This window comes from Neopsephotus bourkii, unplaced genomic scaffold (genome assembly GCF_033783945.1).
Source record: "Neopsephotus bourkii isolate Nb327-2 ecotype Australia unplaced genomic scaffold, CSIRO-AGI_Nbou_v1 NB_234, whole genome shotgun sequence".
NCBI lineage: Eukaryota > Metazoa > Chordata > Aves > Psittaciformes > Psittacidae > Neopsephotus > Neopsephotus bourkii.
Window position 1 is genome coordinate 4,710,756 of NW_026900744.1, and position 139,534 is coordinate 4,850,289.

General features: G+C 48.0%; 7 protein-coding genes across 17 annotated transcripts; 4 read left to right on the top strand and 3 right to left on the bottom strand.

Moving 5' to 3' along the window:
- Positions 1–31,541: 31,541 nt before the first annotated feature.
- LOC133207769 (fatty-acid amide hydrolase 1-like) lies at positions 31,542–41,305 on the top strand. Its single transcript, XM_061344907.1, has 15 exons — positions 31,542–31,799; positions 32,841–32,954; positions 33,619–33,762; positions 34,095–34,228; positions 35,390–35,596; positions 36,011–36,051; positions 36,583–36,707; positions 36,925–37,050; positions 38,176–38,273; positions 38,657–38,753; positions 39,047–39,087; positions 39,720–39,759; positions 40,303–40,411; positions 40,731–40,876; positions 40,969–41,305. Exons 1-15 carry the CDS (start codon positions 31,629–31,631, stop codon positions 41,095–41,097), a joined length of 1,722 nt encoding a protein of 573 aa, XP_061200891.1. The 5' UTR covers positions 31,542–31,628; the 3' UTR covers positions 41,098–41,305.
- Positions 41,306–45,053: 3,748 nt separating this feature from the next.
- Positions 45,054–56,740, top strand: LOC133207767 (vitamin D3 hydroxylase-associated protein-like). 7 transcript variants are annotated; one of them, XM_061344900.1, is made up of 15 exons: positions 45,054–45,352; positions 46,908–47,021; positions 47,350–47,493; positions 47,836–47,969; positions 48,257–48,463; positions 48,561–48,601; positions 48,879–49,003; positions 49,572–49,697; positions 50,447–50,544; positions 51,161–51,306; positions 51,808–51,907; positions 52,499–52,538; positions 54,693–54,801; positions 55,654–55,799; positions 56,506–56,740. In XM_061344900.1, exons 1-15 carry the CDS (start codon positions 45,143–45,145, stop codon positions 56,632–56,634), a joined length of 1,869 nt encoding a protein of 622 aa, XP_061200884.1. In that variant the 5' UTR covers positions 45,054–45,142; the 3' UTR covers positions 56,635–56,740. The 7 variants fall into 7 exon arrangements, 4 of the variants coding, with proteins under 4 accessions (XP_061200884.1, XP_061200885.1, XP_061200886.1 ...); XM_061344901.1 differs by having other exon boundaries at positions 51,161–51,260; positions 51,808–51,851; XR_009724156.1 differs by lacking the exon at positions 54,693–54,801 and having other exon boundaries at positions 56,506–56,632.
- Positions 56,741–62,569: 5,829 nt separating this feature from the next.
- Positions 62,570–73,568, top strand: LOC133207768 (vitamin D3 hydroxylase-associated protein-like). Of its 4 annotated transcripts, none has more exons than XM_061344906.1 (15): positions 62,570–63,454; positions 64,665–64,778; positions 65,120–65,263; positions 66,276–66,409; positions 66,798–67,004; positions 67,250–67,290; positions 67,521–67,645; positions 68,558–68,683; positions 69,569–69,666; positions 69,840–69,939; positions 70,779–70,822; positions 71,260–71,299; positions 71,735–71,843; positions 72,197–72,342; positions 73,365–73,568. In XM_061344906.1, the coding sequence occupies exons 1-15, from the start codon at positions 63,245–63,247 to the stop codon at positions 73,431–73,433; spliced, it is 1,707 nt and encodes a 568-aa protein (XP_061200890.1). In that variant the 5' UTR covers positions 62,570–63,244; the 3' UTR covers positions 73,434–73,568. The 4 variants fall into 4 exon arrangements, 2 of the variants coding, with proteins under 2 accessions (XP_061200890.1, XP_061200888.1); XM_061344904.1 differs by lacking the exon at positions 73,365–73,568 and adding an exon at positions 72,960–73,131 and having other exon boundaries at positions 62,574–63,454; XR_009724160.1 differs by lacking the exon at positions 71,735–71,843 and having other exon boundaries at positions 62,576–63,454.
- A 495-nt stretch (positions 73,569–74,063) lies between these two features.
- On the bottom strand, positions 74,064–78,866 carry NSUN4 (NOP2/Sun RNA methyltransferase 4). The gene is made up of 6 exons (XM_061344908.1): positions 78,718–78,866; positions 77,725–78,137; positions 77,420–77,574; positions 77,111–77,265; positions 75,228–75,352; positions 74,064–74,487 (listed from the first exon to the last, which is right to left on the bottom strand). The coding sequence occupies exons 1-6, from the start codon at positions 78,823–78,825 to the stop codon at positions 74,214–74,216; spliced, it is 1,230 nt and encodes a 409-aa protein (XP_061200892.1). The 5' UTR covers positions 78,826–78,866; the 3' UTR covers positions 74,064–74,213.
- An 853-nt stretch (positions 78,867–79,719) lies between these two features.
- On the bottom strand, positions 79,720–81,457 carry LOC133207806 (cytochrome b-c1 complex subunit 6, mitochondrial). The gene is made up of 4 exons (XM_061344987.1): positions 81,321–81,457; positions 81,217–81,237; positions 80,389–80,550; positions 79,720–79,947 (listed from the first exon to the last, which is right to left on the bottom strand). Exons 1-4 carry the CDS (start codon positions 81,360–81,362, stop codon positions 79,915–79,917), a joined length of 258 nt encoding a protein of 85 aa, XP_061200971.1. The 5' UTR covers positions 81,363–81,457; the 3' UTR covers positions 79,720–79,914.
- Positions 81,458–81,995: 538 nt separating this feature from the next.
- LRRC41 (leucine rich repeat containing 41) lies at positions 81,996–89,820 on the top strand. 2 transcript variants are annotated; one of them, XM_061344909.1, is made up of 10 exons: positions 81,996–82,109; positions 82,196–82,282; positions 82,803–82,873; positions 83,620–84,781; positions 85,195–85,440; positions 86,302–86,466; positions 86,775–86,873; positions 87,351–87,473; positions 88,344–88,419; positions 89,384–89,820. In XM_061344909.1, exons 1-10 carry the CDS (start codon positions 82,022–82,024, stop codon positions 89,616–89,618), a joined length of 2,352 nt encoding a protein of 783 aa, XP_061200893.1. In that variant the 5' UTR covers positions 81,996–82,021; the 3' UTR covers positions 89,619–89,820. The 2 variants fall into 2 exon arrangements, with proteins under 2 accessions (XP_061200893.1, XP_061200894.1); XM_061344910.1 differs by lacking the exon at positions 86,302–86,466.
- RAD54L (RAD54 like) lies at positions 89,816–108,116 on the bottom strand. Its single transcript, XM_061344911.1, has 18 exons — positions 108,038–108,116; positions 107,862–107,942; positions 106,823–106,942; positions 106,236–106,296; positions 104,339–104,474; positions 103,518–103,587; positions 100,824–101,112; positions 100,248–100,372; positions 98,856–99,006; positions 97,222–97,348; positions 95,057–95,131; positions 94,487–94,617; positions 94,275–94,385; positions 94,018–94,141; positions 93,521–93,599; positions 93,234–93,413; positions 91,776–91,939; positions 89,816–90,673 (listed from the first exon to the last, which is right to left on the bottom strand). The coding sequence occupies exons 1-18, from the start codon at positions 108,038–108,040 to the stop codon at positions 90,472–90,474; spliced, it is 2,229 nt and encodes a 742-aa protein (XP_061200895.1). The 5' UTR covers positions 108,041–108,116; the 3' UTR covers positions 89,816–90,471.
- Positions 108,117–139,534: the final 31,418 nt, after the last annotated feature.

Genomic DNA, 139,534 nt, shown 5'->3' on the forward strand with positions numbered 1-139,534 from the left:
TGTGCTAATTCAATGCAGATGATCCTCTGGCCCATACTTGATTTCACCATGAAGTGTAGACCCGTAGCCTACCGCCCCTCTTGCTCCACTTTGCTTCATGCCAGGTAGAAGCCAGGGGTCAAATTGCCTCTTTAAACATGGGGGGAAAGAGCGTTTCAACTCAGCTAATGCCTCTTGAAAAAGCATCCAACTCCTGTAAACAGAGATACAAGAATAGCCAAGGTTGATGGGAAATGGTGTTTTATCCCTCACGAAGCTGTAGCAAGAGTAGACTTCCAGAGGGGGCAGCTCATTGACTGCACCAGCTGCCAAAATGGAGCAACTTCCTTAAATATTTCTGTTCTGCCAAACACTTCAGTTTTGGGGTTTTTTTTTCTCTTTTAGTTTTTCTGACTTTGTCAAATCAGGCCTCCACTTTGCCAAAACCAAATGTATTAATAGGAAGTAGATTTTTGGCTGCCACTTTCAAAGGAGTCTGATTAAATTAAAACCACCAAAGTACATTTACTGTCTCCAAAAGGATCCTTTGAAAGTCCCAGCTTTCATTTTTTAGCCTCTCATCCAAACCAGGGACACTAGAACAAAGCTTTAATTTTTCTCCTTATCCTGCCTCAAAAAGCTATATACATCTTTAGTTTCTTCTGCCTCCTGCTAGCCTCAGAGCATTTGTAGGCCATGGAATTGCTTTGTCAAGGCAGAACAACTGCTGATTTAATTAATGCTCCTTCTGATGTTGTTCCCTGGTGCCAGTCTAGACTGAGCTGATGAAGATGAACAAGGGTGGTCATTCGCAGTGAGACCAGATCTGGATTTCAGATCTCCTTTAAGTAAAGATACCCATGAAACTGACTCATGTCAGTGGGTGGTTCAGGCAGAGAACAGAGGGTCGTAGTTGCTCTTGTACCATCCCAGGCATCTCTTCTCTGTTGGGTACTATGGGTCTGGAAAGGGCAAAATCAGCTTAGATCAGGGCAGACGTAGCCTTACCACAGGTCACTATGGATATCACAGCATCTACCAGAGGAAAGTCAAAACATGTGGATTTATGCTCTGCTTCTGCAAGGCGGGAACAGGGAGAGCAGGAGATAAGCTCACTTAATCCAGCACTAGATTTGCTATGAACCCCAAGACAAGACCTTCCCTACCAAACCATGGAGGGAAACTCATCCCCATGCCTTAGTGCAAAAATGCATTCACCATCTTCAAACCTCTTGAGGAACCCTGGTACCTTGCCCCCTTCATCCCCTTTGGTACCACTGACATCCTGACAGCAGGCTTGGAGCAGCTACTGGAACTTCCCAGGCTGAGTATCTGGCACACCATTAAGACCATGGGCATCAGGACGAAGCCACGCAGCTCAGAGAGCAAATTGGGCGAGGAGACACCTAGATCTCCATTAGTCCCTAGTGATATGTGGTCAGCGTCATCCTCATCTGCCTCTGTGTGGTGCAGCAGCTGGTCCTGGACCATGTGAATATCCTTTACGTGAAGATCATTTCTCCCATTCTGAACCAGGCTGAAAATACCTAAATTTAAAAAATAAACAGAAGAAAACAAAAATTGCCTTAAATATAGGTGAGGCCCTGAAGTATTTTATGCCAAGTTTGGGTTTTGTCTTCTCATGGTCAAAACTAAACATCTGCTATGGGAGTAAGCTGACACGTAAAGCCAAAATTGATTTGAAAATGAAAGAAAGCAAGAATTTAGGATCAGAGCTTGCAACAGTTTAATAATTAATTATCCATCAAAACTGGCATTTTCCTACATCTGTTTTAACATCTCTGGAGTTTTGGTCTTTTTCTGACAAAAACACCCAAACCAATAACCAGAAAAGCTCCCCATCCAATTGAAGCAAGTGTATATAGTGGAGAGACCACAGGAAGCAATACTACATCATTCCTCTTTGGACTTTACAAACTTACTTAAACGTTTTTTCAGGTAAGAATTCCTGCAAATCTCCCCTGATTTATAATGTAAGTTCTACTTGTTCCCTTTATTTCTGGCAGCCCCAGCTATTTAGGAAAATGAGATCACTGATGGAATCTCAGAAACAAAATGGAATGAGTTTTCTTTCCCCTCACTGTCCAGGCAAAGATCCGATGTATATTAACAAACATTGCAGTTGGATATAACACAGTTTCTTCTATCATGAGCATAAAATGCCTGCAGTGTAAACCTGAGATCCTACCTCTTCAGATAGACAAACTATTATGGGGAAAGAAAGAGCTATCTATCTTCTACAGATGCTGTGCTGACCTGGTGATGGGGCAGGGCATGCCCAGTACAGTTTCAGCCACAGGGAGATAAACACAAGAAGAGAATCAAGATATCATAATGCAGATGATCAAATGGATTTTCTTAAAGCATGAAAGGAATGCCAAATAAACACACAGCATGGCATGGAAGGTGAGAGAAGGATATGCCCAGTCTTTTAAAAACATTGATGGAGAGAGTGGAAGCAGTCTAATGAGTTCCTATTTTGAAACAGGTTATGTATACAGAGATTTCTTCTGTGGGTCCTTTCCACTTCCTATGGCTTTGCTTACACTGCCTCTCCTTGGTGAACCCTCTATGGCTCCAAACCCTGCTACCTGAATTCTCACAGGTTTTAGCTATGGTTCTTGCAGGATCAGGGCCCAGGAGGAAACAGGTCACGGTATTCAGGGTAGGAGTTTGCAGTTAAATTTCTTCTACTCTGCAAGAGAATTCTGGTAGATATTAATAAAATAAAGGAGGTAGGTAAACAGTGCAGGACAAATACTTCAATACTACAAGTGAGAAAAGATCCAGTGATGATGCTGAGAGGCAGAAAGGGAACCTCTTTGTTCCCTTTTTATTTCTTCTTTACTTTTTGGCTGACAAGTGGGAACATCTTTGATGGTGAATACAGGAATGATAAGAGTGAGAAGCTTTGCCTATATTTCCTCCACCAAAAATCATCATTTAATGTGTAGAAAACATAAAAATGCTCCCAAACACAAAAATAGCCACCAATAAACAGATCCCCCCACATCTCATTTCTCATTTAGGCATTTTACCATGTAAAGAATGGGTTTCTGTTGCCACCACAGCCAGGCAAAGAGATGCTGAAAAAACACCAAAGTGGGTGGACACAGAGGAGGGAACGGAACTATTTCTGCCCCTATGTGCCCCCTGTGGTACCTCCATTGACATGACAACTTTGAGCATTTTCAGGACACTTCTGAAGAGTTCATACGTAAAGGATTAAATAAACTTCAGTAGAAAGGAAATGCAAATTCAAATCCACCATATTCCATTACTTTAATTACAGTAGCTATGAAACGTAACTCAATTAAGCTGGGAAAAAAAAAGTCTATTACAGAACTTTCCTGCTGGTTTTTACAAGCTGTGTTGATTTTTCTTTTCCTCCCTCCTTCCCCTTCCATGTGCCCCTTGCTGATATTTTATGATCTGTTCTAGCGCAACATGATGCATCTACTGTTGTTTTCTGTTGAGTGAAAAAAAGCTATTTCTCTGAGTAGCACTGCTCTCCGTCCAAATCCATGCAAAGGGATAAGTAAAGGTCGGTGCAATAAACTAAAACAAACCTGAAACAAACAGATTTCCAGCAAAGCAAGATCAAACAAACAGAAGAATCCCCTGCTCTGATGCATGTGTGAGACTTTCCTACCCTGTTACAAAACAGCCCAGTAATGATTAACGTCCTCTGTTTTCCACAGACTTTGCAGATGCACTGTTTTGTTCCCAGCTGCACAGATACCAGCATCTGCATTGTCTCCTACTTTCTCAGGCTGCCTAGGAAAGGGATGCAAGAGCTAAGATGCTAATGTCACCTATTCTCTATATGGGTGCTTCTCATTAATGAAGGATCTCATTAATGCCAACTGAGCATGGCCTCAGGACCTCATACAAAGTTCAGGACATGTTCCAGGTTAGTCAATCTTACTGGTTTCGTAGGAACCTGCTGTGAATTGTAAAGTGAGGCCCAGACACTATGTACAAACTCTCATCACCGTTGTATAGTGGAGTAATTGCACGGATTTCAGTGGAGCAATGCAACAGCTAAGGACAAAATTAAGCCACCAAATTAATTTGTAAAGAATATAAGGTTTGTCACATACCAACAGAAACATATTATTTTTTTTGAATAGTCCGGGCTTCAAGATAAAAACCTTATGCAAAAGCTGTCTAAGACACACATTAAACCCACATCAAGTTAAATAGCACATCCAGTGCCCTACAAATGGCCAAAGCCTTTTCTACCTGCTCTAGCGATTGAGCAGGGCCATCTCATACAGCAGAACTTTAGATGTGTCTGTGCAATGGAAAATAACTTTTTGGTTTATTTTCTCCTGCAAGGAGGCAATCCATTTATTTTTTTCCCCAGCTTCTGACCCAAGGCATACAGTTAGCTCCAAAGTGTAACCGTGTTTGTGCGTCAAACCTATCTTGCAAAGGAACAAAGGCTTTTAAAGAACAAAAAGGAAATCAAAGTAATACACTGTACAGATCGCTGTAAAATTGAGCTGTAGTGTAAGACCTTGTGCTTTAGAATTCACTATTGAGGAACTCAAATGTGTATCATATTTATTTATTCTGGTAGGTAAAAGAAGAAGAAGAAAAGAGTTTATATTCATTTCCAAAAAGCTGCAGCATGATGCTATGTACCAATTGTGCCAGTCCTGCTTTCTGTAAAATTATTGCCTGTTTTCATACTCTGCTAATAAAAAAGGAAAAAAAAAAATCAAGGAAAACTTATTTTGCTAATCCTTCATTAACAACTACCTGAGCCGACGGGCAGGGGTGTAAATGCAAGCAGGCTGACCTGTTTAGTACCAGAGTCATGTCACTGGTGGGATGTGAGGTGTTTTCTAGTGCAGAACACCTGAACACAGTGTAGGTCAGGTAATGGTGCCCACACTGAAATCCGTGATCCTGCCTGGCCCCACAGCACCACCATGTCCTGCTGATGGTGGTGAGTGCTATTGCCTGTGGGCTGGAGGAGGCTGGGACCACATGGAAAGGTCTGCATAAAAAGGTGCAGAATATCAGCTTTATGCAGTTGGGGTCACTGTCTCCAGTTGGGGTGGCGGGTGAAAAGCCCCCTTTAGCTGCAAAACACAAGGGTTCCATTCTCTCATCATCTTCCAGCACAAGCCAGGAGACAAATTATTTCCTGACCCATTGATGATGGCAAATGCCTGACCAGAGAGCTTGTCTTTAAGAGCAGCAGTGCAGGATAAATCTGGCTATTATCAAACCACTGAGGCTTTCATGCAGTTTTTGAGATACTTCTGTTCTTCTGATGGAAGACTTGTGCTATATTCTAGGTCTAGCCATGGTGGGCTGTGCTCAGGAAGATAAAAGAGAAGCTTTTACAAAGCTCGTTTCTCTACTGTGCTGCTTCCTCGGGGTTAATTTGAGTATCACCTAAATGGTGAAACTTTTATTTGGGCAAGACGTTACTAGCGATATCAAGGGCTTTCACAGAATCACAGAATGGTTGCAGTTGGAAGCAATCATCTCTTCCAACCTCCCTTTTCAAGCAGGGTCACCTAGAGCCCATTGCTCAGGGCTGTTTGCAGATGGCTCTTGAATATGTCCAGGGAAGGAGACTCCACAGCCCCTCTGGGCAACGTATTACAATGCTCAGTCACCCCTACAGTAACGAAGCTCTTCCTCATGCTCAGATGGAACTCCTTGTGGTTTAGTTTATGCCCATTTCCTCTTGTCCATCTTGGCTACAGGCCTAGTGTGATGCCTGATGAAGCTGATGGGAAAAAAATCTGAGTAATTTTGAGATTTTCCTGAAGTTATCAGATAATAAAGCTCTTGAAAAAGACTCCCATTATTCAGTTTCAGAATGTCATCCCTCTCCAATATGAGCTCCTAGCTTCTTTTCCCAACCGGAGAAACATTGTGGAGGAAAAAAACCCCCACGACATAGTATGGAAAAAGTCATCAGGAAGGAAAAGCAAGCACATTTGCAGGGGTGATTAATAACTTTTCTGACATTCTCAAGAAAAGAGACTTTCTCTTAAACCAGGCAGAGAGCTGGGAACAGTGGGAATATGGGCAGAGTCTGGGAACACCCCTGCCTGAAATATTTTTAGTGCCAATGTTTTCGACCCAGTTCCATCAGAGCTTTTGAGAGCTCTTTGATCACATGCACACCAAATACCAGCCAGCCACAGTTGTTTTGTCCCCACAATAAGGGGAGTATTTTCATTGATGTTACAGGTTTGCTTTAAATATTAAAATCCCTGAGGACAAGGAGTGTTTGTGACCTTTAAGTCAACCAAATAGCTTGGTCAACTCCTGCCTCCACCAAGAGGGAAATGAATGGAAAAAACTGTGATCATGTCCTTGCACATGGTTATCTGCAATTAACAATAAGACCCAAGTTTTCCCCTCTCACAAGGTCGATGAGGTGAAGTCAACCACCTGCTAAAACTGGAACCCAAACTTGCAGGAAGTTTAAGGTGATGCTTTGGACTAAGGACCATGTCCTAAAGTTATCAGGAGGTTTGTTCCAGAAAAATACAATGTGAGGGGAAAAATGAGATTTGAAAGAGCTCCAGAGCTCAGTATTAACTGCACATGTGGCATTTTGATCCATTTCCATAAAGCATAACATAATATTTGCTAAAGAAGGAGGAGGAGGAAGGGGGAAAAAAGACCACAGTTAATATTCTCCTTCAGATCCCCCATTTGCTGATCACTCTGCAAGCTGTGTAATTGGGTGTCTCTGGCAATATGATGAAATGTGCCACAAACATCAAAAAATGGTGCTATATTAAATCTGCTTTTCATAATCTCTTCTCATTTCCTGGACCTGAGACATTTTATTCAATTTTCCTGACTAAGTTGATATGTAAAGCCATATAAACATATCAATGCAAATAAATACATATATATTCTTCAAGCGCTCATCGAAATGCAGTCATTACCAAGATTTGCATCAAGGCTTTCTCACATCACCCTTAGCCAAAGAAACCCATTTTCTTTTTAACGTTGCATTATTTTTAAGGATAGTTTATGGAGCTACAGGCTACTTCTTTGTATTTCATTAACCAACCCAACTCTATCTATCATGTTTCAGCCTTATCTTACCTGATTAGAAAATCATTTCCCTATTTGTATTAAGGGCAAAAATCTATGCGAAGTCACCATAATGTTATTCAAGCCCTGGAACAGCAGTGAAGATCCTATTACACACTGGGGCTGGCTTTGTTTTCAGGAGCTGCAAGCCCAGAAGGGACGGTGTTGGTTTTAACCTGCTGCAAGGCACATGTCAGAGAAACCTACCTCACCTTTGAGAAAGCAAATGTTAACGATGTCTGAGTGACTTAAATACCTAGAACTTTGGTCTGCATACCATTAGAGGTTTTGCTTACATTTTACTTGGTGTCTTCAGGATTTGTAGCTGCTTTCTGGATGAAGGCTGGCTTTTTGCTCCACCCTGGGAAAACCTGCAGCTTCATTCCTCCGGTCTCTTCCAGCACCAGGTATGGTCAGTCCAGCATCCCCACGTGAGCGTGACTTCCCATTAGGAAGAAGCTCAGCCTCCCGGCTGTCAGACTGCATCCTTTGATCCTTTGCCTTTTCCAGCTAATGGAGGAAAATATTTTCCTTGCTATAGTTGCTGGATAGTGTCCAAGTGCAGAAGTGGCTGGACTGCATCTCATCTACACCATGCTTACCAGTTTAGACCCAGAGCCTGGAAGGTGTTTAGCTGCTTGACTGTCATAGAAATCCATGAATGTGAGTGAAAGGTTTTCTCCAAGCCCTGATTCACCAAGGACTCATCCAGGTGGGCCAGCCAAGACCTGTGATTAGTTCCAGACTCACATCCACATTGCAGGTCTAGAAGCAGGGTGCCTGTATTGCACACTTGCAGCCCTAAATACCACTTCTCTTTCACAAACCTGAACCCGAAATTGTTTCCTTGCTGGGAGCAGGGCAGTGCTGGGACAAGCCAAGTCCATTTCTCAACTTTGCTTTCCTGGAAGCCACCACGACAGAGGGCTTTGCCAATCGCTTTCATGACAAGCGATGAGCAGGGACTGAAGGGACCTAAAGCAAAGTTAATTCACTCTCACACAGAGGCAAAAGCACATCCAGTCTACCAGCAAGGTACAGATTTCCTTTAGCTTGGCTTTCTTTCAAACATATTCTCTCTGCATTAGTAAAGCAAAATATCAGTGTTGGACTGCACCGTATCCACAAGAAAACACATGGGCAAGCTGACAAATAGGGATGCGAGGTTATTTCAATAACATAATGAAAGGGCCAATAAACGGTGATGTTGGTAGGATTTTTCATCTCCTTCAAACATCCTCCTTATGTTTTTTATAGGCATCACGGTGGAAAACATCACACAGTGACTGGTCCACTCTGGCCCATGACGGAGACATAAAGTGCTCCATGTTGGTGACACTGACTGCGCCATGCTGTTTCCAACTCCACCTCACACTGTGAATGCCCAGCTCCCAGCACTGCTCATGCCCACTTTACAGAGTCCCCCAAACCATGGGTTTGCTCCTCACTCACTAGAGAGTCCTGAGGTGCTGAAAGAACAAATCTAAAGTCACCCCATCACCTGCAAAGCAAATTAAGGAGGTCCCATTTACAGAGTGCATCATTACCTGGGGGAACTTGTTTCCACAGGACATTGGGAGGCTAAAACTTACATGGTTTTGCCCGTGGAGATGGGATCTGACTGGAGCTCTTCCATATCAAAAGGTGTCCATGGGATGGCCACAGATCAGGGAGCTCAGGTGAGGAACCTGCTATTCTCAGGCTGACTTTGGAGCTCTCAATTTTACACAGTAAACTTTACACCACCCCTGATTGCAAAGGCAGCTGCAAGCACAGTTTAATCCCAAGTGCAATATTTATGCTAATTTACCCATTATTTCTTTCTTATGGAGTCAATTAATAGGTCATGAGCACCCCAAAGGCTCTGTGAATTAAGCCAAGTGGTCCATCTCAACAGTTTGGTGGCCATGGCCAGGGTGGCTGCTGGGGACAAGAGACCATCTCTCCAAGGATGACATGAAAAGGAGCAGAGAAAAGCAAAGCCATTCTGGAGCCGGCTTAAAATCTCTATGCAGCTGCCCTGGTAAACACGTGGGAAAAACTGAAATCCACTATGTTACCCTGGAAATACCTTTGCTGGTGGATTTTCATGTGTAGAGTCTCATTGTTCTTAAAACATGAACATTAGTATGACAAGAAAAGGCATACAACTGGTGGAAGGGGCTTTAGCTCCCTTCAGCTTGTGCTTGTGGAAGGCAATAGAAGCACTCAAAAGCTATGTGTCAGCTTCAGTTTTGCTTCACTTTGTCTGACACCTCCTGCAGTCCAGCATCCTCCCTTCCCCAAGTAAAATGGGGAACCATCTAGTAAAATCTTTTGGTTGCCCTGTGGAAACCAACAAAGATGAAACTCTTCCACTGAGAAACTATCTGCTGTAGATGGACCTGCATGTAGCATTAAGATCGTATTTGCTGCTGTGTCAAGACAAGAGAGAAGCACCACAGGTCCCTAAGACCAGCCCCATTCTGCCTCACCCCTCTCCCACAGCTAAGTCATCCAACATGTTTGCCTCACCTCCCTCTTCCAGGCACCTTAAGTAAGGAAAAGCAAAAAGGCCTGATCCGCTCTGAAACATGAGATATCCCTCAAACCCTCAATAACATCTTAATTTCCTCTCCCTGCTCTCCGTGCTGGAGATGATTACTCAGGCAGGAATGTTTCTGAAGTAAGACAAAAAAATTACATCAGTGGGGAACAATAGAGGGGAGACCTGATGGAGCAGAAGCAGCAAATTAGTTTTTCCTTCACAGGCACCCAGAGAGAAAAGAAAGGTGTCTGAGTTGCCTCAAATTAATTCCCCTTTGCACATAGCTCTTCTAACCAGCTTAAACAAAGAGGGATGAGAGATGTGCTTTTGATTTAAGCCCCATTTCCCCAGTCTTGTTTGTTTGCTTTGCTTCCACCTGCGTTTTCAAGTCCCTCCACCCCCCAGGATGTCCGCAGGTCTGTATTACCTGCAGGAATGCATCACCTCTCCTTCAGGTCTCAGCACGGCTGTGAGCAGGCTTCACATCTGTCCAAGCTCCTGCTACTTTCAGCAAGGATCAGGGGGAAGAGGGGAAAGAAAAGCAAAGCATCAAACTGAGAAGGAGCTGCTGCATTTTCAGAAGTGGAATTTAAGGATGTAAGGTGTTCCTGCCCGTGGCAGGAGGTTGGAACTAGGCGATCTTCGAGGTTCCTTCCAACCCAACCCATTCTACGATTCTATTAACCTAGGGTACCCAGAAGCAGCAGAGAGGGCTGTGGGGGTAAGCAAGGGGAAATGGGAAAACAGGGAAACAAGAAGAACTTTTCACATAGGGAATCTAGAAGGGCTGACATGCCAGCTAGAATTTTGTCAAAATGGTTTTTTAGGTCCAGATTATCATGTATTTTTCCACTTTTCAGCTCATTTTTAAGTGAAGAAAAGGTTCTTCTTAGCATTAAAGAGAACATTCCTAATGCACCAGTATTTCTTTTAATTTCCTAACAACAGTGGAAAGAAACCACTGCATTCCTGCCCAAAAAACCCCAAACCTCATTTTTTATTCACCATTACTCAAAAAAAAAAAAGCACTGAAGTTAAGCCCTCCAAGCCTGAATGAGGACATGAGCACGGCCCTTCAGCTGCCCTTTGAAACACGGCATCTTGGCACATGTGTGGGGAGATGAGGGGCTCCTGTCTGCTGAACTTTCAGACTGTCAGAGCAAACAAAAGCAAGCACAGCTCTCTGTTTTTTCTTGAGGATGAAGTGGAAAACACACACCAGCCAGGACGTCTTGTACGTTGAAAAATTCCTGTGCTGTCACGCTCAACTAATAAATCGGGAGCTATGTAAACAGGGCTGGGGATGCTATTTATTTATTTATTTGCATAAAAGGGAGGGGGAAAAACCCAGCCTGCCCACAGGTTGCTTGCCAAATGCGTGTCAAGCGGTGGGGTGGAAGGGAAAATAAACCACAAAGGAGTTTAAAGACAAAATATTAAGAACCCCAAATTGGGTGAAAATTGCTTTCTGACAGATATCACCTATTGCAAACGAGACATAAATACAAGTAATCTTGTAAAATGAAAGCCAAGGACAGACTTGTACCTGCCTTAGATGAATAAGTATCCCATTATCTTGAAGAATGAGGGCCCCGGGCTGTGATTATGCCACTATTGTATTCTAAACAGCATGGTTTGTCAAATGGAATAAATCCCAGCAAAATCAAATAAAAAAGGGGATCCAATTTGAAGCCCAGCACACAATTTGTTATTTTGTTTAATGTTGCCCTCTCGGTGTTACTGATTATTGGACAAATAGCGCCGTGTTTAAGCATGTGTTTAGAGATGCCTGTCCCCCTTGCAGGCTCCCAGCTGTCACCCTGACAGTCACCCAGTGCCAGCAAGCTGTTTGCTGCCACCTTAGCTTAGATATCTATGGTACAGGCCAGCAGCATGGGGAAAGAAATTCAGTATTTGGGTTTATACGTGGATGAGTGGTGACTTTGAGTGATGCAATGAAGAGCACCATGCACTATACTGGCAGTGCCAAACCAACCAGGAGCTAACAGCAGACAGCCGTATCATCCCTTGGCTTATGACATCTTAACTATAGTTAAGAAGAAAGGCCAACCTTGGTTAAAAAAAGGAAGTTGACTAAAAGGGCCAAACAAACAATATAGAATATTAGGTGTTATAGAATAAATACTTGTTATTGCTTTATCTGCTGGAGTCACAGGGTAGGACATGAAGCAGGCCTTACACAAGGTGGAGGCATTGCTGCAGCACTGGGATTATAAGCGTTAAGAAACCTATGAGTATTAAGATCTATGAGAACTAAGAAGCCACATCTAGTCCAAATTTGATTAAGCTGGCTTCCAAAAGTTGCGTTGCTCTCCTGGAAAAGTCCTCAGAGAGCTGCCCCCAATGCCATCCAGTTACATTGGGCAGTGGGTATTCAGGAGAAGCTGGTACAACCAGACAGATGCAAGCTGGAGGGAAGGAGCAGGGTCACTGCTCTTGGGCATGTCCTTGAGCAGTTTGCTGGTGACAGAGCACTAAGGTCATTCTCATACCATGGATCACCTTGGTGGAGTTACTGCAACTGCTTGACATGGCTTTGAAGGTGCTCCGAGTTCCTCAGCCATGAAAGGATGCTAATAGCACTGCCTTTAACTGGCATAAGCTATTCATCATGTTTTCGTTTGTATAAACCCTTGAGTTATGTAAAAAACACTGACCCAGGAGCAGAATAGAAAGAGGGATATAAGGTAAACGGCCTCAAGCTGTGACAGGAGAGGTTTAGATTGGATATTAGGGAAAATTCCTTCACAGAGAGCATAGGTATTTGAACAGGCATCCCAAGAAAGTGGTGGAATCCCCATCCCTGGAAGTGTTCAAAAACCATGTAGATGAGGCCTTTAGTGATATGGTTTAGTGATGGTCTTGGCAGTCCTGGAGTAATGGTTGGACTTGATGATCTTAAAGGTCTTTTCCAATCTAGTTGATTCTATGATTCCATTACACAAGTGATACATGTGAACACTGACCACAGAGCATCTTTTGCCCAAACAGCCTTTATGATGCACCCTTCTGCTTCCATAACCCTCTCTCCTTGTGCTTGACTTGTACGAGGAGTGGTTGCTCATATTTTGGTACTTTAAACAATTGAGGATTGTTGGAAGCATAGCTTTTAAGTGCAAAAATACAGCAGTTTGTCAGCTCCTTGGGGTAGGAGCTCTCACGGCACGCAAGTAGGTTTCCATCATGCAAAAAGGGCTGAGCATAGCAGGGAGCAACATGACAAAGTCTAGGAGCAATAGCAAGGCATGATGGATTTAAAGAGTTGAAAAAAGAAGCGGGCACATTTTGTTTAGTCAAAGTTCCAATTGAAATCAATAACTACAGAATGTAGCCTTGTAGTTTGACTTGAAAGAATTATTTGTTAAGCACTATGAAAAACGGAGGAATTTAAAAAATCTAATTTATTTTGCATCATTTTGTGTGGGCTATTTAACTTTCCTGAACCTCAGTGGTTTTGAACATGGTAATGCCATTCATTCCCTGTTTCACTCAAATTTCACAGTATTGCCAGGCACGAGCATCAAGAAAGTTACCCTCAAGTTCCTAAAATAACTAATGGGATTTTGTCATGTAGATAAAGGACTTCCTGACTTCAGTATTTGGACATCAAATTTCCATAACCCACAAGGGAGAAATCTATTTATAAGCAAAGATGCTTTCATATTCACAGGTCTCCAGGAGCAGGGATTAAATCCCTTTGTTTTACACCCTCTCACTGTCCAAATATTGCGAACTCTGGGGAAACAGTTCCTCTTGCCCCATATCTACTGCTTCTGCTGAGCTCTTGTTCATCAACGGATCTCTTGACAAAGATTTCCTGATACTTTAAACCCAGGCAAGGGTTACTGAAAGCCACAATATCTCATTATAGAATAGCTACAAGTAGTCATGATCCAGAAAGCTGATTTGTTCCTTTTCGTAGCTTTTTTTGACCAACCTAGAAATTATATTACCTGCAAGACTTCCTTTTCCAACACAAACCATGGCAAGGTTTCTGGTTGCTTTGTGCAGAACAAGTGAAAAACATTCCACACCCACATAGCCTAAATACAAGTCAAACGAAACCCAGATTTAGCTAAGCGAATCTGAATATCTTACCAGAAACACTCCTTTTCAACTGGAACATGCACATCTGGGAGAACTCACAAGGGTCCATTTGTTGTATCACAGCTTGGGAAAGGTGAAGCCACTGGACCCTTCAGAATCTTCTCTATTACAAGGTCCTAACCTGTAAAAAAGACAAAAATGATCTTAAAGGTGGAAACATCAAAAGCCTGTATGCCTTTTGCTTTCCAGGGAGCTTATTGCTACTAGATTCCATTGCCCAGGCAAGCTCAATGTGTTTGTATTTCTGTTTTAGATGAAAGTAGCTTCACAAGTTTCCAAATTTTCTCCTCTTTCAGAAATATTTTTGTCCTGAGGGTTTTTAAAACACACTTTTTCATTTGTTTGTTTGTTTCCATTCCTTATTTCCAAATTCTTCCGCTTTTCTGGAACTTCTGTTTCTTATCATCTGGAATATTCAGAAGCAAGCCCCAACTATTTCCAACTACGTTCCCAGCAGGATGCCAATTCCATCTAAAAGAAAAAAAAAGGGGGGGGGGGGGATGGACAATAAAAAACCCCAACAATTGAAGTGCCCAGTGAAAGTCATGAAATCCCATACAAAAAGGTAAAAATAATCAAGAAACTTCTTGAGACTTCCAAAAGGGAACGCTCTTCCCTTAATATACAGGTTTGCACCTTAAAACCTTCCAGCCACTTCAGCCCTAACCACCATTGCCTTTCTCTTCTTCATTTCTCCCAAGCAACCCGACTGCCAGCCCACGACACACACAGAGCAATCCCCTGACCCCCTCTCCCACTTCTGCGCCATGGGGTGAAGCCTGCGAGAGCCCACCTCCCCATTCAGGGCAATGATTGTGCTTTCCCCGCTGCACTGAAAGCCCTGTGCAAAGGGGAGGGAAAGAGGGGAGAAGAATCCAAAGGCATTCTGGCACCCCGGCCCGATAAGAAACTTTAGCCCTATTCAGTGGCTGACAACCGCTTGTAGAATATGATCTTAATCCTGTTTCTAACATTCTTTCGCCCTTCGGCCGCCCCATTCCAGGCTGTATTCTTCTAACTGTCGCTTTAGCAAATCCCCCAAATAGAATTACTGGGGGGGAGATAAAACTTCAAAGGGAAATTCAAGGAATCTACAGTAGGTTCACACAGTAGGGGAAAAGAGGGGCAGGTGGGGGCCGGTGGAAAGGGCTGTCTCTCCCCTTGCCCTGTGTCCTTTTCTGGTTGCATTCCTCAGGGATGCCTCGCTGGCTCTCTGCAGAGTGGCCCCACAAACCTGCTCAGCAGCGTGCTATTTTTAGTGTTTAGTTTTTATCCTGCTTGAGGGTTTTCTTTTCCTCAGGAGGATGGGAGCCCAGTGATGCAAAGCTCTGTACATAGCCATTATGTGTGAAAATAACCTTTTCTGAGAGAGGTGAACCACCTGTGTAGAGAAGGTGGAGGTGGAAGGAGAGGACACCAAGGGACTTGCTCTGCAGCAGGTAAATGTCTGCTGTAGAAACGAAATGAATGAACATAATTTCATCATTTCATCTTTTGGGATCTCTCAGTAATTCCCATCAGAAGTAGGAGCCTTCAGCACTCAGAGACATGTAACTTCCATGTCCTGCCCTGAAGAGCTTCCCAACACAGTTTAGCGACTCCTGCATGAACGGAGCTTCCACCTGAGCCCCTGAGAGCCATTCATATTTGTCACGCAACCGCAAGTGTCCTCTGTTATATAATTGCAGCAGCACCATATGCTACACCTCTGGAAGGAAAAGGTGGGACTGAGGACGGTGCCAGTCTCTCCATCCTGTCTCACTTCAATCCTCTAGAAATCAAGGCCCTGCTTTCTGCTTAGTCTACAGCTGATGAAGGATGAGCTCCTACCAACCCCAGCTTCACGTGCTGTCTAGCATGTTCAGGGTGAGGTACGGAGTCCTCCAGAGACTCCTAACCCAACTTACTGCTCTAAATACTGTGATTGAAGAGGAACTGCCTTACAATAAGGCACAGAAAATTAGGGTCAGTAAAGAGAGTGCAGAGAACTGAGAGAGTTATCTCGAGCACTGCAGAGGCATCTCTCTACTAACTCTTCCAGGATCACCACCTTTCATGCTGGCTACAGTTCACAGCTGCATTCACAATAGCTCCATCAGCATTTTCTTCCTAGCCCTTTCTAGCAGTGGCTAGACAGCTGACAGCAGCTCCAAGAAGGACACAAAGGTGATGGAGCCAAAGCTTTCCTGTATTACAAAAGCCACCACTTGCAGCTTAGGAGATTTGGACTGAACACTAGGAATTCCTGATGGTGACCAGAGGTGGGGGATCTCCATCCTTAGAGAATTCCAAAACTTGGGTAAACACAGCCACAGCCAGCCTAACGCAGTGCTTGCAACAGCCTTCCTTCAGGCAGGAGGAGGGTCTGAACCCCCAGAGGTGCCCCAGTGCCTCCCAAGCACTGGTCCTCAGATGCCAAATGTCTGAAAAGCAGTTTGGTTCTGAAACAAAAAGCTGTTGCAAGAAGAGCATTGTGAGAATGGAGCAGCTTCCAGAAGGTAAAAATCTGATCAATTATAAAAGAATAGAGAGACCTAAAAATAGAGCTCCCACTACCGATGCCAAAGGATTAACTTTCGGTTAAGAAAGAGGGCAGCCTTGACCTTGAGCAAGTCAAAGATGCTTGTCTCGCTGATGTTGTCTCCACTGCCTCATTATACGTGGTTTGGAGAAAAGGCTTCACATTCTTGGTTCTGGTTTTCCTGTTTTTCAAAGGAGGCAAATTATCCTTGTATGTTCATTGATGCTCTAGATTCACAGCTCGTCAGATTTACCCCAAACCTCAAGAGCCTTACTGGACTGCAATGGACTAGCAATTGTTGTCAGGGCATGAGCTATGGTAGGGTCTTTACAAATCTTTTATCTTGTAATCCTGTTTCAAAACTTGTTTTATGCAATGCAGAGAACCTTTGACTGCAGCACTCTGATGAAGAGGTTCATCTCACAACAGTTATTTTGCTTTCCTCTAATTCATTTTGTGGTTTTGGCATCTTGCCTATGCAGAAGAGCTGAGGGGGGAGGAGACACATTCCACATTTTCATCACATTCAACAAGAGGGAGGAACCACTAAAGAGTGTGCCATTTTCAGTATACATAACTGCTGACACAGATTTTCAATGTAATTCCTTGATTTAAGCCATATGATACCCATGAGGTACTTTTACAACCATGGACAACCCCAACAGTGGGACATGGGGATGCATCTTGTCTGCTCATCTCTGGTTAGACCTGAAATGGAAAAACATGTCTAGTTTTGAGTACTACTTTAAGAAAGGTGTGTATTAACTGGAGAGAGTCCAGAGGAAAATTATGAGAATAATTAGAAAACAGGATCTGTAAAGAAAAATGAAGACTATTGATGTTGTGTGACCTGGAGAGAGAAAGACAAAGGGAGTTTCAGATATATACCTGCTTTAACTACTGCTATAAAGAGGAACGAGTCCCTTCACTACGTCCTCATAACACAGGGCAAGCCCCAGGTTTAGAAATATAGTATTTGAATTCCTAATCAGAGTATATCTGGGATTTACACCCTGTGAGAAGCTCCTAGGTCTCGTATCTTTTTGGGATACAGTCTCTCCCATGTCAATTGATATGTTGGGAAGAGTTACTTACTTCTCACACTTCGTGTGGCCTAAGAACTCAGTTATTGCTAGACTGGTCCCCAAACCTGTCTTCCAGCTTCATAATCTAGTCTGTCACCCTACACATCACAAGCCAAAGGACATCGGTGGATTAATTCCCCTTGAAATAGGGAATCCATCCTTCAGTCTGAAGTCTGCCAACAAGGAGGTACCCCCCACTTCACCTTCAGCAAACAGTTACTCTGGTTAATTACCCTCCCAGTCCATGTTAATCTCGCTATGAGATCCTGTCTTATCTAAGGCTCATACCTCCTTCTCGGGTTGCTTGAGATTTCACTCCTGATTGCTGATGGCATCCATGGTCCCACTGGTTATGAAAAGCTCAGCTAGATCAGTTGCACAGGGAGGCTTAAGTGTTTCCAAGACCATAATGAAAATTCCTTTCTCTAGAACTGTGACCCAGACATGAAACCCAACCCTCAGCGGGAGACTTCTAATTTCATAGGAGACAAAAGCTAAGCACACTAAAAATATTGTCACTCTCTTGGAGAATGGGGATTTATCACTCAGGTGTGAAGTGCTCCATCAGCCTCCACACATTGGTTTACTCAGGGATGTTTTTCTTGGGATTTATTTTAAATCAACAGAATGGGTTTGGGAACACTGTGCCTGCCTTGTCGGACAATGGGACAACGAAAATGTTGGGCAGTTTCCGGCATACAAGGTTCTTTTCTTGTCTCCTCCTGAAAGTGTTTATTTGGACTTGAGGGCTAGCTTGTTGAGGATTTGGGAGATGGGGTGTTGATCACACATCACTCTCCTAGACGGTGCCTCTAGGCAGAGAAAACAACCGCGTGGAGCACATCTTATCCATAGAGATGGGGTATTCAGCCACCTCAGCCATTAACTCCATTTGCTGTTTATATGATAACTGCATTCACCAGAGACTGCTCTACATGTCCAAGAAGCACCTCCATGCCTGGCTTGGTGTCAGGATGTATGAGACCAGCACCAAAACTTCCACCACATGAAAAACAGTAGATACCTGCATGTAAATTCTCATTTGATTTCACTCATCACAACATTAGTTCCGATTTACATTTAAGTGGAAAAATATTCCCACAAAGTCTGTGCCTAAGCAAAAAAAAAGTAGCCCATAGAAGTCCTCACCTCCACCTCCATGGATTACCAGGAGCTTAACAGAGAGCAGGAGAAACAAGAAAAGGGGCATGGTGGCACAGTCCCCATATCGATTCCACAGCTTTGTGTTTTAGAGTCCTAATTCACCCTTTTTTAAATGAAGTTCCCTAGTGAGGTCTCTGCTATGTCCCTTCTCAAGCAGGACAAGCAGGAATGTGACCATATTGCAAGCGCTGTAGAAATGGGTTACAAATTTAGGCATTCGCTGTGCCCAACACAAGAGATGCTTTTTGTATTGTCAGGCCCCAACACAAGAGATGCTTTTTGTATTGTCAGGCTCAGAACTGATCCTGCATGTTCATGCTCAATACCATTCAGGCTAAGCACCATTTCCATATCCAGGTGAGTCCTAGAATCCCGCCATAGTCCTGCTCCCTTTGCCCCAGTGAAACCAGTTGAAGAGGAGCGTTGGAGGAGCAGGATTTATGGGCTGCAAAGCTCTCACGTGCCGCACAATGTGATCACGGCAGAAAGGATGTCCTAGTGCTGGGGAAGCTTTCACCCTTTCTCCATGCCAGACCATTGCAAAATCAGCTTCTGGGAGGACTCTGCTTCTCATTTATTTCTCTTGGTCTTGTCTACATTTCCCCTCTATTAACCTTGCCAAATTTTAGTTCATTCTTAAAGAGTTCCAATCAAAGGGCTTTTCAATCAGTTTGATCACAAGCGCTCATGCCAGAAGTGCAGCACACCCATGAAATCAGGAATTTCCTGCAGGACAGCTACTTTCTGACAAAAAACTTTGGATTTTCTCTTGGAAAATGAGCAGCTCGAAACCAGAACTATTTGGCCACATAGACAACATTTTTCCTTTTATTTCTTCCAGAATTTGGAGCAGATTCTCCCCCTAAAATTTTGTTCTCAGCAAAATATTTCATGGATAAAAAGCAAACCAAAAGCACTCTGCCCTGGCTCAGAGTTCAAACAGGTGGGAGTTTTCGCACAGCCCAGACCTTGGACTTGGAAAGGCTCTGGCTTCTTGGCAAAGCCCCTTCAGTAAAGTAGCTCAGAATGCCCATGTTTGTTCAAGGCACACCTCCAACCAGCTTAACACTGGGGAGGCTAACCCAGTCTGAACGATTTCAAATGTAGATCTGCAGAGGCTTTCCTTTCCAGTAAGCATTTATTCTTCGTTAGAGGCATACTTTCAGGGTTGGCTCTTTCCCTCTTCCTTGTTCTCTTGAGGGCCAAGTCATGACTTTATGTGCATTGTGTTATTTCCTCCATTCGACACTCACCAGTCCAGAGGATCGCTGTGATTTATTCGAGCAGCAAGGGTGCACCCGGTGTTTATTCACCCGACCAGATTGCTGCGAGATAGAAGAGCTGGGCTGTGTTTCCCCCTGCTCCTAATGCTGAGAGATTAGATGGGAAAACCAGATAGCCTGGCTCTGTAGGCAAGCAAATGAGCAATCCTAAATACCTTCCTAGACCTGGTGACCGTAAGTCCTTGGCTGTGGCTGCTCCTTGTGGGATAATGCCAGGAATAGGCATATTAAGCACATGAATGTCAAGTCCTAATTCATCTCTCTAATGTTGTACAGTAGCAGGACTGTACTCCCCTGCTGTGGTGTAATTTCACGCTGAGGAGTCTGATGGGGCTTCCTGCAGACTGATCCTTTATGGATCAGAAAACTCACTTTCTCTTTGTGTTAGAGGGCCTGCAGATTATCTGATTAACCACCTCCATGCCAGCACAGAATAAACACTGGGCTCTGCCTCTTCTGAGGACTCCTTTCAGTGCTCCGTTTCCCTTCTTATCGGTTCATGTTGCAGAGGTGAAGAACCTCTACCAGTGGCTTTCACACCTACATGAGCAGATGGGCTGGTTTGCATTTTCTTGGCTCAGATGCAAGTTTGGCCTTGCTTGAACCTTAAATCAGTTTAAGCCACTTGGTGCAGCCACTTTAAGGCTCCTGTATCCCTTTTCCAGGTTCTTCTCCTCCTCCTTCCCCAAAAGAGGCAATGTGGGATGCCCTGCAGGTACCACCAGCCCCAGAGCAGCCAGCCTGACTGCAGGAGCACGTCCAGCTCGGATGCTACATTCGTAGAACCTGGCCAGCTGGAGGAAGGGCTTCACCTCTTCCACCACGCAGTCCACCAAGACTGCCAGTCTTTCCCTGGCTTCACAAACATCTCCAGACCACACCACAGGGACAGCAAGATGCGGCAGGGACCAGTTAGGATGCTCCTGTAGCTTCTAAAAGTGTCAGGCAGTGCACACACATCAGGAAAGGGCTGCAAGAGGGAAGGCAGAAACCGAATCTATTTTCAGACACTCCTCAGGATGAGCGATTTTCCAGCATAAGGAGACAAAAGCCTTCTGCTTTCACCACTAGACCATGGCTGCCTTCCCGCATGGTGCCAGAAGGCCACCCTGTAGCCACGTCCCAGCGTGTAACAGGGGATGATAGTTTATAATCTCATTTTCTGGGCTGGCTGCCCTTCTGGTGCCCCTCATGCTCCATGTAAATCATCTGGAGTTCAACTTCTTCTCACAGGGCTGTTCTTCCCTCATCTGCTTCTAACAGGCTCCTGGCTGAGCAGGGAGCTTGCTGGTAAAGACAGTTTTAGGACAGTCCCATCAAAACCCCTGCAATTCAGGCTTGATTGGACAAAATGCTGCATCCAGGGCCAGGCTCCCATCCACACATGGTTTCAGCACACTGTGAGCGGCTCTGGGATGCTTGCGCATCCCATTCAGTGTGCATGTGCCTCCTATCCATTGGTACCATTGCCTGAATCAGGGTCATCCCATCCCTTTCTTGCATCACCTGATGCACTTGAAAACTTGCCTCAAGGGTCGGTACTGGGACCAGTATTATTTAATATATTCATTAACGATTTAGATGAGGGAATTGAGTGTACTATCAGCAAGTTTGCTGATGACACTAAGCTGGGAGGGGTGGCCGACACGCCAGAAGGCTGTGCTGCCATCCAGAGGGACCTGGACAGGCTGGAGAGCTGGGCGGGGAATAACTTGATGAAATATAACAAGGGAAAGTGTAGAGTCCTGCATCTGGGCAGGAACAACCCCAGGTTCCAGTATAGGCTGGGGAACGACCTGTTGAGCAGTGTAGGGGAGAGGACCTGGGGGTCCTGGTGGACGACAGGGTGACCATGAGCCGACACTGTGCCCTTGTGGCCAAGAAGGCCAATGGCATCCTGGGGTGTATTAGAAGGGGGGTGGTTAGTAGGTCGAGAGAGGTCCTCCTTCCCCTCTACTCTGCCCTGGTGAGACCTCATCTGGAATATTGTGTCCAGTTCTGGGGCCCTCAGTTTAAAAAGGACAGGGACCTGCTGGAGAGAGTCCAGCGCAGGGCAACTAAGATGATTAAGGGAGTGGAGCATCTCCCTTATGAGGAAAGACTGAGGGAGCTGGGTCTCTACAGTTTGGAGAAGAGGAGATTGAGGGGTGACCTTATTAGTGTATATAAATATATAAAGGGGGAGTGTCACGAGGATGGAGCCAGGCTCTTCTCAGTGGCAAACAATGAAAGGACAAGGGGTAATGGATACAAATTGGAGCACAAGAGGTTCCACTTAAACCTGAGAAGAAACTTCTTCTCAGTGAGGGTGACGGAACACTGGAACAGGCTGCCCAGGGGGGTTGTGGAATCTCCTTCTTTGGAGACATTCAAGACCCGCCTGGACACGTTCCTGTGTAACCTTATCTAGGTGTTCCTGCTCCGGCAGGGGGATTGGACTAGATGATCTTTTGAGGTCCCTTCCAATCTCTAACCTACCTACCTACTGTGATACTGTGAAAACAGCAGTTCCACACAGCCCTCGGTGGATTTCAGCTATTTTTAGGATATTGTTCATATCTGCTCATGTTGTGTTGAGCTACAGACCTGGTGGCATGTTTTGCCACCACTGTAGCCCATTCGCAGCTAATGAAATATAACCTGCTTTCTATCTGGGGAAAATAGCATCGCCTGGGTCTTATCATGGCAAACTATTTAATGGCTCTCCAAGCATTAAACAGTCCTTCCCTGTCTATAGGGCTGTGTGAATCTCTTTCCAGCTGCTATCCTGCTGCATTGCTGAGCACCCCCACTTACAAGGCAGGGAGCCAGAGTGGTCCCTTGAATTGCTAGAGGCAGAGGGGGTCATGAGCCCTCTCCCACATCCCCGGCTCTTCTCCCCAGCACAGGTCACTTGTTCCCAGGAAGGACACAGAACAGCAGGATTCTGGCTTAGGGAGAAAATTCCAGTAGTTCTGCTTGAGGACACTGCAGCCTCCCAGCAGGAGAGACAAGTGCTGAGCCTGCAGCCCACCTCTTGCTGGGAAAAGAAGCACAGAGAGCACTGAGCCCCCCAAGATTCCCAAGCATCTGACCCCCTTTTGTTCGCAGAGGAGGGGAAACCACCGATCCCGTTTGCATTACAGCCTCCCTGGGGAAGGGACAGTGCTGGGACTCAGCACCCTGCATGAGGCTGCAGCACCCACAGGAGAGCCCAGCGCAGGAGCTTAGCTTACAGCTTCATCTCCCTCTGCCACAGTCGGTGCCACGATGCATGGTCAGGAAAAAGGGACCAGTCAGAGGGAAATTACAAAGTCAGGGGCTGTTTTAAGAGCTTGGTCATGAATAGCGTGGTTGGCTTCGCTTTTCAAAGGGGGGATAGTGAGGGATTTGTTGTTTTAATTGCAATATTATTCTCGTTCTTATGTTATTTTCCATGAGGAAAGAAGCAAACCCCCCTGTTGTACCCCAGCTTCGCTTCAAGTACAGCAATACAGCAAAAGGACAGCAGCGAGAAACCTCTTCTCAAATTCTCCAGGAGGAACTGAACTATTTCTTTCCTCTTTCTTTTGCAAACAACCTACTTAAGAAACCCCTGGGGGAAATGTGTAACTTGAACCCTTTATTTTTGCATTTACAATCTGACAACTCTGCCCACGTAAGCTGGGTCAGGTTTGGTTCAAGCTTGGGGCTTCCAGGCTCTCTTTCCAGGCAAGCCTACAAAGGTGATGGGGGAAGGCTTCTGAGGGTGATGGAGGAAGGGTTTTGAGGCTGTGTAGGTCCTGAGGTCTCACTGGAAGGGAAGCACAGCTTGCAGCCGTGAGGCAGGCTCTCCAGCCACAGAAGCAGAGCTGAAGCCATCAATAGCAGAGATCGCTGCAGGTTGCAGGTGAAGCAAACCAGAAGGCAGCTGCCCTGAGGCTGTGTTAGACTGACCTGGTGCATGCACAGCTGCTCACTTGCTGTAGGACTGGAGCAAAAGCTGATGGAGAGTTTTGCCTCCCATGCCCAAGCAGCAGCAGGCATAGTTCAAGGGACAGTGGGGAAGGCAGCATCCCTGTGGCAGCGCCTTCATCCTGCAAAGGGGAAGATTTTCAGCCTGAATAAATGCAAAGCCCCCCACTCTGACTAGCACAGTGGTCTTCCTTGAGACTCAGCCCATGCCTTAACGAAGGACCCTTTCCAATCCGTGAGCTGTCAGATCCAGAGCAGAAGGGAGGCCTGTTTGTTTAGACCTATGTGGGTTAGGCAGCTCAGACTTTATTCTTGCACTTTGATAGGTTCCTAAATGAAAATCCAATAATATTTTAAGCAGAACGAGTTCCCATGAAAGTCATTTCTAAATCGCCCGGCTCATCCTACCTGTCGGCTGGATTCTTCATCCCCACTGGCCTAAGCCCGGTGTAACATCCCTGCTCCCAACGGCGTTACTCCCGGGAGCCGAGTCCGGCCCTGCTACAGAGAGCACCCGCTGCCGCCTGCCTTTAATGAACATGTAAATAGCCGGGAGGCTTCGGGGCAGAGTAACCCTGCAGTCAGGAAGTTCTCCAAAGCAGCTCGGGAGAAATAATACCTTATTCCTTGGCGGTGCAAATAACTGATAGGGACTGGCTAAGAAGGGTTCATGCAAATACTCCCGAATTAAGCTCCGTCTGAAGTTAGAAAGGGAAGATGATAAACACACCCGGCTTTAAAACTGCAAAATACGCTTTGCAGGCATGAAGCCGGAGGAGTAACAAAACTATCTGCCATCACATTAAACAGCAAAGCAATTCTTATTCTCAGGGCTGCAGTTACCTAAAACCAGAGCCCCATTAAAGAGTCCTAACTATTATTTACATTTCTAAATCTTAAAACCATTAACAAAAGCTACTTAATTCAATTACTTTCCCTGGGCGCCGATGTTATTACATTATTGTCACGAAGCTGAGTTTGGCTCTGGGTTTCTCCTTCCCCCCCCCCCCTTTCTTTAAATTCATTCCTCTTTTTTTCATGCCGAATGCCTCCCCCCCCCACCTCCCTGCCTTCCTCTCCCCCGATGTCATTGTGTAGAACTAATGGGGTAAACTGGAATGGTATCTGTCCTCATTGACAGGTTTATGAGAATTTAATAAAGCGTGGCGCGGATAAAATGAGATATTACAAGGCCACACAAAGCTGATTGACTTCTCCACGTCAGCATTTTTATTTGGTTATTTATTTATTTCTCTTCAGCACAGGGGTGAGCTCACCAGCTCTCCCATAACGCTGGCCTGGGAGAGATGAGAGCGAGAGGGAAAACACCGGTGACAGAAGGGACCGATCAATCAATTGACTTGTTTGCTTGTGGCTTTCTGACCGACCTGAGAAGGTGACAGGGCAGGAGTCGGTGAGGGTCTCCCTGCTGCTGCAGGTGTATGCTCATGGCCCTTGTACCTCCAGCAACAGCTTGCCCGCGGGCGAGGGTCCCCATCACCTCTCCATAGCGGGGTCTGAACCAGGACCAGCTCCTGGGTGTGCAAGACACTGCACAGACACTTAGCATGGACGAGGCAGGAGGGACATCAGTGTTGTCCTGTATCCCTAATAGGGATGACATCTAAGTCGTGCTGAAATAGCCCCCCATATCCCACCCCATGGACCTACCCCAGATCAAGAGGATGTTGACTGATTGCCACCAAGCTCACAACCTGCAATAGGTCCCCCAGAAGAAGGATGCCATCAACCAGCTTCACCAAGGCATGTGGCTGCTCTGTGCCTCAGTTTCCCCTCCTGCCCGATGCCCATCCTGCTTGTGTAACTCTAACTGGCAGGTCACCCTGGGGCCTGCGCAGATCAACCCTTCCCCCTGGGATAATCGATGTATGTATTTAAGAGCGTTTGTTCCCATCCCACGGCAAACGGAGAGCTGGAAACCGGGGCTGCGCTGTAACTGGCCGGCTGTCTCCCTCTCCTGGCCTCTTCAGGGAGCAGCGCTCTCAATGGAAAGAGCAAAAGAAAACTCAGGGTCTGTGCGCTCTTTTTCCAGGCAAGGAAATCCACAGCACAGTGCCCGAGGATGTCTGGATTCAGCCCAGTCACACTCAAAGATGCGCAAGGGCTCAGGACCCTGCTATGACTCGGGACCCTGCTTAAATCTTGACCTCGAAGTATGCTCTGGGGGAAGACTTTGAGGGTTAAACCTGTTAGCCTCAAAACTTGGCCTGTGGGGCTTTAAACATAAGTAACATTATTTGTTTCCCCCTCTCTGACATGCAGAGAGGATGGAGATACCTCTGCTCATTCAAAAGCCTTCCAGATTTCAGGCTCAGTCCTGCAGCAAAACCTGGCAGCAGCAGAGCTGCAGGTCTCTTGAGCACTCAGTTTGCAGGATCAAACCCTGCTGGGATGTCCTTCTTAGCAAAACCCACCCACCCCAGATGGACCAACAGCAAAATTGCCATTCATTTATAACACTTAAACCTGTCTGAAATCAAAGCACTGCTCCCCACTAAAGCTCTGGGGGTCCCATCAACCCAAAGAGCCAGAAAAGGGTTTTCTGCTTCGTTCAACACTCCTTGCAAGTTTATCGTGCAGGGGTTTAGGACGCAAGAGCCTCCGAACGTGAGATTTCTGCCAGGACAGCGGCTCAATCCTGCTCTCTGGTGGCTCACTCCCGAAAAGCCAAACGCATCCAGCAGAGATGTCTTAGCGGAGCTGCATGAGATGCACACCGAGCCTGGCCTGGTATTCCCCATGGGTTGGAAAGGGTCTGTGCTCATCTTCATTTAGCTCAAGATACAGCTCAGAAGGCATCTGTGCACAAGAAAATGGAGATCACAGAAGGCTTAAAGGGTTCCTCCTTGAATGAGGCATCGGTTCACCACTGGAGGGGGCCTATGGGCTCCATAAAGGGGCTTCTCTTAAAAGTCCCTCTTTGCATTGTGGCAAACATCCTCTGCTCTGCACAGGTTGCTCACAACCCCTGCAACAGCCTTTTCTGCAATGCCCCAGTCTTCCAACATCCCCCCAGTATCACATCTGCTTGCTGAAGGACCACAGGAAGCAGACTGAAGAGCACCTCTTCTAAATTTCCTCACCCCATCCCTGCTGAGATGTACCCATGCCCCCAGCCCCACTGATGTGAGAGCATGATGGACTCACTCAAATCACAGGGCATGAGTAGATATCGCTTGGGGACACCACTTCTACTGTTCCTACCATCATCATCAGTCTCACAGGGCTGGACAATGAGTGCCTGTGACCCAACGATTGGTTTTACTGGCGCACATACAGTAAGCCAGCATCCTATAAAGCCTATAAAGCCTAGGCTCCCTTCTTGCTATTCTGAGGAACATTTAACCATCTTCTTCACCCTGGCTTCACCCTGTAAAGTTTTAAACACAGAGATGACACCCCATTGTTCACGCTGTAATGCACAATAAAGAAAAGGAAGGGATGAAACTTGTTCCCTCCTCATCAGCTTTGCTGCCCTGGATCTTCTCTCCCCTTCCTGAGCACCTGAGTTGCTCCGTGTGTAAATCTTTGGCAGCATCCAGAACAGCCCCTATCTCCTGCTCTCTTCCTCTGAGCTGCCAGAGTAATTACAGTGTAGTGGCGCCAGCACGAGGCATTTCTGCTGATGAATGCACTCAATCTAAGCACAGTTTTATGTATCATTAATTCCTTTAGCATTCAAAAAAATAACTTTTTTGATGGCAGATAATACTGTAATCACTCACAATTGCCAATACAATTATCTTCATTCAGCTGTGTAAAACAACTGCAGCAGTCATTTTTCCCACTTAAATTTTCTTTCTCTTCCCCCCCCCTTAGTTTTTAATGTTCACACAAAATGGAAAGCTGTTTGGACTTAGGTTGCTCTCACATTGGCATTCCCCGTTCCCCCATCTGCATAGAAAGGAGGTTTTCAGAGCCTGAAACTACTTGCTTAAAGTGTCCTCAGCAATCTTAGGGATCTCCCAAAGGATTTCCCCATCCTAAAGACACGATTACTATGATCTCTTGAACTTTTCCTTACTCTCCATCAAGCTACCCTGTAAAAGCTGACAGGTACACAAGGAACAAGAGAGTTTGAGCAATAAGCTGCACGTGCCAAGTCATGGTCATCTTCTAGGTCAGCTCCTCCTCCACTCTGCTGATGGAGAAAACACATGAGCACTCCTTAATCTGCTTCAGAACAGAGACCAGAAAGCTGGCACAAACTGGGTGTTCAAGCTGCTTATGGTAACTCATATACTCCAGCCTGAAGCAGATTTGGGAGCAACCAGCCCTCCCACTAGCAGAGCTCTGGAGCGCAGTGAAGAGGACTAACAGCTTCCATAGGCAGAGGCAACCACAAAGTGAACAGCTTGCTTGAAACAACCGGTTCCTTGCAAAGGAATCCCTTCCACGTGACACTTCTTCTTTCCTGAGGGGTTAAACTCCAGCTCCAAGAGGAGCTGCTTCACCTCCTTGTGGATCATGCTGAGGAAGCCCAGGTGAGCATCAGGAACCTACAAGAAAAGGAGAAAAGAAGCAGGAGGGACTGATGGCTGTTGTAAATGAAGCTTGGATCTTCATCCAGAGGGCCAGATCCCAGGAAAGGGATTACTGGCAGCTGGTGGCAGGAGCAGGTTGTTAACCTCTGGGAAACCATCTAATAGCAATGGGGTGAAGTGGAAGAGCAGAAATGTATAAACTCCTGGGTGAACAGTGAACAATTTTTTATCATTTCTTCTGAAATAAGAGGCAGGAAATGAAATCAGCCAAGAGCAGCAAACAGGAGATGTCACTTTCCTGTAGCATGTGGATAAACTGTGGATCTCCCTGCTGCAGGACGCCCTGAGTGCCAGAATCTGATTGCTTCACACCAGAAATATCTGTATGAGCAGTTATGTATGACACAGTTATTAGTCACTGAAACCTGACCTCTGGCTTGAGACTTCTGGCACACCAAGAGACGGCATTAAGGAATACATTGCTGCGTGTTTGCCATGCTCTTGGCATCTGCTCTGGTGTCAGATAAAAGGGAGCTAGCTGGTCCTTCAGCCCAAGCTGGTCCAGTTGATCATGTGTGATTTGTCAGGGTCAGAAGAAAGTGATGCCTTTCTGCCCCTCCTTTGCTAACCACAAGGTTACAGCATCCCTGGGGTGTGGTGGTACCCACCCAGTTGCAACTCTGTGGACACAGATTGGGGTATGGACAATGTGGAAGGAAGCTTTCACAAATCCAGCTGATCCGTTTTGCTCTCCCTTAGCCACAGGTTCCAGCCCTGCCAGGCAGAGGATGTGCAGGGGCAGGATTCATGGTGTTTCCAGCACCCTAAGACTCATGGCAGTGGGGTTGGAACTATATGATCTTTAAGGTCCCTTCCCAACCCAAACTATTCTATGATTCAAGCCTCTTATACTGCTGGGCATAACAGCAGAAAAACTCCACTTGCTCATCCACCAAGGACATGCCCGTGTCTCAAAGGGATGTCATAGCATCACTCACCCCACCAGCTGGTCCCCTATCCCAGCCCATGGGGAGCAAGGCCAGACCCATTTTACTTCTCTTAAATGGTCCCAGGCCCATCCTCCTGGACAGGATGTCCCCAGCCATGACCTGCCTATACTGGAGCACCCCCCATCCTCTGCCTTATCCCATCCACTGGCCCCTGCCTGCTGGCAACTGGGTCATAGCAGAGACCATAGGGTTTTCCCACGCCCTGGGTTAACCTCCTGGAGCTGGCCAGCCCCAGCAAAGCTCCAAACCTTGACACTGTCCTGCCTTATGCCTCAACCCCATTTATTCAGCCCCATACACTTGCCCTGGAGAGGGGAGAAGGGGGTCTCAGGCAGCAGCTTTTGGAGCCAAAGGAGCTCCAAATATAAAGCTTGTGCTTTGTTTTCTTCCCTTTGACAAGCTGTACAGCAGAAGTTGAAAACACCCCCTGCGTGATAGGCTTTAAGCAGGGTTTAAACGAGGGGGAAGGAGGTTGGAGAAGTAGTTTTGTCTTCCAACAGAACCGTTTGCTAAATTCTCTTTGTCTAAAGTTCACCACTTTTCCTGTTTTCTTGTTCAAAGGCTTCATTCAGGTGCACCTGTTTTTACAGCCTGCAGGGAAACAGCCCTGCTTTGGCATTGTGCTGCTGTGAGGTGAGATCAGTGCAGCTGAGGAGTGCACAAAGCCTCCTGTGTGAGAAAGAGCGAGGAGATAGGGATCACAGCATCTGTTCTCACCAACCCTGAGCTGATTCTGTCCTTCTGGCAAGGGCACCCCAACCAGCACTGCTCCCCTCACAGTACCTTGTGCCCCAAGTACTGCACACATGGGACTGCCCTTGGAAGCTCTGTTACTGAGCCCCACAGTCTGAAAGAGGTGGGGAGGGAATAAAAAGAAGAAAAACAGTGGGGAAAAAAAGGCTGTTTTGCATGTAATTTCCTTGACCCAGATTACAGGGAGCTGTTTATCCTCAAACACAGAGAGAGAAGCTGTAGGCCACAAATTCAGTGAGGGCTGAATAGTTCCAAGGCTCCAGGAAAGAGATACAGGATGCTGTGTGTGTACAGCACAGCGCTTCCCTCCAGGAGAGCTGCACTCTGGCACAAGCTGCTCAGGTGCTGCTACACCAGCCCTGATGACCTGAAGGCTGGAGGAAAGCCTACTCAGACAATGGCCTGAGTAACTACATCAAGAAAACCAGGCTGGGAGGTATTAGTTCTACCACATTTCCTAGCTCAGCATCTGTCCAGGTGCGGTTTAGGCACGACTCATCCCTCTGGGAGGCAGATGGAGAGAGAAGACATCTCAAACCCTTCCCAACAGGTTTTCCACAATCCTACAGGCAGCATCTAAACTGGATAGCTTGAAATAGTTCCTGGTGAGCTTTTGCAAGTGGTGAAGGCTTTTTAAGGACAGATCCCACATGGGGCTGGCGGCAAAGAAATTGTCTTGGAGGCCCCAGCACCGCTCGCTGCCCTGCCTGAGCAGGGATGCCAGGTTTTGATGTAGGAAGCTGCAGGGCTTTGCAAAGCACAGGCACACCCATGCTCAGTGGTAAAGTCGAATTTGCCTGGCACAGGCTGGGATGCTTATTCTATTCCCTACACAGCTGCTTGGCTTTAGGAATCGCAAAGGATGTGGGTAACTTTGGGAATCCCACACAGCCCCCCGCTTCTTTGATGCTCCTAGTGAAGATTATACCCAGAGGGGCTGAAAAACAACAGGGAGATCAAAGCCTTGCTTGGGGAACAGCAGCATAAATAAACCTGATCAGCGAGAGGGTGAAGGGTCTGGAGCACAAGTCTGATGAGGAACTGCTGAGGGAACTGGGGTCACTCAGCCTGAAGAAAAGGAAGCTCAGGGGAGACCTTATCACTGTACATCTAGCTGAAAGGAGGGCAGAGTGGGGAGGCGGCTGGTCTCTTCTCCCTAGTAACAAGGGACAGGACAAGAGGCAACAGCCTCAACCTGTGCATGGAGAGGTTTAGAGTGTAGAGAAAAACTTATTCACCAAGAGGGCGATGAGGCATTGGAACAGGCTGCCCAGGGCAGTGGTGGAATCACCATCCCTGGAAGCGCTAAAAACACACGTGGATGAGGCTTTTAGTGACACGGTTTAGTGGAGGACTTGATCTCAAAGGTTTTTTCCAACTTAGTTAATTCTGTGACTCTATAGAGCCCACCCATCACAGCGAGGGCTGCGCTTTCACCCCCTGAGCTCTTCCTGCTCCAGCATCCCCTCCTCCCTCCCTGCTGCCGAGTCAGCAAACGGGTTAAATCCCTTCCCACGGAGCCCCACCTCTCCCGGCCGGGATCCTCCCCAGGTTTTCCCTCCCTCTTCCCCACCTCCCTCCAGCCTCGGTGCCTCGGAGCTGGTGTCCGGCTCGGTCGGTGCCGGGCAGTGCCGCCATGCGGCTGCCGCTGCCCGCCGTGCTCTGCTGCTCGGCCGCCAGCCTCCTGCTGCTGCTGCTGCGATGGCGGCGGCGGAGCGGGCTCTGGAGGAAGGTGAAGGCGGCGCGGCAGAGGCAGGAGCGCAGCCTGGTGCAGATGGAGATGGCCGTGCAGCGCTTTCGGGAGCAGGTGGGTGCGATAAGCCGCGCTTCTCCCTTCAGCACCCGGCTCCTCGCCTGTGCCTTTAGCGTGCCCTGAGCAGGGGGGTGTCCGTGCAGCTGCCGCGCTGGTATGGAGCTGTTTTAGTTTTATTACTGTTTTTCCCGTCCTAAATCCAGCGATGCAGCGATTCCCTCTGTAGCAGGATGGGGGAAACGCGCCCTGGGGCAGCCGGTGCGCTGGGGACACCGCACCGAGGAGAGGGAAATCCCTGCTCCTTGTCTGAAAGCTTCCCGGTGGGAGGCTCGGCCTCGCTGCTGAGGTGGCGATAGGAGAAGGGGACAGGCAGTGTGTTATCAGCACAGCGGTCGCGCAACCCGAGGACTCTGCCCGTGGGGTCGAAGGGGGTGAGGATGTGATGCCCCTAGTGCCCCAAACTCCTGCTCCACCTCGCTGTTCCCACTGCAGTCCCGTCATACTGCTCGGCCTGTGGTTGGAGTGGGCTCGCTCGGTTCAGAGTCCAGCCTGGGGGATGAGGTTTGATGTTTTTTCTCGTGGTGTTTAGTTGGTGGTGAGTAAATCTCTGCTGACCCCTAAAACGACCTCTGTGCTGTCAGCTGAGGGGCTCCCTGTTTGAGTGCTTCCCTGTAGGGTATCTTGGTGATGCCAGGAGCAGAGTTAGTCCCAGGTCTGCTTTTGTTTCTTGCTGGAGCAATATCTATAACCATGCTGCCAGTTCCCACTGTAATTCAGCAGAGACCAATTCCCTCAGGCCTGGACAAGACCTGTCTGAACAAGGCTGCACAAAAGGCTTTCTCTTAAGCAGCAGGTACTTGGTGAAGCCAGTCTGGCGAGAAAGACGAGGCTTTAGAAAGCCTGGGATACTGCTGGCCCTGCAGGTTTCATGTCATGCTCACAGCTAGGAGGAGGATCATGGCTATGAGGCATATACTGCATTTGACCAGTAAATGGCAGAGGTGTTTGAATGGGTTACAGCGTGCACCAAGGGGAGAGGAGGAGCCCACCAGTAGAGGTAGAGGTGTGCCATTGACTGTTCAACTTTTCCCTTAGCATCCTTCTGTGAATGTGGTCTCCATCCTCAACCTGCCTTTGCCAGAGCTCACCAAGAAACTCCGGGATGGCTCCCTACCTCTGGAGCACGTCTTCTATGCCTATGTGGGCAAGGTGAGCAGCAAGGGTTGTGGGCAGCGTCTAAACACACAGTGGGGCTGGCTCTTTATGATGCTGAGCACATGTTCACTGGTTGGTGCTGGGCTCTTCATGATTCTCTATGAATGAGGAGAGAGCTGGGCATCACACTGCCACGGCTCTCAGCTTGGTTTGGAGCAGAAGGGAACAGCAAGTTCAGTATCTAGGGAGCCCACACCTTCCTAGGGGCAGATACAGCTACAGAGAAGTTGCAGAGTGCTGCTATTGTCTCCCCTCTGTTTCCAAATGGGTTGTGAAACCCCAAAGACTCAGTGCCCACTTTCATTCTCTACTTTTTCCATAATGCCCTGATCACCTCCTGGATTCCCATTTTGGCGTTATCATTTTATACCACCCTAGAAGCTCAGTCAAGAGAGTAGCCTTTGGTATCCTGCTGGGCTGACTGCCTCTCTTCATCACACACCAGATGGTGCTTTGGGCCTTCCTGTGTCCAGGGACTGTTTTGGAGGTTGGCATGAAAATGTCTTGGAAAGGAACAGAAAGGCTGCCCTGATACAGGCTGCCCAGATGGGGAGGCGGAAAAGGGTGGAAAACAGGAAGCATCCTCTGCAAACCAGAAGGCTGTTCCGTAATGCTGCAGGCTGTGTCTCACCTATGGGCTTTGCCTGCTTTCCCCAAGGCCCTGCAAATGGCCACAGAAACCAACTGCATCACAGAGTACCTGCAGGAAAGCGAGACCCAGGTCCGGAAAGCGAAGCCAGCAGGAAAGTTGGGCTTGCTCTATGGGGTGCCTGTCAGCCTCAAAGACTCCATCGACTGCCAGGTAACCACATGTATCCCAACGTCCCTGGGGTTGGAAGTTTGGTGGCAGGGGGAGGTTTGACCTCAGCATCTGGCTTGACCTTGTCGTAGCTGATGTGGAAGGGCATACCCTGGCAGGTGATGGTGTTTGCTGCCCATCTCCCATATAAACCAACAGAGAAGGCTGATCAGATTTGCTACCAATACATGATGCAATGTGTGTATGATGGATGGGTTGCTGGAAATGCATGCACATGCGCTTATATATATATATATATATATATATATATATATATATGGTGTTGGGGGAATTGCAATCCTCCATTTGGAAGCTTCATTTTCCTGTGTTCCCAGGGCCATGATTCCACATTAGGGTTTATAAAAAACATCAATAAACCCGTGGCAGAGGACAGCGTGGTGGTGCAGGTGCTCAGGAGGCAGGGGGCGATTCCGTTTGTCAAAACCAACGTTCCCCAGTCCCTCGTCAGGTAGGTGGGCGCCCCATCCCTTCAGCATGGTGGCACCTCTCCTTCCCCTCGTCTCAAATGAGAGCTTCTGTCAAGTTCAATTCTAATTTCCCACTTCTTTTTCAATAACATTCGGTCCCCATTCTTAGTGTCTTTTAAGTTTCACTTTTAGAAGTGAACACATTTACACTAAGGATGAAATTAGCTCCAAATGAAATAAAGGAGAAGAGAGAAGTCAGTGCCCTTCTTTCCTGCGCTGGGTGTTTTTAAATCACTTTCTTTTCTCTCTTTAAAATGAGCTTCTCATCCCTGGCAGTGTTCAAGACCAGGCTGGACAGAGCTTTGGGTGCTGTGGTTTAGTGTGAGGTGTCCCTGCCCATGGCAGGGGGGTTGGAACGGGATGATCTTAAGGTCCTTTCCAACCCTAACTATTCTATGATTCTATAACTGTCCAGTGCCAATGCATATTTGTGGAAGAAGAAGCTAGTTAAGCTAACGACCTTAAATTATCCTGCCCCCAAACCTCCTGCTCTATCTGGCAGGACTGCTCTTGATGTCATTGATCTAGGGTGAGGTCAGGTGTGCTCTGCTGAACAGCCACCCTGCTATTGCCCTTGGGTCCTACTAAGTGAACTCTCAAATGGAGTGGGTGACTATTGCCCAAGCCGTATGAAATGCCTTCCTTAAGGTGACACAGCAGTGACTGAACGTGTCTGAAAAAGCCATACAAAGAGTTTACCTTGGGGATTATCATCTTTTCCACCAGTTCCTGGGGGATTCCAGTGTTCAAATATCAGTGCAGCTGGCAGTTGGCATGTTCCCAAGCAGGGGCTAAGCAATGCCTCCCCTCAGGTGGGGTACCGGCTGCTTTGGATGTCCTGTGGCACTTGGGACCACCTGAAGGGGAAGGCTTTCCAGGAGGGTTGATGTATTCGTGCTGCCAGAGGGTCTGTCTGGGCAAGGCTTGATGACACTGAAATGAGCTGGCAGTGAATCCAGGTCCTGGGACTGCCATGAAAAGGCTGGTGGGAAGCTTCAAGAAGTTCCCTGAGACCAAGTGATATCAATATAACAACAACTGATTTACCTAATTACCTTCTGAAGATCTTTCTGTAGTGGCTGGTGTCCATGGCAGATAGCAACATTCCTCTCATTGCAATCTCTCTCTTGCTCTCTCTTCAGCTATGACTGCAATAACTTAATCTTTGGTCAGACATTCAACCCGCTGCTCTACACCAGAAGCCCTGGAGGCTCTACTGGTGGAGAAGGGGCTCTTATAGGAGGAGGTGGCTCCATCTTGGGCTTTGGGACGGATTTAGGAGGGAGCCTGCGTTTCCCTGCTGCCTTCTGTGGGATCTGTGCATTCAAACCCACTGGGAACAGACTCAGGTACTGTGAGTAACGTGGTAATGTCTCTGGGTCACCCTATTGACTGCTGTGCTGGGATGCTCCTGTGGGCAAGGGGAAACACGGGAGGAACTGCGAAGGGCTTGTTTCTCATTGGGCCTGGGTGTTTTCTGGGGGCTATATGAAGGGAAGCATTGGTTTCCCCAGAGTGGAGATGGGGAAACCTCTCCACCTGCATGCTAAGGGGGTGGTTGTTCCTGTCTGAAAGGGCATAAATCATTCTGGCCTAGGTTGGGTCTCTCGTGGCCTTCCCCTTGGCCCTTGCCTTCTTGCCAACCTCTGCATCTGCAGAGGGAAGGCAGTGTTTTCATTACCACCTACTACTGCTTAAAGCCTTTCCCTTCAATGAAAACTACCCAGCTGCTGTATTTTGTCTGTCTCTTTTTTTCTTTGCAGTAAAAAAGGAGTAGTTTCTGGTATCCCTGGGCAGAAGGCAGGTAGGAACTGATGGCTGGTCCCCAGGGAAGGAGGGCAGGGGTGAGAAGGACCCACGGCTGGCTATGGGAAACCTTTTCCAACACAGTCAGAGAGAGAAGCAGGTTCCCTTTCAGGCACTCTTTCAGAAAGACACCCCACAATTCCTGAGAAACTGGAATGTGTATGAGCCTAGAGGAGCTGTTTGTGTAACACACAAACCTCAACACACCCTGTAACAACCAGATTGCTGTGTGGTTCTGTGGGAAATGGGATTAACCATCAAAGGGGGTGTCTTACGTTGTCCTTGTGTCGTGATTGACAAAGCTTTTTGTTTCATGGTGATGTCAGGGCACATTGGTGGATAACAACTCTGGGCCCCTAATGATGGCCCTGCTAATAGGAAGACATCTGTAAGCATCCCCAGCCCAGTTCTCTATGAGGAACAGTTGCCAACACTAGACTAAATCAGACGATACCAAGAGGTCCTTCAGGGGGAGGACGTGCCCTTGAAAGACCCCCAACCACGAATGCTCTCTTCTGATCTCTTCCAGTGACTGCAGCAGTTGGGCCGATGGCAAAAGATGTGGAAAGCCTGGCTCTATCCATGCGGGCACTCCTGTGTGAGGACATGTTCAGCTTGGACAGCTCAGTGCCTCCCCTTCCCTTCAATGAAGAGGTAAAGGACCTCAAAGGGAGTGAAGGTCTCATGAGAAGAGCTGCTGTTGCTCGGGCTGAAAACATCAGTGGCTCACAGGAGACCTCTGGGACCTGTGGGTGGCCATGTGGATAAGAGGAATGCTGCTTTCCAGGCTCACCCTGCAGGGTGTGTGTACTGTTGGCTCCCGATGCCACTGACATCCATCCAGCTGGCACTCTCCCTTGGTTTATTGCAGGTTTATTCCAGCACGCAGCCCCTCCGCATAGGCTACTATGAAACTGATTTCTTCACCATGCCAAGCCCTGCCATGAGACGTGCCATTCGGGAGACAAAGCAGCTGTTGGAGGATGCTGGCCACACGGTAGGATGTTGCATGAACCCAATAGGTGTGTTGCGTCTGCCATGGTTTTGGGACCCATGGGTGAGCATCAGGCAAATTTGGCAAGGAAAGGGGGCCTGGCATCCACTCAGCTTTGATGAAAGTAGATAGCTGCTTATGGAAAAGAGAAACTGTTTATGCTGCAACTTGAGTTCTGTTCTTGGCAGGATCTCAGAGCTCTTTGGTGAGCACAAAAGGGAGCCCACCCTGATACTTAACATGCTGGGGAATAGACACACTGCTGTGTGACTTCTCTGTACTGTGGGTGCATTTGCTCACACCTTGGCTGAGATCTGCATTCTCCTAGGTGCTGTATAATGTTGGTCCTGAGGAAGTGCCCACAGAGCTTACAGAGAGTCCTTGTGGTGTATGATTACTGTCAGCTCAGCATGCCTTCTGAGCCTGATGGACCACCTCTCTCAGTGGCTGTGATGAGCTGTTGTCCAAGTATTTGCTTTGTCTATTCTCAAGCCAGTTTTACTGCTTCTACATCATACCCTTTGGCAAACAGTTCCATAGATCTACTGCACTTTGCATGGAAAGCTACCTCCCGGTTTTGTATCTGGAGACAAGGACCTAAGGAGAAAATCAAAGGGCAGTTGCAGACAGCCGACCAGTATAGGCCAGCAGTCCCATATTGACCCAGACCCATTCTTAGGGTCTCAGGTTTCTGGGATGCTGAGCAGAGATTATTGTCTTCTTGCTCCTCTGTCACTCCCATGCGTGAGGCATGGTTGTGGCTGAATGCCTCCCCCTTACCCTTGCACAGGGATCAGGAGTGAAGTGGGGAGCACAGACTCATGCTCCCTGTCACCCATTGCCACTTTTGAGGGACCTTTGTGCCTTGGGGCTGCTTGGACATGAGTGGGCCAAGCCCATCCTGTATCTTCTGACTCATCGGTTGTTGCCCAAAGGGAGAACAGTCTTTTCAGGGAAGGATGGATGAGATGGGGAGGACCTGGTGGCCTCAGATGCAGGAGGGAGGCTTTCCTGAAGGCTTGTCACGAAATCCTGAGCCCAGCTTGGCCAGTTGAGAGCACTCACTGGCTTCTCTCGCACATCTTGCTTGTGCTTGTGCCACTGACTCCTCTTCTGTTGTCCTTCCAGCTGGTGCCCTTCGAGCTCATGAATGTGGACTATGTGTTCTTTAACTTCTGTGTCAAGGGAGCATTTGCAGATGGGGGTGCCAGCTTCCTCAGGAAGTTGTAAGTATAGCCTGGAATGGTTTGGTGGGATGAGTGCCTGTGTATAAAAATCCTCCCTAGGGTCTGGCTAGCATCCGGATACACATAGCAGATCTACTGGATGTAGATATGCTGATATGCACTGGGATTTACTGGGGAGCTTACTATAAGGTGATTCAGCTGAACTTTGGTCCCTTTGGGGTTGTTGCCAGCCTTTACAGATGAAAGGAAACTGGATGATGACATCGTATAAATACTGTGAGAAACACAGGAATGGAGCAAGCCTCTTTTTGTCACTTAGATATGCTGTTCAGAGGGGCTGCGATTGCTTTGCTTTGTGAAAGCTGTGATCTTCTGTGGTTGCTTCCTAACACTACTCAGCTGAATGCCCTTTCCTCTTTCAGCAAAGGGGAGCTGGAGGAAAGCAGCCTGGGGATGCTCTGGTTGATGAAGTCTCCAAACTGGCTGAAAAATGTCCTCTCTTGGATCAGCAAACCCTTTGTAAGGCCCATTTCTTTATAGCGTAGATGGAATTAAGCAATAAGTGGTGAATACTTTGTCTTCCATTGCAGTAAGGCTTTCCTGTAGATAAGTCACTAACCGTAGCTTACTCCCTGTCCTTAGAGACATATCCAGATGGGAGAGATGCTATTTCTGCTCCTCCTCTCCCTGCTTTGGGGAAAACCCTCAAGTCCTGTTTGAGCACTGAGTCAGCAGCTTGTATTTGTGATGGAGCTAACCCAGAGAACAGGCTGGGATTGATTGTTTTCTTTCTTTTACTTTCTCCTCCTCAGATGCCTCGATTTTCAGCCATGCTAGCGAGTATGAGAGCAAAGTGAGTAAATCTGAGCCTGAGCTAATGTGTGAAGATTTGTGTTTGCCTTCTGCAGAGCAGCAGTGTGTGTTATAGCAGGCGTGCTGCCCAGCTGCATGCATCTGAGAAGACACAAGGGTGGGAGCAGTTTATGTCAACACCATAACCCTACAGGGTTTGGCAAACTGCTCTAGTACTGAGGATGAGAATGAGGGTGGAGGCTCACAGCCTCCTGCTTAGGAAGTGGATGGAGCCTGTGATAAATGAATGCAGTGTCAGCTTCAGCACTGGTTAATGCGTCTGTCATGCCAGAAGGTAGGGATGCTGTAAGACGAAAAGAAGGTAAATAGAAAGGGAGGGTGGCTGGCTCTTCCTTGCTTCAGTGTTGCGCAGTTATTGGCACTTGTCTGACCAAACCAACACTGCACCAATCTGCCTTTAGGCTTCAGCCCTCCATCATGGGCAGAAGCAGAAATAAGACCCCTGACCCTTCAGAGGAAAGCCAGGACTTTGTCAAAGTCCTCTCTTGCCTTGGCTGCAGCTCCATGAACACAGCTGGCCCGTGCCCATCTGCTTTTTGATGCTCTTCCTTGTCCCTGAAGCTGGTCTTTGCAGCACTTCTTGATGCTTTTCATTGCTTTTCTCTTTTTCAGCACAGTGGATCAAGTCTGGAGTCTTCATTGTGAAATCGAGGTAAAGTACTGCAATTTTGGGTTAGTTGTGGTTTTATTTCTCTGTGGAAAGAGGCAGACGCAGTACCCACCAAGGTTAGGAGATGATCAAGTCACTGGTGATGTGAGATAGGAACATAGGTCACTCCTCAACAGATCTCACTTGGGTGTGGAAGTCCTCAGCACGTTTAAAGATTAGGATGACACACAGATACATTCATGATCCTGAATCAGACCTGAATTTGTTAGTGCTACACTTGAAAACTTAGGCCATCAGCTGCAGCAGGCTTGCCTTTATTTCCGTTCAGGTTTCCTCAAGACCCATGCCCATGTCCTACACCACCCATGTGCCCTACACTCAATCTTTCCCCACCTCCAGCTTTAGCAACGGGGAGGGTGCTTTGTATGCTGGGAGACCTGTTGGCCAGGCAGCAAATGGTGGCTGGGTTTTAACAGGATCAGGCCTTATGGCTGCTCCTGGGGAAGGGCTGAGAGCCTGGCTGGGTGGCCAGGGACCATGGGACAGTGCATTCACCCCACTGACCAGCAGTGTGTGCCTCCTCAGGAGTTCAGCCAGCAGTTCACTGCCCAGTGGAAGAAGCTGAACCTGGATGTCATGCTTTGTCCTATGCTGGGCCCAGCTCTTGGCATTGGCTACCCTCCGAAACTCTCAGGTAGGACTGCCAATGGGGGGCTGTGCATCCAGCATGCCCCTACTATGGCATTCAGTATCGATGAAAAGCATTCCTCCTCCTCCCATCTCATCCCAAGGCACTTGCCAGTGGTGGGAAGAGCTCGGCTCTTGCGGCATCTGTAACCCAGATGTATGGGGTACACCCAGGACAACCCCCCTGGTGCATTTGGGAGCTAAGGGGAAGGTTTCCATCCTACAGTTCTGGATCCCACCCTCTTAGCTGGAAGCTTGTATATGCAGAAAGCGCTGAAGGGTTTCCCTGCAGCAGGCTGGCACTACAAGCTCCCTGTCTCCCGCAGTGGCAGTCAGCTACACCATGCTCTACAATGCCTTGGACTTCCCTGCTGGTGTGGTCCCTGTCACAATGGTGACAGATGAGGATGAGGAGGAGCTGAAGGGCTACCAGGGGTACTTTCGGGACTGGTGGGACCGCACCATGGCAAAGGTGAGTGGTGCCAGGTTCTCCTGGGGTACAAGCATCCTCATCCATTCCCCTGGACATCCCCCTGCCCTCTTCCCCTTCTGTTTGTGCCACAGGCTTTTCGCGGCAGTGTGGGGCTCCCTGTGTCCGTGCAGTGCGTGGCCTTGCCATGGCAGGAGGAGCTGTGCCTCCGGTTCATGAAGGAGGTGGAGACGCTCGTCCTGAAGAACAACAGTTTCATCTGAGTCCTGCATGCCCACCCGGAGCAGGATCCCAGCTAACATCAGTGCAGGACCTCCTTTGGTCTGACTTGCCGCAGGACTCGTGTTCCCCTCCATGAGGATGCAGTGATGGCTGCTGGCTTTGGGGTGCAAGGGGAAAAGGGATGGGGACTCCATGGTGGTGGAGCACTTTACTGTCATTGTCCAATACAGTGGGTTTTGTAATCAGAAAGTCTGTTATTCCAGGTCTCCCTGTGGGGGGAGGGATGGGAGTGGATCGTAATAACCCTCTCAACATCTCCCAGGGTAGTGCAAGAACAGGATCTTTCTCTTACAAATGGAGAAGCTGAGGCACAGGGACTGGTTTTGTCGGAGGTGTTCAAACTCCTGCTTAGAATGCTGTAGGAAAAGGGATTTCCCCCTCTGTTCTCAGCTCCGGGTGTTTTCCCTCCTGCCAAACCAGCAATACGAGGTCAAAGCTCAGCCTGTGTGCAGGCTTTGGCAAGCAGGGAGAGAGCTGGCCCACTTCCCACGGTGCAGGGCTGCTGGCACCCTGCATGCCATGGAGGGGAAATCTGGAGTGATCCTGAACTCCCATCTCCTTCAGGCACCTCCTGCCACTTTCCCCAGAACAGGGAGGTGTGAAGTGCTTCAGCTCAGGGTATTGCATGTATAAAGCAGCGTGCCAGGGTCGGATGGCAGCTGCACAGCGTGTCCTGCACACCCTCTCTTCCCATTTGGCAGTGGGGCCGTGCCACGTTTTCCAGTGAGGATTCCAGCTACTGGCAGCCACTGACACCAGGATTGGCAGCACCGGCTGCTCCAGGCAGGTTTCCAAGGGTGCTCTGGGAAGGGATACCACAATGCAAAAGAGGTTTTCCAACGCAGCAGTGGCGCAAGTGGATTATAACAAACCTCTGGCAGGATCTATGTTTGGGGTTTTTAATGGATTATTACTGTTTAAAGCAGAGGCATGCAGAAGCATGGGGTCTTCCTAAAGCTTGGGAAAGGTTTAGCCCAGCCTAGGGGATAAGCAGCCCCTAGAACCCTCATTCCTCATTAGCAGGCTTTGAAAGGAGGAGGGAGTGAGTTCCAGGCATCCCAGGACAGAATGCTATGTAAAGCCAAGCCCCAGAAGAGCTCGGGTAAGGTTTGAACCAGTTGCAGATGCTCCCTGCCCACACAGAATATGCTGGATGGGGTTTGTCTGTTTGCAATTTAAAACTTCAGCCTGGAGGAGCTTGTCCCAGAAGAGTCAATGCCACCTTCTCCCATGCTCCCGTAGAGCCAAGCACTGCATCACTCTCTTTAGTTCAATCACTCTGCCCCTGGCACTGAGGTGGGCAGGGTGCAGGAGCCAAAATAGTGGAGATACCAGTGGAACTGAACCAGCAACCACACTGGGAGCCCTGAGTGAAGACCTCCAGCCAGCCATGGCACAATGCACTGGGCAGGGCCAAAGATGCTGTGTGGCTTTGGCGATTGAGGTTGCCAATAGGGATCAGCTGCTGGCTGCTCCCAGGGGGAAGTTGGTGTGAAGGGCAGGGATGGGGCAATGAAGACCACATCCCCCACAGTGGGTGACATCCACATTGAGTTGTTTGGCTGTTTCTGCCTCTGTCCTGGCCAAACTGGGAGGATCCTCCTCGCCTTTCCAGTAAGCACTCAGTTTCTGTACAAGGTCTTGCTTCTTCCCCAAGTTCCCCTCCCTGATGCACAGGAATAATCCCACAGGACACGTCTGTAACAGGCAAGGTAACGCAATAGCTTGATGGTCACTGGATTCTGGTTCCCAAACAAAACTGCTGCACCAGACACCAATGATTACCCTGGAAGCAGCCTCCTTACAAACTCTGCTACATGTAGTGCCTGGAGCAGAGCCAGCATCGCTCCCGATACAGCAATGTTGTCTTGCGTCTTGGCAATGATCTTTGAGACATCCCCACCTCCTTTCTTGGGGGCTTGCCAACCTTTGAGGCTTGAGAGAAGCTTAATTTCTTCAGTCTCTGCTTTCTGCACTAAGCCATGGGACAGTCCCATACATCCATGGCAAGGGGCTCGTAAGGCTGCGTGGTCCAGCTCCTTTGCTTTCTGCTGGCTGGAACATGGATTAGAAACTGGAGAGCAGATAGGATGCTGGCTCCATCAGTGGGGCTTTCCCAGAAGTGCTCACCCCCCAAAAGGCATTTCAATGGGTTTGGTTTGGAAATGATGCAGAGCAGTCATGCTCTTTGAAGGCATCTTTAGACAGCTCCTCCTGATATGCGGATTGACTCCACAGCTCGTTAGAGCTGTAAAGTAGGTATGCTTTATTCAGCGCTGAGGCACATGGGGTTTCTCCTCCTAAAGCATATGCATTCCTCTTTGCCACTCAGTTTATATTGCATATAATGATTACCTAAACATGAGATTGCTTCACACCTAATACATATGCAAAACCTATTCCTGTCTAGTATTACAATTAGTTTTCTGGCATTTGTCCCATTAGTGTGCCTGCGCAGTGCCTCCTGGTGGTGGTCGTTAGGGGGTCGTGAGGATGAAGGCCTGTAGTTCGTCTTCATCACCACGAGTAACCTCTTTCACATAGACTCAATAGGGTTTCGGCTCCTATCCAAGACCTCAGGTTCGGTACAAGCTGGTTTTATGTATCTTAAAGTAGAAATTTGTCAAGTTCCAAAATTTTGTTACTCTGGCTCTCTTTTGTTCCTTTTCTTTCTATAGGTACTATTTCAACAAGAATGCCTTAAATATTCAGCTATGAATCTTATCTACTACAATTCTGCCTAGAAGCTGTAACTCTTACAGTTCTGCTTCACCATTCTGGCAACTTTGACTCCTACCGTTCTGCTTCACCAAGCACAGCAACTGCTTAAGCAAGCAGGCACAATGTTAACCCTTTATTTCCCGGTATCACTTCCACACTGTCTTTCCAGAATCAGTGTCCTGCTTGTACCTTCATGCTCCTGCTTCTTCTGAGCTCCTTACTCTTCAATAGGTGAAATTTCACTCCCTGCACCAGGTTCCCCATTGACAAGCAGAGCTATGTTGTCCCAGGCTCAAAAGGCTGCACATGCTGCTGCCTGATGGACAGAGATGATGGCAGAGCACCTCTACTTAATGCACTTTTGCTAATTAGTTGTTAAACATGGGTGTAGTAGGGATAGCCCAGACCTAGCTTGTTTACCAGCTGCCTCCTGTATGTAGCCAGGTCCAGCAGCAGCAGTGGCTTGGGGAAACGCAGCCTTGCGGGATACCCCCCTGTCCTGGGCTCAGCAGTAGCAGTCATTTTTCTCCTCAATAGCTGATGTAGTGCTGTGGTTTTGACTTTCGGCCTGGGAACAGCGCTGATAACACCGATGTTTTCAGTTGTTGCTCAGTAATGTTTACTCTGACCAAGGACTTTCTGAGTCTCATGCTCTGCCAGAAAAAAGGGGAAGCCGGGAGGAAGGAGAGACAGGACACCTGGCCCAAACTAGCCAAAGAGGTGTTCCATACCACAGCACATCATGTCTACTATATAAACTGGGGGCAGTTACCCAGAAGGGCTAGATCACTGCTCAGTCGGGCTGGGTATCCGTCAGCGGGTGGTGAGCGGTTTTATTCTCTTCCCTTGTTATTCCCCTTATCATCATTATTATTGGTGGCAGCAGCAGTGGTTTGTGTTATACCTTAGTTACTGGGCTGTTCTTATCTCAGCCTGTGGGAGTTACATTCTTTTGATTCTCCTCCCCATCCCTCTGGGAGCGGGGAGAGGAAGGGAGGGGAGTGAGCAAGCGGCTGCCTGGTTCTGGGTTGCCATCTGGGCTTAAACCACAACACTCCCTAACCCAGTGTGAGCTGAACACACTGCTTTACAGCCTGACCCACAGCGCTGCTCCAGCTGGCAGCCCCTTTAAAGTCTGTGGTGTAAAAAGTCCACTCCTGCACTTTGTTAACATGGACTTTGATAGTGCAGCTCTGCTTCAGAACTGATGTTGCACAGTCTGCATTCATCAGCCCTCCTTAGGAGAAGGCAGGAGACCCAAGTGTCTGTAGCTGGACTGGAACGGGAAGGACTGGGAGAGGAGCCATGACCCAAGAGCAACTGTGGCAGGTCCTGGATGCATCATGGGGAGACCCTCGCACCCTCTCTGCTCTGCTGTGCAGCTCAGTAGCTGCTGTTGTGCTGCTGAAGTGGCTGGAACGTAGGCAGATCCAGCAGAAGATGATGGAGGCGAGGAGGGCACGGGATCTGGCCCTGGAGCGAATGGAGAAGGCAGCTCGCAGGTTTAAGCAAGAGGTACATTGGGGGAAAGTATGTGTGGGAGGAAGGGATTGTATTTGGGATAACTGAAGAAATGGAGTGCTGATAGATCCCTCTTTGAATGTGGCATAGGGCACGTGCACGTTTTGGATCATCACAAATTCTCTGGAAGTTCACCACCCTCCATTGTCACAAAAAGACCTCCTATAAAGACAGCATAAAGGAAGTATTTCTTAATAGAGGCCTGTTAAGGGACTCCTGAGGATGAAAGATGGGACTTTGGGATCCTCTGAGTCAGATCACCACCCCAGACCTCCCCATGCCCTTTTCTCCTTATCCATCCCTACTGCTAAGCCTTTCCTCTCCCATCTCCTTACCTCTGCCCTTCCACAGGGACCTGTCTGCCCCATGATCCTCAAAATACAAGCAGAGGTGGGCTTCACATCTCTCCAGCATCTGCACATGGGTAACCAAAAGCCATTTCCTCCTGCCTGTGCTTGGGTAAAATAGTACCTGGATTTTAGGAGGTCAGGTTCTTGGACATGGGATTTGCCTTGAACCTATAGTAAATCATAGAATCATAGAATAGTTAGGGTTGGAAAGGACCTTAAGATCATCAAGTTCCAACCCCCCTGCCATGGGCAGGGACACCTCGCTCTAAACCATATCACCCAAGGCCTCGTCCAACCTGCCCTTGAACACTGCCAGGGATGGAGCATTCACAACCTCCCTGGGCAACCCATTCCAGTGCCTCACCACCCTAACAGGAAAGAATTTCCTCCTTATATCCAACCTAAACTTCCCCTGTTTAAGTTTTAACCCATTACCCCTTGTCCTACCACTACAGTCCCTAATGAAGAGTCCATCCCCAGCATCCCTATAGGCTCCCTTCAGATACTGGAAGGCTGCTATGAGGTCTCCACGCAGCCTTCTCCAGGCTGAACAGTCCCAACTTTCTGAGCCTATCTTCACACAGGAGGTGCTCCAGTCCCCTGATCATTCTCGTGGCCTCCTCTGGACTTGTTCCAACAGATCCATGTCCTTTTTATGTTGAGGACACCAGAACTGCACACAGTACTTCAAGTGAGGTCTCACGAGAGCAGAATAAAGGAGCAGGATCACCTCCTTCGACCTGCTGGTCACACTCCTTTTGATGCAGCCTACAGCCATTCATTTCTTGGGGAGGGGAGGTTGCAAGCAGCCCTCCCACTTTTTTCCCCCATGTTTATGATAAATGTTGTAAACCTTTGGCTGGTTGAACTGCTGTTCAGCACACACTCACATCCGTGAGCAAACACAGATAGGGCAAACCTCTCCTACGGGTTCATGCAGCTCTCCAGTCAGGCACCAGTTTTCTGCCTGTTTTGGTTCTGTTTTTATGAGCTAAGCCTCAACAGATTCCCCGTCAGCACATTCCCCACCCCAGCACACACAGCGCTGTGTGTGACCACTGCATTTCTACAGGAAATGTCTCCTAGATTCCCATTCAAAGTCACCGCTGGGCACATGTTAGAGTTGGGTATTTGCAGCCTCAACAACAGCCTCTTCTGTTGGTTTCTTCCCTCTGCACCCAACTTCCTGCCCTTTGCAGAACCCAGGCACCCAGACTGCTCAAATCCTCTCACTGACAATGGTGGAGCTGGTGGAGAAACTGAAAGATGGTTCCCTGTCCCCAGAAAGCATCCTCTACACCTATATGGGCAAAGTGAGTCATACCTCCAGCATGGGGGAGATGCTGCAGGGCTCTTCTGCAGTGGGGGCTTTCAGATCAAAGCCCAGCTCATTTGCTGAGAGAACCAGCAATGCTGAAGGTTACGATTTGTCAATAATGTGATGTCTGAAGGGTGGCTTATGGGTACATGTGCATGACTGAGATCCAGACAACTATTGCAGCAAGAACTATCTAAAGTTTTTAAGTAAGGTCTAAACAACGGAGGCTTGAGGAGATTGAACTTTCAGTTTGCAAACTCAATTTAAATACCATTTCCTTCCTTTCATCCATTCATCTCAATACTCTTCTCTGTTCTGGAGAGGCTTTGGAGGTGACTCGGGAGGTGAACTGTGTAACAGACTTCATTCATGGCTGTGAAGATCAACTCCAGAAACTGAAGAATCAGAAGGAGAAGGGGCTGCTCTATGGCATTCCCATCAGCATCAAGGAGCACATTGACTGCAAGGTACATTTCTAATTCCCATGCCTCTTGGCTTAGGGGTGGGAACAGGCCAGGATGTCTCATCCTCATCAGGACTGGCTAAGAGTTCCCTCAGATAAGAATATTCTGGACCAAATATCGTGGGACCAGCAAACCTGCCTTTCTTCTGATGGAAGCTTTGTTTTAAGCAGAAATTTCTCACTTGCTCTGATCTGGTTTTCCCTGGGCTACTCAAATGCTGTTCTGCTTGTGAGAAAAGTTAGGTGGGAACTTTGACATGGGAGGCATCAGGGCTTGTGTCTGTTATTGTCACAGATCCGAACAGCATCTTTCCATACTTAAAGAGCTTTGCTTCCCATCCCCAAGGGCCACATCTCCTCTGGAGGGATGGTGAAGTTTCTGGGCCAAGTAAAGGAAGAAGACAGCGTCATCATCCAGGTTCTAAAGTACCAGGGGGCAATCCCCTTCGTGAGAACCAACGTCCCACAGACGATGATAAAGTAATTGCATGCTTGCCTTCGTGAAAACACTATGATACGTGACCCTTGCTACCTAACCTTGTCCAAGCTAATCATGACTGTTGAGTTCATTTCAACCTCAAATTATTTCTCTTGCATTTGATACCTCTTTTTTCTTAAACTCAGCCATCCCAACAAATTTTCTTCATGCTGGTGCTACCTGCTGGGCTTAATTCCACACTCATCCCTGCACAGATGCTCTGTGACCTGTATTTATGGTTTGCAGAGACAGAATTACTTCACTGACCTGCTCCTCATCTTCTCCCCAGCTATGATTGCAGCAACCTCATCTTTGGCCAGACGCTGAACCCTCTCAACCACCAGAAGAGCCCTGGGGGGTCCTCAGGAGGGGAGGGAGCTCTGATTGCAGGGGGAGGCTCCATCCTGGGCATTGGGTCAGATGTAGCTGGTAGCATCCGCCTGCCGTCCAGCTTCTGTGGGCTGTGTGGGCTCAAACCCACAGGCAACAGGATCAGGTATGTCCCAACACTTCCCAAATGGGAAATCTGTGCCTCAGCATGGTGGCCTGCTTTACAGTAAGAAGCTAATCTGCTTCTCCCGTTATGTTCCTAGCAAACTGGGTGTTGTTTCTCCTATCGTAGGAATGGAATCAGGTAAGTCCATGCAGATGACATCTTACTACCATCAAACCTTTGCTTTTTACATATCCTATTACTGCTGAAATGCCAGCAGCTGTGCTTGCTCAATTATGTGTCTCATGGCCGGTCACGTCTTGCACATAACACTGGTTCCCATTCCTCTTCCCCATTACACTGGTTCCCCTTCCTCTTCCCCAGCCTGACCTAACCTCTTCCATGCTGGACCCCTACCAGTAACTGTGAGGCAGCACCAGCTCATCTTCCCGCAGTGATAGGACCTTTTTGCTTGCAGTGGCATCGGCGCTGGGGCCGATGGCGAGGGACGTGGACAACCTGGCCCTCTGCATGAAGGCTCTGCTCTGTGAGGAGATGTTCCGGCTGGACCCCACCGTGCCCCCCATTTCCTTCAATGAGGAGGTAAGGCCCACAGGCAGTCCCATGTCTCTATTTTCCAACAACAGAAGTAAGATCTTGGGAGATCCCTATCTGTTTTTATGTTTCAAGATAGTGAAGGACCCAGGGAAGTAAATGTCCTTATGAGCAGAGGACACACAGCATGAGCAACCACAGGACACAGCCACATAGCAGGGTTGGCTTGTAGTGATGAGACCTGCCACATACTGACCCCTTCCCACCCCAGCAATGTCCAAAACAAGCTTGTCGCCTCCATCCTGGACCAGTCCCTAAAGGAGCTGATTTCTACTGATGAGAGAAATTCATCTCTCACACCTTTGATTAGAGAGCATGATTGAAGTCACTGACCTTTGCCGTTAGCTCTCTGCTTCTGCCATCTGATCATGTCTTTCTGGCTCAGGTCCCAGGATTCTAGGACCTTTTAGTTGTCCCTGGCACCCAGACAATACAGACCAGTCTCTTACCCTAGAGGAAAAGGCCCCTGATCTCTCAGCTGCTGCTTCTATAACCCTTAGGGATGGTCCAATCTCGCATGTCTCATGGGTACAAGCGATGGCTTTTCTTCTCACAGGTTTACACCAGTTCAAAGCCACTTCGGATTGGATACTACGAAGGAGATGGCTACTTCCAACCCTCACCCAGCATGAAACGAGCTATCCAGGAGACAAGAAAGCTCCTCCAGGATGCAGGGCATACGGTGGGTTTTCATGCCTGTGGTTGCCTGGAGCTGTTATCCCGCTCCTCATAAAGCTAGGACAAGTCACTTCCCAATTCTGCTTTTGCTACCCATAAATCAGGGACCATCCCTTTCTGCTGCAAGAACCATGAAGGGGAAGGCAAATGCAACAGCTTGCTTCCCAAACCAAAGCAACCTTGCTTATATTCCTTGCCTAGCAAACAAGAGAATCACCTTCCTATATCCAAGTCATTCCTTTTCTAACGCACTGCTTTTTTTCATCATATTCAGTGTTCCCATAAATATCAAACACAGCAGTTTCCATGATCCCTCAGCCATTAAATGCAGTTTACAGATGTCTTGGTGGGTAAGCGGGAAGGAGGTTGGAGCAGTTGACCCTCCAGGGACCTCCTCTATCCTAAATTACCCTGTGGTTCCACCAGTGGGGATTTCTATATGGGAGCTGTTCCAGTGATGCATATTAAAAGTACTTGGTGTTTTGAAGCCTCTAGCAATCCTTCTTTAAGGATTGGAGGACTGGAGCCTATGAGAGGTCACAGTATGTGTTAATGCTTTGGAAACAGGCAAGGACGGTGGGCAGATGCTGCTAAGCCAGGTCCCCTTGGAAATGGGGTCTGAAATACAGCAGCAAGGAGGGCCTAAGCTTCCCATTGCTTCCCCCTCACCTCACTAGTGGGGCAGGGCTGCTGACAGAGGGCCCTGAACCATTGGTCTTTGTTGCTTCTTGAATGGGGATGGTTTTGTTGCAGCTTGTTCCCTTTGTACCACCCAAGATCGAGTACATGGTAGATGAGCTGTTCACCAGAGGGCTTTTCTCGGATGGTGGTGTTCACCTGGTGGACTGCTTGTGAGTAAAAACCCCATTTCAGTGTGGGGCCAGGAGACCTGGCACTTGATAGCCACTGCTTTATGTTCTTGTGGGTGAAAACTGAGTAATGAGCAGCCGGGGAGCAGTATCTGAAAGGATGAATTCAGCATGAGCAGCAGCTACATTATAAGAGCAGTTGGCACGCACGGATAATGGGGTAGGGTGATAACGTAACACATGTCAGCAGGGCTGTGGCAACTGGTTTTGTGTGTGATTAATCCCTGGGACATGGGAAACATCACACACTATTAAACTTCCTATGGAGGTGCGGTGAGTTGGCACTGGCTATGGACCAAAATACCCACCCAGCTACTTCCTCTCTTCATGGTGAAACATGCCCAAGGTTTTATGGTCCCATCACTGCAAAGCTCTCCAGAGCCTTCATGGCACTGACAGCTTTTGCAGTGAGCATTTATACCTGGGCATCTACACCCTACATCAACATCTTTTGTTCAGTGTTTTAGATTAAAATGGGCAGGTTGTGTCTTCTACCAACTCCCCTCTAAGACAAACCCTGTTTTGGAAACAGCACTGTTGTTGCTGTAGTTCTGACACGGAAGGCTTGTCTTGACTTCTTCACTCTCTGCCCTTCCAGCAAAGGAGACATTGTGGATCCCACCCTGAAATCCCAGTTCAATACTTACAGGCTTCCTGCTCTGGTGAAAAGGATCTTTGCTGTTGTTCTGAAACCCACAGTAAGTGTGTGGAGGAGTCTTGTCTGTGCTACAGGAAATCTGCAAGGTGGGGGATTTTCTGCACGCAGGCAGATAGACTGCTCCCCTCTGGGAGTGCTTTGCTGCTTCATGTTAAGCGCCTGATGGGCTTCATAGTGAAATACACTCAAATACACTTAGTCCCTAGACCCAGGCTGTGTCAAGTCGGTCTGACAGACTTCTGTGGGAGTTTTGCTTGGGGATGTCAAAATATGATCCATTTCAGGAACTCGTGAGCCACATAAAGAATGGGCTCCAAGAGAATGGGTATCACTAGCAAGTATCGAAACAGCATCCTCGAAGATGCTCTCCAAGCAGCGTGTCCTAGAGCCTTATTTAGTGTGGGTTGTTGTGATTAAATGTATAAATTAATGTGGGAGTAAAACCCCTTCACTGAAAATCATCCCTTTTCTTCAGAGCCACTTCTGCTGCGACAAGAAGTGTGCCCAAAGTGCAATCCCATGGTAGCCAGCTATGTCAGCTGTGGTGTTGTTGACTAATCACAGGTTTTTCCTCTTCCCTCTGAAAGTACCCAAGAATCGCTCAGGATCTCAGTGCTCTCTGTGGAGTGAGGTAAGACATGCTGAAGTAGCTCTAGAGAAAGGGGACGCACATCAGTGCATGCACTGGTTCGTGCAGGTACATGGCTGTGGACAAAGCCCCATCACAGGGCTGTGCAGCACAGGCTGAGCCAGATGAACGTGTCTTGCCTCAGCACCACTTGGGTTTAGCACAGTGTTATCTTATGCCACCAGGGATTATTTTAAGAGCTCAAGGATCCTCATCATGGCAGGGTTATGGAGATCAGCACAGAGAAATACAGGCTACTTTCCTCATCAGGTGGATTCTGGTACCCAGAGTATCATGTGCCAAGTTGAACAGAGGTCTCTGCATGCAAGTGCATCATGGTGTGAAGTACCTGCCCCTCCAAAAGAGACAGAGACACACCAAAATGGGAGTTTTTCACTTCCAAAGTGAATTTGGAAGAGCTGCCATGATCTTTGTCTAAGTGCAAAGCCCCAAGACATGGTGGCATGATTTAACGTAAGTGCTTTCGCTGTATCTGTAAGCACGTGTGAGTCCAGTGGAATCATCTGGGTGACACTTTACCTTGTTCCCAGAGGGTTCACACAGTTTCCATAACAGTGGGCTGACTGCATGTTGTTAAGTGTGTTCTGTTGCCACAGTCCCAAAGCTGATTAATTCTGTCGCCTTTCCAGGTCTGCCAAAAACCTCTGGGATCAGCACGGAGCAGTGGAGGTGATGTCAGTTGGGATTTTTTTCCTTTTTCCTTACTAAATATAGTGAGGGATCCCTGAAGTTCCTAAGCAATTGCTTTGCGCTCTGTGATGAATCCTGGGTTGGAAATGGATCAGGTGGAAATAAAGCAGCTAGGCTCCTTGAAAGTGCTAAGAGCTCAAGGCAATAGATGTGGAGGTCTCTGTTAGTGGAGGATGGGGAAGAAAAATCATCCCTTGCCCTGCATTTTTTAAGCAGGAAAAACATAAGTACAGCCACTAAAGACGAATCTTCGTTTTTTCTGTCTCTTGGTGCAAATCCTTCATTTCAGACATTAGGTGCTATTGTCACAAGCTAAGACCATGCTTGAGCTATCCAGCAGAGACCCTGGCAGTCAGAAACCGTGGCTGTGAACTCTTTGACTTAGGTGGATTCCATATGATCTCATTTGGGATCAGGAACATAGGACAGGAAGTGTTCTCCTGGACAACTGAGTCCAATGCTGCCCACACACTGTGCAGGTTCCTCTTTAAAACTAGTTGAGTTTTCTGATTGCTTGTGCTTGCTTTGTTATTTTTTATTGTCTGGCTCCTCTCTTCTCTGATGGTTGGAAGCCTTCATATTCCCTGTGCTGTTTATTCACTTCCAGTGTATCCATGTTTTATTCCTGCCCTTGTTCTTAAATAGAACTTCATCTCTCTGGTATTTTCCGCTGCCTCCCTTGTCCTTGATCTATTTATAGAGAGCAGTTGTATGCCCTTTCAGCTGGTGTTTTGCGAGGCTGACAAAGCTGCGCTGTTTTGGTTCCCTCCCATAAGGCAGGATCTGTGTTCCCTGGGGCACCCTCTCAACCCTCCCTGAGAAGCATCGTGCCCGCATCCTGCACCACGCAACCTCCATCAGTACCACTCAATGGACATGCTGCTCACTTGCAGCAGGTCTGACATTATAGGGCAGAGGAAAAACCTGCCTGGTCACTGTGCAGATGTGAGTGTTTGGAAGGAAACGGGTTTGGGGTTTTTTAGGTGAAAACAGATTCCTCTCCCCCACCCAAACCACACGTACAAAAAGCGCAACCACAAAAAAACAAACAAGCAAACAAAACCCCTCCAAATCTAACCAAAAAGAAAACTCTTTAAAAGGCTTGCTGGCCTCGGAGATGCTTTGAATTGTTTTCTTCAGTGAACTCATACTCACATTTTTTCATCTGCAACCAAGAGCTGATTCAAAACTTTTGGCTAGAAAACAGCTTTTCTCTCAGAACAAAACCATCAGGTTAGCTGCATTGAGAGTATTTCCTGGAAACCTCTCTATCTCCTTTGTTCCCCTGGCAGCAGGAAGGATGTCAGACTGCAGATGGAAACTGAGGTCAGACTCAAACAGCCTCGTGGCTGGGGCTCTCTGAGAGATATGGAAGACCCTTGTGCATAAAACGTGGAGTTGTGCAGAACAGGGGCTGGACCACAGGACAAATACATCCCTGTAAGCAGAATACGGCTGCAGAAGCAGCCATACAGTGGCCCTTCTGTGTCTACTTACTAAGACAAAGTGGAACAGCTCTTTGGGGATGCATTCATTCATTGCCTGATGTTCAGCAAAGCTGTGGTTACCCAGGCTGCAAAGCTAGATATCTCTTAGATCTGTAGTCCAAGTCTGAGGCTGTGCTTCCTGTACTGCAGGGGGAAGAGCTTAGGCTTGCCTTGCTGTCTCTTGCTGCTGCTTTTACTTACCTGTATCCTGATGCAGCATGAAAGGTTTTGTGAAAATACTTTGAATCCACATCTTCTAGGTTCTCCTACCAAAATAACAAAGCTTCTAGGAAACCTGACTTTTTAGGCAGCTAGACATAATTCTTCAAGCTATTGTTGATCTCCATTCAATGAAATTCAAAGACAAAACTGCTCATATGAAGGATTGGATTAATACTTGAATAAACCAACTCTGAAATGCCCACCTAGCGTTAATATCTAGTTCAGGGCAGCACATGGTATTCTGGCAGGAAACCTAAGGATGGAAGAACAAAATCCATTGGCTCTTTTAAAGCACATTCCAGATTTTATATTACATTTCAGTTGTATCTGGGAAGGTTTTTGTCCTCCCTGTTCTGTGCCATAGGACATTGATCTGCACTGCTGTCCAACAGATATTGTTTGTCATCTCTGTCTTTCCTCCTAGGCTTACCGCACTGAGTTCATTGTCAAATGGAGGAAGCTGAGGCTGGATGTGATTCTTTGTCCAGCACTGGGGCCAGCCTTTAACCATGGCTATGCTGGGAAGCTGTTTGGTAATCTCCATTGAGGTGCCTCTGGATGCATCCATGGTGGTGTTTGTGGGCAGAGCTGGAGCAAGATATTTCGGTCTCTTGGACATTCCCCATGTGTGGTGCTTGGTCTTCCCTCTGGAGAAGATCTCCCCAGAGTGGGTCTTCTCATGCACCCAACTCCATCAGGTGTTTGGATTATTATGGGGCAGCAGTTAGTGGCACATCTGTCCCAGTCATTCATGGGTGAGTTTTCCCTGCATGTAGAAAGCCCAAGAGCTATTCTTGCAGCAGAAGGCGGCTGTGAGGAGAGTTGTCAGAGGGGTGGTAGACCTTAGTAGAAGGATAAGCTCTTCTGAATGTGGCCATCTTGCATTACCAGAGACTCTGCAAGCAGCAGAAAAGCTCATTGCCTGTGACTTGCAGAAAAAGGCAATAGTTTTATAGCTTCCAGCAAACAGCTGGGGTCCTCCATCCCTCTAGCAATGGCCCTTTGGGATCCTAAATCCCCAGGATAGTGTTACAGAACTGGGCATCTGGATTATCTTGAAAAAGTAGCTGGGATTTTTGCCTGGGATATGTGAGACATAGACACAGACTGGGAATCCGATCAAATACCCATATCTGCCTTTCCCAGAACATATCTAACTTCCAGCTGACTGATAGGTAAGGGATAGGTCTCTCTCTGTTCTCAGCACCCATGTGGTTCAAACCTCTCCATCAAAAGTCCCTTTGAAAGCAGCATGTTTTCATGGTGTCTTCACATCCAGCAACTGCAGTCTGCAACTTGTGCAACCCAAATTATCATCTGACAGTCACTGCTGGCCCAGCACACTCAGTTTTGTCTTTCTGCATTCTTTGTGTGATCTTTTCCAGCTGCAACCTCCTATACCAATGTATACAATGTCTTAGACTTCCCTGCTGGGGTGGTGCCGGTCAGCACAGTCACAAGAGCTGATGAAGAAGAACTGAAGTGTTACCGAGGGCACTATGGAGACCCTTGGGATAAAAGGCTGAAAGAGGTCAGTGAAGAAAGAGCTAAGTGTTAGCTGAAGACCATGACTGGCACAGTGACACCTCTGGTGCATTGACCTGAGGCTTGTCTACATCTGATGACAGTGGGAGCTTGCTTAGTAGTGCAGTTTGTATACATCATGTTACTACCTTGCACGCAGTGCAGGTAGGCTGGTGTACTTCGGCCTGACGCTGCCCTGTGCATGTTTATCTTTGTTTCCTCTTCCTATAATGTCATAGAATCACAGAATGGTTTGGGTTGCAAAGGACCTTAATGTCATCTAGTTCCAACCCCCTGCCATGGACAAGGATACCTTACACTAGATCATGTCACCCAAGGCATGGCCTTGAACACTGCCAGGGATGGAGCATTCACTTCTTTGGGCAACCCATTCCAGTGCCTCACCACCCTCACAGTAAAGAACTTCTTCCTTATATCTAACCTAAACTTCCCCTGTTTAAGTTTTAACCCATTACCCCTTCTCCTACCACTACAGTCCCTAATGAAGAGTCCATCCCCAGCATCCCTATAGGCCCCCTTCAGATACTGGAAGGCTGCTATGATGTCCTCACGCAGCCTTCTCTTCTCCAGGCTGAACAGCCCCAGCTTTCTCAGCCTGTCTTCATATGGGAGGTGCTCTAATGTCATAAGACAACATTCTTTCTTGTGCTTCCCCAGGTGTTCTGACTCAGCACCATGCTTACGTTTTGCAGGCTGTAGAAGGAGCTGTGGGGCTGCCAGTGGCTGTTCAGTGCGTGGCTCTGCCATGGCAGGAAGAGCTGTGCCTTCGCTTCATGAAGGAGGTGGAGACACTTGCCCACAGCATGAGGAGGAATGTGTAATTTCTAGGAACCAATAACCACAAAGCAGACAGAGACCTGCAGACTCTGAACCACTGTTACAATAAGCTGCAATAAATGCTGTTTAAAAATAGTGGGCAAAAATCTCTTCTTTGTACAAATTGTTCTTCTTTCTTAGGGTTACATTTAGTTAAAAACCAAAAGAATGAGAGTTAATGCCAGATCACAGGAGTCCATATACATGATTACACCAGAGTGTAACTATATATAGTGTGCATCTATGTAGTTACATATACTTAGCATATTTAACTGCATATATACTATAGCATATCGTATATAATATGCTATATACTATATATTGTGCATATAGTATAGTATGCATAGCATATATACTATATACTATAGTATGTATATATTTGTATACATACTAGTTGCATACATAACTAGTATATATAACTACTATATTATAAACCCATTATATTAATATTATATAGCTATATTGTAGAAATGTAGTAATATATATAACTATAATATATATAACTACATAAAGTGTACGTATTATGTATACTATTAGCATGTGTATATATAATTAATGTATATATACTAGTTATAGGCACTATATCTAGTATCCTATATATGCTATTATAGCTATATAGGATACTAGATATAGTGTCTATAGCTAGTGTATATAACTATATATATACTATATAGCATATATAGGATACTAGATATAGTGTATATAACTAGTATATATAGTATATATAGTATATATACTATATATATATAACTATATACAGTTATGTATAAGTATGTATGTTATATAGTATATATAAGTATATATAGTATACAGAACTGTAGTTCATGATAAGAGACCGAAGAGCTATTTACCTCAGTATTGTACTTTCAGCAGTGGGCAGGAGATGTCCATGGCAGAGTATAACCTGGTAAGTGCAGAATTCCCCTTCTGGTTGTTCCATTGATCTCTTCCAAAAAGAGATGTTTCAGCAAAGGCTTGCAGTCAGCCCATCAGCTTTACTAGCTGCCAAGAAAGCGCTCCGTGAGCTTGCTGGGCCCCTTGCTGAACTCATTCCCTCTTGATCTCTGCACCACCCGGTGGTGATGGGTTCTGCAGTTTAATTCCACAGTAAATTAAAGTGGAAAGCTTAGTTTTATGTAAGCATAAGCTGTGAAAAATGGCTACTGGTCTGTCGTCACTGCTGTTGTTCCTTGTTGTTTGCTCCAGTTAAGCAATGGGAAAAGGAGGCCGGGGAATTGTTATTGACTGTAACAAACACTTGAGGGAAAACTGATTTGAAGCATTTTGTGGCTGTGTTTTGACCATTCGCACTATTTAGTGCTTCCAGTGTTGCTGTGGCAATTGTGTGCTGTTTCTCGGCCCGTTCTTCACTCTCAAGATGGAGGAAAAGGCTGGAAGGGAAGGTGAGAGTGATGAAGGAGACCAAAACGCTTTTAATAAGCAAGCGTACCTTGAAGCAGGGCATCAAGATTCGCCATGATCTGTGCCTTCTCCAAGCCTGCATTGTGGGAGCTCATCATCAAGCAGATGACCTGCCCAACTGTTATTCCTGGCTTCATCTGAGCATGCAGAGACCTTGCTTTTTAAGGAAAGGACAGTGTCCTTTGCTCTGGTATCCCTCCATATAAAAACTGAATGAAGGGAAAGGGTCCTATTCCTGAGAGGAATTTCCCCAGGCATACTTGCGCTCTACAATCCAGCTGCTCTTTGTGGGTGGCTCTGGAATGGATTTATTGTTTCTCCCACTCTCCCCTTGCCTGTCTCCAGGCAAACATTAGATCTAAGGATCCTGCAGCGTTAGCTCCCAAAGGGAAGTTCTCACTGTGATCCAGCAGATGCTGACACAGAGTTCATGGGTGATCTCAGCCCTGGTGTGCAGCTCAGGCAACGTTCTCTTGGCACTCACTTCAGTGATGAGGATGAGATGGAGACATGTCCAGAAGGATGCTGTGTGGGGGAAACAAGACACAGGTTTGGACCAGATGTAAGGATCTGTTCAGGGCTTTAAAGAGCAGGTAAGTGCCTCAGCTTTGCAGAGAGCAAAGCACTTTTCTGCCCTTCTCAGGACAAGTAGTCCATGATGTCGGGTGTGGAGGGGAAAGCAGTGAGGGTGATGCTGAGCTGTCTGGTGAGAGCAGGCACTGAAAATCAAGCAGGGAAAGGCCTTCAGTAGGGCTGGAGAAAAGACATCAGCTCCGTCCCATCAGCACAGTGCTGCTGTGTTTCAAACCCTTCTGTGGCTCCTTCACCATAAGCTACTGGCTCAGGCTGTGGAGCCCTTGCAAACCTGCACTGTTTGCAGAGTGCTTGTCCAGCTGCCTGACACCAACCAAAGTCCAGGTTTTGTCTGTCTTACTAGATAGAAACACTGCTTGGGCCAAAAGGGCTTGCTTTCTATTAGTTTCTCTTATCTCCAGTTCAATATCCTGGCTGTGGTCTTTGCTTTGATAATGTTTCCTCCTGATTTTAATAAGAAGTTAAACCTGTTCTCCTCAAGATACACTTCGTGTAGATAGGTAACTGAGCAAGGCTGAGAGACTGAGTCATCAGACAACCGCTTGTTACCAAACATCTCCAGCTTTATTATTTGGTTTTACTTTATCCTGCAGGGGTTTTCTTTAGTTTGCAGGTTAGACTTTGTATAGCCACATCATTAGGAGCAAATAGAACCCTCTAGAGGAACTGATAAGAGCAGATCATAAGTTGGCCTCTTGCAGATCTGAAGCAGAGCTCTGGTGTAACAGAAAGTAGCAGAGTGTCAGACACAAACATCCCCAGCATCCCAGACATCGGTTTTAAACAGGTTTCAAGGGAGGAGATAGTTGAAGCAGCTAAAATAAAATGTTTAGAAATAGCTTGACATTTAAAACACAAAAATGCAAGTGCTAGGGTCGGTATGTGTTTCACTCTGGAACAGCTGTTAGCTGCACAGATCCTCATTGCTCCAAGCATGGCCTCAATATGCTTTGCTTTTTGTTCTCTTTCCCCTATTCTATTCTATTCTATTCTATTCTATTCTATTCTATTCTATTCTATTCTATTCTCCCATTGGTGCTTTGTTCCTTTGTTTGTATTGCTGTTCTCCTGCTTTGCACTCAGATTTCCTGGCTCCCTTCCTGCCCTACTTACCCATGGTTACACCAGTGAAAAGCCCAACTTCCTGCGATAAGCACTGTGCCCATCTATGGAGCAGCTAGGGACACCCCTTCACCACTGAAGTCTCTGCTGTCCCCCGGTGAGGACAGACCTGTGCAAGACACCAGGTATGACAGAAGAAGCAGGAATGCTCCTGGACATCTGGTGACGAACTATCAGCTTTCTGCAGTATCTTCACTGATGCTGTGTCTGACTTGCTGGAGAAGCTGTGAGTAGGATCCATACAACCCACTTGGCTGTGGAAAGGCCAAAGGAAAATAGTGCAATACTGACAAAAGCAGGAAAGATGTAGAGATGGTCAGGAGGCAAAGCAGCCCCTGATGTCAGAGGGTTGGTATGAGAGGTTTCTCTCCCTGCTCTCTTGCAGTTTACACAGGGAGAGCAATCACAGTCCTGGCTGAGCAACACAAAAAAGGGTGGATAGAAATAGACCCTCGCCTCTCAGCTACTGTTCCTGGTTGTTGGAAAGGTGCAGGTTAAGCAGTGGCAGGTTTCTTAAGAGCTGCTGATGTCCTGTGAGTGTTGGTGGAGTTGGCCTGGAATTTAGGAAAGTCTCATGCTTTCAACATCCACTCCAGGCTGAAATGACTCAGGAACTGGAAAGTTCCCAGAAAACATTTATTCATCCCTCTGAGTCAACTGGAAGAACTTTTGCAGAGGGGACCAGCCCATTTCACTGTGATCTGAGCATTCTGTGAATGCCTTTAAAGTACTTTCAGAGCCGTGTAATTTGCATGTGCTGTTTTACAAACTGTTAGGAGAAGGTGCATCAGAGTGTTTGCTTCCGAACACATGAACATGAGGTACAACTGTCCAGATTTATTCTTCATGACTTTAATCAGAATGCAGTCAAAACTGACTTAAAAATAATGATCATTAATTTAGAGGGAAGACTGTTTAATTATAGGACATTTCTGTCCGAACTCACCCTGCTTGAGAGCTGAAGGTGTTGGATGCAGTGTGATGGCAATAAGTCAGCGCAGTTTTACTTTTGCAAGCAAAGACAGTGCAGCTCTTGCTAGGGACAGGGTGGACTGAGTTGGTCTGACTGCTTCTCTTCTGTGATGGTCCAACGTTGTGGATGCCACAATGAAATTCCAGATGAGCTGCTACAGGCTGACTCCTCTTGTGAAAAGGGTCTTGGTTTTCATCCTGACCCCACTGATGAGTTTGACGTGGGGCCTGGATTCATTCAGGTGAGCAAACATCCCCAAAATGTTGTGCTTGGCCTTGGTTGGTCAGTGCACACTAGTGTGCTGCAGAGGGGTGAATCAGGGAGGTCTATGATATGGACCTGAGATTTGACTTGGGACATCCCTTTGCTTCCCTGTCTCGGTTTCCCCATGGGATAAATGGTCTCTTTCTCAACAGGCTTTTCTCCCAAGCACCCCCTGCTCCTCTTTGCCTGGATGTGGGTCCACACAAAGCCACCCTCTTGTGACCCAGCCCGACCACCTCTGTGTAGCTGCTCCCCTCTGCAGCAGGAACTCTTTCATCTCATATGGCTCCTGGAGCACCTCAAGAGATCTACTCAGAGGGTGCAAAACGTGGGTCTTGAAACCATCCCCATCCTAAAGGTGGATTCAACCTTCACTCCCTGCAGTCACTCCCCACCGCATGTGTCTGCACTGTAGGCTGTGGCAGGAGCCTTGTGACTGCCCCAAGGCAGTGCTGTGCATGGCCTTACAGTGGCAGAAGGAGCCTTACCTCTGGCTCATGGAGGAGTTGGAGATGCCCACACATTGATAGGGAAAGGGGCTTCCTCAGCAGCATCCAGCTGCCTGGAAATGCAGCTGTGCCTGCTGATATCTGCCCTTTGAAACGCCAAGTTGGGTCGGACACCGCTGGCTCTTTCTCTGTTAAACATTTGCTAAGAGTCTAAAGGGCAAGATCAGAGCACAGGTCCCAGTGTGCAGCCAGATGTGGGAAGCCAATGCCCTGACCCTCCTCAGTGCAGGGAAAAAGCCTCCCACCTATATTAAGCCTATAATGGAGGTTATATCGCTGTCATATAGGCAAAGAGCCCACCTCTGACTTGGGAATCTCGCACAGATTCCCAGAGGCTGGAAGAGTGCTGGGTATTGCTGTGTGCTGCCCCTGTCCACATGCACCTTCAGAGATACCTGCTGCAGCCAGCAGGATGGAGCAGGAGCTGGATGGGCTGCAGGCATGTCCCCATGTCAGTGCCTTCATAAAGCCAGCAACGCCTTTGCTGAGGGGGCTTTCTCTGAGCAAGGGTGCCACTGAAAGGGAGCACAGTAAAAGGCCAGCTTCATTTGTTACCATACAGCTAATTGCTGTCAGCTCTGGATTGTTTCTTAGAATGGGGTTGGCATCCTCTGTTCAGAGTCCATAAATTTCCCCAGTTAAGACCCAAGAGAAGAACTTGTACTGCTGACACGAATTGTTACAGAAAACAACAGTGAACTCATAACCACAAAGAAGGGATATGACAACGGGTGAAAAACGATTATTAGAGGACAAACCAGTCCTCATGGGAGAAGACTCTTCACTTTCCTTTCCACATCCAGTTCTACACTCTGCTGGAGCAGGACCAGGTTCTAGGCCTATTTTCCATCAAGTACAACCTGTCAGAGTTTTGTAATGCACAACCTGGCTGCCCTAAACTCTTTTCTAGGGTGAGACCCATAGGAGGACCCATCATCCAAAACCATCAGAGATCACAGACAGACCATGGCATTTGTTTTGGGGCTGATGTTTGATGGGTTATTGAGCTGAGTGCCTGGTTCTTGTGTGCTTGCAGTGAGAGGCGTGTGCGCTGGGAAGACCTCGGACACTAGCCGTCCCAATGCCTGTTGGAAATAGCTTCTGGCCTGCAACAGTGTGGGATTTTCCACTGCTAAGGCCATGCTGGTGTGCTGTGTCATGGGCTGGAACAGCCTCTGCTTATACTGCATGAAGAAATCACAGCAGTACTGAGCCCTATTCCACAGGCTGCCTGAAACAGCCTCTGGCCACCATGGGAGCAGCACAGGCTAAGGGGTTTGGTGAGCAAATGGGTCCCCACAGCCGTGCATCCTTTCATCATACCATTCCCCATCCCTGTGCAGGGAAGTCTCACGTTTTCAGGCTGTGTTTTCTCCTTCTCCCATTGTCCTCTCCAGCTACACAGGAAATAGAAGACCAGCTATTTCCTTGCTGCTTTTGTTCAGCTGAGCCCGCAGCCCTTCCTCCCCAGCAAAGAACTTCCTGCAGCCCAGAAAACCCCTATAAACCCAGTGCCCCGAGGTTCACTGGCCAAACTTCACCGTTTCCATTTCCCAGTCAATCATTCTCCACTGCATGCTCTACTGAAGGCAGCTTTGCAGAGGTCAGCCTTAGGCTTATAAACTGTTTGCTGATCTGAGACAGTGGTGTTGGGAGAAGGGACAGGTCTGGGAAGGCAGGGAAGGTCTCCTTTCTTTCTCACTCCATCCCCGGAGACGAGAAAGCCACGTTATGATCCAGCAACATCTGAGACAGCTCCTGCCAGAGAGGGAGGTGCATCCTTCTGCTGCCTTCGCCCTGCTCTGTGGCTCGGCAGCAGCCGTGGTGGTCTGGAAATGGCTGGGCAAAAGGCAGATCCAGAAGAGAATGGAAGAGGCGCGGAGGACCCGGGATGAGGGTGTGAAGAAAATGGCAAAGGCCGCCCAGCAGTTCAGGGAGCAGGTAACCCATCCTTCCGGGGGGGTCTGATGGTTCTTCAGGTCCCCCTTCCAGCTCATGCCTCCATAGCTTTTATAACAAGGAGTCCAGGGGAGATGTGCCCTCAACGAGAGGAAAGGCTGCCTTGGGAGGAAGGGAACCACACTGGTTCAAAATGATGAAGCACTGTAGACATTCACTGATGCAAACCCAGTTCATTCGGAAATAGAAATGTCTCTTGCCTCTATGCATAGAAGTAAGAAAACTTTTTCCTCTTCCTAACTCTAAGCTTACACATCTGTCCACATCCCTATATCCTTGTCTCCAAAACCTGGCTTCCGGATGGCGCACTCCCAACAAGTGAGACCTGCCCCAGCAGGCTGCCCAGAAGATGCTTGGCCCAACTTAACACTAATGAAGCACAGGGCATTCAGTGTCCCCTGGGAACAACCAGGACATGACACAGATGAATGAGGCAGGCACTCAACCAGCACGGATGTGGCCCTGAATTCCTGCTGCAACACTGATTTCTAACCACCTTTCTTCCCTGCTCCATTCACTTCTGAGTGGGGATACTGCTTAAACCAGCTCATGCTTACGTAGGTAACATACCTAGAGGTAAATCGTACCTGCCACAAGTGATACGTATCTTTACAACCTTTTTTCTTAAATACATATACCTATAAATATTATATAGAACCTTAAAAAAGTGGTGGTATTGAGAACTGACATTTTTCATCACACGAATAGACCTTACCCACCTGTGAGTCCCCACTGACTCATCTGTACTTTGCTAGGCTTGAGCTATGAGATGTTTGTCCTCAGACCAGGCTGACCCACACTGCCTGTACCCATTCTGAGGGGTGAAGTGCCGGCCTGAGACTTTGGTACCTTCTGCCCAGGCTGGTGCTTTCTCAGCTAAGGTTAACTCCTGGTCAGTGGGTAAAGCCCTACCGTGCCAGGACGAAGTCTCTGATGTGAGGCATTGCCTTGTCCTCTGGTGCAGTGATGCATGAAGCTCTTGTACACCTTCAGAGACAGCTGGACTCTTGTGTGTGCAGCCAAACTCAGGATGCAACACTCAGCAACAAAAGGTCTGAAGCCCCACATGCAGGATCCATCTTTCCAGCAATATCTGTTGATAATGTTGGCACAACTCAAGAGACTTGTCCCCCCTGAGCCAAAGAGTAACTGGAACTGCTGTCCTTGCATCCCCTTCATCTCCCCCTTGCAGGTCCCCAGTGTCCAAACAGATGCCATCCTGTCCCTGCCCCTGCTGGAACTCACTGGGAGACTGCGGGAAGGGTCTTTGTCCCCCAAGACTGTCCTCTACACCTACATAGAGAAGGTGAGTGCCCGGCCATAATGCGATGGGCAAAACGCTTCTGTTCTCCATGCCATGGTGTGTGGGCAGGTGGCTGAGACTTGGAGCTGGTGATTATGGCAAGTCTTTAATATAGCAGATATAGGAGGATGATATGAAAAGGCAGGGATCTCTCTGTTTCCTATGTCAGACTCATGACTAGACAGTCCTTTGAGATGGCTTGAGCTGGGACGATCTGGGGAAAGGTGGTTACCAGTCATGCCAAGCCACTATTCCTTGCTCTGAAGATCCAGGTAGCTACTGAATGCAGCTGAGTTAAATTGTTATTCTTGACTAACACCTCTTCCTCCATGTGTCTTGCAAAGGCCCTGGAGGTGACCCAGCAGACAAACTGCTTGCAATATTTCATCCCAGAGTGTGAGGAGCAGCTCCAGGAAATACAACAGCAGAGGGAGAAAGGGCTGCTCTATGGCATCCCCGTCAGCATCAAGGACCACATCGGCCACAAGGTGCTTCCCTTTGTGCCCCTGAAGTGTCCCATCATGAGCTGGGCTGGGTGGTGAAGTGGTGGGACACAGAGAATGGGGAATGGGCCTGAGCTTACACCAGGGAAGCCCGGCTGGGTCTGAGGCTGTAGCTCTACGTGCCATTGCAGCTGCAACCCTGGCAGTTAGAAGCCCCCATTAGCAAAAAAACCCCAAGGGGTGAATAGTTACACATACAAATACAACCAAAGGCCAGGTTGGATGCGGCTTTGAGCAGCCTGGTCTGTGGAAGGTGTCCCAGCCCATAAACAGGGGGGTTGGAATGGATGATCTCTAAAGCTCCTTCCAACCCCAAGCTATTCTATGATTCAAATGACTTCCAATACAAGAGATGGCGCAGGCTGGGTTGTTTGGGCCATCGCTCAGACTGTTACTCAGAGGTTTGCAGGCTTGGGGATTAAAACATAGAATCATAGACTAGTTAGGGTTGGAAAGGACCTTAAGATCATCAGGTTCCAACCCCCCTGCCATGGGCAGGGGCACCTCGCTCTAAACCATATTACCCAAGGCCTCGTCCAACCTTGCCTTGAAGTCGTTGGTAGCAGGACCCGTTAACCTCAAATCCCTGTTGTGCAGTAGCCTGACCACTGAGCCCCTTAGCAAAGAGCTTGTGCACGAGAGACACCAAGCTCCCCCGTCACAGACAAACCCTGATGAGGGCTGACCACACACTCCCAAGCTGTATCTGTTCATCAGTCTCCTCCATGTTGACTTACCAACACAGTTAAATGGCTCTAAGCCCAAAGCAAGCCCCAAACACCAGTGCTAACTGAAAAAACACTGCACTGTGTTTGCATGGGGTGTATATTCACTCCCTGAACATCCACTGGTGACTCCGCTTGGGCAGCAGGACACTAGGTTTGATCCTGAGCTGGTGTGCCTATGGAGTGGCATCTGGGACAGGGGAGAGAAATAGCATGGAAAAGAGCAAGGACAGCTTGCTGATGATGTCCACTGTCACTTATCCTCTCTACAGGGGCATCTGTCGACCTGTGGGCTTGCGCAGTGCCTGGGCACTGTGGTGCAGGAGGACAGCGTCCTAGTCAAGGTTTTGAAGAGCCAGGGGGCCATCCCCTTTGCAGTGACCAACGTGCCACAATCCCTCTTCAAGTAACATACATCGTTAGAAATCTTTCTTCTGGTTGTGCTCCTGAAGCTATAACCCACCCTGTAGGTCCTGAGACAGGTTTCTTCCTGTCTCCTGAGATGTTGCCTTGATGAGTCCTGCTTCTGTCAGCTGCCAACAACCTCAGTTCAACTGAAAATAGCTTTCAGATAAGATTAAGATGAAAAAGCCTTCCGTAACATAAGAGAAACCAAGTGTACTTATGCCTGGGAGGGAAAGCAGAGGCTTATGAGAATGAGCCATGTCCTGAGGGATTTACAGGATGGAAGGGTGAGGTTTGGCTATGCCACACTCCCACTGGAAGGGAAAGCCAACAAACTGAAGGCATCGTGCTGTTCCTGGCAGCCCACTTGCTGGTTTTCTTCTCCCCAGCTATGACTGCAGCAATCCCATCTTCGGGCAGACCCTGAACCCCTTCAACCACCACAAGAGCCCCGGGGGCTCCTCGGGAGGGGAGGGAGCTCTGATCGCAGGGGGAGGCTCCATCCTGGGCATCGGCTCGGACATCGGCGGCAGCATCCGCCTGCCCTCCAGCTTCTGCGGGCTGCGTGGGCTCAAACCCACGGCTGGAAGGCTCAGGTAGGGGCTGAAGTAGTTAAATAATGCCAAAATCAAATGGTTTTTGTTAAACTGAAGCTAAGATTTATGGGGGGTTAGGGTGTTTTGTTTTGATTTGGGTTTTCTGTTTCACATAAATCAAATGCATTTAACAGCTTCCCACTGGTTCGGGTCCTGAACTGCAGACCCTGCTCTGCTATTCAAACATATTTGGCATCTCTCACCATTACTGAAAATAGAATACATTCCTTTCTCTTTTCCCACAGCCTGTCTGGAGTGAGTGGCGCATTCAGTGGGATCCTGGCAGGTACATGAATTATGTTTAATTGCTTTTCTCTACATGCTGTGAAGAGCCCTGTGTCCTCCTCTAGGCCTAGGGGAAGCCTGAGACAATCAAGATCTGTCTGAAGTCCATCTGAAACATCCCACCTCATTGACTGATCATCTCTTGCAGCCAACGTGGCCATGCAGAGGGGTGGACCAGTGTCTGATGCACCCGTTTGCTTAACGGGGATGTTTGCCCTCTTCCCAATCCAGTTCCTTGTGCTCTGGGGCCGATGGCAAGGGATGTGGACAGCCTGGCCCTCTGCATGAAGGCACTGCTCTGTGAGGAGATGTTCCGGCTGGACCCCACCGTGCCCCCCATCCCCTTCAATGAGGATGTGAGTCCTTAAGTCAGCAAGGCTCTTTTGAGGGTGCTACACACTCAAAGCATCATTCTTTAAGAGCCCAGTTATCTTTATAGTACTGGTTTCCTGTAACTTGTTAGCTCTCTTGGAAGGCACAATTAATAATTACTACAAGAAATAGGTTATAAATAGTTATCCTTTCTCTCTACTCAGTTGGCATGTAGTTTGTCAGACTGACAACCCCAGAAAAGAATGGAAAGGAAGGCAATACCAGGAGCAAAAAGCTGTAAAGTTTTAGGGGAAGATGAGATGGGATCAGGAAATCTTTTGGCTGAGGACATTTCCTTCCCCTCTGCAGCAGATGAACTCCAGGAGGTTTTTCCACCTCTGTCTTCAGAACACTGGTTGAATTACTGGTCTTGAGTGGCTGCACTTTATACGAAGGGAGGGATGAAGGGGAGGCTGGAGAAAAAGGCAAGGGTGGGCATTTGGAAAGGGTAACCTATGAAAACTGTAGGAAGCAACCAGGAAATTAGTTACTCCCTAACACAGAGTCATAGAATGATATGGGTTGGAAGGGATCTTAAAGCTCACCCAGTTCCAACCCCCTGCATGGGCAGGGACACCTTCCACTAGAGCAGGTTGCTCCAAGCCCCTGTGTCCAACCTGGCCTTGAACACTGCCAGGGATGGGGCAGCCACAGCTTCTCTGGGCACCCTGTGCCAGCGCCTCAGCACCCCCTTAGGGAAGAACATCTGCCTAAGAGCTCATCTCAATCTCCCCTTTGTCAGGTTAAAGCCATTCCCCCTTGTCCCATGACCACACACCCTTGTGAAAGGCTCCTCTCCAGCTGGAGCTACTGTCCCCTCTGCAGTGAGCCTCAGCACGGGGCAGTCCTACCCTCAGCAGGGTTGGAGATGCTTCCCTGGTGTCTCTGTGCTCCAGGTGTACTCCAGCTGCGCTCCTCTGCGGGTCGGGTACTACGACACAGACGGCTACTTCCCGCTGCCCCCTTGCATGCGGCGTGCAGTGCAGGACACCAGGAGGGCTCTGCAGGCAGCTGGGCACCAGGTGGGTACAGCCACGTTACCAGCCATGTAATACAGCACAGGCATGGTCCCACATGGGGTAGCAGTGCATCTCATGGGGAAACAGCACTGGCAATTGGAGAACTTGTACCTGCAAGGGGTGCAAAAAACCCATAGGTTGCCCAGGGAGGCTGTGAATGCTCCATCCCTGGCAGTGTTCAAGGCAAGGTTGGACGAGGCCTTGGCTAACATGGTTTAGAGCGAGGTGTCCCTGCCCATGGCAGGGGGGTTGGAACTGGATGATCTTAAGGTCCTTTCCAACCCTAACTATTCTATGATTCTATGATTCTATCTCTGCTTTCCTGGTGGCTGTGGTCCACAATAGTCAGCAGCATCCACAAAGTGCTGTGTTCTACCTGGGCAGGTTGCCTTGGAGCTATCTAGGACTGTTCTTCCAAGCAGGGCTCTGAGAGGTGTTTTTTATCCTTCCTCCCCAATGCCCATGGGGACCTCTGACCATCCTGGATCACTGAAGGAAAAGGGCCATGGGGCATAGGATGAGAAATATCTTTTGTTCCATCTAGACCTACCTGCAGAAACATGACAGTGGAGCTCTTCATAACAAAGTGACTCCAGGTCTGAGATGTTGATAGTGCTGGGAGAGGTGGGAATCTGGTGTAACTTCTGGCTCAGGGACTGCCTGGAACTTGATGGAGGAGGAAATGGCTCTGGAGAGAGCGGAGCCAAATCGCTGTCAGGGAGGAATAATCCCATTGGGAAATGTCGAGGCTAGTAAAGGGTTGAACCAGGGCTCTGTTGACATGTGGAGCCTGGGGAGGTGCTGCTCTGCCTTTGAACCATATCCACAGTAAGGCTTTGGAAGTTATCATGTTCCCAGGCTGCCGCATAATCTTGTGTTCTGGTGCAGCTGGTGCCCTTTTCTCCACCTCGGATCCACTATGTCATGAATGAACTCTTTCTGAAGACCTTTTTTGCCGATGGAGGCCGTGCTTGGTTGGACTTGTTGTAAGTAGGAGCCCTGGGGCAGCAGTGCTGTAAGACACCTCCATCCCCGTGCCCATGAGCACAACGCACAGGCAAAACAAGCCCAGCTCTCCCACCCCAAACAGGAGATGCTCAGCTTCCTGAGAAAGGGCAAACAGCTTCCCTGGCATGATCCGCTCCTCTTGTCTTCTCAGCACAGGAGATACCATAGATCCAAGCTTGAAACCCCAGGTGAATTGCTGCAGGATCCCAAGGCTGGGGAAGAAGCTGCTGGCTCTGATTCTTAAACCTCTGGTGAGTCCCTGGCTTCAGGATCAGAGGAGAACGGTGTCAGCAACGCCTTGAGATGCTTGAAAGCATGGTGGAACTGAGAGCCACCTCTAACTAGAAGCACTGGGGTTTCAGGCCAAGGCACGTGCTGTCACTGTGGAAGGTCTTTCCTAGACCCCTGATGGGATTTATCTAATGCAAAGGGAAATGAAAGAAGGACCAGCCAAGGGCTGTAAGACTGATGCAAAGTCTATAGCAAGTGGTTCTCCAATTGCTAGACCTTGCAGTGCCCAGTTTTCTAGGGTCATGCATTGGGATTACTGCAGCAGAGGGACTCACGGTTGAAGGTCTATCCCTGTGTTGGAGGCCTCCCAAATAACACAGCTTCATGGAGACTTCTGGTGGTTAATAAGAGATGGCCCTTACTGTAGTCCTTTCACCAGCAGAGCATCCTTTTGTAGGGCTCCTCTCCATTCTCTCTCCCTCTCTGTCCAGTTTTGTGGTTCTCAGTTGAGAGGATCAGAAAGGTAGCAGCGAGTGTGAAGCAGCCAAAGTGCTTGTGGAGGTCTTGTTCCTGTGAGATACTGAGCTAAAAGATGTTTGATTTATCAAAACTAATGAAAGGTGACTTGGTTCAAGTCAGTTCATTCCTCTGCGAGCAGGAAATACCGGGCTGGAAGAAACACGTTGGGAAACAACAACCAGAAGCTGGAAGCAAAGTAAATTCAGAACCATGAGGAGCATTTTCAATCACCATTCACCCTCAGTGTAGCATCCCCAGGGATGGAAAGGAATTTCCCAGGATGTCAGAAGTTATTGCACCCCCATGTCATATCCCTAACAGGAACCTGTTTCCTTTCCAGTTCCCCCGCCTGGCTGACTATCTGAGTGCCTTGAGTGGAATGAGGTGAGATGGCATCATCCCCCGGGATGTCCATGGAAATGAGTGGCACCTTCTCCTCTTAAGTGTCCATAGTGGTGTGGGGCTGGGTTCATTACAGGCTCTGGCCTGCTCTCTGCAGGGGCTGTCCCTCCATTGTCTACTTCAGCCTTTAGGAACACATCTCCCCCGTGCTGCACTAGTGTTATCCTGAAAGGATTGCTGGAGTTGGATGGATACACTCATTCGGGAAGGCTGTGATGGAGAGGAGTACTAAGTCCAGGCTACCACTTCCAGACATTTGTTGTGTAATTGCTTGGCCAAATGCTGTAGGAAACTTTAGACAAGTTGTGAAAGATGTATTAAGTAATTGATAAAATCCCTGGTGCTTATCAACCCGGGGGATTACTTAAGCAATTCCTCCTCTTAAAGCTTAAAAATGTTGCTACCATTCCCACTTGCAGCTCGCTGAAGGAGACGTGGCATCATCAACATCAAATAGAGGTATGTTTTAAGGCATTTTCTTTCTGGCACCATGCTACAAGTTGAGGCTTTATGACAAGTGCCAGGTCAGAGAGTCATCAGTTAGGAAAGTGGTTGTGCAGCAGGGTGCTGGGGAGGAGGCGGGACAGAGGGCACAAAAGGAGAGGTAAGAATGGGGTAAATGGGCTTTTGGGTCAACCCAGCCAGGACTTTATCAGTTGTTCAGGGTACTTATGCCCCAATGCCCACACTTGGTGGTCCCAACAAAGGCTGTCCTTTCCAATTCCTGGCTGCTGTCTGGCCATGTGCTGTAGAGGCAAACACATGCTCTTGACTCGAGCACAGCTGCCTGCTGCTGCCTCCTTGGCCATGCAGAGCTTGATGCATACCCCGGTGAAGTTAAGATGCTCCAGGCATGGACACGGCCTCCATGTCATCTCCCCTCTCCTCCCCAAGGTGTACCGCACTGAGTTCATCGCACGGTGGAGGGAACTGGGGCTGGATGTTGTGCTGTGCCCTGTCCTGGGGCCTGCCTTCACCACGGGATACCCTGGGAAACTCCTCAGTAAGTGAGCCTGGGACCTTCCTGGGAGGGCAGAGCACCACGGCGGTTCAGACTGGACAGAGACCAGGAGCTTCACCCCCTACCTAAGCATTTTATGGGCATTAAGAAGGAAGAATAACTACCATAAACCTATCTAAGCACATGGAGACAGATGTGGGTGAAGTCATCTGATGGTGGTTGTTTCTTGCAGTAGAACTCGGACCTATAGACAACCAGCCTTGTGCAATCTCTTTGCAGTTTCTAATCAGAAACACTGGGATTTCAGGCCACGGCACATGTGAATGTGCAATGTGTAAGTTTAAAGGAGGGCAGGAGGCTGTGACTACCTGCATTTGTCTCTTTGCTTCTCTCAGCTGCCATCTCCTCCACAATGCTGTACAATGTCTTGAACTTCCCTGCTGGGGTCGTACCCGTCAGCACGGTGACAGAAGCTGATGAGGAAGAGCTAAAGCTTTACCAAGGATACAGCAATGACCCCTGGGACCAGATGCTGAAACAGGTATGCAGCATGGGAAGTGGTGGAACAGAGACTGCTGGTGGGTGTTCAATAGTTTCACTGAAATCAGGGGCTGCTGAATGTGTTCATCACCATGGGCATGGTGCAAAAAGTAAATCACCTTTATATACGACTTGAAAATCCCTTTTCTCCCAAACCTTCACTACATAAATCACTAAGCTTTGGGGAGACGGGGGAGCAGATTATAGGTTGAAACCAGAAAGGAGCCATGTAGCAAGGCTTCTTTGAGTAGATCCCTGTGACAGCCGGAACCACAGCACTGCAATGCACTTTCCTCCTGCTCCATGATGCCTTCACCAGGCCCATGCTGTCAGCACATGGACCAGGAGTAAAAATGCTGAAGAAAGAGGGATCTGGCTGCAAGACAGCTCAAAGCGGCGTGGATTGGGGCTGTGTATGGTGGGATGACTTAAACACACTGCCCAAGCTTTAGCAACCATTTCTGTAACGAGAACAGCAAGAACCTCCCCTCTGCCCCAGCACACTAACGCTGCTTGAACAGCAGGATAAGGGAGCCACGCTCCTAAACCAAGTTTACAAGAGCTGTTGGATATCTGAACCCCCTGGTGCCCCCCCCACCGCTTGTGCCCTCTCTGCAGGCTGTGTCCGGAGCCGTGGGGCTGCCCGTGGCCGTGCAGTGCGTGGCCTTGCCATGGCAGGAGGAGCTGTGCCTGCGGTTCATGAAGGAGGTGGAGACCCTCAGCCATGAGAAGAGAGCGGTGTAGCCTCCACGATCCCCCTGCTCAGGGGCAAGAGGAGGTAACAGCGCTGCACCACTTCTCTTGCAATCAGCAGTGAGGAGGGAAGGAGGAAGGAAAAGCCATTTCCTGCCCCCCCCTCCTTGCCAATAACCACGGATCCTGTAAGGAACCAAGATACCATGCAGAGGGTGGGACTGGTTTAAGCTGGGTTCAAATGATGATACATCTATGAACCACACCTTCCTGGAAGGATGGACATGGATGGGGGTTCACCCTCATTTTCACCTATGCTGCCCCTTGCAGAAGCAGGGTGATGCTGAGAGCAAAGGATTACAAAAGCTGAACAGTATAGTCTTGTTGACACTGGAGTGACTTCCTATGGCTATAACTATGGCTGCCTCGTAAGGAACACAACCATGTGTACCCTCCCCATCACTGTATTTTGCACACAAAAATAAAGATGTAGCTATTAAGCAACTCTTATTAATAAACTCCAGTAATTGTTCACTGATGGCTGTGATTATATGAATGCACAGTTATTACTGAAAATCATACAAACACCTTCCCACTGGCCATTAAATAGCATCCCACCTTCCATTTCAATCACAAGGATGAGGGTTGGCAACAGTCACTGGCCATGCTCCTTCCACCACCAGATCTCGAGCATCCCAAGCACATTTCCAACCTCACAGCAGGTGCATTCTTAGGAACCTCAGGCTGCTCTTTCTGAAGGTAGGAGATAAGCAGAGACAGATGCAACTCAACTATGCAGATAGTGAGATCTGGGACAGAGAGACTCAGATCCCCAGATGGTGTCTGTTAACCCAAACCTGCGCCTGTATGATCAAAGCAGTCAGACAGGAGCGAGAGCACAGCATCCACAGAGGGCCATTTACCCCATCCTGAGAAGGATGGATAGATCACTCCCCTTGATAAGACCCCTGTCTCCTTCCTAGATTAAACACCTCAGTCTCAAACAGATAAATATTCAGCAGGCTCCACAGCAGGTCTTTGTCATTTATTCTCTATGTCTGCAGTAAAAAAGCAGACTTCCTGTGGGACATTCCAAAAAGAACAAATAAATAGAAAGCAGTTCTGCTTTCCCTGGGAATCCGGGGCATTTCCTGGTAGCAGCACAGCCTGTCACCCCTTCTACACCCGGCGCAGTCTGCAGAAATACATAGGTCCAAAGTTGGCCGTGAGGTGAGGCAGAACGAGCTCCCCCAGCCGGCAATCCGAGAAGAAGGAAAACGTGTCCTGGAAGAGCGTCCGGAAGTGGCTCAAGTCCTCAACATGGACACTGATGTTAAACTGTGTTTCTGCAATGTCCACTGCTCTCTCGATCACACACTCGTTCTGCAGCGAGGAGAGGGAGCACGTCGAATACACCACCCTTCCTCCGGGCTTGGTGGCGAGGATCCCAGCCCTGCAAGCAAGATGAACACACACACTGTCAGGAGAAAAGGGTTGTGTGGGACACCAGCATTCCTACCCACTGATACTGGGAAGACAGCATGTAACTCATAGGAGGGCAGAGACAAACCTCAGACCCCATAGGCTCAGCACTCTCACTGCAGCTTGAGGACTGTTTTAGACCAGGGCAATATGAATTAAATAGATTTGTAAGACTGATGAAGTACTTAACACAGGAGAGCAGATAGAAGGAGTAATCCTGCACTCACCTGCAAGAGAAGGGGTAAGAGAACATGCAGGGAAGAGGCTCTTGCAGTTCAAGTGCTGCCGTGGGGCTCTAATCTGTTTCCTTATTGCCCTAGCTCACAGTCAGCCCATTCAGTCTTCCTAGGTGAATGGGGTGACAAAGTGCCCCCATGTCCTCCCATGTGCTGGGAGATGTGGACACTCAGGAAACCTCCAAGGCTGACTGCCAGGACCCAGGAGATCATCTCACACAAAAGGACAACACTACACCCATCCTGCTCCTTGGACCCTTCTCCCTACCTCCTGTGGCCACCCTCTGATCAAGAACATTTGTCCCTTCTTACACATACTACAATTTGATGTGCTCAGCTATTGCCATTCCAGAAAACTACACATGGTTTCCACATTTCCCAGTCTGGGACACATAAAGAAAGAAGAGGTTTCAGTGCTGGCCATGCTGCTACCGTAACACAAACAGCCCCAAGACACAGCACCAAACTCGCTCACATCAGCAGCTGCAGCTGCAGCATGGGCACCATCTGGCGCTCCTTGGTTCGTCTCCTGTGGAAGATGTTGTTCTCCTCCTCAATGACAGAGTGTCTGTCTGTCGTGCAGGGCACATCCACCAGGACCTGCAGCAGCAGAGGTTCTGCATCAGCCCTTAGGTAAGGTCCAGCTCAGTAAGCCTCCCACTGCAACCTGTCCCTTGCCTGACTCTTCCATCCTTGCCATACTCCAAGCAGCTCTTGGTACCCTGCCTGGCTGATACTGCCCAAACATGGCTGTGCATCCACACTGAACTGCAATTCATCTGGCTGGTTCTGCATCTCAGGAACATGCAGACACAGATATGATCATCCTCGTAGCCCTCCCCTGGACTTGCTCCAACAATCCCCTGTCTTTTTTATGTTGGGATAACATCATGCTCTCACACGTATCTTCATTTAACATCTATGCATCTTTCTGGTAGGCATTACTTCAGTACCTATGGTTGCGACAACACACAGCCAGAGCTCCTGCAGTGACATCTCCTGGAGAAACAAACCCAGCTCCTAAGGCTGGATGTGACTATCTGGCAGCATGCTCCCCAACACACCCTTTCTCCTGCTTAAGCAATAGCTACCAGGAGTGGTCATAACAGCTCCATCTGGCTTAAGCTGTACTTTGGGAAGACAGATAATGCAGTAGCTAAGGGACATAAATCTTCTCAACAGATGGAAATACAGCTGGTGTGTAAATGTGACCTAAGTCAATCATCTTAGTCCATAAACAGGGCCTCTTGAGCTCTCCTGCATGGCAGCAGGCTGCACACCAGGATCTCCCCTTGAATGAGGATGCCCCTCAAGGTTACACCTTGAGGTTGAGGGGATCCTTGCCATAACAGATTCTCGGTAGGTGATTATTAACAGCATGCTAAATTTGCAATCTTAGCTAAGTGATATGAAGGACAAGTTGTGCACGTACAATCTTTTAGACATAAATCACTGACCAAGTCTGGGACTAAGTCTGGATCCGGCTCCACACTCCCCTCTGAGAAGGAGCTTAGAAAGCAAGGGAGTCCTTTCTGAACCTCTCAACTCATCAGGAAAGTCTCCCTGGCAGTTCTGTCTGACCTTGTGCTCTATACGGTAAATAACCCAGTGTACATCAACACTGAACCTTGTTAAACCACTGTCACATTTACTAACAGTTTGGTTAAATCACTCTTTTGTCTCAATAAACTTATTGCTACTTCTCTCTTACAAGTGCAGCATGTCACTCCATCCCCGACAGGCTGAGAAACAATAATTATCTAATCTTCACATTTAACCCCTTGAAGGTGATTGATTAGAACAGGACTTTTAAGAGATATTACACAGGTAAATAAAGGCACAACTACCGATACCCATACACTCCAGATCCTACAGGAAGGCAATACTATTCCTTATGTGGTTTAGCCTTCTCTCTTCCTCTGCATTTAAGATTATGGAAAACGGTACACGAATACTCTGTCCAACCTGGCCCTGAACACTGCCAGGGATGGAGCATTCCCAGCTTCCTTGGGCAACCCATTCCAGTGCCTCATCACCCTCACAGTAAAGAGCTTCCTCCTTACACCTAACCTGAACTTCCCCTGTTTCAGTCTGAACCCATTATCCCTTGTCCTGTCACTACAGTCCCTGATGAAGAGTCCCTCTCCAGCATCCTTGCAGGACCCCTTTAGATACTGGAAGGTTGCTATGAGGTCTCCCCACAGCCTTGTGGCACGGGGTTAGAACTAGATGGTCTTAAGGTCTTTTGAACCCTAACTATTCTCTGATTCTATACTGTAGGATAAGCTGCTGGCTTTCTCTGGAACAGGAGGTAAGTGAAATAGATCGGTTTATCTTCACTGGCTCCCAGTCACCTACCTTATGGAAAGTGCCACCTTCCAGCTGCTCCCAGTCTCTTCCGTCATAGGAAGTAACACTCACAGTTTCCTTGATGCTTTGGGGAACGTAGCTGTTGAGAATGCTGTACAGCCTCTTTGTCCGGGAAATGGAGACATCGTTGGCTGCCAGATGCCCTGGGAGGACAAAACAGGCACACTGGGAATGTCACTTACAAAACCGCATCAGAATCCCAACTCTTATAACCAGAAATGATTAACGGTCAGACATGAATGGGCTCGGCACACTCTTCCAGCCTTGTTTTACCTATGGAGGACAAAGAACACTTACCACAAAGCCCAGTCTGCAGCAGAGCCAGAGTCTTGCCACCCGGAGCAGCACAGAGGTCAAGGACCAAATCACCCTGCTGCACGTTGAGCGCCAGGACAGGCAGGAGAGACGATGCATCCATGAGATAATAGTCGAGCAGCCCCAGAGAGTCTTGCCTGGAAACCACCAGTTTGCACAAAAAAAGCAAAGGGGTGAGGGAGGGAAAGAAAAGAGCAGTTGGAAGTGAGGATGGGGATGTGCAGAAGCAACGGGTGCTCACACACTTGTAGCCTATGAGGCTAGCAAGGACAGCAGGGATGTCTCACCGTGCAGGGCGGAAGCGTGTGATGTCCCCCCTGGGGTAGGTGTAACACTTGATGTTGGAGCTGATGGAGGCACAAAGTGGAGGTGACGTCTCTGCCTGTGTCTCTGTCTGCATCACTGTCCCGACGTTCCCAGGTCCCTCCTGGGACCTGCTTCCCTCTCTTCTCACTTCTGCAGCTGCACCCCGCTGTGCCTTTTTGGAGCCTTCGGACACAAAATCAGTGGCGTTCATCAGCTCCAGCTCCTGAGTGACGTAATCATGAACACAGAAGTTGTTGAGGAGGGCACCGTACTTCTGCTCACAGAGCAGGCTGGCGCGGACAGAGGGCCACAGGTCCTTCAGCTGCAGGCTGTAGTTCACGTCGAAGTGGTGCAGGGCCAGACGTGTGCATGGGATGCGGGGAGCTGTGGCAGCCTTGAGGGAGAAAAATATCAGAGATGTTAATAGACAAAATACCTCAATATCCCCCCCTCCCCACAATGTTTTCCCTTCACAGTCCAGTGCCAAGCTCTGTGCTGCCAAAACAGTGGCACAGGGTGCCCAGAGAAGCTGTGGCTGCCCCATCCCTGGCAGTGTTCAAGGCCAGGTTGGATGGGGCTTGGAGAAACCTGCTCTAGTGGAAGGTGTCCCTGGCCATGGCAGGGGGTTGGAGCTGGATGAGCTTTAAGGTCCCTTCCAACCCAAACCAGTCTGTGATTCTATGTTTCTAGAAGTCCCTGAAGCCTTTTCTGCTGCCCCAAAGGGTGACTGTGTCCTAAACACCCATGGGTTGATGGGGAGGTTCAGGACTGGGAATGACCGAATGGGGCTGAAGGATGGAGTGAGCATGCAAGGAGGGGAGCGGCTGTGTGCAGAGCAGTGTAATGGGGGTGTAACGGGAGAGGGGGCCTACAGGTGTAGCGAGAGGTGCAAGGGGGTGAAATGGAGAGACTGGAAGGGTGCAGAAGGGTTAGCGGGGATAAAAGGGGAGGCGCAGCGCAGGGGCCCCACTCACCCACTTCTTCTTGTACCGATACCGGCGCGGTACCGGTCGCAGCCCCGGTGCCGGTCCCCTCCGCAGCAGCGCTGCCGCTACAGGCCCCCGGCCGCCCAGCGCCGCCATCACTCCCGCTCCGCTGCGGCGCCTTCCGGGGCGGGACCGGCAGCGGCTCCGACCCCGCTCCGCCTCCCAGGAGCTCACCCGTGGTGCGGGACGGGAGGAGGCGGGTTGGGGCATCCGCTGCCCGGAAGGACCCGGCAACAGGGTGGGAAACACGCAGCCCTCGCAAAGGTAACATGTTACCCTAATAAAGCTGGTTTCAGTCCGCTAGGGAGTAAACCGGGAATCCACCTGCAAAAGCATTATGGACTGCTGCGATGATAAAGAACAGCCCAATCTAAAAGGTGGTGTTTTGATTCTCACTTCGATGAGTAGCTGAGGAAGTTCTTGCTGCCCTGTGAAGCAGCCCAGTTTTCCTGCTCCTGAGCACCCTAGTGTGGAGAAAAACGGGCAGTCCCATGTCAGCAGAAGAGGCTGGTGATTTGTGCTTCAGAGGAGGCTTCATTTCCCCCCCTTTGAGCAGGTGGAACCCCCACCATGCCCCCCTGCAGCCATGGCCAGTCATTTTGGGCAAGGTGGCAAAGCCAACCACAGCCAAGAGGCTCCTCCAGCAGCATTAGGGGACAATGAGGGGCAGCTGACAGTTCTCCCCCCCAAGGGGATGAAACTTTGCTCTCCCGGAAAGGGGTCATTCTCTTTAGTTTAATGTAATGTGATTAACTTACTGCAGTAACAATATTGGTCTGTGGGGCTTGGAAATAAATCTTTGTGGCTCCAGTAGACAAATTCTTCCCTGCGGGATCAGGATCCAGTCACTCCACCTCATGGCTGCACAGAAAGCACACTCCCACAGGTGAGGAGAAGTCTTCCCCCACAGACTGAGCTCTGACACAGGCTAATTCCACCGTAACCCAGTACCAGTGAGGAGCTTAAGGGCTAGGAAATAAACAGAGGCTGTTTCCATGGGAACTCAATGTTTAATATGGAAAACTACAGAACATCAACGTGGTTTTTGCATAGCTGCACATCATCCACAAGAACAGACGCAGAGACAGGCTGATGCTTGGCTGCTGCCAGGAACGGGCAGGAGCAGAACTGTGAATCCAGGAACCACCAACATGGGTCGAAGCAGATGGACAATGGCGCCTGCCTTCACTTCAGGTTCTTAAAGAGTTTGTGAGCAACCTGAAAAGAAGAGGCAAAGCCCTCAGTAACTTGTACTTTAGGGCTGAAAGGCAGCAGGGTGTTATCACATGCATCTTGGCTTTCTGAGCCCCACAGCTGTTGCTTTGCAACAGCTCATTGAAGAGAACAAACAAGCTGAGATCTCTCACAGCTCAGGTTAAAAAGGTTCAACTTCAAATGGCAAATACGACACTGAAACAGCAGAGCGCTATCTGTGGGGCAGAAACATCATGTTTGACTTATTTAATCTTTTAATAACCTACTGAATTTCAGCTGGAACTGTTGTAACAAGGAGGAAACAAACATTTAACATGAGAAAGCATCGAGGTTCACAGTTCTTCTGACCACGTCTCACACCTGAACCCCCTGCACCCTTGGAAGCGTGGCTAAAGCTTCCCCCAGCACCAGCAGGGACGCTGCACCCGCGGGCGCTGCACTTACGCAGTGGTCCCTGGCGTGCAGGAAGTCAAACAGCTCCTCTGTGCACTGCTCTTCCGTATGGGACCTGGAGGACACCCGTGCATCACACTGCTCCAGCCGCTCCCGCGCCTTCACGCATTTTTCCGTCTGCTCACACTGCTCCCGCACCGTGGTTAAAGGATCCTGCAGGCACAGGACTGCCGTGAGGGCAAGAACGCCTTGAAATGCTGTTTCCCTCCATACACTTCCCTGAGGCTCGCTGCTTTAAGAGGAAGCCATATATCCCTGTGGAAGTTGGACTCTGAGCTGCCCCCATGCTAAGCTGTGGATCTGTCAACCACAAAATCGTTTGGGTTGGAAAGGACCTTAAGATCATTTAGTTACAACACCCCTACCATGGGCAGGGATATGTTTGGCTAGATGAGGCTGCTCAAGGCTCTGCCCAACCTGGCCTTGAACACTGCCAGGGATGGAGCATTCACAGCTTCCCTGGGCAACCCATTCCAGTGCCTCACCACCTTTACAATAAAAAACTTTCTATATCCAATTTAAACTTCCCCTGTTTCAGTTTTAACCCGTTACCCCTTGTCCTGCCACTACAGTCCCTAATGAAGAGTCTCTCCCCAGCATCCCTATAGGCCCCCTTCAGATACTGGAAGGCTGCTATGAGGTCTCCACGCAGCCTTCTCTTCTCCAGCCTGAACAGCCCCAACTTTCTCAGCCTGTCTTCATACAGGAGGTGCTCCAGTCCCCTGATCATCCTCGTAGCCCTCCTCTGGACTTGCTCCAACAGCTCCATGTCCTTCTTATGCGGAGGACACCAGCACCGTACACAATACTCCAACTTACCACCAGCTCTTCCTCCTCCTCCTGTGAAAACAGAAAGCAGAGCCGTTACCGACTGCCCGCCCTCCCGGCCGCGTCCCGCGGGGCTCCGGCGCGGCCGCGCTCACCTCGGGCTCCCCGGCGTGAACGACGCTGTCCCGCAGCCCCATGGCCCCGCTGCCGCCGCACAGAAGGACTCGGCAGGGTCACCCGCCGGAACCGCCGCTGCCCGCCCTGGAAGCGGAAACACGCCGGGACCGCTCCAACAGAGGGTGGTGCTTCAGGGACGGGGCGTCCCTTCCGAACATGGCGGCTGCCGTTGTGATGTCTGCTGTGCTCTTGTCCTCCTTAGGATCACAGCATCATTTAGGTTGGAAAAGACCTTTAAAACCATCAAGTCAAACTGTCACGCCAGCACTGCCATGTCCAATACTAAACCGTGTCACTAAGGGCCTCATCTGCATGTTTTTCTAACACTTCAACAGTGACTCCACCACTTCCCACAGCCTGTTCCAATACCTGACCACCCTTTGGGTGAAGAAATTGTTCCTAACAGCCAAACTAAGCTTCCCGTGGCGCAGCTTAAGGCCGTTACCTCCTGGCTCTAGCCTTTCAGTTAGCTCTAGAGAGCGATACGCTCGCCCCTGAGCCTTCTCCGGATCAACTCGACCTCCCCAGCATGGCCGCCCGCTCCCTCCTCTTCCTCCCCCCCCAAGATGGCGGAGCTGGCGGAAGGTGCGTTCCTTCCCAAGATGGCGGCGACAACGCGTGGGAGGGAGGGCGTGTCCGTCCCCAAGATGGCGGCGGTGGGGCAGCAGTGAGAGGGGCGATGGCGGCTGAGGGGCCGCGCAGCCTGTTCGCTCTGAGCGCGGCGGCCGTGAGCCGCAGCATGGCGGCTCTGGAGCGGGATGTCTGGGGTAAGGCAAGGGCGGCGCCGGGCGGAGGGGCGCTGGGCCTGGGGCTTGCGCGCACTCTGCCGCCGTCTCCCTCTGGCTCTCCACAGCGCTGCCCGGACATCTCCTGCGGGGGCTCCTGCCGCTTCTCACCGTCTTCCACCTCGAGCGGGCTGAGGGCGCAGCACAGAGAGCAGGTGACAGACCCCTGGGGGGTGCGAGGGACGGGCCCCCATACTGATGGGGTGGACAAATCCCCCTCATACACACACTGAAGGGGTCCCCCCGGGCTGCGGGAATGAGCCCCACACCGGAGAGACCTGCTGTGGAGGAACAGAGCCCTCCTGGCTGGAAATGGGAGCCCTGGGCCAGAGGGGTGAGCCCCTCAGCAGGGTAGGGGGCACCGCAGAGCGCAGTCCCTGGCACCGTCACCAGCGGGGCTTGGCTACCCGCTGTGTCCAACACCTTGTCGCTGCCCCATCCCCGGGCAGGGTTCATGCAGCGGTGCGGGTGCTGCTGTAAGGGCTCCTTTTGGGGATCAACAAACCCTGCTGGTTTTAACTCGCATCCCATGAAAGGCGGTGGGTGTTCATCCCCTCACCACAAAGCACCATCCCTTCGCTGCAGGGGTCTGGGTCTGCCCTGCAGGCTCTGAGGCAGGGCACTGGGGTGCGGAACAGGGGTGACAGCACCTGGTTACTTCTTGTTGTCCCGCAGGCCTCTCGACGCAGCCCATCTGGCGCAAGCTGTGGGATGATGTGATGAAAACCAGGCCGCCCAACTCGGAGGTGAGGAAACGAGGCAGGCGCCCTGTTTCTGAGCCCGATGGTGCTGCTGGGCGCCTCCAAGCCATTGCTGGTGCTTGTTTATGGGAGTTTGTAGAGCTCTGGACCAAGGCATGACCCTGGTAGTACAATCATTTTGGAAATGGGGTTCGTAAAAGGGGCTGTAGTGTGCAACCATGCCCATCGTCTCACAACAGCGAGTTTGACCAAAGAATAAATCCTGTCTTCAGAGATCTAATTCTTAGGGATATGGGATAAAACCAGTATTTGATGTCATGCTTACACCTACGCTGGCAAAAATTGTGCTGATGTCTCAGAAAGCACTAGAGAAATACTTAGGGAAAACTGAGTTTGGGAGAATGGCTTTGTGTAGGTAAACTGAGGCAGCTCCGCTGATCCAGCACCACAAAACAATCATTATCTGGCAGCTTAATCACAGCCTATAGATTGATGGTTGGGAATAAAATTCCTGATGATGGTTTTTGATAAGCAAAACCAATGGCTTAGCTTCAAACCACCAGGTGTTTGAATTAGGCCAGAAGCAGGATGAGGTGAGAGCGATGGGAGTAACTTGTTTCTTTCAACAGGTACACTTAGGAAGGATGTTGAGAGCTAGACGGGTAGTCCCAGCTGTGCTAGCAGCAGGGTTTTTTGGACACCACATTTACCATGTTAGCAGAGAGCAGTAATTTAACTTAAAAGAATGAGGAAAAAAGTGGCTTTGTTAACATGTCCCTGTTTAATTGCAGAGTATAACCTGTTGGAGGAAGAAGTTCCTTGAAACGTTCTTCTCAAACGTTCTTCACGGTGTCTTGGATGTCTCCTCTGACTGGCGCCTCCATCACCATCACTTCTCCCCGCTGCTCCACAGCTCCCCACACGTTTCCCAGCTTACCCTCTGCAACATGCTGCAGGGTGCGGTGGAGCTCACTGCTGAGCACAACCAGAAGGTGCTTGAAAACCTGGCTGGCTCCCTGCGGATCCTGAAGTTCCAGCACCTCCTCTCCTCCGACCAGTCCATCAGGCGTTCGCTGGTTTTACTTCTCCACCGGCTGATTCACCATGGCTCTGTCAGCCAAGTGTCCATGTATTCCTGGCCTGTTCCCGACACGGTTCTTCTCGTTCTCATTTTGAGCATGAGCGCTGGGTTCTGGCGCTCGGGCAATGCCCTCATGTATCACAGCAGCCCTTGTGGCCTTTGCCAAGAGGAGGGCAAAGCCCAAAGCCAGGAGCTGGCACAAGAGCAAGCAGAGAGGGGCTGTTATGATGAGAGGGAGCGGAGCAGTGATGAGAACCAGAAGGGATGCCCCAGCGCCCCGGAAGAGGCTGACATGGAGGTGAATGGGTGTGGGGCTGATGCTCATCTGAACTCTGTCCTCTCTAGAGCGAGTTCTCCTCTGCATAACCAAGCGTGTGAGGAGGCAAGCAGCAAGGTGCCCTGTGACCCCACCAGCATTGAGGGAGGTTCTTCTTGTTGCATCTCAGACCAGCTGTCCTGCCAGCGTGTTCTTCGAAAGACACGCAGACAACTAAAATCTGGTGTGGGGAAGAAACGTCGCTGCCTCAGACGAAGCAGGGGACCACATGCCGACTCAGAAGACCTGTATGATTTTGTTTTCACTGTTGCTAAAGAGGATAATTCAGGGTCACTCAACAAAAACAGTGCCACAGAGGGAGAAAATGCTGAGAACTGGACTAGTTCCTCCTCAGGATCCCCGTGCAATGGCCGTGCTGGGTGTAAGAAAAGAGGAGGATCTGCTGGGATCTTTTCTCTGAGAGCTGCTCACCGCTTCCGAAGCGTGTCCACGCTGGAATTGTTCTCCATTCCTTTGACTGGGGAGACATGTCGGACTCTGAGTAACCTGCTGAGCTCCTGGGTCTCTTTAAAAACCTTGGTTCTGTCTTACAACGGTTAGTGGTGCGAACAGGCTGCCTCCTTCCAGCCCTGGTCTATGGGCTGATGTACTGCTTGGGTTTACCTGGATTTTTTTACTGGATTGGCATTGTAGGAGTATTGGTACCTGATCTTGAGAATGGCATCGGTAGAAATGTTTAATGAGTGTGAGGACTTGTTTGAGGGAGAGAATGGTGCCATTCTGCCCCAGAACAGCCCTAGGCCTTGTGCTTACCATTGAGAGGGCGAAGGGAGGAGACAAATCTCCATCTCCCATATACACAGTCTAGCTTTAAGAATGTGTGTATAAAGCAGTCTGTGCGTTTAGCCTTTCACTTGGGTTGCTTGGCCTTTGGTGCAACGCTGGCTGTGTGTGCATTGGTGCCTGCATGGGCACAGCTAACACCTTTCTATCCAAATGCTGTTCCAGGCCTGGGTGCTAACATCTCCTGCATCCTCTCGGCGCTCCGGGCCCTGTCCTGTCACTCAGACTGCCACCTCCGCGTGCTGCGTGTGAGTGACATCTTCTCCCACATGCCTTGCATGGAGCTTGTCCGCTGCATCCTGAGCGCCTCTCCCCAGCTCCACACGCTCTCCGTCAGCTTCGACCTCAAAAACCAGCTGGAAGGGAACAGGCCAGAGGGGAATCCAACCTGCAGTGAGGTAGAAATTCCAGGTAGGAATCAGCATTCTGAGTGGTGGCCAGGATGTGGCAGGCGGATAGAGCCATAAGGCTTGGCACATAGATTTGAACTCTACACTTACAGTGATGTGTAGGTAAGCAATTACAGCCTCACCTTGCTAATTTAGATGGTGTTGCAGTTTGTCATTTCCAGTCTGTGACATGCTCTGTGGAGCCCGAGTCTTGGACAAAGCGTTTTGTTGCTGTAGGCTGACCTGCTGCAACAGCAGCTTTGTACGGGGCTAGTCATAACCTACTGTCCATGTAGCCATGGGGAGTGTGTCCCACAAAACCTGTGAATTGGTTGAGAGCATCTGCTCCTATTGACTGTGAGGCTCTAAGCCTTAAACAGACCCTTCAGCAGAGGGAAAGCATCTTTTGATTGTTACAATACCACAGGTGATGGCAAAGAACTGCCCAAGCCTCTGGATTCCAGTCTGGGAGCTATAGAGGTGTATTCTCAGTTGACAGGTCTCCCATCACCCTCATTAGCCCTGGAATGACCAGAAAAGCCATGGGGAAAGCCTGAGCGAGTATGGAGTGGGATCAGGGAACAGCTGTGCTCTGGGAAGTCACTGACTGGTTTGTGGATGACGTGTGACCTTTTCTCAAGCAGTTTTACTGCCAGAACACAGAAATTGGTGGCCCTGTGGCATGGTGGGAGTCCTGAAATGAGCCTGAAGTGATGTACATTACCATAGGATTGAGTTGCCATCGAGCTCTGCAGGGCAGGGCGCATCACAGAGGCACTTTCTACCAACCTAAATGATAGCTGGGTCAGGTATACAGACCTAACTACATTGAAGACAGGCACTCCAGGCCAAGCTCTTTCATTGTTTGGTTTTCTTTCCCTAGAATGCTGCCTGGAGCAGCTGGAGATCCGATTCCCCAGGGAACCTCTGCACACCTTGTTCTTGCTGCCAGTGCTCAAGGCATCAAAGTCCCTCAGGCAGTTGTCCCTTGACAGTGCTACACTGCCATCTTCTCAGGAGCTTGGGCTCCTTTTGAAGGCTCTCAAAGGTACTCTGCTCACCTGCATCACTGTGACGTACAGTGCTGGGATCTTCCATCCTTTCGCATGAAGCCAGCTTGGGTGGGTCCATTTCTTCAGTGTCTGCATCCTTGGAGTCTCTCAAGAAAAGGAAGTGGGCATCAGCCACTCCACTTTCTGTGCTGAGCATGTGAATGATCCTGCACAGCAGGATGGTTCCTTTTGAATCCCCCACAATCCCACACAAATTATCCACAGACCAACTCAGTTTCTGGGCAGGGTCTTTTTATGCCAATGACATAAGAGTACTTTACCTGAGAACTTGTTTTGCTTTTAGAATGTAATCCAGATTTGAAGAAACTGAGCTTTCATGACGTGAACCTGGCTGAGCACCAGAAAGAAGTTCTGCTTTTGCTTCAGGATCCCGTCCTGCAAGGTACAGGAAACTCCTGGGTGCTGTTGCTTGGAAGGATGCTGCAGGTGACTGCTTTGGGCTGGCTGCTGTTTAAGAGGTGATCTTTAGATGTGTAAAGTTTAGCCAAATGTCACTGTCCCTGGAACAGATCTGTAGCCCTTGGCAGAGCGGGAACACATTTAGTTCTTTGTGCCAGCAGGGCAGAGAGGAGCATCTGCAAAGCTGTCGTGTGCTGCAGGGATGAGTCCATAGTCTTGGTTTATAGCCAAGAGATTTTTAACCTGCAGAGCACATCCGCCTTTAACTGGGTCAGCTGGCAAAGCCATTCCCTGGGTGTGATCTCTGCTCTCTTCCTGTGCTGTTGTGTGCAACCCACTGCTGGGGAAGCTTTGTTCTTGCATACGGATTAGGGGTTGGAGCTGTCTGCAGGATGTAATTATGGCATAATGAAGCACACAGGGAGTACTAACATGTACTGTCAATCAATTCCTTCCCTAGAAATCACGTTTTCCTTCTGCCGGCTGTTTGAAAGCTCTACCACTGAGTTTTTGTCAGAAATAATTAATACAGTGAAAAGAAACTCAGCTTTGAAGAGTCTGAAACTGCCTGGGAATCGCCTTGGTGAGTACTGCTATGGGGCCCTGACCTTAAGGCTAGCCCTCAGAGATAACTTCAGCGTTGGGAGTTAGGACCATCGCTAGCTGGTGACCTCAGTGCTGAACTGAGCACACACATGAACAGAATGGATTTAGTTCACAAAATAAGGAGTACTGAGTTCATTTTTAAAGGCTGAATTTCAGTTGTGTTCAGCAGTGTACCCAGGTGCTGTGCTGGCACCGTGGTTGCTTTTCTCTGCATCAAAAGCAAGTCTCAGCAGGACTCCAGCTTTGTCTGGACTCTGCTTCAGACTCTAGCAGGAACACAGCCAGCCGCAGATGCACCTCTGAATAAGGCAGTGCAGGTTTTGCCTGAGTTTGGGCATTTTGTGCCTTAAAAGCTGTTAGCAGCCACTAGAGGGATGGGAAAAAGTAAAGGAAGGATTTGTGTCCAGGAAGTGGAAGTGAATTTACAGAAATTATAGGCTTTTGGGATCACAGGCCAAGTAGAAATACTTTAAGAAGTGAATTTTGTGTAAACCCAGAATACTGTTTTCTGTTCTTTTAGTGACCTGAAGAAGGAAAACTTGGCATCACCCAAGTACATTTAATTTTTAAGTTATGGGTTTAACCCTGTAATTCTGGCCATTTTTAAAACAAAGCTGTGTATTGATTCCTCAAACAAACCCAGGATTTTTCTACTGAAACAGACTGCTCTGAGTAAATGTTTCTGTTGCCTTGAACACTGCTTTGAGGGGTAAACTCACTTTAGGCCACTGAGGAGAACAAACAGAGGGTGCAGAGCTGAGCCGTGTGTACATTCTTTCTGCACTGTTATCCAGCCCTGTAGCCATTTAAACGTTAGCATCTAACGCCCACATTTCTCCTCTCGTAGGGAATCAGAGGCTGGTTGCCCTTGCAGACATTTTCTCTGAAGATTCCTCCTCTTCTCTTTGCCAGCTGGATGTCAGGTATTCTGCTGCTCTAGCATTGAATTTCTTGTTTCAGGAGGGCCAGAGCTGAGCTGGGCACAGAGAGCAGGAGAATGGTTTTGTACCTTCTTCACTGGAACACATGCCCAAGAAAAGGATAGAGAATGCTGCAATGGGCACATACAACCTCAGGGAGCTCCAGCATCTTTGAGACATCTCATTGTCACTTCTATAAATGAGTCCAAAAAACTCTGTAAAAGCAGCTTTGGTTTGCTGCTCCCTTAGGAGGCTGCTGCACACACTTCGTGCATCCTTGTACGCATTTATTCTTGGGCATCAGCATGAACAGCTCTGTTCCCATTGCCCCTGTCAGGGCCTGTGAATGCCTCTGCATTCTTTTAATCATCTTTGGTCTTCCAGCTGAACTGCTTCTCTTTTCTTGAGCCTGAAGGCTAAGGTTGCTGAGTACACAGGCTTGACACTTTAACCATGGCTGCTCCTTCAGCTGCCTTGAATCCTGATTGTCACTGTGCCTTTCCCAAGATAAAGTCCATCATGCAACTTCATATTTATTTACACATCTATGCAGAGGGAAATAAGTCAATTTAGAAACCCCCAGGACCTGACACATGCTCTCCTGATTTTCTTATAAGGAAGAGGTAAATGATTACTTACTGCTGAGGCCTGTAGGTTGGACCAGGCAGTTGACAGCTGCTGTGAGACTGCAACACTTCTGGCACCACTTAACCAGCAGCTTGGGTCCAGCAACATTTTAAGGCCACAGTTAAGTCTACTTCAGTCAGTATAAAGGAGGCCAGGATACTGAATTTAACTTGCTAGCGGTTACCACCTTAGTTTTAGAAAGCTCCCAGGCTTTCATATTGCTGTGCTTCAGTTTTATTGTTCAACAAAACAGCAGGTACTACAAGGAACAGTGATTTAAACTGCTCAAATTATAGCCTAGACTCTTAATGACTGTTTTTGTGCTTCTTTCCCTGGAAAGCTCAAACTGCATCAAACCTGATGGGCTCTTGGAGTTCACAAAGAAGCTGGAAGGCTACATCCAGCAGAGAGGGGGACAAATTCAATTCACACACCTTCGCCTCTTCCAGAATTGGCTGGACCAGGATGCTGAAACAGCTCAAGAAGCACTTCGGCGTCTCAAAGCTCTGTGCAGTGTGGTCAATGACTCATGGGACTCCTCCCAGGCCTTTGCTGATTACATCAGTGTTATGTGATGGTGTTGCAGGATCGATGGACACAGGAGTGGGAGAAAATGGAACAGTTTGAACTAAGCAGTTCAGTCCTGGCCAAGTAGCCTGCTGTTTGTTTGCAGTCATGTTGCCCCCTTCCAACATCTGCAGGCATTTTACAGAGGTTTTGAATAGTTTGTTCTTTTGTAACATTTTTATAATAAAAATATAACTAAGACCCATAATATACCAAAGTGTGATTTTTATTACTGGTATGTAATGTGACTGAATTAAAACACTCTGCTAGATCAGGGGATCCTGCCCATAAAAAAGCAAGTGGTTTTAGAAATAGAGTTACCTTAATACTGCACGCATGATCTTTCAGGCCAAATGTTCAACACAAGCTGCAATTGTTTCCCCTTGTACAAATCTTCTTGTTCCTGAATAATCAGTAAGGGTCACATTTCACAAAAGAAACGGATCCTGCAAGTTTCTGATCAGCAGCTCTGAGCCATAGCTGTCAAGGAAAAAAGCATGACTGCATATCAAGTACTATAAAACTTCAGGTTTAACTTAAACCTGAAGACAAAACTTGGCTGAGTAGAAGGCACAAACACCAACAGCTTGAGAACCAGTTCTGAACCTGATCAAACACACCAGGTCCAGTTATTCTCAGTTCCCAGAGGCTGTTTCTCAGGTGCATAATACAGCAGAGAAAAACCACTGACTCCTTGCTGTTGAAGTAGACAACAGTGCTGAGAGCCTTCCAGCATGCCCTTCTGCTACAGAACAGTCTAGCTGTACTGCTACCTGCTGCCCCTTTCCTTGAAAGGGATTAAAGTGGGGTGGACTGCCACAGCAGCCTGCCCTTGCCCCCACAGGGGACAGTAACCTCCTGTTAGGGGATCCCTCTCTGCTCCTCATGGGAGTGGTGATGAAAAGTGAAGGTGACAGCAGCATCCCATGCAGCCTTCAGCACAGAGTCCTGTAGCCCCCTCTTGTCAGCACAGTGGTGCCACTGGGAGAGGTCAGAGGTGCAGTCAGAGCCTTCAGGAGGGGGTCGGACCTGGTGGCCGTTCACACAACGACGACACTTGATCCTGGAACAGAGTCAGTGCAGTATCAGTGGAAAGTCCTCCACTTCTTCAGCACACAGGTTGTTTAAAAATGCAGTTCATTAACAGTGGGACTGACTCCCCTCCACCACTGGCAACTGGACTTCCAGACAGGATTTATTACCACATTTCATTTAAACAACCATGTGACATAAGGAATGACACACCTTTTGGAAACCCTGGGGTTTTGGTTTTTGTAGCACCCTCCCCCCTCCATGCTTAGTTATGATGAGGGATGTTGCTTAGAGCAGATCTCAAGTGAACATCCCTCCTGCTAACACCTCCTTAGCCCTGTGCCAGACTTCCCAGGTGCAAGAGAGCACACCATGCTCCAAACTACTCCATCCTGGTTCCCACCACAGCCATGGGTTGTGCTCAGGCTGTTTTGGAGATGCCCTACTGAGCTACTACGTAAGGAGACAGAAGAGCAGCGGCAGCCCTGCCAGCAAGGCTTGTTGCCATGCAGACAAGATACCCCCACAGAGCTAAGCTTTGAGTCAGCTTAAAACTAATCCTCTTCTTGCCTGAACTAAGAATCTTAACTTGTGCAGTGAAGCATTTTCCTGCACTCCCTGTCCTCTTTCTGGTGGCTACAATATCACAGGTCTCAGAGGTAGGGGAAAAGGGCAGATGATGGAGGATTCTTTTAGTCCCCAGGAAAGCACTTGGGTTGGCCTCATGAATTCATAGCAGATGGATTAACCTTGGCAGTGGAAGCAATTCAGCATTTGGAGATCACAAACCACCAGGAAGAGAGCAGCAAGGAAGGACCAAGTTGGGGTCCACTGACTTGAACAGCTCTGATCAATTCCTCTGTTTTCATTAGCTGCAGTATTTTACAGCCTCCAAACAGAGGCAGCAACAAGGCAGTTTGCTCACTTGTCCAGCCAGCACAGTTTTTCTAAGACAACAGGAAGGGAGGACAGCAACAAAGTGCTCATGTGCAGGTGGTTAACAGCTTGAGAAGCAGAGACACACTAGAGGCTCTCTCTCTCTTTCTCCTGCTCCCTGAGGAACACCTGAATCACTGACCAAACCGAGGGGTTTTCTTTGCTGACCCTAGCCATTAGTTATTCAGCATACTCACTTGTCATGGGTGTCACTGGTGGTGGACTCATTCAACGTGAAGAGCTCCTTCAGCTCCCCAAGTGAGAAATGCCTTTCTACATCCTGCTCCTCATCCACCACACAGCTACTGAGGGCCTTCTTGTGGGTCTGGCGCTGGAATATCTTCTCCTCTATGGTCCCTGTCTACAGGAGAGAGAGTCAGAGATGAAGCACAGTTGGAACACTAGTGTTAAAGGAGCACTACACAGGGAAAGTGTCCCAGACCAAACACCATTAAGCTGTCAGGACCATTTAGTGCCTTGCCAGACTAATCCAGGTGACAGGCAAGTTTTACTAACTGCACTCCAACCACATCTCATGGGGTTACAGGAGTGATTCAACAGAAATGTGGCTAAAGAAGAGGTGAAGCCGTCACTTGTGGCTGGAGCTCACACACACTGCACTGGGTTGCACAGACAGGAAGGAAGGGAAAGAAGTTGAGCAGCTATAGCCATTCCTGACAAAAAACTAAAACTAAACCAAATACAACCTCTCCCCAGAAAACAAGGGCTTGCCCTGGGTGAGAGGCACATCAGCAGTAATTGCTGGTTCACCCCTGCTCTCTGGAGGGAGATGCCTACTTCTAGAAGAGTTGTGCAGAAAGCCCAGTACACTATATTGTTAAAAACTTAAGAGCAAAATGTCTGTTCTGCAAACAGAGGTAATACAAAGGAGGGGGTGATTAGTCATGATTTGCAGACCAGTTTCCTAGTTCTAAAAGCAAAGGAGCAACCTGCTTCCAAATGCAGCCAGGTCAGAAAAAATGAAGAGACGGAGTATGTGTTTTGTCAAAGTAAATTAATAATTGATCAAAGGAACAGAAGCTTACAAAATAAACCAAAAACTAACCGATACAAAAACCAGAGTCTGAACTAATGAGAGGTGAAGGTGAACAAGGGCAGATGGGACTGTTCTGAGCAGTAATCACTATTAGCACTGCTGGACAAAGCATTCAAGAAGCAAGACTAGTCTCCTCTGTGTTTTTCCTGTACAGAGCAGCTACTCGACCTGCTAACTGGCAGCCCTCTTCCAAAAGCTGCTATATTTCTGGGAATCGTTTATTAAGTACACATACACCCAACCAAAACAGACTGCAGCCAGACTGGAAACCAGCAACTCTGGCATCAGACACCCCACAGAATTAAATAACTCAGATGCCTAAATGACATCAAAGGAGCATCTTGTCTGGAAAGCCACTTTTGTTTCTATTTCTCAGAAGCCAGTCACCATTAGAAAGCAAGCTGCAACAATAACCCTCCAGCTTGAACCTTCATGGTTTTTCACAGCAACATATCTAAGGGCAGGGAGCAATTAAGTTCCAATCAGTTCTGGTCACCAACATAAAGAGTTCTTCCCCTTCTGACCCCAATCACAGCAGCTGCAGCCTGGGCTGGCACCAAGAGCTCCATGTTGAGGAGATGAGAGGAGTAAGACTCACCGAAAGCAGCCGATAGATGTAACATGTCTTCTTCTGGCCATCCCGCCACACACGAGCCATGGCCTGCTCATCATTAGCTGGATTCCAGTCTGGGTCAAACATAACCAGTCTGTTAGCCCCGATCAAATTCAAACCACAGCCACCTGCTTTGCTGCTTAGCATGAAGATAAACTCAGGGCTCTGTGGAAAAAGGCAGGCTTGGATTGAACTACAGAGGAAGGCATACTTTTAGCTCACAGCATTCAATGCTGGCAGGAAAGCTGCTCACATGTGGTAGTTCTACTTACCGAGGCACTGTTGAATCGCTCCACAACCTTTGCTCTCTTTTTAATGGACATGGTGCCATCCAGCCGGACATATAAATACCTGGAATACACAGCATATACTACAATCAGACTGCTGCAACCTTTAGAGCATCCTACTCGAAAGAGAAATCTTTCACAAAAGCTTTTTAACAGTGGCCTGGGCTTTAAGAGCTTTTGCAGAGGGCCAGAACATTTCTGCTGAGTGACCTCAGTAGCCAAAGCACAAGGCACATTAATTCCAGTTCAGGAATGTCTAAGATAAAAGAAATCACAAGTTCCTGCTGATAGAAACTTTAAAGATAACCAGTTTCTTTTACAGTGCAGGCTGCTCCAGAGTTAAAACTTCCACTGGAACAGATCACTCATGATGTATGAACTAGGTGATTGCCAATAAGGTTTGATTAAAGGTAAGATGATGCCAAGTCTTGCCCCAACCCATCCCGTTTTGCAGGATTAAACAAATGAATCCAAAGACAAACCTTCTGTTCCTGCAGAGCTTTTCAAATAGGTCCAGTGTTTGTGTGTAGTTAGACACTAAAACCACCTTATCATTACTAGTGCTTTTTGTAACAGCAAGGATGTAGTCCAAAACCAGCATCTTTCCTGAACAAAAAGGAAAGAAAGAAGAAAGCTAGAGCAGAAGTTCCCAAATTCCAAACCTCAGAGGGGCAAAAGATACTAAATACAGTCTCATGATTGTTAGGCAGCACATTCATAGTGTCCAGTTCCACAGTACCTGAAAGCTGGGGCTCCACAGATTTGGTGCTGTAGCCAGCAGGGAACAAGTCCAGGGCTCCCATAAAACCTTCTTCCTCTTCCACACACTTATCATGGATAAGAGCAGGGTCTGGAGAGCAAACAGAGCTCAGACTGGGGTGTGCACATGGGAGACCCAAAAAAATCCCAAAAGTGCAAACCCCAACCTATTGCATGAGTAGAACAACTCACGATTGCAGAGCTTCTTCAAGGAAGTGATGGAAGAGAGAGAAGACACACTGATTTTGCCCTCCTTCAGCTCCTCCACTGGCTTGGCTTGCTTCAGGAAGTTCTTGTACAGCTCAGCCTGCAGAGGTGTCAGTCTGAAACAGAACACGAGCACTGCAGTCTCAGCCTGCAGCCAAACCAGCCCCATCTTTCCTCCATCTACTGAAGTGTGTTCCTTTTAGCCCTATTATTTTTTTAGCTACAGCACAGAAAGCCTAGGACTGCCCCCAGAGCTGATGGTAGAGCATTGGTATCTCAGCCCAGAGCTGGAAGAGAAGCTTACAGATACTCTGTATGGCCCAGTGTTCTGCTGTACACAGATGTACAGAGCACACCAGCTGGCTGGCAGAACTACCAGTTTTGGCTTGTTCATCCCTGCTTCAGAAGGAAAAGCAACATATTGCCAGTGACTACAGTCTTATTCCTAAAGGGAAGTAGTCCCAATCACCACAAGAATTGGAGGACTTTTAGGAACTTCTTAGTCCTTCGTGTTGTTCTTCCCATTCCCCAGGCAGAGCATATGCTTTCTGGTACCTGCAGCACACCACCTGCTCGATCTTCACTGGCAGGTATTTGGACAGGATGTCTGAAGTTCTTCGGATTAAACACCTGGAGGGAGGGAAAATAAGATCAGGTGCTTGGATAACATCAAATCCCTGTTTTATCACTGTTATTCCTTATGAGTTCAACACACAGTCCGTTTGTTATCTCAAAAAAACTGGGACAGTCCAACACACAGCAAAGGCCAGAAACTATCACCCACACAAAACTGTGCTAAGAGGTTCCATCAGCCCATGCTACAGATCCCAATATAACCTGCTGTCTTTGTGAGGCTTCCAAATTTAGTTCATGAGATTTGGAGGCATCATGCATGATTTCACCTAACAGAGCCCAGTACCCTACAGGGGAAACTCAGCTCTTCCTCAGACTCATTTTCAACTTGAGCTACAACAGACCAGTAGCACAGACAGCAAAGGAGGACAGGATTTAACCACCACACACTAAGGACTTAACCCAAAGTACAAGCAGGCAGCTCCCCATGTAATAACTTCGTAGCCACTCGCAGCTAAGATGGGTTCATTGTCCAGCCCAAGATTTCAAAGGGCATAACCTTTGGGGCTCTAGAAGTGCCCACGGAGCAGTTCTATCACACATTAGGAAAGACAGACTGGACCAAAAGAAGTGCTGAACTCAGCAACCAGAATGAAAGAAGTGCAGAAACCCAATTCTGCCAGGAAACATCATAAATATGTTATGAAATCTATAGGAGAAAAACAGCAGGGATATATGACAGCCCCCAAATGTGTCAAAGGCTGTTAAAGAAAGGAATAATCTGGTCTCCAAACCCATAAGCAGTAGGATGAAAAGTAACAGGCTTATACTGCAGTAAGGAGGATTTATATTACACATTAAGAGCGTTTTCTAACTGCAAAGACAGTGATGCCCTGGAAAAGGCATTCTGTGGAATCTGTAAGGTCTTTAGTGCTGGGTGGGGGCTAAGCAAGGGACAGTTTAGGTCTAACAACTACTTTACAGCAAGATGGATTAGATGTCTTCCCCAGGGCCCTTAACAGCCTTGGACCTATGATTCCACATCTTTGCATCACTATCTTATTTGTAATTCCTACCAAATTCATCATTCATCTGTTACTACTTGCATGCTTTACCTCCCCTATTTGTGTATCATGACTAATCCACAACAAAGGAAAGGACAGACCTCACTCAACACAGCCAGGTATAACTATTCCTGACACACTTTTGCACCTCTTTTCCATCAACTGTAACAAGAAATAAATGCATCTCAAGAAGGAACAAGCTCTTCTCCTCCCAACCTTTCCTTTCTCTTGGGCTTCTGTAAGCAGACCTGAGTCAAGGTCAGGGCTGTCTCTACAGAGGCTGTACCTGGTGTGAAATTCAATTTACCGTGACTATGAACTGCAGAATTGTATTTGTGATGGTTGCAAAAGCTCAGATTAAAAAAGAAAAAGAATGAAGACAAACCAGCAATGCTGAGAATTCAAGAGAGTCTCTAGTAAGAGTTCTTTGAGACAAGCAATTGCCCGCAGATGTGGATAAATTGGTTGTATCCATGCATAGAAAAGAAACCAGGTTTAAACATATACCAAAAAAATCAACCAGAAAAAAAATAAGACAGCAATTTTACATCACAGAGGTGCTTCTTGGGGATCAAAAGTCACATCTCTGACACTCATAGCCTAATCCTGTTATCCTTACAGAGCCAATACAGCTACAAAAGTGTGAGCTGGACTCTTTCGTGACTTGGGCAATCAACAATAGAACTGAGTGATATTCCTCATACTCTTTACGTCTGCCACTCAACATCTGGGCTGGATAGATCTCAAGTCTGACTCAGTCTACACTGTAGTTACATTGACACAAACAAAAAGATGCTGCCTGGCTATTCAGATCCCAGGAGAAAACAGAAACATAACAGTCAATGATTCAGTACCTGAGCACTCTTGCTTGGAGGTGGCTGCAGCTACCTATGCCATTTCAGTGTGCTATTTTTCAGACTAAAGCTACATGCTGTGTAGATTTCTTAGGCAATAAATACTTGCACAACCACTTGCTGAACAGAAGTAACTGGCAAAAGAATTCATTAAAGCTACAACTGTAATTTGGAAAGATACCAACATACACTGACAGCTTATGCAAAACAGAAGAGGGATGAAGTGCACCTGTTCACAATACTGATCAGCTCTTTAAGCCTCTCTTCTCCTTTGTGTCGCTCAGCTTCACTTGCATCCGCATCTCTGCCTTTCAAGATGGGAATTTCAAAATGTCTTTTAAACTCCTGTGCAGTCCCTGTACAAAACAGAAGTTAAAAGGTGACAATCACTACTAAATAACTGTTGCTCAATACCCCACAGCCCCAGTTATCATACCACAAGCACAGGACCCAGCAGATAAAATAAACTCTTGTCCCATCAGCACAATTTGTTTTCCTTTCTCGCCAGGAAAGATTCAAACAAGGCAGACAAATGAGTACAGCAGAAAACCAGCCTGCATTCCAACAACAACGTACTGCCAAAGGTCACACAATTTTAGTTAAATCTAAAGCCACTCAGGCACACACTGGTTTTGCTCACATTAGAGCTATACTTTTACTCCCAGATTTTGTCCTTGCAAACAACAGCACAGGCATTATGTGTGCCTGTTCCAAAATTATCTGTCATCAGTTGCTTATTACTGGTCACAGGTTGAAAGTGGGAAAAAATTACTACTGCATGCATGCAGCTTTGCTGGCAGGAGTTACAGTATTAGTCTCACCTCAGAAAGAACAAACTGGAAGTACTGAGACTAGTCTTGCCCAAAGTACAGGTCCAGGGGGGCAGAGGAAACCACATCAGTTCCCTGTAATAACTACCCAAAATTGAAGTGCATGATAAAAAACGATGTAGAACATCTACCACCACATTCCATCCTTTACTTGAGAAATCCGGGGGGGGGACAGAACAGCTGAACAGAAAATGATATGTCCCAAATGCTGCTAGTAAGATTAAGAATCTGACAAATGGTGTTTAACTGGAGTTGTGCATGCACTAGAATTAATGAGAAGCCTCTTGGACTTGATGCCCAACAATCCAAGACAAACATAGGTGACAAATTACAGCAACAAAGAAATGATTTACAGATTGGTTTGTTTTCATTCCTTGACAGAAAAAATGACCTCTTGACAAAACCAAGCTGTTCCACACTGGAAAGAAGCAGAGCTGCTCCTAATCAAGTGATGTAGGAAAGGATGCAAAGACTACTTTGCTTTTAAAGTTAAAAGAGCTTGGAGACATAAGCAGAAGAACTAGAGATAGAATATTTCAGTCTGCTACCAGCAATTGTAGGTTGTCTTTGAACCTGAAAACTCACACTTATCAATATCTCTCCTCCAGACTGTTTTCTCTCAGATGAAGTTAACCCCATATTCACATACCTCCACTGCTTTAAAAAATCAAGAGCAGTCTTAAATCTGAATATGCTACACATCATCCTTGGCTTTCTCTGATTATATGAAAGTGGAATGGCCAACTGCCAGAAATTCAGGCTTTGTTGCCTAGCTTTGCCACAGGGTACATCATTCTACCTTGCACCAGTCACTTCAGCCTCCCGTTGGAGACAAGATATATACAGCCTCCAGAAAAGGGGACTGTCATCTAGACTTTCTGGATGCAAGCTGAAGGAGAAAAAGTCTCCAATCTATGCATAACCTTTCTTCTCAGTAACAGCTTGGATGCTGTCTTTGCTGGCACTGGTACCTAGGGGAGGCCTCACCAGCAACTTCCTCCTCCTTCATGTCTCTCACACATTCACCTCTTACCCAGGATGCCAGAATTGACAAAGTGCACCAAGCTGAAATATTCAAGCAGGTCATTCTGAATGGGAGTGCCTGAGATAAGGACTCGTCGAGGTGTATTCAAGCTGTTGAGAGCTTGGTATGTTTGGTTTTCAGAGTTCTTCAGTCTATGGCCCTTTGAAAAAGAGAAGACAAAAGGAATGAAGATGATAAATACAGTAGCCCTCATGAAAAGCAGCTTGGGCATCCTCATCAAAACTGATATGCTGTAATCTCTTACAAAGCATCTCATCACTCTTCCCATTCCTGGTAATGGACTAAGTGCTGTATGTATATTCAACTGCTACAAGGATGCTTGCTCTTTTTAAGCTCCTCTCGGCAGTGTTCTAGCAAATACAAACCCACACCAGCGGGTGGCACCGCTATGTAACAAATTGCCTCTAACTGGCAGCAGAGAATGCCTCAGGAGTGGCTGAGGCCTCCCACTTTGATCACTTCAAGGAGGCAGAGGGCATTTGTTTTATTTTGTCCTTCAGAGCATCTCTGGCGCTCACTACCTTTAACCACATAGAAGGAAAGATAAATCAAAAAACAACTCCATTTCAGCCGTGTGAAAGAGCTTGGCAGCACAGGCTTGGCAAAGCCATACCCAGCACTCAAAGCAGGGAGTCAAGGCAGGTCTGTCTCTTCTTGAACAAGCAGCATATGGGGTAACTCTTCACCCAGCTTTCCTACCGCTCTGCCCCAAGCAGGAGACTTCAGAGAGGGGAAGAGGGTCCTGCCATAGAAGTGCCCTTCAAATTCCCCCACAAGCACAGAATAAGATAGCCAGATAAAATGGCTGACAGCAGCAAGCACTACATACAAGAGCATGCTGAATCACAGAATCATTTAGGCTGGGAGAGACCTCAGGTGTCTCCAGTGCAACCTCTTGCTTAAAACAGAGACAAGTTAAAAATTAGTGGGCTGAACATGAGGCAGTGTCAAACAAAAAGTACTTCTCACTTTCAAAAAGGCAGAAACAAATGAAAACCTGATTTGGTGACCTGTGAGCCAGGGCACTCCCATCCCAACAGAGTAAGGCCCTTTCCAGAGTCAGAGAACAGGCAGTGGACCTCCTTTCTGCTAAGTATTTCACACTGAGAAGGCTGTAGTAGGTTCTCCCACCCTGCCAGGGTCCTACAAAGCAGCCACAGTTACCACCACTTGGATTTTAACCTTATCTCACCTCCTAAAACTACCCTCTCTTGCTTGGGCTCATGCAGTATGGATGAGCCAGTTACCCAGAGCCTCCCAAACACGAGAATGGGTGCTGTCCACCACTAAACCTTGTTTCCTCCTGCCCTCCCCACTCAAGGAAGTGGAGCCATTTCTGCCCAGACATGAATAAAACTTCAGCAAAATATTCTCCTGTACCTCATCACATATGACCAGCCCAACACTGCCCTTCTGCAATGCCTCAGCGTGGAGTCGGAAGGTCTCATAGGAGATGATCAGGATGGGTGAAGGCACTCGCAGGCCACGCTGATTCATAAAGCCAACTGCAGATGGAAAGTGGAAAAAGAAAACAAGAGATGAGGAAATTTGACAGAAAAGGGTTCAAGCTCTGTAGTCAAAACTTCTGCCTTAAAATATATAAGAAAATCTATCTGATTCAAAACTCTGTAGTGTCTCATGTTCCTTTCCCCACAACTGTCCCCATTTCCATTCCCCATTCCCACCTCTGCCCAATCCTTTCTTTGGCGGAAGCAAAGAAGATGCACTGGGACCTCCCTAACTTAAGCACAGGATTAGACTCAGATTATTCCAAAAGATCAACTATCACCTAACCTGTAAGGTCCTGATCTTAACATGTTAGTGGAGAGACTTTTGTCAGTCCCCTGAGCTCTAATGACAGCTCAGACATGTTCTCATCAGCTGCTGTAGGCTTTTTCCAATGCAAGATTTTGACCTAAAGACAGCCAACCACACCGTTTGCAAACATTTCTGTACCTAGTTTACGGTCAATCTCTTCTTTGGAGCCTCCATCAATGGCCAGTGGCTGGATTCTTCCCCCCAGCCATTTCTCTACTTCATTGTACCAGTTTCTCACCAGGCTGGAGGGAGACACCACCATGGCTTTCTCTATTTCAGGTTTGCAGTCTGGACTTTGCCGGAGAAGCGTCCACATGAGCGTGATGCACTGCAGGGTTTTGCCCAGTCCCATTTCATCTGCCATGATACAGCCATGGCTCCCGGGGATGCGCCGGCTCGTCACACAGTCCCAGAGGAATTTCACTCCCTGCCAAAAAATTGTTCTCTCAGAGCAGTATGGGGGACATCAGCAAAATGTCAACTTCATTACAGCTTCATTACCACAACACACAGAACTAATACTACAACAAACAGCAAATCTGTGTAGCACATCCCTGGGGACATAGTGTGTTCTAATGAGACAGAGGGAAACCACCCGAGACATAGCTAAAATGCAGCCGCATCTGGTTTGAAACATTAATGGTGCCAGTGTGTACCTCATAACATGCACACAATCTTACTATATTTTAGCTGTACTATTATAACTAGCTTTCTGCAATGAATTCCCAGAAATTTCTACCCTTGGCAGCACTAGACAGGCCCAGGCCAACAGCTAACCTGCATCAATCACTGCAAAGAAGTTGATCATCTTAACAATCCTCAATTAGACAGCTCTAAGAACACAGCATCAGAGTGATCAGGATTGTTTCTGCTGCCCAATTAGCTCCCAGAATACCCTCAGCAGCCTTCATCACCTCTGTCTAGCAGCACAATGACTCACCTGGGAACTCAAGGTCCAAAGCCGATTTAGCTTCGAAGATGCAGGGCTGAGCCCACATCACATGGTAGAAGAGCTTAGCCCTGTATTAGGCTCTGACACATCACCAAGGCAGATAAAAGGGGAAAAATAAAACCAAACAGACAGACTCTGTAAAACGTTCCTCTATCATGTGATGACAGAGTCAGAAAAAAACGGGACATTGTGCTGGGAACATCACAATCTCCCTGCTTTGTGTCAACAGAGCAGGGAGTGAGGGACACAACCTAAACACACCTGGGTGGACTCACCCTTCTGTGCTTCACTATTTAGGACTGGAAGGCTGAGCACCTTCACTTGCATTTTCAAGCTTTTTTCTTTCTCAGGCCCTTAACAACAGCTTAATGAAGTTTATTTAAGCCAATTGAACAATGAAAAAAAAAACCATTACTGACTAAAAAAGTGCATTTGGCTGGGGATCCAGTTAGGTGACCTCCCAGCAACTGGACAAAAGACACCACAAAGAACAAGGATGTACAACAGCCTGGGAGCATCATCTGAATAAAGCAGCACAGAAATCATAGCAGGCAGAGACTCATTCATCAGACTAGAACAGACTGCTTTATCAGTGATATCTAGCTGTCAAAAAACAGACACTGTGCCTAGGACACCAACATAACTATTGTTACTTGACAAAAGCACCAGCAGGCAGTATCTTACCCAAAACCAAAATGCTTCCAGCTACATAGCCAGATGAGCATTACACTGGGTCACAGGTTCAGTACCAACTCCGAGATAAAAGTACATGCTAGGAGCAGCCTACAGCGCTCTCAGAGCCATCTGAAGATCTCCCATACAGGGACACATCCAGCTTGACCTGCTTAGCATGCAAGATCAGCAATCACAGCTTCCATCTGTGCTGCTTCTAGGCTTAAATGATTATGTACTGCATCTGTGATGAACTTCAAACTGTCCAGATACCTATATTAGGTGTTTGGAGGTTAGTACTACTATTTTAACATTGTGATATTATATATATTTATGACATGAAATGTTTTTCAGCACTCTCCACTGGTGAATTCCATATCTACATAGGTCAGACAGCTCACACATACATAGGGTAGTCTCAGTATAATACATAATGAAGCAGGAATCTACTCCACACTTTGTAGGGAGCCATGGTACGAGAGGGAAGAGCTTCAGTGTTTCATGGCTCAGAGACCACAGATCTAATTCATTCTGCTGACAGCAAAACACAGTCTGCTCTGTCCAACTCAAGCCTGGGCTGCAACATAATTTATTACAGCTATATCCCATCACATTCCACACCAAATTCTACTTAGCAGAGCCGCATCTCCAGTCTTCAAGATAAGTAAAGACTGGACTTTCACCCCTGACACTGCAAGATATCATCTCCTGGCAGAATCTGGTCTTTTCCTAAGGTATCACTAGTGCCACAGAAGTCAGCCAATGTGCTTTCCAAGACCTGTGCACCAGTGCACAATGGTCACAAATTCCCTGGTTTCCACTATCAGCTAACCTAACCTTCAGCCCCACAGAGAAGACGTGCATTAGGCAGCATCATGTTTGGGCTGAGAGTGCTGTGAGCCTGCTAGATCAGAGGCAAGAGAAGAGAAAGTTCTTACCCATAAACATGCAGTAAATTTCCACATTATTTCAGGACAAACAGGACTGTTGCAACACTGCCAGCATAGGACAGAGAATATCGGCAGCATTCAGACCTCTAAGAGGATGATTAAAACAAATGTTTTGCTTTGCATCTGCAGCAGATTAGTCTCTTAGACTGCCACAGGCTGTTAGTCTTCTCACAGTTGGTGGGTAACAATTCCAGCAGAGGAACTGCAGCTTCTTAAAAGTCCTCCAGCCATACCCTTAGGTCCCAATGGAAAACTTACTTCTCTCTGATGGGGCCGTAAAACACGACTGAGGACAGGATCCACCACAACATGTACAGGTGCTTTGTCCCTGCAGGAGGCAGTCAAGGAAGACAACAGTGTGATTAATGAACTCAGCATGGCGTATGTTTAGGTTTCTTAAATCTCACTGCTATACTGAGGACTCCCCAGTGGCATGAGGGAAGCAACTGCCAACAAGAAAGTGAAAAATGGATTAATTTAGTTTTGAGAATAAAGTCACAGGGGCCTGATCTACAAACACATCAGTGAAACTATGTATTCAGGCTGTAGTTAAAGGAAGGGCAGAATGTGGTCCAGAGACACAGTCATTATTATTTTCCTTGTTCCAGTAACAGTATTGTAACTGCATTACTAGAGAGCAACCCCCTGCTCTGCCCACGAAGATCCAGCAGTCAGCCTTTCAAGTTACAACTGCGTACCACTTCAGAGTAAAGACCATTAGGCAGTTTAACACTTGACTGTCAGTCATCTCCCTTTGCTTGTCCTCAGATGCTGATGTTTCCTGACAAACAACTAAGCCATAAGATTTCCTAAGTAGCTTCTCCATGTGTGCATACTCGTTCCCTGCCAAAGGTTTGAATTTCTGATAAGTGGGAACAGCCTGAGGAAGAACACAATCCAGCATGGGTACACTCCTTCTTCAATTGTTACATACCTGCACCAATTCAGAGGCAGAATTCTTGGAACTAAACCTCCCTTGATGCTTAGACCCCCCAGCTCAGGCACATTTGGGAAGAAAGCACATAAACCCTACACAAACAAGGTCAGGGCTGAAGCACTTGTGCCAGGTGATGACTCACTTGTCTATTTTCAGCTGGTCGTGGGCACTCAGCAGTGGGGGCTCGTACAGAACCAGAGCTCCTTCCTCAAAGGGGTCATGGAGAGGACTCCTCAGCCCTGCCCGTTTGATACCCAGCGCACGCAAGCCCAGCGGCCCTGAAAGCAAACAAAGGCACCACTCAAAGAACAACCTCTTCCTGGAAGAAAGCAGAGACTTGCAGAAGAGTCTGATTATGTTTAGGAACAGTGAATTAATTGGGTGCTGGAATGGAGATGCAAGCACAACTGGTGCAGACAGCAAACCTACGCAGCGTGGTTGTTTGGCAGCACTCTGCCAGTACACAGCAGATAGCTCTGCAGCAGGAAAGAACGAAGGAACAGAGGCAAAGGTGGAGCAATGGCGCTGTCTGCCACATTGGGTGCACCAAAACAGCACAACTGGGTGAGGCAAATGACATATGCTGACACACAAGAGTGTAAGTTGTCTTGCAAGGTGACTGATGGTTTCATCCTGGATCTGTGCTATTGACATCCAACCAGAGACAGGCACATCTCCCTCACAGCAATCTCTGGGCATAGGAACTACTCCTGGTACCTAAAGGTTGTTGTTCCAGTCTTTTGAGAGACAAGCAGGGTTCCAGAACATGTCTTGGCAGTTCTGTAAATACATTCCTACATATAATATATACTGGGTCAAATCCTCTTTCTGGATCACCTAATCCAGGCTTAGCCAGAGTTGTATCTTTTATGCAAGGTCAGGAATTGATCTTTAACAGGGATGGAAGTTTTACAGTATCACAGTTAGCACCATACTGCCATTACTTACTCTAGGGTATTACATGCTCTCTGCTGAGCAATATTCACATTTGGCCTTGGAGCCAATTTCTGCAAAAAGCAGAAACCAATCATGAATTTCTTTGCCTAGTATTGTATTTTGATGTCACAGTTTAGAAATGGAGATGAACACAAAACTAATATGCATTAAAAACCCTTTTCCCATCAAAATTCAGCCAACTGTGCTCCCAGGATTGATTTCTCTTTGGAAAGATTCAGGCAGGGTCAATTTGGCTGATGAATGCTAAAGCTCCTTGCAAAATGAGTGTGTCACAAGCTGAGGCAATATGAGCACACTCCAGTAAGAGAGCACATGAAACAGTTTCACCTCCTAATTAACAGAGGAAGATAACAGCCACAGAAAGCAGCTTCCCTGTTACAGTTTTGTTTCAGCCTCCTAATAGATCTGCTTTTCCACAAGCTAACTTCATCCAACTCTTTTTGGGCTTAACATTTCAGTCAGCATCTGCTTACAGACATGTTTTCTGTAACTAAAGTTTGAGTGAAACAAGTTGATCTGCAATTGAATTTTTCAGCTGGAGGGTGAAGGGGAAGAAGGAGACAACAAGCCTATCTGTTTCTGAGATCTTGTTTCACTGATTTAAACCAGCTGAAGCTCTGAACTTCAAAACTGCCATGCTTTGAAGATCACCTTGAGACTCAACACACCAAGTCAAGTAGAAAGAAAACTGGCGCATACTATCTTGTTCACCTACAGCCTTCTGTCTGTTAGTATCATTAGGGTATTATTTAGATGGGAAGCCTTCATAACTTGGAATTCATCTTGCTTTTGTATTTGCAATAGGCTGTACAATCTTCTGGCACTACATCAAATACACAGCAGTAAGAATACAAAATCCAATTCTGAAGTGTAGGATTATCCAGACTAAATACTAGCAAGAAGTACGAAGACTTTGCTAACGTGCCAGTATTTTTCTTTCAAAATTAAGTCAGGATATTTGGAACATATGCATCAGTGCAAAAAATAACAGTAATCCCCACAGATACAAATGACAGGCTTGAGCATCAACTGTTTCACTCAAGTCAGTTAGCACAGACAATCCTTAAACCTCCTCATCTTACCTTTATAATTTGGAATCGGGACTTTGAAGGGTTTGGACAAAATGCTGCGGATAAAAGCCTCCTAAGAATTCAGAAAGAAAACATGCTTAAGAAGTCTGAAATCAGAGACTGCTCAAGAAGGCAAACCCAGGGCATTTTGGAAACTCAATTTTGCCAAGTGCTGAGAGTCCCTCTATTCGACCTATTAGAGCTTTAACTCCAACTATTTTCAAGAATATCCAAAAGAAAGTAACAAACCAGCACAATTCCCCCCCACCAGTTCCGTTTTTTTAAACTATTCCTTTGGGTTTCCCAATGTGTGAAATTGACCTTTCATAACCCCCATCTTCTTAAACCCACTGGCATTATTCACTTCTTTAAATGCTATTGCTTTCCTCTGCCCTGGTAATATAGTCAGGCAATTCACTTCCTGTAAAAGAGCTGGGCTGTCACTGTAGGAACATCCATGCTGGATCAGCAAGCAGCCAGTCCAGCCCCTGGTCTCCAGCAGTGGAAGCACAGAGAGAATTGAGCAAGCTCGTCCTTTGATGAACGAGCTCCACACGCAGCCCACCTGCTATGGTGTGCCAGCAGTAACACCCACTTACATGTTGACTGCTATCCAGGCAGTGAGGTCTGTTGGTCAACTGAGCCAAGGGTTTCCGGAAAGGCGACCTGTAACATTCTGCACTATCTGTCTCACTGACAGGCTTCTGCTTCTTCCGAGTCTGAAAAACAGAACCAAGACAAAACAACTCAGGAGCATCTGGTGAGACCAGAAGAGAGATGCATTGCTGTCACACTTAGTAAGCACCTAACCACATAGAAAAGCCGTCTAGCCAGCTGAGTACCTCTAAACAGACACAATCATTACTCACCGTCAATGCCAAAGGACGGACACAGCAACACCACCAAGGTCATGATGACCTAAAGTTTAACTACATGAAGGTTAAAATATGCTCTTATATAAGAAAATAGCTACCCCCTTGTAACCTGGAGGCAGGCTTGTCTGTCCTGTCCCCCCAGAAAAAGAGAAGAGAAAAATGGAAGGGTCAATAGCATGGAACAAAACACATTAAAGTCCCCAGAGACTCCCAAAGCATCTGTTGTTAACGCAGGTGAAAGGCCTCACACTGAAGCCTAGATTTCAAACACTTAGCAAAGCATGAAGTCATTGATGTGTTTCCTGATTTAGCACACTCCTCTTCAGATTGAGGCATGATTTTAACCACCTGCTGGCATAGAAAAAGGGATTTAACACAGAAAGCACTAGGTAGGGCTCTTTGACTTGCATATCACAAAACAAAGCACCATAACATTTGTCTTACCAATTTCTAGCTACCAGCCCTCCCACAAAACACTTGGAAGCTCTCCCAGCGATAGTTTTTTTTCCATAACCACAACGCACGACCTGTAAACGGTGAAGTTATTCTACCAATTACATCCCCCAGACACAGACATTCAAGGAAAACTGCATAAACTTGCGGCCTGGTATTTAGTCCCCAGAAGAAGGGGGTGATGACAACCTCCGGTCAGGCACCAGGGCAGCAGCAGCAGCCCCGCCACCACCCCACAGCCCCTATCCACTGCGGTGCGAGATCTCCCCAGCCCTGCCTAAGCCAGCTACACCCCGGGCCCCTCACTCACCGTCGGGGGATGCCACTCCTCTTCATCCTCCTCCTCGCCCGCCTTCCTCTTGGCCAGCTGACTCGGAGCCAGGCTCCTTCTCTGGAAGAGGGGCACAGCACACATACACTGAGGGGACGGCGGGGCCGGAAAGGGGCCGGGGGAACCGCGCACCCCACAGCCCGCCCCGCACTCACCATCGCCTCACGGGGAAGGGGACAAGAGGAGCCGCAACGGTCTCCCCGCGCGCCGCGGCGAAGGCGGGAAAACCGCTTATGCCGGCTCCGCCCCGCCTCTTCCCTATAGCGACAGGCGTGGCCAAGCGAGCGCCGAGCCGCCGCATCGACCCGCTCGGGGCTCCGCTGAGGCTGGGGGGGGCATCGATCCGCTCGGGGCTCCGCTGAGGCTGGGGAGGGGGTGCGGCAGTCAATCAGTGCCAGTCAGTGTCGGTGTGCGGGAGGGGAGCGGGAGCTTAAACATGGAGCAAATTGGAAGCTGGTTCTGGGGTAAAACTTCGTGGCTCTCGTAAAGGGGGTGAAATTACTGGGTGTTGAGGAGGAGTGAAGCTGGGTGTTGTGACAGAAGCAGGCAAGGGACCCCTCACCCCAAGGAAAGAGCTGTGGGAAGGGAGGTGCCTTCCCTTTACACTCGCACTTTTGCATTGTTTTCTGTTATTTTACATACGTAGCTGTTTATAGAATCATGGAATCATAGAATGGTTAGGGTTGGAAAGGACCTTAAGATCATCAGGTTCCAACCCTCCTGCCATTATGGCTGACTTAAGGCCCTCATTATAGACGAGCATCCGTTTGTGCGCTCGAAGCACAAAAAGACAATCCCCTTGGTACATCCTAAAGGGTGTTTGGGGGAGTTCAGGGTGAAGAAAAGCAGGAATTCGAACATAGATTGGTTTTTGTTGAAAGGGAAGGGTGGGCTGGTCCTCAGGAAAGCGAGGCTGTTTCTGTCACAGATGACATGATAAATTACAACTGTCACTCACCTAAGCAATTTAAAGGACATACCTTTTACACTGCAAGCCACAGTGTTTTGGAGGCAGCCGGCTAAATTCTCTTTCTGGCTACACATGTGGAGCCCCAAACAACTCCATGAAATAAGCCATCATACATGCAGTCAATTCATCCATTGACAGGGAAGACACAAGGAGATTTCCATACAGCTTGTGATACCAGGATGCACCTCTCACAGGCCTTGGAGCATGTCCTCTGGAGCCCCTGGGTTCCCGGAGTCCTCAGCAGCTGACAGAGTGTGCCAAAGTCCGTTTAAACTCATTGAATTTCTAGGTGCTGCACCTAGGGACAGGCAAGGAGCAAAATGTGGCCTTCAGTGCAGTCCAGAGGAGTCCAGATTCCCCTGCATCCCTTTACACCTCCTGAATATCCACTACCTTCAAACTTTACTTTTTTCCCCTTGTATTTTTCAAGTCCAGAGCCATTTGTCACTATTTTATCCCCGAAGTGCTTTCAGAGCTCAGTGACAAATGTTAGATGTTGCAATTACCGGCTCACTGGGCAGAGAGTGGTTCTATAGGAAGGTAATTGGCAATTTTTCCTGGCATGAATAGTATTCGCATTAATAGCCTCCCTTACCATGGCTTTGAGAGCAATTCTGCTGTGTGCTTTTTGTCTGTGATGGGAACAGATGCGTTTTCTGGCCCAGGCCAGGTTGGGTCAATAATAAGAGGAAGGGGATGCAAAACGCTCTTTCTTGCTCTGTGTAGAGAGACAAGAAAGGTCGTAGTCAACTTAAACATGACACAGAACCCATGGGGACTCCATCCTGCAACAGCTTTTCTCTTCTGACCATTTGTGAGAAGTCCCAGAGGGAAATGTGGGGTGATGCTAATACTTGAGTGTGGCCAGCCCGCTCAACTGCAAACCACATTGCAAGCCTGGGGCAAGGTGTACATGCACAAGGGAGATCCCCTTTCTTCCCACAGAAACTGGCTAAGAGATCCAGGAGAACGAAATCTGCATCTTTCTCCAGAGGGAAAGACCCAAGGGCTTGCTCAAGGCTGCAGGAGCAGCCAGGAATGAGGTCAGCAATGGTCCCTTCCAGTGCCTAATGGGCCACAGTGCTAATGAGTCCCAACACAGACACTGCTTAGTGCTCTCTTTTCCACTCTTCTCCCCAAACTGGCACCCTCAGGCAGAGGTTAAATCCTCCCCTCTTCCCCCTTTCTAATTACACAATTTGCTCCTTTTCTAGCTGTAATCAGCTCCCATTTAAGCAGCCCTGAGAGATCACAGGATAATCACCATGGGGAATAATCCTGTGATTTCTCTTGCTGTCTCTGCAGGATGCTGAGTCCCTCCAGTACAAGCAAGGAGAGGGGAGGATTCCAAACACCTCCCTCAGGAACCCTACAGGATTAGGAAAAAAAAAAAAACAAGAAAAACCAAACCCCAGACTCCCTAAAATTAAAAAAATCATAAAACAAAGGCTGTCTTCCAGCACCACCATGGTATGAACTCATGGCACTCCCTCAGTATCAACCACCACCACCACCACGGGACCACTGTGCCACCCAGCCCCTGGTGCATTCCAGTGACCTTCCTGATTTGTGGAATCTCCCTTCTTTTACATCCCCCCATTTTCTGGGGGCAGGAGGTAGCTCTTTCCTTTTGCTGTGGAGCACAGGCTCTCCCCAGTTCCTCACAGAAACTTTGAAGAGATGTGCTGCAGAAGCTGGGGCCTCGTATCCAGCTCCTTGCACGCAGGAATAAGAGCAGGTCCTGCCCAAGACAGCTTTTGACCTTTGCAGCAGACATAAAACAGCATGGGGGAGAGATAATGCGAGGAAATGTCTCCTGATGGAAGAACACCTCAGACCTCATCTAACAGCTTCAGCCATTCTGCAATGAAAAGCAGAGGTGAAAATCAGTAATTGTGATAGGAAGGGCAGAGCTACAGCTTTAATATAATTCAGCAGTGCCACGTGGATCTTCTCAGGTGAAGTTCTGAAGAGACCAGGACTCCAGGATGAAAACTCCCGTGCACCAGCATAGCTTGACCGTATTCAGCTGAGAAAGTAATTAGTTAAATATCCTTCCAGTTAATTCCTTTGCAAACCACGAGAGGGAAACTGAATGCGATCATACCGAGGTGCTGTCAGCTGGAGTTGTCATCTCTTTCCATCCTTATCAGAGACAGCCCAACATCCCTTCCACCAAAGCCACTTATCGAGAGAGGAAACATAAAGTGCTTTAAAAACGTTAACTTTAGGGAGAAAAATCCTTTTCCTTTCTGGAGGTTGTGTGCCATTCAACACACAGCCAGGCTGCATACTGCATGGAGGCAAAGTTAGCAGTGAGGATCCCAGCACTGCTGCTGATGCTTTTGGCACATTTGCATGAATATCACCCGGAAGAAAACTGAGTCATGAGCCCAGAATGGTGCAAGTCGAGCAGATTGTGTTCTTCCCACCTCCATCCCTCTGGCTGCTGAGCTGCCACAGTGTTTGAGCACTTAATGCTGTGCCTAGCGGCAAAGGGCTGTGACTATGGGGATGGCCCACATCCCACCCAGCCATCCCTGCAGGACCCTCTTGTACAGCACCCACTTCAGCCTGAACCCCACTGTGTGGTGAGCACACCCAAAGGCACAGCTTTGGTGTCCCATAGTGGGGTGGCACAGCTGGGTTGGCTTTTCCTGCTTCAATCTCTGAGCTCTTTGCTATCATGCATTATATACTAAATTTCACAGTTTCTTTTCATTCGTTTATGACTGCTGTCCCTTTTGCCCTAGTGGTACCTAATCCTTATTACTGTTAGAAAAGAAAAAAGGAGTCTTTGCTAATCTTGTTTATTTACCAAAAAAAGACCACAAAATCCTATTTCCTTGAAGCAGCAAAGTCAAAAGGAGCAAAGAAAAGAATCGCAGCTGCTGCTCCAGTGAGCTCTGAGCCCCAGGAATGCTGCACACCCATTTCCTTCCTCGCAGGTTTGATGTGGCCCTCTCCAAATACCTCCTTGCCCCTGTTTTGTAAATCAAAATGCCCTCCACTTGAGGGCAAAGACATCCACACAGTGCTGAGCTGCATGCCATGGCAGAGAACAGACCAGTGGCAGAGAGGGGGAAGAAGTGGGATGATCTGGGAAGAGGAATAGGGTTGGCCTGCAGGTAATGCAGCAACCTTCTCCAGAGGCAAAACACTGGGCTTTCTCCACACTGCTGCTGCATCCAGCACTAAGTACAGTCCCTGATGCTAATTTAGCATTGACCACCTGATACCTCTTCAGGCTCATGGCACCGGATGAAGAGTACCTGGAGGCAGAGGCTCACCCACCAGCCTGGGCGTAGCATCACTCACCTACAAAGCAAAATCCCCCCACTCCACGAAAGAACATCAGCAACTTGAGTGCTTCAGCTGTTTCCCACTCCATGGGACTGCTTCCAAGAGGCAGCCCTTCATTCAGGAGGAAGGCTGTCTCCATGGGCTACTTCCCTTCCCCCTGCACCCTCTTTGTGGGTTTTTTATTCTTCCCCCAAATTCTTTTTAAGCAAGCCTAAGTCTGACTCAGCAACCCAAAATATTTCGTTTGATGCAAAGCAAAACGTTCTGTTTTGTTCAGAAGCTAATGAGCCAGTCATCTCCCTCACCTTCATAAGAACAGGCAAGCCAACAGCACAACCCGCACACATAAAAAAGCCTGGGTTTAGGAAGCGTCAGAGTCAAGCTGTGTTGGCACTTCCAAAAACACATCTCTCATTTCTAAAGGGGAGGAGGGGAAGCCAGAATGACTTCCCAAATTCAGCTTGATTTTGCAGATTGGTTTAGCCCTGCTGAAGGTCCATTTTTGTAAGGAATTTGCAATCAGTTGTAATTTTCCTTGCTACGCTCAGGCACTCACAGAGCACTCAAGAGACCTCCAGAACAAAGCCAAGAGTGGATCTCAGCCTTATGGACCAGGGACAGCCCATGGTCCTGCTGGGGCCTCACCACTCACCCAGCACCGCCACCAGAGTTCTGTGGGGCTGCACTCGTGGATAGGAATATGCCTTTATGCAAACACAGTTACAGGACCAGGACTGAAATAAATCAGAGTGCAACCCTCTTACCATTACAGCTACCTCCATGATGTCACTTTTGTGACACCCACCATAGTCAGTCTGGGTGTGAAAGCTGAAGGACAGAACATATATATAAATATGTATACTATATATATATATACAGACACACACACGCTGAGTTTCTAAGCAGTTAATCTCCAAGCACCCTCCACCACATTTAAAAACATTTGCTGATCAGCTTGCATGACTAAGACAGGCTTTCCTGCAGTTGGGTTTTCTCCAGGGCAGGAGGAATTGCTTCCCTCCCTGTTGTGTAGGCTCTGGAGAACCCAAGCGCTGGCTCCCTTGGGAGAACAGTTTGGCCCCTGCATATGATGTTTGGTATTTATACAACCTCCAAGGGCCAGGAATCAGGCTGGCTGGCAGCAGGGGTGCTCGCTATGCTGGGACCTAGGTTTAAGGAACCATTTGATGGGTGATGGATATGCAACCCTTAGAAGGCATCTTCTGAAGTGTGCATGGTCCCCAAACAGTTTAGCTCTTCTATTTAAAGTGGGGCTGGCAGGGGTTGAGTATAACACACAGGCAACAAGGGTTTCAGATTATTTTGTGGCAACACATGGTCCTTCACAGACTTTCTCACTACAGTACCAAGTTGCCCTAGGTCCTGTATGGCTCCAGTGCGCTCTGGGGCCAGCTTGGGAGCTCACAGCATGGACCATGCAACCGTAAACACACCTAGTCTCACTGGGTGGGCAGATCATCATATTGCTCACCTGATAAGGGATGTGTCACCTCTAACCATGTGTGACTGCTCTCCCCAACAGCTTTGTCTTTATTTAGAGAAGTCCTTCCTCTGTCAGGAGGCAAAATATTCCTCTCTCTGCCCTGATTAAATATCAATAAAATAAATCTGGCTTTTCTAAGTAATGGCTCAGGACAGAGGAGATGTCATTTCATTGGGGCAATTAGAGCAGTCTCATCAAACCCTAGTCTTCTGATCAGGCTCTGCTGATTAAGTGGGTTGTAGACACTCTGGATTATATTAATGAAATGAATCAGTTAATTACATGACAATCAATAAGAAGCAAAAAGTAGGGCAAGCAATTTGCCTTTAAATGACCATCTAAATTCATCAACATGGTACATGTTTGTGAGTGTTAAGGGAAGGGGCAGACATGGCATATCTCTTAGGCATTAAGATCATTTCTGATAGCTGCAGTTCATGAGAAGTAGAGAATTTATAGCACCTCCCTGAAAAAAACATAACTTGTTTTCACTAATACTTCACAAAACAAGCAGGGCACCAACAAACTCAGCTACTGGGGTGGGCAAACACCTTCAAACTTCACTCTTTGATAAACTGAACTTCTGAGTTTGGAGTTGTGACCTAAAATGGTCAGCAGTGCTTTGAGCCAGAGACATTGTGATCTTGAGTGATTATGCGACTTAGAGCTCCCATCCAAACTGAAAACCTTAGTGAAGTGGGAACTGGAAAATGACATTGTTAAAGAGGCAAATTTTGCCCTGAAAAGCTTACAGCCTGAATGGAAGGACTTCAAAAAAAAGACAGAGGAAAAGCTATTTTGCGAAAAATACACAAAAATCTGTTGTTCTCATTTTGCAGGGTTCAGAAGAGAGAGGCCACGAGGGAGTTTCAGCGTTTGTGATGAGTGGTTTTAATCATTTGGGTTTCAAAAAAATAAATAACACCACCAAGAAAGAGCTCCAGAAAGCATTATCAAGATGGCTATTGAGAGTTTCTCCTCTCTGAAAGCCAGCTTTTCAGTCAAGCTAAAAAAGCAATAACATTTTCAAGAAAAAAAAAAAAGAATCAGTGAAAATGTCATAAAAAATGAAATGTCTGACAAGCACAATAATCTTCCCAGCCTTGGAAAAGGGGATTGGGTATTTTATTTTTGACTTTCTACTTTATGATTTTGGCTGGATGGATAATGCAGAGTTAGGAAGGTGACTTTTCCCTCTTCCAGAGAGGAAGACCGGAGGTCCATAAAGATTAGTCTTACCTCAAATCATGCCTGCAATCATAGCCTCATTTACGTGAGGATGGACCTCTGGAGGTCCCTGTCCCAACCCCATTCTCCAAGCAGGACCAGCGTCAAAGATTAAGTCAGTTTGCTTTGGGCTTTGTCTGGTTGAGCTTCAAAGATGTCTGTGGATGGACACCCCAGCACCTTCATTGCAGTCATACAGAAACTGCACCCAAGTTCTCAGCCTCCATGTTCAGTGCCCTGATGAAGAACATCCCAATGCCCCTCACTGCCTTGGGATTGTAGTGGAAGAAAACAAGGAGGGTTGGCATACGCAGTGCTATCTACAGTCACAGGGGAAATAGCCTCAAAAATAAAGGAGTGGGCCAGAGCTTGCTAAAACCTTCAGGCTCTGCGCACAGCCTCCGGTAGGGACATGAGTAATTGAATATGGGTGCTCTCCAAACCACCCTCATCCAAACCAGCCACACTCAGCCCTACCACAAGCCAGCCTTCAAGCTGTACTCCAAAGCTGTGATACCTGGTCTGTCATCCTTGTTTGTTCCCCCCTCCATCAGTCTGCTAGCAGTTGCATTTCTGGGAGCACGGGGCTCGTTTATGAGTCTCTGAAGCAGTAAAACAAAAAGGAAGAACCTTAATACCACAACCTGGACCGCCAGGCAAGGAATTTGCTTGTCATTTGTGGGCAATCTTGCACAGGAAGCGGATCAAGCTATCAGGGGACTTTCAGCCCCAAAACCCACAAGAGGAAAACTCAAACTGCTGGGAAGCAGAGGAGAGCGGATTGCAGTGAGATGGCTCAGCTGTCCCAGCAGCGGGTTTTACTGACACTAAGAGCTCCAGGCTCCTGGAATTGCTTTCCCAAAATCTCTCCAGCTGGCTGTCGAGGTAAAGCCTGCAGAAAATTGAGGCAAATACGTTTCATCTTTCTTAAGCTTTATTTCTGAGGGAAGCAGAATTACGCCGCTGTTCTCTTTTTTTTAATTTCCCTAATAACTTTTAAATCCTTTGGCTGCTTGCACCAAATTTTTCACAAGGGGAACCAGATCTGCGTTTCTGACAAGTCTGCAGTAAACAGGCAGCTGGGGAGAGGAGACAGAAACTCCGCCAGCACAAAATGCCTCTTGTCGACAGACACAGAACATCTCATTTACTGGGCACTGTGGAGTCCAAGCAAAGTTTGGCCTCCAGGAATTACTCCTTGGGAAGTGGGTTGTGCTGGTTCAGCCCATCTGTCTCCCCAGGCACTGCTTTGCACTTTGCTCTGAGCAATGCTTTTGTGCCAGCAGCAAGGATTTCTAGCATGGAAGGAAGTTGGGTTTAGGGCTTCTTTAGTCCTGACCTGCTGGAGACATCCCATGTGCAGCTGCTAAAGAGCTCTACTACACTCTGGGGTGTATCATTAGGGATAAGCCATCAAATGCACCAAGACATCATTCCTGTCTGCATAGGTGCAATATTATGCCCAGTTTTGGTACCCAATATCGGTGTCGGGAGGTGAGAAGAGTGACCAGCATTACCAGAGGTCTTGAAAACAGGAGGTGCAGAAGGAGAGTGAAAAGGCTGCTATTGTTTTAGTCTCAAAAAGGGGAAATATGAGTTCCTGTGTAGAAGGGAGTCTTCTCTGTGATCACAACAGGTAGGAAAGGAAGTGGTAGGCTTCAATTGCAGCCCAAGAGGATACGGGTTAGAAACTAAGGAAAACCTTGCCAAGAGGAAAAATTATTCTTCTGGACAGGGATGGTTTTTAAGAGCAAGCAATACACCCTTTCATCTTGATTTACTCTTTGGATGGAGGTGACCCCTAGAACTCCCTCCTGACCTAATATCTAGTTTTCCATAAGGAAGCCACAATCACTGAGGAGACCACCAGCAGCTTAATGCTCTTCCTGAAATAGGTGGGAAGGATATAAACCTTAGAAGAGAAGATGCCAGTCTGTCAGCTTCACAAAGCCCAAGGATAACTCCTGCCCCATTGCTCTGGACAATAAGGGTGCTGCAAATCCCACATTATCATTTATGCCTCAATTTCCTATCTGTATTCAGGAAAACCATGGGACTTTCCTCCATGCCACAACTAAACTACAGTGAATTAGCATTTTAAAAGCTCTGCTGAATTTATATTCCATAAGAGCAATGCAACTGTTACTAATTTAAACTCATCCAAAGCACTATCCTACTATATAGTGGAGAAATTCAGTCTGGGTCTGGACTTTGACATTTCTATCTAGGGCATTTGAGTGTCTGGATTAAAGAAGCCCTTCCAGCTTGAGCTGTAAAACTGCACTCACACAGGAAGCACACAGACCAAATATCTCCACTTTTGCACAGCAAAGCGGCCACTGTAGATGTCCAAAGTATATGTGCAGCGCATATGGAGATGCTGGACACTACCAATGCCCTTATGAACATTGCAAAGAAGGCTTTTCCCTTCAAAGGCAGCCCAATAGCTTGTTCTTGGAGAGTCTCTCCTCAAGGCACAGGGTCCCTGAGTCAGCTGATTGTGCCATACACGGTCTAATCAGCAAACCTGGCACGTTTGTGTGCAGAAAAGGGAAAAAACCCCCAAACAACCTTGATCACTACTTGCCTTTTAGCTTAACCAAGCCTGCCTTGATCTCGCAAACCCCAGGGTGCTCAGAGTACAGAGGCACAAGTTCAAAGAGACAGCAAGAAGTTAATCTGAAAGCAAAAGGTGCTCTTCAGGCAGGCGGGAAGACGTAATTAGAAAGCTATTCCAAAGCTTCAGCAGGTGACATCAAGGCAGCCATTATGCACTCACTAAAGCACGAGGGTCCTCTGCTCTTGTCAATCAAGACAAAAAGCCAAGAGTGTAGCACATGGGGCAGACTGCAAAAGGAGGAGCTGGTGGGGCTCCTCATAACCCTGCTTGAGGAGGCAAAGGCTCTGCAGCTGAAGCAGCTTCTGGAGGCCCACATCCGTCAAGGCTGGGTTTGGGGTTTGTAGTTTTAGTTATGCCTCTCTTCTCCCCTCCTATCAACTGTGCTCCACGAGCTCCATGGAACTCCAAGCTTCAGCTTTCCATAGACAATGTCCCATTTTGGTGTTATCCATTCAAAATGTACTGACTTTTTAGTTCAATTTTAGTTATTATTTCATTTCACCTTCAAAAACGACAGCCTTTCCAACTCTGGTGCTGGGAAGCCTGGTGACAAATAAGAGCAGTTAAAGCTTTGGAGTCTCCCAGCCCCATGCAAATGTACAGCTAGGTTCAGGATGCTGGTTTTGCAAAACTGCAGCTGCAGAAGGAGATTCCCTTCTGCATAATTTTTCCATCTCTAGCTTCTCCTCTGTAAACTGGAGGTAATCATTGCACACAGCTTTTGTCTATTTAGGCTGTAAACTCTTAGGGGCTTTTCAAGGATACCGCGCATGAGGAGCCCCTCCATCAGCCAAACAGAAGATAACTTGCATGGGCTGAAGGCAGGCGAGGTTGGCAGTGAGAGATGGCATCTTTTATCAGAAAAATTGATTCACAAAAGCCAAGAGGAGCGGGTTTCTCTCCAGCAAGCAACATCAATACACATATATGGATCCAGAGCTAGTGCTTTTCCAGCAGCATTTCACCACTCTGCTCCCAACATCCCTTCCTTACCCCTGCCCTGCAGCAGTGTGACGTTCAGACAGCTGCTCCCAGACTTGCACATCCTAGAGCTAGGCCTGAATCTCACATGGTGCTGATGCAAACCCAAAACCTCTCTCCTATGCCAGATGTGCGCCAGCTGCAGCAGAGCACTATGAGCTGCGATCCTCTGCTCAGCTGCCTCTGGCTGAAGGAGCAGGTTGAAGCTGTGGCACCCAGGAAGGGGCAAGAAGGGAAGAGGTACCACTGAGCAGCACAGCACATCCCTCATGCAGACCAGCAGCTTCAATCTCCTTCTCCCCCAAGCCCAGGGGGAACCAACCCCATTATGCAGCGTGATGCTGATTCTGATCATTGAGGGCTTGGAGAATTGCCTGGACACTAGGCAGGCTCCCACTGGAGTTCTAAGATGCCTCTGTGAGTATGTGATCCCTGTTGCCACCCTGTGCTGTCAGCTCTGCTCACAGGCAGATCTCTATAAGCCTCCCAAGCCCCTGTGGAGCTGGGGCTGCTGGCAACAGTAGGAGCCCTTTCCCTTGCTGTAAGCACTGATCCCCCCTAAAACCTGAAGCGATTGCGTTAATCAGTTTGCTTCGAAGTAGGCTATGCAAAATATGGTTGAGCCTGGCTGGTAAAATGGGGAGAGGGAGAAGTGCAAGGAGATTAGAAAGGAATCGTGCTTAATTTGGGAATGTCTCTGAAGATTTATTCCGAAGCATGAAAGCCACGGAGAGCACTCCCGCCCAGAGATTAAAGATGCTCTGACTCACATCTCTGAGGCCTGACAATAGCTTATTCAGGAGAGCTGCCTGCAGCCATGAGACAGAGGATACAGTTTTCCCAAAGCATTTCAATTTTCAAGAGAAAAAAGACTAGACTTCATTAATTTCATCAAATAACAAGAGCTGCCATGCTCCCCATCTCTCCTAAAGCTGGCTATAGATGCCAGTGCTTTTGTTGCCCTGGGAGAAACCACAGCCAGCAGTTACTCACATCTTCTGAATGGCCACTTTCTGGCATTTCCTATTGCATTTGACCTCCAAACAGAAGCAGAGCTAAGAAGCCAGTGGAGGGCCCTTGCTAATCAGGGGGAATGCAGCAACCATCACCCCTTGCCTGCTGTGCAATGTCTCTTTCTTCCACAGAAGTGAAATCCAGGGGCTAAAGGGGCTCAACATGTTGACCTCTTCCAGGCTGCCTGGTTCTCCCTGCTGCATGGCAAACTCTGTGAGCATCACACAACCCTTGAGCAGGTGTCCCTGTGATCCCCTGAGATCAGCAGGACATGAGATCCTCCTACTGAGTGCTGGATGTATGGATGGTGCCAGGACCTCAGTACTGCTTTCTCCACAAGCTCACGATGACCCCTCTATCCATGCAACCTCCAGGAGAGCCTCCAAAGGAAAAAAGGTGGCATCTGCAAGAGGGAGCATGTAGGAACTGGTGTTGCTTTTTCTGCTTTGCTCTTCTCATTAGGTGCAGAAGGGAAAGGGGTGGTGAGATTGGGAGAGATGAGATGGCAGGTATACGAAACAATGGGATTGTTCTGCCAACAGGCTGCCCATGCTGGAAACCCCTTTGGGAGTGCGGGGGGTGAGCAGCAGGACACCTGCAGGGCTTCAGGAATAAGGAGTCGGATTCAATGCTTGACGGATATGGCACAACTTTGGCATCACCTCTTACAGCTAGTGTAAACACAGCCCTGCATTTTCACTCACAAGGACCTTTTGTTAGATAACCTGGTGAAGAGTTTGTGGCTGATGCTATTGACATCGACACCATCAAGGTGAAGGCTGACATGGGATGCACCATTCGGGGGGTGTCAGCTCTTATCTAGGAGGTCAGGCTGCTGCTGCAGTGTGCTGCCATCAGGGTCCCTCCACAAGGCACTGTATGGGATCAGAGGCAGGACAGCAGCCATGGCACTGTGTTGTCGGTGCATGAGAGGTTCCCCTGCATCGCTGTGCAACAGATTGTCTTTGATACATCATTACAGGTGGTCCTTTCTAAGCTGCTGCCAGTGCTGCTCTCTGTTCTGGTTTCCAAGATAGCTGGAGCAAAACCGAACCTGGTCCCATAGGAGTTCTGCAGAGTTAGTTTTGATCTTCGTGCTGATGGGGAAGGACAGACGGAGCCTGCTGAACAGAAAAGGCTGTGTGCAAGCTCTAAGCATCTAGGTCATTGTACTCATCTCCCATCCATCACCCAGGAACGGCAGCCCCTGTTGCCAGACCTAATGCCCTTTCTGCTATTTCTTTCTCAGAATTGGCTTGAAACTGGTTTTGAAAATGAAGCAAGAGGCTGTATCTGTTCTCCCCCTTGGAGGTGTGACAGTGTGTCTGCTTTCTGACAGGTTAGGTTATCTCTGTTCTCTATGTGCATGTGTGTTCCCATGGCTCTGTTCACTGAGACAGGTAGAAAGGATCCCATCTGTTTGAAGTCGGGCTTGTGGGCTAAGGAAATGACTGATAACACGACATAGCAGAACCCACCTCCACACTTCACACTGCCCATCCCCTGCACCCTCACCAGCTGTGTTTGACAGGGGAAGGGTTCAAGGAAGAGATCTGAGGCAGACCCTTTCTACAGTCAGCCCTTCCCTAACTATCTGCCAAACCATGGAAGGAAACTGAGTTCAAAGGCTAATGCACAAGGTTTCCTCACCTATGGCAAGGGGATCCCATCAAAAGGCACCCCCGGATTTCTAAGCAGTGGGAGGTCATAGGGTTGCTTTTTTATATCTTTGTTCTGAGATTCCTGCCTTAGAATTTGTTTTTCTAACTAGAACCTGTAGCATTGCGAATATGCAAACAAGTGACAGCCATGCCCACAGGTCCCTCTGCCCTTCTGCAGTAGGATTATGATCTTCTGACTGGAGATGTAGTTGCTGACAGAATCCAAAACCAGAAAGAGTGTGGATTTTTTAGTTTTTCCCAGATCACTTCCAGTTTAAATATTAACAAAACAATCAAGATTTCACCCATTCTTAAGCAGAAATCTTATAGCACCATCTCATCTTGAACATTCCTATTAACAACACAGCATCATTCAGGGAACGCAGCTGCCAGATCTGGTCCAGTGGCAGTCTGAGACACTGCCAGCTGTTATAGACCTGGTATGAAGGTAGTCACACTGGGATCCCACACTGGGATCCATCCAGATCTTTCACAATGTTAGTCCATCCATGCTGGGGAGGGACTCTTCATTAGGGACTGTAGTGATAGGACAAGGGATAACGGGTTAAAACTTAAACAGGGGAAGTTTAGATTGGATATAAGGAAGAAGTTCTTTACTGTGAGGGTGGTGAGGCACTGGAATGGGTTGCACAAGGTTGCACATCTGTGAATGCTCCATCCCTGGCGGTGTTCAAGGCCAGGTTGGACAGAGCCTTGGGTAACATGGTTTAGTGTGAGGTGTCCTTGCCCATGGCAGAGAGGTTGGAACTGGATGATCTTAAGGTCCTTTCCAACCCAAACTATTCTATGATTCTATCCTTGTAAAAGAATGAGAATATATTTGTTCAACCTGCCCTTTAAAACCTCCACGGAATCACACAGTCACAAGATGGTTGAGGTTGGCAGGGACCTCTGGAGGTCATCTCAGCTAGGTGCCTCAGGCAGAGCCACCTAGAGCTGGTTGCCCAGGACCATGTCCAGTCAGCTTCTGAATATCTCCAAGGATGGAAACTCCACAACCTGTCAGGGCAACCTGTTTCAGTGCTTGATCACCACAGTATACTGGCGGTGCTTGGGGTAGTTCCCTCTCAGATGCAGGACTTTGCACTTCTTGTTGAACTTCACGAGGTTCCTGTGCTGTCAAGGTCCTCTGGATGGCAGCATGACCCTCTGGTGTATCAGCCACTCCTGGTTTTCCATCCTCTGCAAACTTACTGTGGGTACACTCTTCCCCATCATCCAGATCATTATTAAAGACGTTGAACAAGATTGGTACCGATTGACCCCTGGGGTACACTACTAGCTACTGGCCTCCAACTAGACTTCATACTGCTGATCACCATCACTATGGGCATGGCCATTCAGCTAGTTTTCAATGCCCCTCACTGTCTGCTCCCCTCTGCAACACAGAGGTCTTCTGTCTGCATGTGTCATGCTTCACTACGCTCCCTCCTGTATCTCTTCCTTACTGCCTTTTGAAGCTGACTTTCAAACAGTCCCTCCTTGAACCTGGCTAAACCTTGGTGCCACGTACAGAGAAAAGTGGGGAGAGATGCTGCTTTTCATGATTTGCTCTGTCACTGAAGGGAATAGCCCTGGCTTGTAGCACAGGCTCATTCAGCCCTCTTTCATGTCTCTACATCTGACCCTCTTGTTTTCAGATTACTCAGGGGCTGGTTTTATTAGTGGTTGGTTGAATGGGCTCAACATGGCTCTTGTGGAATACCCACGTCTTCCATTCCATGGAGCACCATGGAGCAGGTGGAAATATTCTCAGTGAGACACTCATGCATGTGCGGTACCTACAGAGGAGAACATCTCAGCTGTTATTGCTGCTGCAGGCAATGCCTCCTATCAGCTTGTGGGTGAACTCAAGAGATATTTATTTGGGCAGTATCAGAAAGGAGCATTGATGGAAAAGTCCCCAACTTGTGTAAAAATGACATTGATGCTCCTGGCAGAAAATCTTCAAATGCTGCTAAGCGCCCTATTGAAATTGCTTTTTTTTTTTGTCACTGGGTGTTGGAATCTTGACAAAATGCTTAAGAAAAAGTCCTTTGGAATCTTCTGACCACCTTTTCAAAAAGAGTGTGATTAATAAATACAATGGGCTTCTTTCCACTTGAGCAGCCCTTAATACCTGGTGGAGTCTTCTGCGTGACCGAGATTAAGGTATGAAAGACTTCAGGAAGCAAAGCCAACAATAGGTTTGGAAAGGACAGAGCATAAAAAAGAGCACCAGACACTCACATTTAGGGATATTCTGGAATCAAGCCATTTTTTTGCGTTGCCCAGGGTTTATATGGCTAAAAAAGGACATAGGAAACAGTTCTGTAATCAGAGTCATCATTTTAGCACCCTTGTGTTAGGAGAAATGATGGAAACAAGTGGAACTGCGCTTTTACCTGCTGGAAATGGATGCTATGGCTAATGCACCTGCACAGCAGAAACAGTATGGATTTTTATGTATGGCTGAGTGAATTAATGACCCTGTGCATTCCTTTTTTTCCTGTAATGCAACAGACCAGCTCTCCTCTCCCGCCTGCTGTCCTTAATTGTTGGATTTTGGGGTTTTAAAGCATTAAAAAAGGCATGTTTGCCATCAGTCATGTCTGTCTAACCATCGTCCTGGGTCCAGACTGTCCTTCCACTGACCACAGACATCTTGCAGTTAAAACTCTGGTGTTATCAGCAAGACCCAAAAGCCATCAATGTTTATTTATTAGTAGAAATGGAGTTCTTGTTCACATAGAGACAAGTTTCTGTAAGCCTGAAATGCTGAATAGACAAACATTAAAACACCAGGCTCAGTCAGTGCTTGGACTGATTAACTGATCCCTGGCTGATGTGGGGATGCTTTATGCTTTGTTCTCAAATGTGCTTTCAGTGGTGGTAATAACATTTCCTTAGAACAAGAGGAAACAGGTGATCACACAGTCATGTGTGTCTTGTCTGGCTGATTCCGCCTCATGTTGTCATAGCAGCATCTCCCCATTGCAGGCTCCTGCATTAAGGTAGGGCACTTTTGTATGTGCTGGTCTGCTATTTGCAAGTAATAAACAAAACCTGGCACCCTGCTTTGATTACAAGAGGATTCCCTGTGTTGTTGGAATTGTAAATGCGTTTAAATGTGGGAGGAAAATTGGAACTGATTGTCAACACCCATAGGATACCCCTGTAGGGATTTCCAAGGATGAAAATGCAGCATAGATTTGACTTTGATTTGGGGCATCAAAGAAAAGTGCTTTTAAATTTGTTCCCATGTGCTCTGGAGTGCAAGTCAGCTTCCCTCTCCTTCCAAAGGAAGCATACATAGTCTTTGGCAGTGCTGTGTAGCATGACCCAAGAAGCAGAGCTTTGCTTATTCAACCAGTCCCAGTACATGGTTCTCTCCAGCACATGGTCCTTTCCAGCTCCTGAGCCACAAGTCTACACTTTGCTCTGTGTTGACCACCAGACATCCTGGCACTGTTCACTGGGATCACTAGCTGGATCCTAAGAGGGATGCAAGGCCACAGAATGAGGTATCATGTCATGCAATGTCATGTAATACTGCCCAGATGGCAACCCAGCTTGTTGGCTACTTAACTTTGCTCTTTGCCATACTGGCCACATAGGTCTGGAAGGGCTCTTGTACCTTTCAAACCCGTTCTTGTGTATCATCACAGTCCAAAAGTAACATGGGTTTCTGGAGGAGATACAAACCAGCAGTGTGCCAATGAACCATGACAAAACATGCCACAAGAGCTGAGCCTACTGAAAACACACTGCAATTCTAGCTTTATTTGTAGAAGCAGCCAAGTCTGAAACCTGCAGTTGTTCCATTATTTCCCACGAGCACACAGGTGAATAGTCAGTGGGGCATTATCTGTGTGGAGATGTTCAGATACGAAAGAAGCCCATGTCCAGTGCTCCAGCTGCGACCCTTGCAGAACTGACTGACTGTAACCAGTAGGAATGTCCCACAGTGATGGAAGAGTTGTGCCAGCCCCAGCTGGGACATGGCACTGGGCTGTGACAGTGCATGTGAAGGACTCAGGTGAGTATCACACACCCCCTGAGAGCCAGGAGGTCCTTGGGGGAGGCAGACTCCACAAGTCTCCTGTTAACACTCTCAAAGAGGCATCTCTCCTTGAGTCTGATCCTTGTGGCTTCCTGCAAGTTCAAATTGTCATCTATGGAAGCAGATCCTTGGTCAGGGCACATCACCATCTGATTAATTCAACTTGCTCCATAAAGAAAAGGCCTGAGCAGATGCAAGTGCATTTGAGGTTGATTTGAGCCAGTTGTGATTTGGGGCATGCGCTAAAACAACAGAAAAAGCCAATGTGCACACAACATGCACAGAACAGGTAAGGAAGAGAAGACTGGAGATCTAAAAGGATCCTCCACCTAGGATCAATCCGACTGCCACCAATTTTCCTTCTTAGTTTGCCCTGGCAGAAAAAGCCCAATATGATTCAGGTGTCTAAGGCAACTTCCAATCATAGGTAAAGAGGGAGACAGAGAGGAAACTAGAAAATGGGATGGGATTGCACTGTGATGCTGTGACCTGTCTGTGCCTCAAGCTCTGTCTTAAATTGGAAGGAAAGTGCCAATTAATCTGACACTGAAGAAGGTACAGGCAACAAATCCATTTTGTGTCTGCCCATTTTCTCCCATGATATGTAGTCCTCTCTCCCTTGCTAACTGGAGATAGCTTGCTAACAGCTCTCTGATGTGGGTTTAATTAAACACCTCTTGAATGCCTCAGAGTGCTGGGCAAAGACGGTGGAGTCATTCCAGGTCTGACACACTGAGGGACGGCCTCAACTCCAGGGCTGCTCACTTCATCACTGAAAAAATGCAGATGCTGTGGGAGCATCTCTAATAATGACGGAGCTAGAAACTAAAAGCTGTGGAAAGGAGAATCTTGTGGGGAATGGCTTTAAGCTGACAGAAGGAAGATTGAGATATTAGGAAGAAGTTCTTACTATGAGGGTGCTGAGGCACTGGCACAGGGTGCCCATAGAAGCTGTGGCTGCCTCATCCCCGGCACTGTTCAAGGCCAGGTTGGACAGGGCTTGGAGCAACCTGTTCTAGTGGAAGGTGTCCCTGCCTGTGGCAGGGCCTTGGAACTGGATGAGCTTTAAGGTCTCTTCCAACCCAAACCTCTCTGTAATTCTGTGATGCTATGGTCTTCCACATCCCAGCAGTTCTTGTAACACTGCAGAGAAGATGTTTGTCCTGCAGTAAAGGAAGGGCTCTGAGGGAGGGGAGACACCTCTGTAAGGGATATATGCAAGGCAAGGATGCTGCTGTTGTGTCCCAAGAAGGGCTGCAGATCCTTAAAGGGGGTGCAGTAGTGAAGGCTGGAGAAGAAAGGAAGAAGTGCTGTGGAATGGGGCAGCCAAAGAGAGGAGCAGCAAGCACTGGATGTGCTGGAGCTTAGCTCTGTCCCAGGTCCACGAGTCACTTCAGCAGGTCACTTCTGCTTGGTGGATGTACACTGGTCTGAGGAGAGTTCCTGCCTGGGAATTGTGAGTGCTCTATGCTGAGACCATTTGTGCCTTAAATAATAGGGCAAAATGTGACTGATTTCACAAAGGGTGAGCTTTGGCATGTGGAGATGAAGGGGGAGCATGCCATGGGTGCCAGGTAGATCGTGGACCACGTAGATGGTCCTGCAGTGAATCCAAAGCCTCAGCTACAGCACAACTTTCCCCACTTCTTTAAAACACCCATTTCCCCCCTCCCTATCCCAGGAGGAGGCCGGGAGTGCAGTGTCGAGGCTGAGTGCTGTAGGAGAGAGCTTGCAAATAATCTGAGAGCAAGAGAAAAAATTTCAATGAGGCTTTCAAAGAGTCTATTTAGCTTATCAGAAAGGAGGTCAAGAGGTGATTTGATTACAGTGCGTAAGTGCCGGCAGCAGAAGAAAACACCAGTTTCTAAAGAGCTTTTTAATCTATCAGAGAAAGCCGGAACAAGAGCCCACGGCTGAGATATAAAGGCAGACAAATGCAAATAAGACATAGGGAGCATATCTTTAGCAGAGAGGGAGATAAATGGGAAGAGCAAACTCAAGGAGAATGGTTCTTAGTATCGCTGGGTGCCTTCAACTGGGAGTTGGATAGCAGGCTTAAGCCAGAGAGAAGCCGGGTTGTTTCCAAGGTGGCATTTAGGAGCATAGAAAGTGGCCTGGTGCTTCATTTTTTCTTGATAGCAAGAAAATCCAAGTTCCTTGCTCTTGTTAGGGCAGAAGAATGGTTGAGCACAGGCTTTGGGCAAACCCTGCTTCAGTCACCAGCTCAATGTTCATGGTTTCTAAGTCAAAACCGTACCTTGGCTTCCAAAGACTTGGTGGTCTGAGCCTCCTGGAAATGATGAGAAATTCCAGCCTAGTAGAAGGAAAGGGTCTGCTATGGGTAGGAATTAAGGTCTTGCCAATTAGGAGCATAAACCAAGAAAAGATACACCAGAAGTCCATCTCATCATGTGCCTGTGTCTGGCACTGGTAGGGGACTATAGCAGGAGTTTAGGGGAGAAAAAAACAAGTCTCAAGTGATTATCCCCTGAAGTTTCTTCCTTGTTTCCAGCAATTTGTAACTGATGGATGCCTGAAGTGGAGGCTGACATACAGCTATTGACAGGCCCCAAAGGATGCTTCTCCCATGAAATTCCCAGGCTGTTTTTCGATCTATTACACTTGTGCCTGGAGCAATAACATCCATAATTCAGTAACACAGTGTGTGAAAAAGTACATCCTTTTGCTTGTTCCAAATCCTCTGATCCTCTCACTGGTACCATTTTTCACGGTATAAGGAACAGAGTATAACTACTAATTACCATTTCTTTGTGCTGCTCAAGATTATTTAGGCTTCTCTCCTACCCTCCTGGATATTTAGGGTATGGTATACTGATGGATGGATGGATGGACCACCCTCCTGTGGTCAAAGTGGCATATCCACTCCATTGGTAGATGTGTCACAGCCAGCCCACCAAGGTGTTCTGTATCAGAGGCCCAGAAGATACTCAGAAGCTATCCTCCAGAGTTGGGAAATGAAGGATTAGAAGAGTATATACAAGAAATATGCCAGAAAATACAGCTTATCTTGAACTAGCCAGGAAAATTCTTATTTTGTGTTTTTAATTTGCCCTATCTCTAACCCCAGCATCTCTGGCATCTCTGGGAGAATGGACACTAAGCTCAAGCAGAAGAGCTTCCCAGCACTGATTTCTATGTTTCTCATCTGAATCCCTCCTTTTTGATGATAACACTGAGGGTTTCTAAGTCTGAATCCTCCAGGGATGTCTTGGCAGCTACGTCTTTATTATTCCTGTGTTTTCTCCTTTTCCTCTGTACGTCTTATTCAGTAAATGAAAACTCTTAACAAATAAACCAAGCAAGACCTTTGTGACCCAGGGACTCTTTGCTGGTGAAACCAGTGTTTAAATATTTACCACTTGAATGTGAAGGAATTTCCTGGGTTGTGCTGTCCATCACGTAAGGCAGCTTATTCAGCATTGAGTTAAAGTTCTGGGAAAGTCTAGGAAATGATTTCGTATCAGTAATAGGTGTTTACAAGCAAGTAGGTAAGTCCCACCATGACTGGACCCATCTTCATTATCCTCAGTTCCACTAGCCGTGGTAATAAGGGTCCATCTGCAAGTGGGAAAAGTGAGCCAAAAGTGGGTCACCCTGCCAAATGTTTGCCAAAGCCTGCTGAAGGCAGCTATTCCATCTGAAACAAACAAAAAACCCACAAAGAAAACACTTTGATTCAGTCCACGTTCTTTTTATATATATATGGCTCTAAAAATTAGCTTTCTTTGAATTATTAATATTTTTAATTTAATTTATAACATATAAATTCAAATAAAGGCTAACTAGCTAAAATCAGAATATGTAAGGGAAACATACTACTTGACCCATGCTGAGAATTAAGTAGTTTGGGAGCGCAACGGAAGTCAATGTTGAACTTTCCAGTGCAGCCCATGCTGGAATGTTCAGCTCTTGGAAGGTAAGCTGGTTGTGACAGCTGTTTCCCGTGTTTGTTTGGGTGGGAAACTGGAGTGAACAATCCTCCCTATTCGAGTCATTAGGAATGTGTGGGAATTTTCTGTTTGTTACAAAGCAGCATGTGCTGAGTTTCCACTGAAAATTACACCAATTCCCAGACGGACAAACTGGGAGGTGGTCTTGATGTGGAAGAGTTTACAATGTAAATACACAGACCAAACACTGTTAGTACATAATAAAGCCCAAACCCTTTCAAATTGGAATGTAATTATTTCAGTAAGGGCTAGAGAGTCTGCACAGAACTTGCCTTTGATTTTATGAATCCATTTTTACCTTTGCATAGGTCATCCTTATTCCAAGAGGAAAAAAAGTTGCCCAAAATTTAACTTGATATCATGGACTATTTCCTCAAGTACCTACTTAGGAGTGGGTGAAACACACTGCTAAATGTGGCTCCTCCGTGATTGCATTTGATCACCAGTATTCCTTGGAAGCCACATGAAGATGTAAGCATGCAACAGCAGCCATCTAGAGATGATCCTGGTCCAGCCAGACTGTCCCCATTCCCACTCACTCTCACAGCTGTGCCACTCATCCCAAGCATGCAGTGGGAATGGTACAGGGTCCTGGGCACAGGCTGGAGTTGTGCCTGATGGGATGCACATCTGGCTTTTTCCTCAGCACCATCATCACTGCTTTTCTGGAAAGCAGGAGCAACAAAGTCTGGCTTCATATGCATCCATGTCATCCTGTCCCCGTGGCGCTCATGGCATGGAGACCATCCCTGGGTGCAGTGACAGGATGATTAAACAATATTTAAAGTCCCCAAAACTCAGGCTTGTCCTGCTCTCGGTAAAGAAAGGCCCAATCTTGAGTTTCCTTCCTTTCTTCACCCCAGAGGCTGAATTTCAGGGGTTCAAAAACCACATACCTGGCTTCAAAAGATAAGATCCCATTTTGCTTCAATGATTATTTTCCTCTGAGCCTTTCAGGGCCGTCAAACGTCGTTTCCCAGTTTAGGGCTTCATCCCCATCACCACGGAGCTATAAAAGAACAAAGTAGAAAGGCAAAGTGGCATTCTCAGCTCACCCCTTGACTCCCTGAGGCTTTACTCAAAGCGTTGATTTTCATGAGACTCATGCTACACCTTCAAGGAAGACAGTGCCAGCAGCCACAACATGACAGCATCCAAACACCATTCGTCAAGCCAGTATGATTTGCTTCCAGCTGCTTTTAATCTTTCCCAGGCTCTCTGAGGGAACAGCTTGGATCCTCCTATGAATCGGAGAGCTCAGTCTCCCTCAGCAGAGCCCAGATATGGGCAGTTAGCAAGAGACAGGCTCTTCAGCATGCACAAAATAAACGGATGGATTTCTTTTAAGGGGATGCTATTAGTGTTCTGGGAAGAGCTTGGACTCGTACTCATTAAGTCTGCAGTCTCCAAAGTATTTATATAGAGGAAAAGAGCATAACTGATTGAAATTCTTACTGTTGTAGCAAATGATCAATGCTCTTATTCGCAGAGTCATAGTGTCTCTGATTAATTCATAGCCAGAAATAATAGTGGAGTACCTGCTGCGTTGCTATTACCTTATCTCTGCCTCACTGGTTGATTCCCAGGTACAAGCGAAACCAACCCTTAATTACTTGGTTAAAAACCTGTCTGCTGCCGGGGAGCAAATGGAATGATACATCCACCTCTGCTGCTGCACTTCACAGCTCCCAGAGATAATTGAATGGAAGGAAACACACTTCAAAGTTCCTCAAGAGCCAGCACTGACAATAAACGTGCCCTAAGGAGCAGCCAGGGTCCAGGGAATGGCCAGATGAAGGCATGACCTGCACCAGGAGCAAACTTCACATGCTGGTGTAGAGCTGAGTCATTTCTGTCCTGATTTCAGGACCTTTACTATCCCATTCATATAGCTCTCACCTGTTTTACACTCATCTGTGATGTTCTCCATCTTTTAGAGAGAAGCTGATGCCTTGAGACGCCCCTGTCATGCCTGGCCTGAAGCAGGAGTATCACCAGGCATGTGTAACCCTGCCTGGGGCTGCTGTGCAACCCCTCCAGACAGGACAGCAGGCAATGTGGCCTACAGCTCAGGTAGCAATGCTCAAAGAGGGCCATCCAGCACTCAACATCTCTGGTACTGGCTACGGAGCTCCAAGCATCCCATGGCTTCAGCCAAGCAGATTCAGTGATGGAAGTCCTCTGAAGTCTGGCACTACATGGGAGCACCAGGGAGGCACAGGGAAACTTAGACCCATTCTCTAGTGGGATGTACCTACCAGGGCATGTATCCACTATCTAGTGGGATGTATCCACTAGGGCAGATATTCCCAGGTGTCCTCCAGCTGTGAGCAGCCTTGACCATTACCTCCAGGACTGTATCCCTCAGTCTTGTTGGTGTCATTGCCCAGACACGATTCATTCATTGGGTCACAGAATAATTTAGATTGGAAGGAACTTCTCTGGAAGCCTCTGATCCAACACCGCTAAAAGCAGAGGAAACTTAGATCAGGTTTCCTAGGGCTTCGTCCAGCCAGTATCTCTAAGGATATCTCTTGAATATCTCTAAGGACTAAGATTCCCCACCTCTCTGGGCCCTTGCGCCAATGTCTGACCATCACAAGGGTGAATTTCTTCCCTAACATCTAATTGGAATTTCACTGGTCACAACTTGCATCCATTGCTCTCTTCCTTTCACTTGGCATCCCCAAGACTCTGGATCTTTCTTCTCAGAACCCTCCCACCCCAGTCAGTGGCTGTATCCTCAAAATTTGTTTTCATCCTCCTTCCTTTGCTGGCTACACCAACAGTCCAAACAGCCATCTCGTATGGAGATGTACCAGGACACTGGTTTCTCCAGGTGGGTTAGGGCATCCTGTTAGGGCCCAGGCTTTCAGGGCTCTGTAGTTATGGAGGAGACATTCAGATGCCCTTGACAGGGCAAGCAGCTGGGCTTGTTGATGCTGCAGTAGGACACTGCTGCAGGATGGACGTGATTGCTTCTGAGACACTCTTTTTAAGAACACAGGCAAATAAAAATGCAGGAGAAAATCATCCGTGTTACATGGCGATGCTTTTAATTGCCTTGGCTAAATGGGAAATTAAACACTGGAAACTTCAAGTCCTGTTTGATGTTTAGCATCTTTGCTCCAAAAGGATAGTTTCTCCGGGCACAGCTTTGGTACACCCAGGAAGCGTGAAATCACTCCCAAATTGCTCGATGTGCAAGGTAATTGGCCTCCATTGCCTGGAACGCTCTGGCTGCGGACTCGAGGAGCAGACACCATCTCCCAGGTGGAACAAACTGTGCATTACCACAGGGGCTGTTTACACGGCACCCACGTGCCTGGCATTGATGGCTTTGAGTCATTGAGGCATTGATGGCTTCTTGTCTGACTGGTGCAGAGACTTTCTGCTGCTTCTCTGGAGGAGCTCAGTGGCTGGCAAAGTTGGGGAAGTAAGTCCTGGAGACAGAGCAAGAGAGAGATTTCCTGTCATCAGCCCTGTGCCATGCACCTTCCATTTTCTCCTTGTTATGCTCAATCAAGACACATTTGATTTCATATTAGGAGGACCTGAAAAGAGAAAAGATTGAATGTGCCACATGTTAAATCACGTTTCTGCTGACGGAGAAGCACGTGCTCACAAAGGGTTAGAGCTCTTCAACCCCCCCAAGCAATTTTTGCTCTCTGAAATAGACTTGTGATGGTATCACAGCTGCCAGTTTTGTTTGCCTGGTGCTATTCCTACCCTCTCCAGCTCTGCAATGTCAGTCTTCTTCTCATCTCCAGTGATAACATTATGGACTCTGCACATATGTTGAGAATGTGTCAGCCAAGGTGTGATCACTGCATGCAGCAAAGATGCTCCAAGGCCAAACAGTCCCATACCCCTTGTTTCTTGTACAGGCACATCACTCAGCAGTGGCCATCCTTGCTGTCTCTCCCATGTTCTGCCATGCCTTCTGAGCTGAGTGTGGAGATCAAACACATTGTTAAGGATTCATGTTCTTGGATTTATACAGTGGCTCAGAGACATTCCCTACTCTCTTCTTTTGTTCTTTCCTAATAACTTGCAGCAACAGGAGAGGTCACAAGAGTGTGTTACAAATGTGCAGCTCGCCGGGATCCCAGAACAGGGCTGAGATCCAGTTCCAAACTCATGGACCAAGCTTCAGCAAGAATCCCCTCCTCGCATTTCAGGACCATCTACCCACAGCTCCTGTAATGTCCATAACCCCAGAAACCCCCAGGGAAGGTGCAGCAGCTCTCATCCTTCGACACTTCTCAAAGCTGTTTCATTAGCAATATTCCTGGGTACAATCTGCTGCCAGATTGCAGGAAATCTTGGCAGGCTCATGGGATGTCAGGGTTTGGGAATCAACACAACAGACACATCGGAAATCACCATGATGGTGAGAAAATACAGCTTAACAGGCAGCATGGTCTTGGCAGATAAAACCCTGCTGCCCGAAGAAGGGGCCAGCCGCTGGCAGTGGGAGGGAGGCATCGGGAGCAGGGATGCTCAGCTCCTCTGGACACCACGCACTCAGTGTGCCCATTGCTTTTGCTGGCCAGCAGGTAAGGCAGGAGGGAGGATGCAGGGTTTGCCCAGTTCTACTCTACTAGGGATAGCTCCAGCTTATTTCAGCAGTGATAAAGATCATCTCATTACCAACAACACAGACCACACAATTACAGCATGTCTCTTATCAGTGTGGCGATAATCACCAACGTGAGCTCACCTCCTCCACTCACTCATTTGTGTATTTTGGAGGTTTCTTAATACACCAAGAGCCAGTGAAATCAGTGCTAATCCACCCCCAGCAGCATCCTGGGCAGGAAAGAAGAGTTGTCAGCACCACCACATCCTTCTGGACAGACACTGTAGAGATCAACAGCTTTGATACCCAAGGAAACTCCCAAGAGCCTCTCCCGGCATCAGTGTCTCCTGCCCACTCTTCCCTTGAATCCTGGTCCTCATTTGGCTCCCTGTAACCAAATGATCACCTCCAATGAGGCGATCTGCGTGTCCCACACAGATACCTTCCCAGGGGTACAGTATCCAGCAGAGAAAGGGGCTACATGGGCCGCATGTGAAGGCAGAGAAATGCAGACATGACTGGAATACTGTTAGGTATTTATTTCCCTATGGATCAACCACTGGAGCAACCTGTGCAGGAAAGCAGTGGGGCCTCCATTTTTTTGATGGCTTTGACTCATAGGTGGATTCTCAATCAGCTATTCCTGGCTAAGGCACCCATGTGGCATCACATTTAAGAGACCGTCACAGCCACTGAAAGGCTCTGACACTTGGCACAGACCTCTCTGTGTCCTCGTCAGCACCTTGATGTCTGCAGGGTTAAGGTTATTGCTGAGGAATTCTGCTGAGCTGGGTGCTTTTCTGAGTGTGAAGGTGGGGAGAAGGGAAAGACCTTGCAGGATGCACCCTGGTGTTTCCTTCAACCCCAAGGAGTATGTCGTCATTCTCTGTCATGGCTCTGGTTTCTTTTCTGAGGCCTCTGGGTTCATTTACTTAGTTCATTTCACTTGGACCAGGCACAATGAGTTGTCAAAGTCAAAGACCAGAGCCTGGAAAGCTAAGTCTTAAGCTGTGAATTAATCCCTAGGAGGAATAGCTGTGGAGGCCACAGCAGAGCTCCACGACGGATGGGGATGGATTGAAGAGACTTATTTTCAGAGCTAGCTGGAGAAAGCTCTGCACCCCTTCTTGTGGCTGTCCCCACCTCCTTTCCCTGTGTGGGAGCTGAGCCTGTCCCCTTCTGTCAGCAGAGTACCACTATCCCCCTGCAACGTCCTTCAAGGGCTCTGGTGACACTGGTGCTTCTTTCCACCCCTTTTCCTGCCCTCTCCTCCCAGCCTGAATCCCTTCAGGGGCAGACACACTGATCTTCCCAAACCCCCAGGATTTGAACCGATCCAGCACTCGGGGGCCGTGTCCATTGCATTTCCAAAAGCCCACTGAGTTTTCCCTCTCCTCGCTTTCATCCTCCTCCCCGCTTTATGTTTTGCAGTCTCAGGTGAACACAGGACACTTCAAAGAGATCTCTCCCAGCACTGAAGCTTTGAAGCCAGCTGGTGGAGCAACCTCAGCTACATGGAGAAGGAGCAGGGCCCCGCTGGGTGCCTTCCCAAGAGAACTGAATCAGAGCCAGAAGAAATGACAGCACAAGCTGGTCTGACTCAGGCTGGGGGTTTCTCTCTCCCTTGGTTACTGAGCCCGGTGGCCCTTCCTGGTTTTAAATGAGCAAAATCTTTGCTAAGCTCCAGATTACGTTCCCGGGTCACCAGCAGAGATGGCCTCCAGCAAAGCCCTGGATTTTGTCTTTAATTATCAGTGGGGATATTACATTCTTGCTGAAACAGAGCTGAGAAAAAGCCAGCATCTGCGATCCCTGCTGTGGAGCTGCGCGTCTGCTCGACGGAAGGATGATAATCAGGAAGAGAGAGGTCAACAGAAGATGATCTTCTAAGTCTTCCTCTACAGACTGAATCTCTAATGTGTTTACTTAGCCAGATGCAAATCCTTTTCACAAACTTATGGCACTGCTGAGTACAAGTACATGCAGAAAATTAACAAAGCTGGAGCATTAATTCCTCATCTGTCGCCAGTACAAGACTCCTGGTGGCTACGTGGGAGGAAGGAAAACGTTCTCTCTCCGGTGTCCAGGGAGAGGAAGCTGAGTTTCCAGCAGCATTCTCCAGTTCCTAACCCTGTCCAGCACCTCGCTGCTCCATTTCCCTGGTTTGCTTCTTCCCTGGGTCCCTGGGGTCTGATTCTTGCCCTTGTCCATACCCAACAGCAAAGTCTGTCTATGGCCAGTGAACTTACTAAGGCAGGAGATCTTCAGAAAACCAGTAATGCCATCAAGTGCAAAACCATCTCCAAGTGTGGCCAGGAGCAGATGGAAGAGTGTAACAGAAGCCTGGTGTATAGAGCCCTGTGCCTGCTGAAGACAACCCTGCCACCTCCTGCCTGGAGGCTATTTTCCTTGCTGTGCACTAGAGAAGCATCCTAGGGACCACTCCTCTGGAGCAGAAACCTCTCACAGACACCTTATTGCCTGCTAGGGCAAGAGCAAAGTGTCATTTGTAAGTGGGGACACTGTGTTTGGCTGTTCATGTGTGTTTGATCTATGATGGAGGAGCAGAGGAGCTGGAGACCAAGGCAAGTGTTACTCCATGGCTGTAGAACCACCAGAGATTCTCCATATAGCATCCTGTGTTGGGCTGGAAAAAGCATGCTGGCTGGAGGACAAGGTGTCTGTCCTGGGCTCAGCAGTAGCAGTCATTTTACTCCTTCTTAGTAGCTGGTGCAGTGCTGTGTTTTGACTTTCGGCCTGGGAACAGAGCTGATAACACCGATGTTTTACTCTGACCAAGGACTTTGTGAGCCTCATGCTCTGCCAGGGAGGAGGGAAGCCGGGAGGAAGCAGAGACAGGACACCTGACCCAAACTGACCAAAGAGGTATTCCATACCACAGCACATCATGACCAGGATGTAACTGAGAGTTACCAGGAAGGGCTAGGACTGCTGGGTCGGACGAGGTATGGGTCGGTGCTTGGTCAGGCTGGGGGGGGGGGGGGCGAGTTATCGGTTGGCTGGTGCTGAGGTGTTGAATTCTCTTCCCTTGTTATTTCCTTTATCATTACTATTATTGGTGGTAGCAGTAGTGATTTGTGTTATACCTTAGTTACTAAACTGTTCTTATCTCAACCCATGGGAGTTGCATTCTTTTCAATTCTCCTCTCCATCCCTCCAGGAGAAGGGGGAGGGCAACAAGGGGGGGTGAGTGAACGAGCTGCCTGACTGGTTTTAAACCACGACACAAGGCATGGGCAGGAAAGGTCAGGAAGGCAGCACAGCATGTGCTGAGCAGCTCACAGCATGGACAGCCGTGGGTTGGGGCAGGTCAGTGTATTTGAAGCTTGTCTTTTCACAGCTCATTTTTGTCTCTGCTCTTGACAGAACACGTGCAGGGGTACGTGCGGTGTAGCTTAGGTTCAAGGTCACCTTGTATTCAGCCCAGCACAATAAAACCATGCAGGAATGGGATATAACAAAAAAGCTGTGTGGCTTTGAGGCTCTCCAAGTAATGGGTCTTGAAATAGATCACAGCTACCTGAAGGTTAGAACGCCCTATGTCCGCTAGCTTTGCAGGTCACCTCCTAAGACACCCTGCTCCAGCAGTGCAAAGGTCTGGGAATCCCCCCTGAGCTGACAGTGACAGCTACAGAGGAATGAGACTGGCTGAAGCAGAACCTGTTTGACACCATTGCTACCCCAGCCAGCCAGGTCAATTAAAAACTAGAGATGAAGGCACTCGGGCTGGGTCTGCTGTATCAAGTTCATTATCTCCCCCCGCTATCAGAAAGAGGGCAACTGTTCACGTAAGACACAGCTAATAATATCTGAGTACAGGACATTGCTGCTAAATTATAGGGAGGGCTTTGGAAGGGAAATTAAGTGTCATTTGCAAGCCAGATAATAGGGGCTGTGCAGCATGAATGCCGATGCGGGAGCAGGCTGGAGGACAGCGTGTGGCTTATGCAACTGTCCCCATCCTCCCTCCTCCTTTGGGCTGAGCTGGGCTGGCAGGATGTGTGCTGGGGGGCTGAGGGCTTGAAAGGCAAAGGTGGGTAAAAACAAAGAGCAAAGCGGTTATCTCAGTCTGAGGGTAAAGCATCAGCTACAGTGGCTTTACAGTGATGCTGCTAGAGGAGAAGGCTCAGCCCTTTCCTCCCAGCACAGTGTAGGAGCTCCCAGGTAAGCTACCAGTGATGGGAGGTCTCAGGTAAAGGGTCAGTTCTGGGCAGGTTCTAGGAGCAATCAAACCCACTGGGGAAACTGAGTCATGGAGAGGCTGCTCAACCTGTGCTGTGGCTTGCATCTGAATGCAATTCTTGAGTGCTTCTTGGTGATGTGAGCTGTGGTGCTGCTCCCCAAGGGCAGCTGCATTCCTGCATCAGGCAAAGCATTTCCATTTCAGATTACAGCCACATCTTGATCAAAAACGTGTCACAGAGAAGCACAGGTGCTCTCTGACCAAATGCTCCCTGGCTGCTAACAAACCTCAGGTACCAACACCATGTTCTTGGACATCTGTAGAGCATCCCTGGCTCTGAGCTTGAAATTCACACTCCATCAGACATCACAAACCTGGCGAAGAGCCCCACTCCTCCTCAGCCCCACTGTGTTCTCTACTGGGTCTCATAGACACTCAGTTTTGGGACAGGGAGTAATTTTACAGCATTACCAGGGTGACTAAATGAAAATAAGGACGTGCAGCAACTCCTGCTGTGTCCGGTACACATAAAGAGCACTGTCCTCTTCCTGCCTGCTGTTGCTCAACTTCCTCGACCTTGGACCACTCTCCAGGGCCCTTCCTGTAGCTCACTGGGAAATGCTCCATCCCCCTGATGAACAGGGGAAGCCGTGATTACACTAATCAACTGCTCATTAGTGCTACTTGGCTTCAGCTGATCATACACCAGCCCTGTGGTGCACCGCCACCTCTGTCACCAGGGGATGCTGAAGTTCCTCAGCTGCGTTGCTATCCCTCCCTGGTTCTGCACGCAGATGGAGAAGGGCTCCCTAGGGCTCTGCGAGATCCAGCAAGCAAATCTCATCCCAGACGTGAGCTCTCTTTCAGGCTGTGCTTCTGTCTCCTCTCCCATCTCCATCCTCACATCACTCACAGACACTTACCCCATTTACCCCCATGGCAGCCTGTCTTGAGCAGAACATGGGTGTTTAGTCCCCATGGCCACCACTCTGCCTCTCCCAGCAGCGGCATTCCCAAATCTGTGATGGAGATAAAGCTGCTCTGGAGTGTTTCATCCCCAGGTCTAACAGCCTGGCTGCAAGGAGCAGAGCCAGAAGAGAGTAGTGTTGGCAATGAAATTGTATCCCATCAGGAGGCTGAGCTGGAGGATGGTGCTTTGCAGGTGCCATCCTTCCTCTTATCCTCATCCCCCTCCATCCTGCCAACCCCTGCTAATTCACACAAGGTAATTAACCACTGCTCCATCAACTGCTTCCATGCCACAGAGGGTGGCAGAGGGATATTGCTGCATGTGCACACATGGAGTGCATGTTACCCACTCAAAATCAAACAATAGGACAGAGCCAGGGAGAGCGGAGACCTCCACAGGCTTGAGCAGGATGTAGGGATGCTGATTTGCTGGGTGCACTGCAAAGCCTGGGTGCAATGGGGGGACCCAGACACCCGCTCCTACCAACAATGGAGCAGGAGATCTCTAAGATGTTTGGGGATGGGAGGGACCTTACTCCTCAGCTGGAGGGAGCAGAGAACAGCCAGAGGTGGCTCCAACTCC

Excerpts from the sequence above, each read along its gene's own strand:
- NSUN4 (XM_061344908.1), bottom strand. The coding sequence starts at position 78,825 with ATGGCGGCGCTGGGCGGCCGGGGGCCTGTAGCGGCAGCGCTGCTGCGG. Across the intron at positions 77,266-77,419 it reads GCTGCAGACTGGGCTTTGTG|GGCATCTGGCAGCCAACGAT; the intron begins GTAAGTGTTCTT and ends TTGTCCTCCCAG. Across the intron at positions 74,488-75,227 it reads CTGCAGCTGCAGCTGCTGAT|GGCTGGGATCCTCGCCACCA; the intron begins GTGAGCGAGTTT and ends TCTTGCTTGCAG.
- LOC133207769 (XM_061344907.1), top strand. The coding sequence starts at position 31,629 with ATGCGGCTGCCGCTGCCCGCCGTGCTCTGCTGCTCGGCCGCCAGCCTC. Across the intron at positions 38,274-38,656 it reads GCCAGCTTCCTCAGGAAGTT|CAAAGGGGAGCTGGAGGAAA; the intron begins GTAAGTATAGCC and ends TTCCTCTTTCAG. Across the intron at positions 38,754-39,046 it reads CTTGGATCAGCAAACCCTTT|ATGCCTCGATTTTCAGCCAT; the intron begins GTAAGGCCCATT and ends TCTCCTCCTCAG.
- LRRC41 (XM_061344909.1), top strand. The coding sequence starts at position 82,022 with ATGGCGGCTGAGGGGCCGCGCAGCCTGTTCGCTCTGAGCGCGGCGGCC. Across the intron at positions 82,110-82,195 it reads TCTGGAGCGGGATGTCTGGG|CGCTGCCCGGACATCTCCTG; the intron begins GTAAGGCAAGGG and ends GGCTCTCCACAG. Across the intron at positions 86,874-87,350 it reads TCAGGATCCCGTCCTGCAAG|AAATCACGTTTTCCTTCTGC; the intron begins GTACAGGAAACT and ends TTCCTTCCCTAG.
- LOC133207767 (XM_061344900.1), top strand. The coding sequence starts at position 45,143 with ATGACCCAAGAGCAACTGTGGCAGGTCCTGGATGCATCATGGGGAGAC. Across the intron at positions 48,602-48,878 it reads TATCGTAGGAATGGAATCAG|TGGCATCGGCGCTGGGGCCG; the intron begins GTAAGTCCATGC and ends TTTTGCTTGCAG. Across the intron at positions 52,539-54,692 it reads ATCAGCACGGAGCAGTGGAG|GCTTACCGCACTGAGTTCAT; the intron begins GTGATGTCAGTT and ends CTTTCCTCCTAG.
- LOC133207768 (XM_061344904.1), top strand. The coding sequence starts at position 63,245 with ATGATCCAGCAACATCTGAGACAGCTCCTGCCAGAGAGGGAGGTGCAT. Across the intron at positions 67,005-67,249 it reads CCCACGGCTGGAAGGCTCAG|CCTGTCTGGAGTGAGTGGCG; the intron begins GTAGGGGCTGAA and ends CTTTTCCCACAG. Across the intron at positions 67,291-67,520 it reads ATTCAGTGGGATCCTGGCAG|TTCCTTGTGCTCTGGGGCCG; the intron begins GTACATGAATTA and ends TTCCCAATCCAG.
- LOC133207806 (XM_061344987.1), bottom strand. The coding sequence starts at position 81,362 with ATGGGGCTGCGGGACAGCGTCGTTCACGCCGGGGAGCCCGAG. Across the intron at positions 80,551-81,216 it reads AGGAGGAGGAAGAGCTGGTG|GATCCTTTAACCACGGTGCG; the intron begins GTAAGTTGGAGT and ends CTGTGCCTGCAG. Across the intron at positions 79,948-80,388 it reads TGCACGCCAGGGACCACTGC|GTTGCTCACAAACTCTTTAA; the intron begins GTAAGTGCAGCG and ends TCTTCTTTTCAG.
- RAD54L (XM_061344911.1), bottom strand. Across the intron at positions 103,588-104,338 it reads GACCAGCTGAAAATAGACAA|GGACAAAGCACCTGTACATG; the intron begins GTGAGTCATCAC and ends TGCCTCCTGCAG. Across the intron at positions 100,373-100,823 it reads AGAGATTGACCGTAAACTAG|TTGGCTTTATGAATCAGCGT; the intron begins GTACAGAAATGT and ends TTCCATCTGCAG.